Consider the following 126,390-nt stretch of genomic DNA (forward strand, 5'->3'; position numbering starts at 1 on the left):
GGTGGCCACCAGCCTCCTTCGCTTGCTGACCTGTACCACGAGGTTTCTCGTCAGAGATTCCAACAGGAGATCATCCTGACCTACCTGCGGTCTGTCAACTCTCGCCTGGACACGCTGTCTGTCCCAACTGTGCCCACCTCGAGCCGAGCGACACCCTCTCCGGCGGTGCCGCTGCCTACCAATACCACAGCATCCAGCCTAGGACTCCGGCTTTCTGCGTCTCCTCATTTTGGGGGTGACCCCGTCTTATGTCGGGGTTTTCTGAACCAGTGCACACTACACTTTGAACTACTGGCACATCAGTTTCCCTCTGACCGGGCCAAGGTGGCGTTCATCATGTCTCACCTCATCGGGGAAACATTGGCATGGCTAAACCCTCTATGGGAGAGAGGGGATTCCCTGGTGTCCGGTCTTCCGGCTTTCCTCACTGCCTTCCGGAGGGTCTTCGATGAGCCCGGACGAAGAATTTTTACTGCCTCCTCTTTGCTCCGTCTCCGCCAAGGGAGTCTCACCGTGGGCCAGTATGCCATACAGTTCCGTACCCTCGCTTCTGAGCTTGCCTGGGACACCGAGGCCCTGGTGTCCACCTTCTGGGAGGGTCTTTCCGGTCGGATTAAGGACGAGCTAGCCGGCCCGGACATTCCTACCACCCTGGATGACCTGGTGTCACTAGCTACCCGGATTCACATCCGTTTCCTAGAACGTGCTAAGGAGACTACCGGGAGAGAAGATTTCCTCGTCTTGCTCCTGTTTTCCAGAAACCTGCCTCCCAACCAGCAACTCCCCGGGCACACTCGCCCGAACCTATGCAGATCGACCAGGCTAAGATGGTCGAGTCTTGCCAAGAAACATGCCGAGCCGAGGGGAGCTGTTTCTACTGTGGTAGTAAGGAGCACCTGATCCTTTCCTTCCCGGTGAAGCCGGGAAACTCCAGTGTCTAGGACCGCTCGGAGTGGTCGTCCTAGGCAAGAGTAAATCCTCTCCGTTCTTGACTTTATCCATCTCTATTTCCTGTGGAGAGAACCGCTTCTTTGAAACCGCCCATCTGGATTCTGGAGCCGCTGGGAATCTCATTTCCCAGTCCCTTGTAGAGAGGTATCAGATTCCTACCAAACCTCTGGCTGAACCATTGGCAGTCGCTTCCTTGGTGTCACGGGTGTGTCGCCACGAAGATCGTCACGAGTACACAGCCTGACTTCTCGCAGCTGACTTGTTGGTGCTTTGTGTTTTTCGGCAGTGAGGGAGTTAATTCTCTCTCTCTCTGTGCTAGACGAGGTCCAGCCTCGCCCAGCTGCAATCAATACTGCTGTAGTGAGACTCCTTCAAATGCCTGCTGGTCTGTTTGGGAAGTGTCGGTGAAAGCATTTCATTCAGACTAACAGAGCGGATCGTGGTGTTTGGAGTTTCTGAGATAAGTGTATTTGGAGTGTTTTTTCCCTTCCTCGCTTTATCATTTATCTCCTTTCCCGTTGGTGTTCCCTCTGTTGTAGTTGTGTAGTTGTTGTATGCAAGGTGGTTTTGGTTTTTCCCTTGTACTGTCTCGTTCGTCTAAGTACTGTGTGTGGGCATATTATTACTTGTCCCCTTTTGTTGTGATCGGGGTCCTTCTCAGGACTAGATTACTTAGGTGCAGGGATCCTCAGGAGGTAGGGGTTACGCTGGCGGCCTGGACCTCTGTACCTTTAACAGTACCTCCAGGTGGAGGGACTAGTCAGGGCCCCAGCTTAGGGTCAGCTTAGGCCCCCTACCTCCAGTATACAGAGACAGCGTGACATTTTCACCGACCCACTTAGTTTTTCTCCAGCTACCATGGATCCAGTAGCCGGTCTAGCTCGGCAGTTGCAGAGTTTGTCCATGGAGCTGGCGGACGTTAGGTCCAAGGTTTTGCATCCTCAGGAGCAAGCCGGACCAGAACCTAAAGTAGCTCTCCCTGACAGGTTCACTGGGGGGCGGGACAAGTTTTTTGTTTTCCGGGAGGCATGCAAGTTGTACTTTCGGCTGCGGCCTCGGTCATCGGGGAGTGAAGAACAAAGGGTGGGAATTGTCATCTCGCTCCTACAAGGGGACCCACAATCTTGGGCGTTCTCTCTTCCCCCGGGCTCCCCGGCTCTCCAGTCAGTGGATAGGTTTTTCGCTGCTCTGGGACTCGTATATGATGACCCAGATCGGATCTCCCTTGCTGAGTCTAAGTTACGTAGGATGCAGCAGGGAGATCGCCCGGCGGAGGAATTCTGTTCGGAGTTCCGTAGGTGGGCCACGGACACCCAGTGGAATGACCCGGCTCTTAGGAGCCAGTTTTGTCATGGTTTATCCGACAAATTACAGGATGTGTTGGCACAGTATGACTCTCCCGCGTCACTGGAAGCCGCTATGGCCCTTGCTATTCGCGTTGACAGACGGCTTCGGGAGAGGTGCGGGATAACTCTACCCCCTGTGATGACTCCACCTCCTACAAGGTCCCCTCATATGGTGGTTCCCCTGGTCAGTCCAGAGGAGCCTATGCAATTAGGAGGGACATCATTTCGGGGGAGGGGACCGGTGGTGCGCCATAAGACAGGAAGGTGTTTCTTCTGCGGGAGAAAGGGACATTTTATTGGGGGGTGTCCATCCCGTCCCTTGCAGAGTGAAGAGTCGTCGGAAAACTGTTGATCCCAGGTTGTGTGGTGGACGGCAATCTGGGAGTAGGTATTTCGTCCCTAGGTTCGTCTCAGTTTCTCGTACCGGCAGAGGTGGTGGTGGGTACGAGAACTGAGAGGATATCTGTTCTTCTGGATAGTGGGGCCGGGGCTAATCTGGTTGATGCTCGGTTTGCCCGGGTTCAAGGTATGCGATTGAGTGAGTTGGCTAAACCCATCCCCATATTCTCGATCGATGCCAGGCCTCTCGGTCAGGGAAGTTTTTTGCAAGCTGCGCATGACGTAAAACTTCAAGTGGGGGCGATACATAAAGAACTGTTGTCTTGCTACGTGTTGGAGGGTCTTCCCACTCCTATAGTGTTGGGCCTTCCTTGGTTAGCTAAGCATAACCCGGTTATTAATTGGCAAACCAGAGAGATAAGCCAATGGAGTAAATTCTGTAATAAAAACTGCATGAACACGGTCATCGGTGCGGTTACTCCTTGGGTCTTACCTCCATTTCTGGCGGACTTTGAGGATGTATTCTCGGAGAAAGGGTGTCAGGAACTACCTCCTCATCGCAAGTATGACTGTTCTGTAAAACTGCTCCCTGAGGCCAAGTTACCTAAAGCTAGGTTGTATAACCTTTCTGGTCCTGAGAGGCAGGCCATGAAGGATTATATTTCAGAAAGTCTGGCTAAGGGGCATATTAGACCTTCATCTTCACCGGTGGCTGCGGGGTTCTTCTTTGTTAAGAAGAAAGATGGAGGCCTACGCCCTTGCCTGGATTTCCGTGAACTTAATCGGATTACGGTCCGAGATCCGTATCCGCTCCCACTTATTCCCGATCTCTTTAATCAGATCGTGGGCGCCAAATGGTTCTCTAAGTTGGATCTCAGGGGGGCGTACAATCTGATTAGGATGAAGGAGGGGGATGAGTGGAAGACGGCGTTTAACACTCCGGAGGGGCATTATGAGAACCTTGTCATGCCATTCGGTCTGACTAATGCCCCGGCGGTGTTCCAACACTTTGTTAATGACATTTTTCGCCGCCTGGTGGAACAGTTTGTTGTCATATATCTGGATGATATCTTAATTTACTCGCCGGATCTGGTGTCTCATCAGGAGCACGTTAGGCAGGTGTTACAGATCTTGCGGGATAATAAACTGTATGCCAAATGGGAAAAGTGTGTGTTCACCGTACAGGAACTCCAGTTTTTAGGCTTCCTGGTTTCAGCGTCCGGTTTTCGTATGGACCCTGGGAAAGTGCGGGCAGTTCTTGAGTGGGATTGGCCAGAGAATCTTAAGGCACTACAACGTTTCCTGGGGTTTGCTAATTATTACCGGAAGTTCATTCGTAATTTCTCGTCCATGGTTAAGCCTCTCACAGACATGACTAAAAAGGGGACGGATTTTTCTAGGTGGTCTGACAAGGCTTGTCAAGCATTCTCCTCCTTGAAAAAATGTTTTGCCTCGGCACCCATACTCATTCAACCTGATGCGTCACAGCCATTCATTGTAGAGGTAGACGCTTCCGAGGTAGGGGTGGGAGCAGTATTGTCACAGGGTTCGTCCCCTGGTAAGTGGCATCCATGCGCCTTTTTCTCTAAAAAATTGTCGTCCGCTGAGAGGAATTACGATGTCGGCAATAGGGAACTCTTGGCCATTAAGTTAGCTTTTGAGGAGTGGCGCCATTTTTTGGAGGGGGCAGTCCATCCGGTCACCGTCATCACCGATCACAAGAACCTGCTATATCTGAAGTCCGCGAAACGTCTGAATCCCAGACAAGCTAGGTGGTCATTGTTTTTTACCAGGTTTAATTTTGTCGTTACATATCGTCCTGGGTCAAAAAATGTAAAGGCGGATGCCTTATCTCGTAGTTTCCCTGGGGCCGGAAATACGGACGACCCGATTCCTATCCTTCAGGAGGGGGTGGTGGTTTCGGCAGTATGCTCTGAGCTGGAGGAGGAGGTATTGGAGGCTCAGGGGGACGCCCCTGTTGGACCTCCGGGGAGACTGTTTGTTCCAGATCAGTTGCGACAAAAGGTGATCGAGGCACACCATAACTCAGTTTTTGCAGGACACCCGGGGAGTAAAGCAACTGTGGATCTCCTCTCGCGTCGGTTTTGGTGGCCTAACTTACAAAAGGAGGTGGTAACTTTTGTCGCGTCCTGTGGGGTTTGTGCGCGCTCTAAGACCTCACATACCCGTCCGTCTGGGGCCCTCTTACCTTTGAAGATCCCGGAGCGTCCTTGGACTCATCTGTCTATGGACTTTATTACGGACCTCCCTCCGTCTTCGGGTAAAACGGTCATACTCGTTGTAGTGGACAGGTTCAGCAAGATGGCACATTTTATCGCTCTTCCGGCTCTCCCTAATGCTAAAACTCTTGCGCAGGTGTTCATGGGGGAGATTGTGAGGCTTCACGGGGTACCCTCCGAGGTGGTGTCTGATCGGGGGTCTCAGTTTGTGTCCAAGTTCTGGAAGGCGTTTTGTGCACGGCGGGGGATGCATTTGTCATTCTCATCGGCTTTTCATCCTCAGACCAATGGTCAGACGGAACGTATGAACCAGAGCTTGGAGACATATCTCCGGTGTTTTGTGTCAGAGAACCAGGAGGACTGGGCTTCTTTCTTACCTCTGGCAGAGTTTGCTCTTAATAATAGGCGGAGCGAGTCCACTGGTAAGTCCCCGTTTTTTGGGGCATATGGTTTTCACCCCCAGTTTTGTACTTTCAGTAGGGGGGGCTCTTCGGGGGTTCCTGAGGAGGAACGATTTTCCTCATCACTCGCTTCAGTATGGAGAGGGGTGCTGAAGAATCTGAATACTATGGGGAACCGATACAAACGTATGGCTGATAGGAGGAGAGTGTCTGGTCCGGACCTAAGTGTGAACGATTGGGTATGGTTGTCTACCAGGAATATTAAACTTAAGGTTCCCTCCTGGAAACTGGGTCCCAGGTTCATCGGGCCGTACAGAATCAGTTCTATTATTAATCCGGTGGCATTCCGTCTTGACCTCCCCCCTACGTTTAAAATTCACAATGTGTTCCACAGATCATTGCTTAAGAGGTATGTGGCGCCGGTGGTACCGTCACCTCTACCTCCCCCTCCAGTGGTGGTCAATGGTAACTTGGAGTTCCAGGTATCGAGGGTCATCGATTCACGCTTTAATCGCCGGTCCCTTCAGTACCTGGTTCATTGGAAAGGGTATGGTCCTGAGGAGAGGATGTGGGTTCCTGCGTCGGATATTAACGCGGACCGATTAGTTCGGGCCTTCCACACGACTCACCCGGATAAACCTGGCCCTGAGGGTCCGGAGGCCCCTCGTAGAAGGGGGGGTACTGTCACGGGTGTGTCGCCACGAAGATCGTCACGAGTACACAGCCTGACTTCTCGCAGCTGACTTGTTGGTGCTTTGTGTTTTTCGGCAGTGAGGGAGTTAATTCTCTCTCTCTCTGTGCTAGACGAGGTCCAGCCTCGCCCAGCTGCAATCAATACTGCTGTAGTGAGACTCCTTCAAATGCCTGCTGGTCTGTTTGGGAAGTGTCGGTGAAAGCATTTCATTCAGACTAACAGAGCGGATCGTGGTGTTTGGAGTTTCTGAGATAAGTGTATTTGGAGTGTTTTTTCCCTTCCTCGCTTTATCATTTATCTCCTTTCCCGTTGGTGTTCCCTCTGTTGTAGTTGTGTAGTTGTTGTATGCAAGGTGGTTTTGGTTTTTCCCTTGTACTGTCTCGTTCGTCTAAGTACTGTGTGTGGGCATATTATTACTTGTCCCCTTTTGTTGTGATCGGGGTCCTTCTCAGGACTAGATTACTTAGGTGCAGGGATCCTCAGGAGGTAGGGGTTACGCTGGCGGCCTGGACCTCTGTACCTTTAACAGTACCTCCAGGTGGAGGGACTAGTCAGGGCCCCAGCTTAGGGTCAGCTTAGGCCCCCTACCTCCAGTATACAGAGACAGCGTGACACTTGGATGGAAGACTCCTTCCGGTGACCATCTTGCTCGTCACAGAGCCCGTAACCCTTCAGGTGGGAATGCTGCACTCAGAGAGGATCTCCTTCCATGTGCTTTCCGGACTCTCTCACTCCCTTTTGCTAGGTCTACCCTGGCTATAGAGACATGAACCCATTCTGAATTGGCAATCCGGTGAGGTGCTCCGTTGGGGGCAGGATTGCCATGAGGCCTGCCTGGTCCCGGTTCGCCCTGCTCGACCTCCGCCTACTCCGGCTAATTTACCTGGCCCACCGGCACCTTACTGGTCCTATGCAGATGTCTTAGACAAGAAAGAAGCAGAGACACTGCCACCTCATAGGCCATATGATTGCCCTATCGACCTGGTACCCGGTGCCACTCCACCCCGTGGGCATATTTACACGTTGTTGTTGGCCGTAACCCGGACCATGACGGAGTACATCGAAGAAAATCTGGCTAGGGGATTCATCCAGAAATCTACCTCCCCGTCTGGAGCCGGATTCTTCTTTGTAAAAAAGAAAGATGGTTCACTACGCCCCTGTATCTGTTATAGAGGACTCAACCAGATTACCATAAAAAAACAAATACACCCTGCCGATCATCTCTGAGCTGTTTGACCACCTTAAAGGCGCAAAGATCTTCACCAAGCTCGATCTTCGTGGGGTGTATAACTTGGTCCGGATCCGCCAAGGAGACGAGTGGAAGACGGCATTCAATACCCGGGACGACCACTATGAATACCGTGTGATGACCTTCGGTCTCTGGAATGCTCCAGCCATCTTCCAAGAATTAGTTAACGACATCTTCCGTGACCTCTTATATTCTTGCGTGGTGGTGTACCTGGACGACATCTTGGTCTTCTCTCCGGATCTTCCCACACAACGGAGGGATGTTCGTCAGGTCCTGCTTAGGCTCAGGCAGAATCACCTATACGCAAAATTTGAGAAATGCCACTTCGAGCAGACCTCTCTTCCGTTCCTGGGCTATATTATCTCTAAAACTGGTCTACGGATGGACCCAGAGAAGGTCTCTGCCGTCTTAAAGTGGCCCCGTCCGGAGGGGTTGAAGGCGATTCCTGGGCTTCGCGAACTATTACCATCTCTTCATCCCACATTTCTCTTTCCGGACTGCTCCCATCTCTGCGCTCACCCGTAAGGGAGAAAATCCTAAGGAATGGCCGTCTGAAGCGGAGGAGGTCTTCCTTCGTTAAAACAAGCCTTCTCTTCTGCCCCAGTGCTGCACCGTCTGGATAGCAACAAACAGTTCTTTCTAGAGGTTGATGCTTCCTCTTCCGGAGCCGGAGCCGTGCTCACCCAGAAATCTCCATCCGGGAGAAAGGTAACCTGCGTCTTCTTCTCCAAGCTCTTCTCCTCGTCCGAACGCAACTACTCGATAGGAGACCGAGAACTGCTAGCCATCAAACTGGCGCTGGAGGAATGGCGTTACCTGCTTGAGGGGGCTCTGCACCCGGTGGTCATCTACACTAACCACAAAAACCTGGCATATCTTCAGAATGCCCAAAGACTCAATCCGCGTCAGGCCCGGTGGTCTTTGTTCTTCGCCCGCTTCAACTTTACCCTTTATTACCGCCCTGCGGACTAGAACGTTAAAGCCGACGCCTTGTCCCGATCCTTCCTGTCTTCCGATCAAGAGGAGGAGCCTATGCATATCATTGATCCCTCCAAAGTGATGAATGTGGCCCCCTTGGACCTGTCTCGTCTCCCACCCGGTAAGACGTTTGTAGCGGTTCTGGATCGTAAGAATGTTCTTCATTGGGGTCATTCATCTAAACTAGCCGGCCATGCTGGCCAGAAGAAGACCTTCCTGCTCATTACCCGGTATTACTGGTGGCCTAGCCTGCGCAAGGATGTGGTAGACGTCATCACGGCCTGTTTGTCCTGTGCCCGCAACAAGGTTCCCAGACATCTTCCAGCCGGCCGCCTCCTGCCTCTTCCCGTACCTTCTGCCCCGTGGCAACACATTGCTATGGACTTTATTACTGATCTCCCTGTTTCTGACGGTTGTACGGTCATTTGGGTGGTCGCTGACCGCTTTTCTAAAATGTCTAACTTCATCCCTCTGCCTGGTCTCCCGTTTGCATCTGTGCTGGCTAAGGACTTCATCCATCACATCTTGCGTCTCCACGGCCTACCCCTCCACATTGTGTCTGATCGGGGGTTCCAGTTTACTTTGCGTTTCTGGAGAGCTACGTGTAAGATGCTGGATGTCACCCTAGATTTCTCCTCAGCTTACCATCCGCAGTCCAATGGCCAAGTGGAACGTATCAACCAGATCCTTACCAGCTTCCTCCGGCACTTCGTCAATGCTCACCATACCGATTGGGTAGAGCTCCTACCATGGGCCGAGTTCTCCTATAACAACCATGAGAGCGAATCTTCCTCCAAGTCCCCCGTTCTTTGTGGTCTACGGTCAACATCCCCGGATTCCGTTTCCCGTCTCCGCTTCAGTAGACAACCCTGCCGCAGAGTCTCTGGTCAGCGAATTTTCCACCATTTGGGAGGACACTAGGTCCGCACTTCTTCAATCCTCCGTGCGGATGAAGAGACATGCTGATAAGAGACGTCTGGATCCGCCTCAATTCCGTCCAGGAGACAAGGTTTGGCTCTCCTCCAAACATGTTCGTCTCAAAATACCCTCCTATAAGTTGGGTCCTCGGTTCATCGGTCCATTTGAAGTCCTCAAGCAAATCAACCCAGTAGCCTACAAGTTAAAACTCCCGGCCACCTTACGGATTCCCAACTCCTTCCATGTATCTCTCCTCAAACCAGTTGTGCTTAATTCTTTTTCCGACAATCCAGGTACCTCCCCAGCTCCGGTCTCCGCTGAGGACGTCTGTGAGGTAGAGAAAATTCTGGCCACCAAGAGGGTAAGAGGAAAAACCTTTCTTTCTGGTGGATTGGAAGGGGTTTGGCCCAGAGGAGAGAACTTAGGAACCCAGGGAGAACATCCACGCCCCACTTCTCCTTAAAAAAATTCTTTCCGGCCTAAAAAAGAGGGGGTGTAAAGGGGGGGTACTGTAGTATTGGCATCTCTGCCCCCTGACAGGCAGAGACGCCGTCCCTCTTACCGCCGCGCTCCCAGCCCGGCGTCTTCCGGCTCTCCTGCTGCTGCCTTCCTAAGGAGTCCCCAGCCAATGGCCGGAGGACCTCTCATATAAAAGACACCTCCTCCAAAATGGAGGTGCCCGTGCAAGGTTGTAGCTTTGTGTCCTAAACTCTGCTTCAGCCCTTAGGTCCCGCTGCCAGCCTGACTACCAGTCCAGTCCGCTAGCCTGACTACCAGTCCAGTCCACCAGCCTGACTACCAGTCCAGTCCGCCAGCCTGACTACCAGTCCAGTCCGCCAGCCTGACTACCAGTCCAGTCCGCCAGCCTTACTACCAGTCCAGTCCACCAGCCTGACTACCAGTCCAGTCCGCCAGTCTGATTACCAGTCCAGTCCGCCACCTGACTACCAGTCCAGTCCGCCAGCCTGACTACCAGTCCAGTCCGCCAGCCTGACTATCTGTCTCCGCCAGCCAAGTGTACTCTCCAGCCCGACGGTCTGCCTATGATCCAAACCCGCCAGTCTGTCTATGGGCCTTGCTTGCCTGCCTACCCGGAGAACGTACTAGTTACCTGCCGTGCCTATCAGTCAGCCTACCTGGAGGCTCCTGTCAGTTACCTGCCGTGCCTACCCGGAGGCTCCTGCCAGTTACCCGTGGGAGTCACCTGCTCTCATACAAGGACAGGCCCAGAGTAGCACCTGGTCCCTCTGCTCGGTCCTTCCCTTCCCTGGTTCACGGAGTCAATTGAGCCGCCGTGCAACCTTGGTCAGTCCGAGTTGATACCTAGTTACGCCCCTCTGGTCCCTCCTTGCTCCGCAGCACAGAGGTTCCACCACCCGGATCCGTAACAGTTTGCACAGGCCATGGAACCCGGTGGTCACCAGGCTTCTTCGCTTGCTGACCTGTACCAGGAGGTTTCTCGTCAGAGATCCCAACAGCAGACCATCATGACCTACCTGCAGTCTGTCAACTCTTGCCTGGACACGCTGTCTGTTCCACCTGTGCCCACCTCGAGCCGAGCGACACCCTCTCCGGCGGTGCCGCTGCCTACCAATACCACAGCATCCAGCCTAGGACTCCGGCTTTCTGCACCTCCTCGTTTTGGGGGTGACCCCGTCTTATGTCAGGGTTTTCTGAACCAGTGCACACTGCACTTTGAACTTCTGGCACATCAGTTTCCCTCCGACCGGGCCAAGGTGGCGTTCATCATGTCTCATCTCACCGAGGAAGCATTGGCATGGCTAAACCTTCTATGGGAGAGAGGGGATTCCCTGGTGTCCGAACTTCCAGCTTTTCTCACTGCCTTCCGGAGGGTCTTCGATGAGCCCGGACGAAGAATTTCTACTGCCTCCTCTTTGCTTCGTCTCCGCCAAGGGAGTCTCACCGTAGGCCAGTATGCCATACAGTTCCGTACCCTCGCTTCTGAGCTTGCCTGGGACACCGAGGCCCTGGTGCCCACCTTCAGGGAGGGTCTTTCCGGTCGGATTAAGGACATTCCTACCACCCTGGATGACCTGGTGTCACTAGCTACCCGGATTCACATCCGTTTCCTAGAACATGCTAAGGAGACTACCCGGGAGAGAAGATTTCCTCATCTTGCTCCTGTTTTCCAGAAACCTGCCTCCCAACCAGCAACTCCCCGGGCACACTCACCCGAACCTATGCAGATCGACCAGACCAGACCAAGATGGTCGTCTTGCCAAGAAACACGCCGAGCCGAGGGGAGCTGTACTAGTTACCTGCCGTGCCTTTCAGTCAGCCTACCTGGAGGCTCATGTCAAATACCTGCCATGCCTACCCGGAGGCTCCTGCTTCTTTCCCGTGAGAGTCACCTGCTCTCATACAAGGACAGGCCCAGAGAAGCACCTGGTCCCTCTGCTCGGTCCTTCCCTGGTTCACGGAGTCGATTGAGCCGCCGTGTGACCTTGGTCAGTCCGAGTTGATACCTATTTACTCCCCTCTGGTTCCTCCTTGCTACGCAGCACAGAGGTTCCACCACCCGGATCCGTAACAATATGGACTTGTGTGGACACCATACTGTATATATGAAGCTTGTAACGGGTCTGGGAGGTGGAACCTCTGAGCAGCGATACAAAGGGGCAGTCCTTGTAAGGAAGCGGGTGGCTCCCAGGGTAGGCGGGCAGGTAGTCACGGCAAGTGACGGGGACAGTCTCTGGGTAGAAGGGCAGGAGGTCACGGCAAGTGACGGGGACAGTCTCTGGGTAGAAGGGCAGGAGGTCACGGCAAGTGACGGGAACAGTCTCTGGGTAGAAGGGCAGGAGGTCACGGCAAGTGACGGGAACAGTCTCTTGACAGGCGGGTGGTCACGGCAAGTGATGGCTAAGCCTCCAGATAGGCTAGCAGGCGGGTAGCAGGTGGACGCTCCCAGGTGAGCGGGCAAGAGTCTCTGGACAGGCAGGTGGTCACAGCTAGTGATGGCTAAGCCTCCAGGTAGACTAGCAGGCAGGTAGCAGGTGGACGCTCCCAGGTGAGCGGGCAAGAGTCTCTGGACAGGCAGGTGGTCACAGCAGGTGACGGCAGAGCCTCCAGGTAGGCTAGCAGGCAGGTAGCAGGCGGACGCTCCCAGGTGAGCGGGTAAGAGTCTCTGGACAGGCAGGTGGTCACAGCACGTGACGGCAGAGCCTCCAGGTAGGCTAGCAGGCAGGTAGCAGATGAGCGCTCCCAGGTGAGCAGGCAATCAGATCCCTAGACAGACTGGCAGGGCTGGTAGGCAGACTGTCGGACCGCAGGAATGCAAGTAGATAGACAAGTAACAGGCAAGTATCAAGCAGGATTCTGGCAGGTAACTGGCAGGTAACTGGCAGGTATCTGGTAACGGGACCTGAGGGCTGAAGCAGAGTGATAAGCTATGCAACAACATTGCTCGGGCACCTCCATTTTGGAGGAGGTGCCTTATATATGGTGAGGTCCTCCGGCCATTGGCCGGGGACTCCTTAGGACGGCGCGCGCGGCCCCTTTAAGAGAGGGGGAGCGCGCGCGCCCTAAGCACAGTGGCCGGGAAGCAGCGCCCGCTGCCAGCAGAGCGGGAGGAAGACACCGGGCACGGAGCGGAGAGGTGAGGGGAACAGCGTCCCTGCCTAGCAGGAGGCAGGGACGCCGACGCTACAAAGCTGTGTGGACATCATACTGTATATAGGAAGCTGTGGGGGCATCATAGGGAAGATGTGGTGGGTATCATACTGGGTATATGGGGCAGTTGGAGTATTAGTGTACATTATTGCTTTTCAGGGGCTCTTGGGGAGAATATTTAATGTTAAGTGGGAATTATGTACAAACAGCAGGTAAATAACAGGTAAAAGTCTAAACAACTAATTTTACATCAATAGTAAATTGTAGTATGCCCCAAACCTGCAATAAGTGCATAGTGCATGAATACTATAGTACAATACCTTTAATGCCCATAATTCACAGTATGAGGCAACTAGTAATGGTCAATATTCATAATTGTATATAACTAATAATGACATAATGATCAAAGCCAAAAGTAAGTGAGTAGTGCAGTGTATCCTATATTTTAGTACCTTTGTTGTCCGACATGTGTTTCACCCCTTGAAAGAAACTATAGTGAAACGCACCTCGGATATTAAAGGTCCTGTACCATAGGATATTATGCACTAGACATTTAATTTTGGCTTTGATCATTATGTACTTATTAGTTATATGCCATTCTGAATATTGACCATTACTAGTTGCCTCATACTGTGAATTATGGATATTAAAAGGTATTGCACTATAGGTATCGATGCACTATGCACTTACGGCAGATTTGCAACATATTGCAATTTACTGGTGATATGCTAGTTTAGCTTGTCACCTGTTATCTACCTCAGTCTAACTATCTACATTGGGTTTACACTTAGTCATATATTGAGTACAATGGTCTCCTATCAGTTAACTTTTTGCCATATCACATTTTTCATACTACTTTATATATCACCTACTGGATTTACGTATTGATCATATTATATATGATTATTATCTACCTTTTATGCTTTGTTTTGCATGTCCATCTAACAGTATTATGTATATTGATGTTTTTCTGTTTCTGATATATGTTGCATTAGTGATTTATCTACGTCCTGTCTATCCTTTTTCCAGACATCATCATCCACTATATTTACTGTTTTATTATGTATTTTTTGACTAAATAAAGGTTACAGTGCATTGTGAAAGTATTTGGCCCCCTTGAACTTTTCTACCGTTTGCCACATTTCTGGCTTGAAACATAAAGATATAAAATTATAATTTTTTTGGGAAGAATCAACAACAAGTGGGACACAATCGTGAAGTGGAACGAAATTTATTGGATATTTTAAACTTTTTTAACAAATTAAAAAATGAAAAGTGGGGCGTGCAATATTATTCGGCCCTCTTGAGTTAATACTTTGTAGCGCCACCTTTTGCTGCGATTACAGCTGCAAGTCGCTTGGGGTATGTCTCTATCAGTTTTGCACATCGAGAGGCTAAAATTCTTGCCCATTCTTCCTTGCAAAACAGCTCGAGCTCATTGAGGTTGGATGGAGGGCGTTTGTGAACAGCAGTTTTCAGCTCTTTCCACAGATGCTCGATTGGATTCAGGTCTGGACTTTGACTTGGCCATTCTAACACCTGGATACATTTATTTTTGAACCATTCCATTGTAGATTTTGCTTTATGTTTGGGATCATTGTCTTGTTGGAAGATAAATCTTCGTCCCAGTCTCAGGTCTTTTGCAGACTCCAACAGGTTTTCTTCCAGAATGGTCCTGCATTTGGCTCCGTCCATCTTCCCACACCAATTTTAACCATCTTCCCTGTCCCTGCTGAAGAAAAGCAGGCCCAAACCATGATGCTGCCACCACTATGTTTGACAGTGGGGATGGTGTTTTGAGGGTGATGAGCTGTGTTGCTTTTACGCCAAACATATCATTTTGAATTGTGGCCAAAAAGTTCGATTTTGGTTTCATCTGACCAGAGCACCTTATTCCACATGTTTGGTGTGTCTCCTAGGTGGCTTGTGGCAAATTTCAAACGATACTTTTATGGATATCTTTGAGAAATGTCTTTCTTCTTGCCACTCTTCCATAAAGGCCAGATTTGTGCAGTGTACGACTGATTGTTGTCCTATGGACAGACTCTCCCACCTCAGCTGTAGATCTCTGCAGTTCATCCAAAGTGATCATGGGCCTTTTGGCTGCATCTCTGATCAGTCTTCTCCTTGTTCGAGATGAAAGTTTAGAGGGACGGCCGGGTCTTGGTAGATTTGCAGTGGTCTGATACTCCTTCCATTTCAATATGATCACTTGCACAGTGCCCCTTGAGATGTTTAAAACTTGGGAAATCTTTTCGTATCCAAATCCGGCTTTAAACTTCGCCACAACTGTTATGATCTGCTACAAACACTAAGGAAAGAAAGGAGATCTGTCCCTACAATAGAACTAAGCTAGATCCCTACGGTGTAACGGGGAACCTGATCCTGCAATCAGACCCGCTAAAGTCCTCGGCTAGTCTGTACGAAGACCTATAGATGCAAGGAAGGGATCCCTACAAGAACTAGGGACTGGGATAAAATTGGACACCTCCTAGCAGAAATTGTAGCAGTAAAAGACAAACACACAACATAGAACATAAAGGTCCGAAGACCTAGCTAAACTGACTGAGAAAGGTACTTAGCACCAAGCTAGCTTAAGAGTAGAAATTACAATGAAATCCAGCAAGGCCAGGAGGGCGGAGCAGGACTAAATAGGCAAAAAAGGTCATGTGACCAGCAAGATAGAAAAAAACTAACAGGAGAGTTCTAACAACAACAGTATCTCGGACCTGCCTGGTGTGTTTCTTGGTCTTCATGATGCTCTCTGCACTAGAAACAGAACTCTGAGACTATCACAGAGCAGGTGCATTTATACAGAGACTTGATTACCCACAGGTGGATTCTATTTATCATTACCAGTCATTTAGGACAACATTGGATCATTCAGAGATCCTCACTGAACTTCTGGAGTGAGTTTGCTGCACTGAAAGTAAAGGGGCCGAATAATATTGCACGCCCCACTTTTCATTTTTTCATTTGTTAAAAAAGTTTAAAATATCCAATAAATTTCGTTCCACTTCACGATTGTGTCCCACTTGTTGTTGATTCTTCCCCAAAAAATTTGAATTTTATATCTTTATGTTTGAAGCCAGAAATGTGGCAAAAAGTAGAAAAGTTCAAGGGGGCCAAATACTTTCACAATACACTGTATTTATTTAATATAAAATTGTAGTCATATTTGTAGGTTTTCCATTTAATAGTTATTCATGACTCCAATTGCAATTACATCAATCTATATTGGCCAATTGGCTGGTTGCCAACATTTGTAGGTTGTATATCTGCCGATGAATTCTTAGAAGTCTCAGAGCAGCTGTCATTTCACAATCCACAGGACAGGAGGAGATAACTTGAGAATTGGTGGGGTCTGATCCCGAGAACCGGGCTGTGACATGCCCCACTGAAATGTAGCAGTGGCCTCATTTGTGTGTCATCACTTTATTTATTATATATGAGACTACAAGACCCTATTTACCAGCAGATATATAGTTATTCTGTAGGTAAAGCGCGATAAAATCATGTTGGACTGTTTTACTGGTGCAGTGGTTATAGGGAAAAAAATTAATCCCTTCACTACCTTTGACGTACAGTGGGGAAAATAGGTATTTGATACACTGTCGATTTTGCAAGTTTTCAGGAAACTGAAACTCAATGTTACCCAGCGACAGCCCCGAAACCTGAAAGATCTAGAGAAGATCTGTATGGAGGAGTGGGCCAAAATCCCTGCTGCAGTGTGTGCAAACTTGGTCAAGAACTACAGGGAACATCTGACCTCTGTAACTGCAAACAAAGGTTTCTGTACCAAATATTAAGTTCTGTATTTCTGTTGTATCAAATACTTATTTCATGCAATAAGATGCAAATGAATTATGTAAAAATCATACAATGTGATTTTCTGGTTTTTATTTTTAGATTCTGTCTCTCACAGTTGAAGTATACCTGCGATAAAAATTACAAACATCTCCATTCTTTGTAGGTGGGAAAACTTGCAATATTGCAGTGTATCAAATACTTATTTTTCCCCACTAAGGGGCGTGGGTGAGCAGTGCTCCGCCCGCAGCTGTTAACCAGTTATATCTGTGGGTCATCCATCTTCCAAATCGGCGCACCTGTCATGTAATAGCAGGTCGCCGATCGATTGTTATGACATCCAGGGGTCTGCTGATGATCTATGGCTATGTGGACGGAAAAATAAAAAAGTTATGGCTCTTGCAAGAAGGGGAGGAAAAAACAAAAAACAACAAGGCTAGTGAAGGGGATAACTTATATCCTCCCTCCAGTCTCTCGCTTACAGTCATCGGAGCAGTGCAGGCAAATATTACAGTCGCTATTTTTTTTATTTTTTTTTAAATCAGACACTTTTTATTAAACATTTTCAAATTATTACAACCACGGGGAACATCTTCCCGAATAAATCACATAAATCACATACAAAACCAGAAAATATGATAACCGACCTCAAACCCTCCCCTCATCCTGGAACGGTTTTTATATACGAAGATTAAAGAGTATCTATATCTTCTGTATAATCATATTTTGCCATTTCATATCTGTAAATAAGATGAAGAGTAAATCCTCTGATTCAGCATGTAAACAAAAGTTATCTGCCATCCAGCAAGTGTCCATTTACACTGATTATTACAAGCCTAGAAAGGGAAAGTTAGTTTAGTGTAGAGGGGCAAAGATATTTTTTATAAATTCCTTTTTCTAAATGTATAAACCCATTTACTCTATTAATAAATTCACCAGTGGATGGTGGAGTAGGTTGTATCCAGTGAAAAGCTATTTATTTTTCTTGCAATATATAGTATATTACAATCACCACTTACTACACAGTGAGTGGGCTGTAATCATTGCCCATCACATCGATTGAAAACCTGCCAGACACAAACTTGATGCACAAGCTGCAGAACTGGATGTCAGTCAAAGTGCTGGGGAGTGACTACAGCTGAGCTCACTTTATAGTGCGCAGAGACTGTAACTGCTCCCTGCACTTGCACTGCCATGGTGACTGGAAGCGAGCGGCTTCACAGAGGATAAAAACTACGTTTCTGGACGTTACAGGTTCCCTTTAAATCTTGTCACCTAATAGTAGATTGATAAGTTATACTCCAATTCCACTAGAAATTTCTCTACATATTGCTTAGAACAAGCTTATGAAATCTTAATTACTCAAAAATAGAAACAATGAGGAAAATTTGGAGCATGCCTTTATTACTGTTGATCATATGTATATAGTCAGTTTAAGACATAATTAACTTGTGGATGATCTTGCCGAAGTTATCAAACATCAAGTTTGGCAATAAGTTGTCTTCCAACATGACGACTTATCCATTCAAAGTAGTGCGCGACTTTTGTGTACACTCCAGGGTAACCAGGTTCACCACAGTTCTCCCCCCAGCTTACTATTCCCCATACATATGCCACCTTCCCAGCATAACATATCAGGGGTCCTCCTGAGTCGCCTTTGCAGGAATCTATTGATCCATCATATGTCCCTGAAATGGTAAAGCAAAAACATCTGTATATTATAATGCTTCATTTTGTTTGGATGACGTCATAGCTTTAGGCATAAACATTTCAATGTAGTATATGATAATCTTAGGGTGGATTTTTTATACAGAATTGTGAATTGTATGAATTGCAGGCGTGAGCCATTTAATCATTTACATTACAACTCTAGATGAATTAGATAACATTACATCAAAAGTGAGATTTGAGAACTTAGTGCCACAGGTTCCTATACAAAGTATAGAAGTCATACACTCAGCGATCGTGGTGATAAAGATCTCAGAATGATGAAGTGAGCTTTGTCATCTTGGTTGCAGTCTATGCAGAATGCAGCTGCAGATGATAAACACATTTCAACTTCCGTGAATCGCGGTAGCTGCAAGCAATTTACTTGTATCTGACGCCCTAGCCGCTATAGAAAAACTTGCTTTGCTTTGTGTGAGCCTTGTTACTGTCATGGACACCTCCCAGCCCTGGTCTGCACGGCTTCGGTCCCCATCGACCCCATAAACAAGAGACCACACCAGTCCATAAACACAAAATCCTTTTTACTAACGGCTTGTCTTGCACATATTGAATAGCAGGATATGCAGATGTCACTTTCTGTGTTACAATACAGCAGCATGTTTCTAATAAACATTTTCAGTGGCACAGTTGGTGCATTGCAGAACAAGTCAGCGACCATCATTCTTTCTATGTATAGCGCCACTCTAAGCTGTGCTTTTCCCAGAGTTCACTACCGTTCAGCCCACTTCTCGGGAACTGAGCGTGTGCCAGCTTTGCTGACTCCATTTCTGTTGGACACACACCCTCTAAGGCCTGGCCAACGCCTGTCTATTCCCTAGAGATCCTTAGGGATTCTGGAAAGGTTCATGGCTGTACGTTCTCCCCTGACTTACCAAATAATGGGATGCAAATAAAATAATGGGATGCATTAAAAGTGGCATAGATGCTCATGAGGAGAACATAATTTTACCTCTATACAAGTCACTAGTGCGACCACACTTAGAATACTGTTGTACAGTTCTGGTCTCCGGTGTATAAGAAAGACATAGCTGAACTAGAGCGGGTGCAGAGAAGAGCGACCAAGGTTATTAGAGGACTGGGGGGTCTGCAATACCAAGACAGGTTATTACACTTGGGGTTATTTACTTTGGAAAAACAAAGGCTTAGGGGTGATCTTATTACTATGTACAAGTATATGAGGGGACAGTACAAAGACCTTTCTACTGATCTTTTTACTCTGAGGCCAGAGACGGGGACAAGGGGTCATCTTCTACGTCTGGAGGAAAGAAGGTTTAATCATTAGCACAGACGCGGATTCTTTACTGTAAGAGCAGTGAGACTATGGAACTCTCTGCCGCATGATGTTGTAATGAGTGATTCACTACTAAAATTTAAGAAGGGCATGGATGCCTTTCTTGAAAAGTATAATATTACAGGTTATATATACTAGATTCCTTGATAGGGCGTTGATCCAGGGATCTAGTCTGATTGTCGTATGGAGTCAGGAAGGAATTTTTTTCCCCAATGTGGAGCTTAGTGTTTGTCACATGGTTTTTTTTTGCCTTCCTCTGGATCAACATGTTAGGCTATGGGTTGAACTAGATGGACTTAGTCTTCCTTCAACCTTAAAAACTATGTTACTATGTTACTATGTTACCTGCTAAACAGAATTCCACTGCCACCGATGGGGATTTTCTGAGGGTGTCCTTTCTTCCCTCTTCCTAATCCTAAACCGAATACGTCCCTGTCCACCTAACCCACCAATCCCCAATCCTCCATCCCAACTATGGACCAGCCCTACAGTTAACCCCAGGAGTTGTCAGAGAGGTGGAACTCCATCTTCTCCACTCTCACATGCATATGCAGCAAATGAAATGACTAAGGCTGCACTGTACTCTTTCATTTGTAATTGTGTAAGAAGAGAGACACAGACCTGTTGGTGAAGCTGTCCCAAATTTAGAAAAGTGTCCCTAATGTCATCAAGTTTTTACATACAGTACAGACCAAAAGTTTGGACACACCTTCTCATTTAAAGATTTTTCTGTATTTTCATGACTATGAAAATTGTACATTCACACCGAAGGCATCAAAACATTTGGAATTATATACTTAACAAGCAAGTGTGAAACAACTGAAAATATGTCTTATATTCTAGGTTCTTCAAAGTAGCCACCTTTTGCTTTGATGATTGCTTTGCACACTCTTGGCATTCTCTTGATGAGCTTCAAGAGGTAGTCACCGGAAATGGTCTTCCAACAATCCTTTACGGTCCAGCTCACCCTAAACCATCTCGATTGGGTTCAGGTCTGGTGACTGTGGAGGCCAGGTCATCTGGCGTAGCACCCCATCACTCTCCTTCTTGGTCAAATAGCCCTTACACAGTCTGGAGGTGTGTTTTGGGTCTTTGTCCTGTTGAAAAATAAATGATGGTCCAACTAAACGCAAACGGGATGGAATAGCATGCCGCTGCAAGATGCTGTGGTAGCCATGATGGTTCAGTATGCCTTCAATTTTGAATAAATCCCCAACAGTGTCACCAGCAAAGCACCCCCACACCATCACTCTTCCTCCTCTTCCTCCTCCATGCTTCACGGTGGGAACCAGGCATGTAGAGTCCATCCGTTCACCTTTTCTGCATCGCACAAAGACACGGTGGTTAGAACCAAAGATCTCAAATTTGCACTCATCAGACCAAAGCACAGATTTCCACTGGTCTAATGTCCATTCCTTGTGTTCTTTAGCCCAAACAAGTCTCTTCTGCTTGTTGCCTATCCTTAGCAGTGGTTTCCTAGCAGCTATTTTACCATGAAGGCCTGGTGCACAAAGTCTCCTCTTAACAGTTGTTGTAGAGATGTGTCTCCTGCTAGAACTCTGTGTGGCATTGACCTGGTCTCTAATCTGAGCTGCTGTTAACCTGTGATTTCTGAGGCTGGTGACTCGGATAAACTTATCCTCAGAAGCAGAGGTGACTCTTGGTCTTCCTTTCCTGGGGCGGTCCTCATGTGAGCCAGTTTCTTTGTAGCGCTTGATGGTTTTTGCAACTGCACTTGGGGACACTTTCAAAGTTTGCCCAATTTTTCGGACTGACTGGCCTTCATTTCTTAAAGTAATGATGGCCACTCGTTTTTCTTTACTTAGCTGCTTTTTTCTTGCCATAATACAAATTCTAACAGTCTATTCAGTAGGACTATCAGCTTTGTATCCACCTGACTTCTGCACAACACAACTGATGGTCCCAACCCATTTATAAGGCAAGAAATCCCACGTATTAAACCTGACAGGGCACACCTGTGAAGTGAAAACCATTTCCGGTGACTACCTCTTGAAGCTCATCAAGAGAATGCCAAGAGTGTGCAAAGCAGTCATCAAAGCAAAAGGTGGCTCCTTTGAAGAACCTAGAATATAAGACATATTTTCAGCTGTTTCACACTTTTTTGTTAAGCATATAATTCCACATGTGTTAATTCATAGTTTTGATGCCTTCAGTGTGAATCTACAATTTTCATAGTCATGAAAATACAGAAAAATCTTTAAATGAGAAGGTGTGTCCAAACTTTTGGTCTGTACTAGTGTTGAGCCACCCCCGTAGTGTTCGAGTTCGGTTCGTCGAACACCCGTGTGTTCGCCGAACTGTTCGTCGAACTGTTCGTCGAACACCTTCGAACACCGTTAAAACCAATGGCAGGCAAACAAAAACACATAGAAACACATAGAAAAAAGGTGTCCAAAAGCTGACAAACTGCTCAGAAGACATAACTAACACATGGAAAAGTGACAAGTACATATAGTCATGCGAAAATAAAAGAGGTGGAGGAGTAAAAGGAGGGGGAGACACAGATATAGGCATGTCATGCCCTTCTAAAATCCAAAAAGTGAGAAGCCGACACGGCCAGTCCGCTCCTGCCCGTGCCACCTCCGTGTCGCCGGGTTTGTGCCAGAGCCGCGGTGAACCCTGATGGCCAGCCCCCCTCTCCCAATACTGGTGCCTGTCCGCTGGTGGGTCGAGCGAGCCCCCCTGTGGTGGAGGCAGCTCTAAGCTTTTTAATTTAAATTGTCTCTCTAATTTGAATGAATACACTTTAAATCCATTTACAAGGATCTATTGGAGGGCAAGTCTCATGCCAGCAGCCGCGTAATTCCAGCTCCAGTAGCGTCCACTAAAGCTGCTGCAGTTAAAAAGCTTTTATAAGGATCGAGCTCGGCTGTCCACCGCAAGGCATCCTACTGCCAGTCCCAGCCCCTATGCCTTGGGGTGCCTCCTGATGCTCTTCACTGAGTATCCCATGGTCCCGAAGCATTTCCTTTGAAAAAATTAAGTGTCTAAACTACAGGTGGTGTAGCTTGCTTAACAGCCGGGATAATCCGCTGACTAGCAGACACTGCTACTAGGCACAAAGTATTTCCTGGGCTAGATGCAGTTAAAAATTTGTAATTAGATACTCTCGTTGGATGCTGAGAAAGCATTCCATAGAGTCTCCTGGCACGCCATATATGATTCTCTTAAAAAGCTTGGGGTAGGGGTCTAGGGGACCCTTTTATAGCCAAAATCACGGCCCTGTATCACAATACGTCACCTAGGCTGAAGATAAATGGAACTGTAGCACCCTGAGGGCTCGGTTGCTACAGAGGTATTGCACCTCACCCAGAGGTGTGACATCTCACTCTCAGGTAAGGATGGAGTGTGGATCAGGACCCGACACCTGCATGCATTACACCACATTGCCGTGGGGCAGGGCGACCAATATGCCTCTGAGATGGGCACGACAGTCCCTGTCCCTGGCTGGAGTGGGGGGAGGGAACACTGAGGAAGGGGAACCCTGTAGTGCAGGAGCAGGGAGGAAGCAGTTCCTGGGTGCATTGAGAAGGGAGTATAAAAGGTGGGCACCATCTTAGTTCAGTGCAGAGAAGTCTGAGCAGAAGTGGCAGGGAGCAGGGGCTCTGCATGAGCTCTGCTCCGGAGGCGGGCCTAGTAACAGAGGCCCAGGCCTGGAAGAGGGAGAAGGAAGGAAGAGGAGCGGAGAAGGCTCCAGGAACGAGGAATGAAGGGATCCCAGGGGTGCGGACGGGCGAGTCGCCACCGCACGCCCGAATCCACCTGCGTGGAGGGGTCAGGCCAAAGGGGGAGACCGGTCCCCGAAACTAGTGGAGGCAGGAAACGACCCTCAGCTAGAAACCGGAGGCTGTGACATTTTATGTGGCGCAGCCCCTCGCTACACCCGCTAGGAAGGCACCACATAGGGTCAGGGAAACTGGCGCCAAGTTTACCAAGAGGAGGCCCGAGGCAGCCGGACAGAAGGGTTGGTAAGAAAGGCCAGACAAAGGACACACAAAGGGGGTCCTGTGAAGCGCTCCAAAGTTATCTGGGAGTTGTCTGAGCCCCTCACCTGGTGAGCACAGTACGACGTGGGCAGCCGTTACCTGCAGACGTGGTCTGGATAATAAGAACTGTGAGTAAAGGCCCTGGACTGCATCACTGACTCCGTGTCGTTACTGCTGCTGCCCTGCACCATCACCCCCATCCTCCGCATACACTGCCCTGAGGCTATACTCCTCCCGTGGGGAGTTATGCTACGCTCTGCTGCACCCACAACACCAGCCTCAGCGGTCTGCCCTGCAGCGGCGGTTCACTCTGACCGCAATCCACGGGTGGCGTAGTCGGACATTTAAACATCAAAACCACATAAATAGTTCCGCCACTGGTTTGACCACCCTGAGCCACGGAACCGGGTCGCCGCCACGAAGACTACAACCACCAGCATCCACCAAAAAGGGTCTGGCTCCGGGTGTCCCAAGGCCCAGGGGGTGCATCAGAACATTTTCATCACCTTTCACAATCACCAATGGGACAAGGCAGGGATGTCCTCTGTCCCCTCTCTTATACATCCTAGTGACGGAGCACCTGCTCTCATCAATTCGCCATAACCCCAATATTAGGTGGATTGAGGTGGGAGGCACCGAGTACAAGTGCTCTCTATTTGCTGATGATGTCCTAGTATATATCACTCAATCACATATATCCATCCATGCTGTTATGGCTGAAATAGATCACTTTGTTACATGGTCAAATTTTAAAATCAATGCAGCGAAGTCTGAGGCCCTCGATGTCTCCCTCCCCAAATCCATATAGGATTCCATCCAGTCCAACTTTCCCTTTGCCTGGCCCTCACAGGGTATCAAATACTTAGGAATTCCTATTCATAGAGACCTCTCCCATCTATGTTATCTTAATTTTGGGACCTTTATTGAACAACTCCATACAGACCACGGTTGGCAAGTTAGAACTGTAAGATTCACTACGTGAACCACTGGTGTTTTGTGGAAAAGCACATGTACACTGCGTTCCAAATTATTATGCAAAAAGTGTTTAGGAGTGATAAGGGAAGAATTTGTTTGTTTGTCAGTTAAACTCATTGATGGTGATGTGTGTCAGGGCTCTTTATATCACTGTAAGCAATTGCAGACACCTGTGCTAATTAGTTTGGCAGGTGTGTCCAATGAAAGGCAAGACTACTTAAGAAGGCTGTCCCACATTATTAAGCAGCCTACATTTTCTGCCAAAATGGGAAAGAAAAAGGATGTGTCGGCTGCTGAGAAGCAACAAATTGTGGAGTGTTTAGGTCAAGGCATGACTACAATCAACATTTTGCGATGATCAGGATGAAGTGTCTTGGCAATCAAGAAGTATGTAGCTGATTCACAGTACACACGTGTGCGTGCTGATAAGGGCAAATTGAGGACTCTTTCCTACAGGCAATTACGTCAGGTTGAAAGAGCAGCGGCAAAAAAGCCTTGTCATAGCAGCAGACAAGTTTTTGAAGCTGCTTGTGCCTCCAACGTCCCCCGAACAACAAGATGCAGGGTCCTTCAGAGGTTTGCAGCTGTGCATACGCCATCCTGTCGACCTCCTCTATCCACTTCACACAAGCAGAAACGGCTCCAGTGGGCCAAACATTACATGAAGACTGATTTCAAAACTGTTTTGTTCACGGATGAGTGCCGTGCAGCGCTCGATGGTCCAGATGGATGGAGTGGAGGATGGCTGGTTGATGGACACCCCACGCAAACACGGCTACAGCGCCAACAAGGAGGAGGTGGAGTAATGTTTTGGGCTGGAATCATGGGGAGAGAGATTGTCGGCCCCTTTAGGATCCCTGAAGGCGCTAAAGATGAACTCCATAATGTATGTGGATTTTCTCAAACAGCACTTCCTGCCATGGTTCAAGAAGAAGAACCGTGTATTTCACAGCAAGATCATTTTTCTGCATGATAATCCACCATCTCATGCTGCACATAAAACATCTGCATCTCTGGCTGATATGGGCATAAAAGGGGACAAACTTATGGTGTGACCCCCATGCTCCCCTGACCTGTACCCCATTCAGAACCTTTGGAGCATCATTAAAAGGAGTGTCTATGATGGCGGGAGGCAGTTCACATCTAAGCAACAGCTCTGGGATGGTATTCTGTCCTCATGCAAAACAATTGAAGCAGAAACCATCCAAAACCTGACAAATTCAATGGACGACAGAGTTCAGAAGCTCCTTTCGAACAAGGGGTCCTATGTGAATATGTAACATCACCTAGAATAAAGTTTTGAGTTGAAAACTGTTTGATTTCAGTTTCTAACAACCTGCTAATGCTTATAATTTCAAAAATGACCATTTTTTTGGTCTTTATTCAAATGAAAAGGTTGATCGAAAAGTTTGGGGGATCTAAGAGTGTGGCAACCCAGTAGTCATGATTACTTCGAATTCTGACAATATGAGGGTCATGCTGCAGGTAGTGCAGCAAGAAGGCACTTATGTGTCTTGCGCATCTCGGAGCCCCAAAATTATTTTCCGGGCTAGATGCAGCTAAAAATTATTTTTAATTTTAAATCTGGTGAAGCTTTAGTATAGATGGCCTAATAGGATCAGTGCTGCACACTGCTACAAAGCCCAAATTATTTTCCAGCCAAGATACAGATAAACATGATTAGTAATTTGAAAGCTTAAAACGGTTGGTAGGGTGATTTTAACCAATCATCAAGCTTTTACTCTCCCCAGGATGACACAGGGGTAGAAAAGTCGTTTCGGATCCATGATTTGTTCATCTTTATGAACGTGAGTCTGTCTACATTATCAGTGGAGAGCCGCGTGCGCTTATCTGTCAGCACACCACCAGCAGCGCTGAACACACGTTCAGACAGAACGCTGGCTGCGGGGCATGACAAGATCTCCAAGGCGTAAGTGGCTAGCTCCGGCCATTTATCCAGATTGGAAGCCCAAAAAGAGCAAGGGTCCAGTGACACAGTCGTGGCTTCAATGTTTACTTGGAGATACTCCTGTACCATCGTCTCTAGGCGTTGACTATGTGTCAGACTTCTTGTCTCCTGTGGCCTTGCAAAGGATGGGCTAAAAAAGTGGTGAAATGATTTCGCAAAATTGATGTTACCAGCAGATACTGTGGTTCTGTTACGGTTTGAGTGCTGAACACTTGACGGTCCCACGGTTGGCAAGTTGGAACTGTGAGATTCACTACGTGCACCACTGGTATTTTGTGGAAAAGCACATGTAAGATTCTGCAACAGTCTCTGCTGATACTCCTGCATGCGTGCATCCCTTTCTATGGCAGGAATAATTTCTGCAAATTTACTTTTGTACCGGGGATCTAACAGTGTGGCAACCCAGTAGTCAGGATTATTTCTAATTCTCACAATTCGAGGGTCATGTTGCAGGTAGTGCAGCAAGAAGGCACTCATGTGTGTTGCGCATCCAGGAGCACCAAGTCCCTGTTGTGTTGGTGGCGAGGTAACAATCATGCTTCCTTCCTCTGTCCTCTCCCCCCAACCTCGCACAACAGAAATGTGATCACGGTCTCCCTCATCTGATGAGTCTTCCATCAGTTCGTCCTCCACTTCTTCCTGGGCTCCTGCACCTTCCTCACTAGTTTGGCTGCTACCATGCGCCCTGGTAAAACCATCTCCCCCACCCTCACATGCCTGCCGCCTTGGTGCTGCCGACCGTCTGGACCTTGCAGATGTTAGCCCTTCCGCATACAACTCCTCCTCCTCTACTTCCTCCACCTCCTCTTGTGCCACCACCTGACTCCGAATTCTGTTTAACATGTGCTCCAGCATGTAAATCACCGGAATAGTCATGCTGATAATGGCATCGTCAGCACTAAACATCTTCGTCGCCATTTCAAAACTGTGCAGAAGGGTGCATAGGTCCCTGATCTGAGACCACTCCTCCAGCGTGATTTGCCCCACCTCTGAATCTCGTTGGCCCAGGCTATACGTCAGAACGTATTGCACCAGGGCTTGTCGGTGCTGCCACAGTCGCTGCAACATGTGCAGAGTTGAATTCCACCGGGTAGGCACATCGCATTTTAGCCGGTGAAGTGGCAGGCCCAACGACTTCTGTAGAGATGTAAGTCGCTGAGCTGCGGGATGCGAACGGCGGAAGTGAGCACACAGCGACCGTGCCCTCTGCAGAAGGCCATCTAGTCTGGGATAGTGGGCTAAAAATTGCTGGACAACCAGGTTCAACACGTGAGCCATACAAGGCACGTGTGTGACATTGCCCCGGCGAAGGGCCGCACCCAGGTTTGCAGCATTGTCGCACACGGCCTTCCCTGGTTTCAGGTCCAGTGGAGACAACCATTCATGAAATTGGTTCTCCAGAGCTGACCACAACTCCTCAGCTGTGTGACTCACATTTCCCAGACATTTCAATGTAAAAACCGCCTGATGACGTTGAGCCCTACTGCCAGCATAGTAAGGAGGTGTGCAGGATCCCTTATGCGCAGTTAGAAAGCTTGTGGCATGACCAGACAGGCTTTGGGTGCAGGTGGAAGACCGAGAGGAGGTTGAGGAGGCAGAAGCAGTGGAGGAACTTTGACATAAAGAGGATTGACGCACAACTCGTGGGGACGGCAAGACTTGGACAGCAGCCCCTTGTCCTGCTGTCACCATAGTTCACCATAGTTACCCAGTGCCCAGTCAGCGACATGTAACGCCCCTGTCCATGCCTACTCGTCCAAGTGTCTGTGGTGAAATGCACCCTGTCACACACAGAGTTTCTCAAAGAAGCGGTGATGTTGTGTGCGACATGCTGGTGGAGCGCAGGCACACCTTTCTTTGAGAAGTAGTGCCGACTGGGCATCTGGTACTGGGGCACTGCGACGGACATAAGGTCTCGAAAATCCTCTGTGTCCACCAGGCGGAAAGGCAGCATTTCTGTAGCCAAGAGCTTGCAGATGGTGAAATTCAACCTCTTAGCTTTCTCATGGCTAGGAGGAAATGGTCTTTTACTTGTCCACATCTGAGGGACCGAGGGCTGGCTATTGTGCTTAGACGGGGTTGATAAGGGTGTCCCCGGCAAACTGCCGGTCTGTGAGGAAGATGCAGGCGGACATGTTAGGTTGCCTTGATCCAAAGGTGGTGCTATCGATGTCGGACAGCGCTCAACACCAGCTGGTGTTACCACCTCCAAAGAAAATGATGACCTGCCAATCACGCTGGCTGTTGCGGGTAAAGAGGTGGCAGGTCTGCGCCCCAAAACAGGTGTGACTGCTGTCCCCCCAGTCACAGAGGATGAAGAGGCCGCGGATGCACAAGATATGGCAGACGGTGGTTGGCCCGGCCGGCTAGGCCGCATTGTAGCACACTGAGCTTCCCACTGCAACTTATGCTTCATGTCCATGTGCCGGTTCATGCATGAAGTACTCAAACTATGTATTTTTTGGCCTCTACTTAGCTTTTGCTGACAAATGTTACAGATAACACGAGTTGGGTCATCTTTATCGATCTGAAAAAATGCCCAGGCTATGCAAGGCTTAGCACCCATGCGACCTGAAGAGCCACCACGACTTGTGGTGAGAGGCAGAGTTGTGTTTGAGGATGCAGTTGTTGACGTGCTTCCAGTACTACGTCTCTGTCCAGGAAGGCGCAACCTGACCTCGTCGTCACTAGCATCTTCCTCCACCTCCTCTGCTGACCTCATCTCTTGGCTGACTGTGGGTTGACAGTAAGTGGGATCTCCAACCTCATCATCATCACCCTGTGCGTTATCACACCCGTCGTCCTCAGAGCCAACCTGTTCCTGCCCTGACAAAAAACTAAAGTTGTCGCTCCAATCAGGTATTTGAGTCTTATCATCGTCTTCCTCATTGTCTCCACCAACAGGAGTTACAGTTTGGGAATGAGGGTCTACATTATGGTCAGAACCTTCTGCGTCTGGTCCTGGATCCGACTCATAAAGATTCTGGGCATCAGTGCAGATCATTTCCTCGTCTGGATTCACAGAAGCGCTGGAGTCGACCTCTGATTCCCAGGCTATAGTATGAGTAAACAGCTCTGCAGACTCAACCATCTGTTCTACCTCATACTCAGACGGGCAGCTGGAGATTTGGGAGCTGTGAGGAAGCAAGTGCGATTGGGGTGACACCTTTGAGGACTGGAGTATTTGTGATGTTGAAGTTGATGTGGAGGAGAGCCCACTTAAAGGAGCACTTGATATCCGTTGAAGCACCTGCTGTTTTTGTGCCTCATCTGGAATTTGTAGCGATTGGCGTGGCCGTAAGAAAGGGATCTTATCACATTGTCCGCTAAAAGAAGTAGACATTTTAGTTTGGCTGGAAGATGGTCTTTCTTCTGCAGATGTTACTGTTGCTTTAACACCTACCCCACGGACACAACCTTTTTTCCCCTTCCCAACACGCCTATTCCCCTTTCCACCAGCAGCAGGCCTTTTTCCACTCATTTTGGTGGTTAACTAATTCACAACTCTGGAGTTGTTTGCACAAAAAAACAATGGATGGGAACCGAGCAGAGCTGAGTGGCCAAACTGTGGTATTAGGCCAAAACTATTGGCTGGATTAGATGCAGAAAAAAATTATATTCAATTTGCAACCTGATGGAGGTCTGTATAGATGGATTAATAGAACAAGTCCCACACACAGCTAGAAGCCCAATATTTTTTCAGAGGTAGATGCAGAAAAAAATATATTCAGTTTGCAACCTGATGGAGGTCAGTATAGATGGACTAATACAACAAGTCCCACACACAGCTAGAAGCCCAATATTTTTTCAGAGGTAGATGCAGAAAAAAATATATTCAGTTTGCAACCTGATGGAGGTCTGTATAGATGGATTAATAGAACAAGTCCCACACACAGCTAGAAGCCCAATATTTTTTCAGAGGTAGATGCAGAAAAAAATATATTCAGTTTGCAACCTGATGGAGGTCTGTATAGATGGATTAATAGAACAAGTCCCACACACAGCTAGAAGCCCAATATTTTTTCAGAGGTAGATGCAGAAAAAAATATATTTAGTTTGCAACCTGATGGAGGTCAGTATAGATGGACTAATACAACAAGTCCCACACACAGCTAGAAGCCCAATATTTTTTCAGAGGTAGATGCAGAAAAAAATATATTCAGTTTGCAACCTGATGGAGGTCAGTATAGATGTACTAATACAACAAGTCCCACACACAGCTAGAAGCCCAATATTTTTTCAGAGGTAGATGCAGAAAAAAATATATTCAGTTTGCAACCTGATGGAGGTCTGTATAGATGGATTAATAGAACAAGTCCCACACACAGCTAGAAGCCCAATATTTTTTCAGAGGTAGTTGCAGAAAAAAAATATATTCAGTTTGCAACCTGATGGAGGTCTGTATAGATGGATTAATAGAACAAGTCCCACACACAGCTAGAAGCCCAATATTTTTTCAGAGGTAGATGCAGAAAAAAATATATTCAGTTTGCAACCTGATGGAGGTCTGTATAGATGGATTAATAGAACAAGTCCCACACACAGCTAGAAGCCCAATATTTTTTCAGAGGTAGATGCAGAAAAAAATATATTCAGTTTGCAACCTGATGGAGGTCTGTATAGATGGATTAATAGAACAAGTCCCACACACAGCTAGAAGCCCAATATTTTTTCAGAGGTAGATGCAGAAAAAAATATATTCAGTTTGCAACCTGATGGAGGTCTGTATAGATGGATTAATAGAACAAGTCCCACACACAGCTAGAAGCCCAATATTTTTTCAGAGCTAGATGCAGAAAAAAATTATATTCAATTTGCAACCTGATGGAGGTCAGTATAGATGGACTAATAGAATGATGCTATGCCCAAAAGATTTTACTTCACTAGGTGCAGTAAAAAATTGGTATTCTATACACAGGTGGTATATCTTGCAACACAGATAGGCTACTCCACTGACTAACACACTCTGCAATAGGCCAAAAAGGATTAGCTTTGCTAGATTCAGCCAAATGCTGTGAAAAAAACTTGCACAGCACTGGCACAGACCTGCCTGGCAAAAACTGATAGGAACTGATGTAACCTAGTCCTGAAAAGGACTCCAATTACAATTAGTCTTTACTCCCACAATCTATCTATTTAAGAGCACAGACCTGCCTGATAAAAGTCGTAGGAAATGCTGTAACCTAGTCCTTAAAAGGACTGCAATCACAACTATTCCCTACTCCCAAGCTATCTGTAGATTTGTGCGAAAATTGGCTTGAAATTAACAAGGTATAGCGCACACAGCAACAGCGGTGCCGTCTAACACGCAGCTGCAGCAGTGAGAAAATGGTGGCGACGGGGAAAATGGCTTGGTCTTATAGGGCAAGGACATGTGACATACACTGCCAATGACACATGCCCTTGCTTGTGTGAAAAAAAGCACTTCGCTCCGTGTGTGCGCTGCTGATAGGCTGACAGATTGCACCTCCCCACTGCAAATGCGGTAAAGAGAAAAAAAAATGGAGATCTTCATTGTTCCTGCAGAGATTCATCCCCTGCCCCTCCCCCCGCCCCGCTGTACACTCAAACTGCGTATTAACATTAATTTTCATCATTACTGAGAAAAAATCCAGTTATGATTTTGGTGCACGAACAGTTATCGAACATAACCTCGAACAGCCGAATTTTTCTCAAATTGTTCGTGTTCGCCGAACGGCTCGAACACCGCCCAAAACAGCTCGAATTTGAGATTGGCGAACAGTTCGAGTAGAACAACGCTCATCTCTAGTCTGTACTGTACATTATACTTACTTTCTGATGGCCCCCAGTGTCTTGGCTTGCCAGCAGCTCGCGGTGGACTCAAGGACCTGCCATGATGTAATTTAGTCATGTGACGGGTCACGCGACCGCTGACTTTGTCAGGTCCTTTAGTGTACCGCGAGCTGCCGGCAAGCCAGGATGCATCGGATAAAGACTCCGGAGGCCATCGGAAGGTAAGTATATTTTTATTTTTTATTTTTTACCATTCTTTTACTGTCACACTATATAAATCCATGCCAGTTGCATGGATTTATATAGTGTGACCAAGTTGTCAAGCACTTTCCAAGTGATGCTAAAATCGCTTGGAAAGCGCTTGACAACCCGCATGCGGAAATGCATGTGAAGAACGCTTCACATCCGCATGTCCCTGGCAGGAAAACGCATGTACAATCCGCATGTGTTTTTTCTGCCAGGGAGATGCAGAAACGCTCAGGAAAAATCCGGAGCATTTCTGCATCGTGGGCACATAGCCTAAGAGTTAGGCTAAGGCAGCACAAAACAGCCATCTTTTTATTGTAAATCTAACTTCACTTGACCTTTAATTCCACCTTGTAATGTGGAGTCCTCTCAGAACCATGCATATTTTGGATGTTTATCTTATAAGAGCTATAGGTGTGTTTGGTTTTACTGTAGCGGTAAAAATTGTGACTTTTCTCATTGTTTGCCAGATTTGGAAAGTGTTGTAAAAAGGGAGTGTGGTCTCCAAAGACAGCATACTTTAGGCCAGATTTATTAAATAGAATAGGAGGAAGTCACACAAATTTTGGCACAAATCTGTACTTGTGCAGGTGTTGATTTACTTTCCTGTCCAACAAGTAAAAATGGTCCAAAAGCATTAAACAATATTCTCCTTTTAACCCCATAAGGTTCAATGACGGACACAGCACGACATGAGCGGGTGTAAGTTTCTCCTCAATGCCGTGCAGTGTCCATCTTGCATGTAAACTGGCAGTGACAGTCCCTTGCCGACAGCTGTCACAGACAGCTGATCGGTACGGGAAGAGGTGCAGGGACCCATGCAGTCATTCTGAACCTTTCTACTGTTTGGTGTTGTAGACATGGCAGTTTTCATGGAGGATACCTAGTACAAAAGCTGTTCCTGGTCTATAAAGAATGGGCTTTCTTATTGTTTTATTTGGGTATTATAAACCCGTTACACCTGCTAAAACTGCCCACGTGTACTGTGGCATTCCGCCTCCTCATATACTCTGTAAAAGGATGGGTTGTTCTGCGCACATGGTGGTTCCTACCTTGCCAGGCAGTGACCTGCAGAGTGTGCCAGTGTCACATGGCACATCCGTCCCTCATATAGGGATTGATTGTGCTATAGAGACGTTGTACAACTAGTCCCTTTTTTTGAAAGAGTGTCAGCAGCCCTGAATGTTCTTTTATCCTATGAACGTGCTCAGCTTTGCAATATTGTTAGGGTATGTGCACACGATGCAGAAATGATCAGGATTTTTTCCTGAGCATTTCTGCATCTCCCTGGCAGGAAAAAACGCATGCGGATTGTACATGCGGTTTCCTGCCAGGGACATGCGGAAATGAAGCGGTCTTCACTTTCATTTCCGCATGCGGGTTGACAAGCGCTTCCCAAGCGATTTTAGCATCACTTGGAAAGTGCTTGTCAACTTCACACTATATAAATCCATGCAACCGGCATGGATTTATATAGTGTGTGAATGTCAAAAAATAAAAAAAAAATATATACTTTACCCTCTGATGGCCCCCGGTGTCCTGCTTCGCTCGGTCCCGGCTACCGGCAGTGAAGACTGAAGGACCTGCCGACGTCAGCGTCACGTGACCCGTCACATGACTCTGACGTCAGCGAAGGTCCTTCTTCATTCAACCGCGAAGTCCCGGGAACCAAGCAGGAGCGCTGCGCGGGCTGTCAGAAGGTGAGTATATATATATTTTTTATTTTATTCTTTTTTTTTTAATGGTACTTGGGTCTGGATGAGAGTCCTCTCCTCCACACCCGGGTACCATCCGCACATTAGACCGCATGAAAAGCGCATCAACATATACAGTGATGCGGATTCCATGCGGTCTAATGCAAGTCAATGGCGCCAAAAAAGCAGCGTTTCCGCAAAATTAATTGACATGCTGCGGATTTTTGAGCGCAGCGTTTACGCTGCGGAAAAATCCGCATCATGGGCACAGCACATGCGGATTTCAATTGGGGAACATTGCTGCCCCTCTACCATGCGTTTTTCATGCGTTTCCGCAACTGCAAAAACGCCGCGGAAACGCATTAAAAACGCATCGTGTGAACTCAGCCTTACACTCCTCCGTTTTGAAACATGTTGCCTTTCATTTCAATGCAGTGTTTTCCAGCTCTGATGAAATAACTGTGGTATGCTCCGTGAGCACGGAATAATCCTATTTACTGGCAAATGTGATGCTGGGGACATTATACCCCAGAAATATGATTTTATGACCTAAAAGACAAAGGTTGCTCCATCCGTTTTGGGCCCGATCGTTCAGTCAAACTTTACTAATTGGGTTACGTTTGAGCACAGGATGAATAGCTCTATAAGTTTTGGAGTCCTGAAAATTATGCTTTTGTGAAAAAAAAAATGAAATTTTATTTTTTCACACTCATTTTGAACTGAATCCTTTAATAAAACGTGGGCTCAAAAGACTCATTACACCCATAAATGAATTATTTAGGGGGTGCAGTTTAGAAAATGGGGTCAGTTGTGGAGTTTCTGCTGTTTTGGCATGTCAAGAACTCTATTTCAGCCAAATTTGTGTTCCAAAATTCAAATAGAGCATCTTCCATTCCGAGTCCTGCTGTTTGTCCAAACAGTGTTTTTTTACCACATGTGGAGTATCGCCACGCTCAGAAAAAAGTGGGTAACAAACTGAGTGGGCCATTTTTTCATGTTACCTCTTGCAAAAGTGAAAACATTGTTAGCCCCATTTTTATGAAAAAATTGAAATATTTCTATATGACGACCTAATGTTACCAGATTGTGTGTAGTACTCGTGGGTTCAAAATCCTCACTATACCCCTGGATAAAATCGTGGAGTGGTGTAGTTTCCAAAATGGGGTCACTTGTGGGGATTTTCCACTGTTTAGGTACATCAGGGGCTCTCCAAACATTACATGGCGTCCTCTACCGTTTCCAGCCAATTTTGCATTGCAAAAGTCGAATGGTGCTCCTTCCCTTCCAAGCCCTCTGTGCACCCAAACAGTAGTCTTTCACCACATATTGGGTATTGGCATAGTCAGGAGATATTGCACAACAAATTGTATGGTGCATTTTCTCTTTTTTCCTTTCTGAAAATGCTAAATTTGGGTGTGAAACTAAATTTTAGTGGTAAAATTATGATTTTTTATTTTCTCGGCTCAACCTCATAAATTTCTGTGAAGCACCTGGGGGTTCAGGGTGCTCACCACATATCTAAATAAATTCCTTGAGGTGTCTAGTTTCCAAAATGGGGTCACTTGGGGGGGATTTCCACTGTTAAGGCACATCACAGGCTCTCCAATCATGACATGGCTTCCGCTACCGTTTCCAGCCAATTTTGCTTTACAAAAGTCAAATAGTGCTCCTTCCCTTCCGAGCCCTGCCGTGCACCCAAACAGTAGTTTTCTACCACATATGGGGTATCGGCATATTCAGGAGAAATTACACAACAAATTGTATGGTGCATTTTCTACTGTTACTTTTGTGAAAATTCAAAATTTGGGGCTAAAGTAACATTTTTGTGGGAAAAAGTACATTTTTTCCATTCACATTCAATTGGCTCCTGTGAAGCACCTGAAGGGTTAATAAACTTCTTGTGGCTTTGAGCACCTGGAGGGGTGCAGTTTTTAGAATGGTGTCACTTTTGGGTCTTTGTTGACATATAAGCCCCTAAAAGTCACTTCAAATGTAATGTGGTCCTTAAAAAAATGTTTTTTTAAATTTTATTGGAAAAATGAGAAATCGCTGGTCATCTTTTAACCCTTATAGCTCCCTAATAAAAAAAATTTTGGTTCCAAAATTGTGCTGATATAGGGACCACATCACATTTGAAGTCACTTTGAGGGGTCTTTATGACAGAAAATATCCAAAAGTGACACCATTCTAAAAACTGCACCCCTCAAGGTGCTCAAAACCACATTCAATAACTTTATTAACTCTTCAGGTGCTTCACAGGAATTTTTGGAATGTGGAAGAAAAAAATGAACATTCAACTTTTTTCACAAAAATGTTACTTTCGACCCAACTTTTTTTATTTTCGCAGGGGTAACAGGAAAAAATGGACCCCAAAATTTATTTTGCAATTTCCCTTGAGCATGCAGATACCCCATACGTGGGGAAAAAACACTGTTTGGGCGCATGGCAGAGCTCGGAAGAGAAGGAGCGCCATTTGACTTTTTGAATGTAAAATTTGCTTGAATAATTAGCGGACGCCATGTTGCGTTTGGAGAGCCCCTGATGTGCCTAAACAGTGGAAACCCCCCCACAAGTGACACCATTTTGGAAACTAGACCCCTCAGGGAACTTATCTACATGTGTGGTGAGCACCTTAAACCCCCAGGTGCTTCACAGAAGTTTAGAACATTGAGCCGTAAACATAAAATTTTCACATTTTTCCCACAAAAATGTTTTTCAGCCCCCAATTTTGCATTTTCATAAGGGTAACAGGAGAAATTGCACCATGCAATTTGTTGTGCAATTTCTCCTGAGTAAGCAGATACCCCATATGTGGGGGAAAACCACTGTTTGGGCACACGGCAGGGTTCAGAAGGGAAGGAGCGCCATTTGACTTTTTGATTGTAAAATTTGCTTGAATAATTAGCGGACGCCATGTTGCGTTTGGAGAGCCCCTGATGTGCCTAAACAGTGGAAACCCCCCACAAGTAACACCATTTTGGAAACTAGACCCCTCAGGGAACTTATCTACATGTGTGGTGAGCACCTTAAACCCCCAGGTGCTTCACAGAAGTTTAGAACATGGAGGCGTGAAAATAAAAAAATCAAACTTTTTCCACAAAAATGTTTTAGCCCCAATTTTTTTATTTTCACAAGGGTAAGAGGAGAAAATGGACCCCAAAAACTGTTGTGCAATTTCTCCTGAATACACCAATACCCCATATGTGGGGAAAACACAGTGTTTGGGCGCACAGCAGAGTTCAGAAGAGAAGGAGCATTGTGTGACTTTTTGAACGCAAAATTGGCTGGAATTGAGAGCGGATGCAATGTCGCGTATGGAGAGCCCCTAATGTGCCTAAACAGTGGAAACCCCCCCACAAGTGACCCCATTTTGGAAACTACACCCCTCAAGGATTTTATCAAGGGGTATAGTGAACATTTTGAATCCAGAGGTACGACACAGAATTTGATAACATTAGGTCATCATATTAAATAAGTTGTCATTAGTCTTGAGCGCAAGTGCTCGCTACTTGAGTTTGCATCAGATACACGGGTATGCACCATGTATCACGGGTGCTCGAGTGACATGCTCGAGTCCCCGCTCGCATGTTTCATGGTTATTAGAAACCCAAAAACAAACATGCGGGGATCGCTCGTGCATGGCAGGCAATCCACGCGACGTGTTTTTGGCCACGAAGCATATGGGGCAGAGACTCGAGCATGTCACTTGAGCACCCGCGATACTCAGTGCATTCCTGAGCACCCAATGCAAACTCAAGTAGCGAACACTAGTCGCCATATTGTCATCTTTTTTTTTCTACTTTTGAAAAAAATCCCAACCCCATCACAACCCTAACCCTAACACAACCCTAACCCTAGAGTTTATTTTTTACACCGTTCCTCATGCGGTATAAGTGATTAGAGGACTTTATTCTTCGGTTCGGTGCGATTACAGTGATACCAGAATCATATCGTGTTTTTATGATTGACAGCTGTCACACACTAAAAGACGCATTTTTTTGCAAAATCTAGTTTTTGCCATATTTAGAGAGCTATAATTTTCCATATTTTGGCTGACAGAGTCATGTGATGGCTTGTTTTTTGTGGGATGACTTGACGTTTTTATTGGTGCCATTTTCAGGCACTTGACATTGTTTGATCGCTTTCTATTCCGATTTTTGGGAGGCAGAATAAACAAAAACCAGCAATTCCAGAATTTTTTTTTATGTTTTTTTTTCATGCTGTTCTGCGTGTGGTAAAATTGATAAGGCAGAATTATTCTTCGGGTCAGTACGTGTAGAGCGGTACCACATTTATATAGTTTTTCTATGTTTTGGCGCTTTTACACAATAAAAGCTATTTTATAGAAATAAATATTTTTTTGCATCGCTTTATTCTGAGAGCTATAACTTTTTGATTTTTCGGATGATGGAACTGTATGGCGGCTTGTTTTTGCGGGACAAGATGATGTTTTCAGCGGTACCATTTTTATTTATATTTGTCTTTTTGATCGCGTGTTATTTAATTTTTTGTTTGGCGGTATGATGATAAAGCATTGTTTTTTGCTTCGTTTTTTATTTTTATTTTTTACCGTGTTCACTAAAGGTTTTATAGGTCAGGTCGTTCCGGACGCGGCGATACCAAATATGTGTACTTTTATTGTTTTTTTTTGTGTTTTTTTTCATAATAATATTTATTGATGGGTACATTATATTTTTATTTTTGGTGGATTATTATTTATTTATTTTTTTTTATATTTTTACTATTTTTATTTTATTTTATTTTTCCATTTTTTAACACTTTGGACTTTTATTCTTTTTCCCACTCTGGACCTTTTACTTTTTGTATTCTGATTGCCTGTATAGCACAGAAATGCAGCACCATCCCTGTGCTATACAGGCTGTCAGTGCTGCACAGGGAGAAGATAGTTTGGTCATGCACTGCGAATGACCAAAGAATCTTCCTGCTGTCTGGTGACCCGGATGTTGTCATGACGACATCGGGTCGTCATGGCAACATCCAGGAAGCCTCGTCAGACAGCGCTGGAGGCCGGAAGAGGAGGTGAGTATTCCGATCACCTCCCCTTGCCACCGCAATGCTACGATCGACTTCGATCGCAGCATTGAGGGGGTTAATGTGCCGGGTTAATGTGCACATAGTACCGGGTGTCAGCTGTGACTATCAGCTGACACCTGGCGGCGATCGCCCCGCACCGCTTGTGTGCGGGCGTGATTGCCATATGACCTTATAGTACGTCATTGGTCCAATCGGCCCAGGTCACCAAGACATACTATTAGGTCATACGTCAGAAAGGGGTTAAAATGATACCTTGGCTTATGAAATCCATCCTGTGGTTCTTGTGTAATCTTTACTTTCAGTTTGGAGATAATGATATGCTCGTGCATACGTGCCTGTGCAGGGCGCTCTATCTGGTGCTCTGCTTACTGGTGCTCTGCTTATAGTCATCTGTATGCTCTTATGACAGCTCACTGTGCCTTCACTGACCGGTCTCCTATTTTACATAATGCATCTAGCAATGCGGGGCTAGGTAAAATAGGATGCAGGTTAGTGAAGGCACAGTAAGTTGTCGTAAAAGCATATAGCTGAATATGTAAGCAGAGCACGAGATATAGCCCATCCCACAGGCCGCCCCGGAGCACGAGCATATCATTATCTCCAAACTGAAAGTAAAGATTACACAGGAACCACAGGATGGATTTCATCAACCAAGGTATCATTTTAATCAGTGTAATGTCACCCACCTGACAATGTATGTAGTTTACTGAACACAATCCTGCTGACAGGTGTGCTTTAAACAATTCTGGACTTCCCATATGATGATGTCATGTGTTTGGAAGCTTCTTTTTTGGCAACATCTGAGTTAATTAGAGACACACCTGTGGATATATTTTATATATATATGAGTTTTATTAAACATCAATTAAACATCAATTAAGCATTAATTATTAATCATTTTACATTTTGCAGATCAATAAAAATATATTGTATTGTATTCGACTTTGAAGAAAATATAACAAAATAGACAGATAAAAAAATGTCCAAAGTTCAAATGGTGTCACTTTTTTCAAATAACAATTCAAATGGTAGTGTATTGAACAATATAATGGTTATAAAATAACCGCCTTTAAGAGGATCATATGTTGAGGCAATTTCTATATTTCTATTGTATATGAAAAGCCCATATAAGAAGAAAAAAGAAAAGGAGGGAGAAAAGAGAGAAGAAAAGAAAAGACAGAGGGTCAAGGGAGAGGGGGGTCCTTATACCCGTGTGACTAATTATGAACCCAATCGCAAGCATCTGTTGAAACTATTAGAATAGGTTATGAAAATCAGGTGAGTCCTGAAACAGAATCCATCCGCTCCAAACCCTTCTAAACTTATTATTGGTTCCATTACATTCTGCAGACAGTTCTTCCATTCTACATAGATTCACCATTTCTGTGGATGTATTTTAATGCACACCGGAAACACACTGCTTCTTTGTGTAGCATCATGGGAAAGTCTAAAGAAATCAGTCAAGATATCAGGAAGAGAATTGTGGACTTGCACAAGTCTGGCTTATCCTTGGGTACAATTTCAAAATCCCTGAAGGTGCCTCGTTCATCTGTACAAACAATTGTACGCAAGTACAAACAAGGTGGGAATGTCCAGCCATCATATCGCTCAGGAAGGGGACGGGTTCTGTGTCCCAGATATGAACGTGCTGTGGTCCGAGATGTGCATATCAACCCAAGAACAAAAGCAAAAGACCTTGTGAAGATGATGGCAGAAGCTGATAAGATTGTGTCAATAACCACAGTGAAACGAGTACTGTATTAACATGGGCTGAAAGGCCACTCTGCCAGGAAGAAGCCATTATTCCAAAAGAAACATAAAAAAAGCCAGATTAATGTTGGCAAATGGACACAGGAACAAAGACCTTAATTTTTGGAGACACGTCCTGCACCCGTCATAGTACTCCATAAAGTATAATACGCCCCCATAGTCCTCCATATAGTATACTGCACAGCCCATAGTCCTCCATACGATATAATGCACAGCCCATAGTCTTCCATACAGTATAATGCACAGCCCATATCCTTCATATAATATAATGCACAGCCCATAGTCCTCCATACAGTATGCACAATTCATGGTCATCCATGTAGTAGTATGGCCAATGTGTACTTACTGATTTAAAGAAGATAAATACTCATCTTCCCTCCACTCCCCCACCATGCAGCATCCTCTTCTGAAGCCGGTAGCTGACTTCAACATGCAAGCGATGGGAGAGCATGATGTCACTGCCATGCGCCCCCAGTCATGTGTACGCTGACATCAGCTGCTGGCCTATGATTGGCCGGCAGCGTGTATTGCCACGCATGGACCCGATGGGTCTGTGTGCCACAATACACTTCAATTGGATGTGCGTCTGAGGATAGACATCCAGTTGAAGTTTATGCTGGCATTGGCAGACCCCCACCCACACGGACCCAGTCGCGGTCACGACCTCTGTTATTACGCCCCTGGGGACAATATATCAGACAGCATTCTGACATAAAACTTTCAAAATTGAAATGTTGCTTATTTTTGCACAATAACAATGTAACTTTTGGCATTTTTACACCATTTTTATGCCAGCTCCAGCAACTTTTTCAAAGGTGGGCAATTAGTGGGAGGAATGTGGTCGAACGCAGCCAGAAAAAATCATCAGTGCGACAGAAATGTACTAAGTACATTTCTTATGTTGGTGCACAGGAAGAGAGACACACCTCTTAATGAGTTTGGTGCCCCTTACCCCCAACAGAAATGTAATCAATGCTAGCTGTAGACAAGCAGCTGGCAGAATCCTGGATAGGAGGCACTGAGAGGGTTAATAGGACCAATATATGGGTCCAGATTTGTTAGGAATGATTAGATGAGATGGGCGGAACCAGTCATTACCACCCTCCAATTCAGGAGGTGCAGTTGGTTTAAAAGGGCAGCTGAGCTGTTCATTGCTTATCTGGGTGTAGAGGTGCTGCAAGTTTATGGAGTTAAACCTTCCTGTTTGAAAAAGAAACTATGTGCCTGTGGGAATACTTCCAACTCCCAATGAGCTCCCAATGAGCTAAATCCCTACAGTTGGTGGAGGATGCTGGCACAGAATGCCAAGAAGCACAGGTGATTGCTGGATAAAGTCTGTATTTCCTGGGTGAAGGCAACGTAAGCATTGCAGACATGGTCAATATATAGAGGATCTTGTGAAGCAATTAGTCCAGGTGAAGCAACAAATGCAGCAGCACCAGCAAATAACTCTCTTGGCAGAAACTATTCATGGCAGGGAGAATGCACTTTCCACCAGCCAAAGGGACGATAGCCGTGTGAGGCGAACAGTACAGAAGACTTTGCAGAAAATTACTCTGGATCATGACGTTGAGGCTTTCCTGACTATATTTGAGAGGGTGGCAGACAAGGAGAAACTTCCCCAGACCAATGGGCACCATATCTTACTGGGGAACAACAGGCGTATTCTGATCTTGCCCTGGAGAATGCCAAGGAGTACGATAAGCTGAAGATGGAGATTATGGCGTAAACCTGGCAGTCTGAATGCAAAGGGTGCACCTCTGGCGCTACCAAAAGGTCAAGCCTCCCTGATTCCAGATGTTCGACCTGTTACAAATGGTGCAAAAATGGCAGCAGCCCGAGACCTGTTCTCTGGCACAGATGGTGGAAGGAGTGGTAGTGGACCGATTTATCCACTCACTACTTAAATCCGTGCAAAGCTGGGTTGCCCAAGGAGATCCCGAGAAGGCAGATACTTGGCTGTGGGGAACTCCCTGAGCAGTCAAGGGAGCCTGAGTTCACTTGTCAGAGATACCCAAATGATGGGGCACAACGTGTTCAAGGGGTACATCTCGTCACATTGTTTGTTGGAGGTGTTGTTCCCGGGTCATATATCAGCCAATTGTCCATTGACCTTCAGAGCTGATGGACTGAAGCGTGGATCGGTGCTGCTCCTACTTTGTCTACCCTGCCTGCAGTGCTGTTGCTCATCCTGGCGAGAGGCCCCAGGAATGCCAGATGACTGTGAATGGTGTTGAAGTGACATGACTACTGAACTCCGGGAGTTTAGTGACCCTGGAAGGGGCTACATTTCCACATGTGCCAGTCCCTGGGAAGGTGGTAGGTATCAGTTGTATTCATGGAGACACCAGGAACTTTCCTGTGGCCCGGGTTGACATTGACACAGACTGTGTTTCTGTGTCCCACGAAGTGGGAGTGGTCAAAAACTTGTATGCTGTAATTTTTGGTTATGATTTTCCTCTATATTGGGATTTGTGGGGGAAAGTGGAACTGCCTGATAGCTCTGCTAATAACTAGATCACAACTTAAGAAACCTCATCACATGCCACGGCCGATGAGCTTCCGTTGTCAATACTGGTTTGTGACAATGAGGAGGAAGCATCACCTGAAGCCTATATCCCTGAACTGGAGGTGCCAGGGAAAACTTTGGAACCGCCCAACTCATGGACTTTGGTAAAATAAATACTCAGGGAAAAGTAAGGGCGCTAAATGTTGTTCCCCTGGAACCGGTGTTCAGGTTCTGAGTTTGGCTAGGCATAATGATCGGTTATGTCAAGGGACCAATGTGATGGACCAGGCAAAAGAGCGCCTCCTCAAGGCACGATACAGGGGGGTATAGTCCGTTGACTTGGGTGAAACAATTTAAACCTGGGGATCGGGTGAGGGTCTTGATACCCACCATAGAGAACAAATTCCTCACTAAGTGGCAAGGTCCTTATATAGTGTTGTAAAGGGTTGGTGAGGGCCATTATAAACCAACGAAAAGGAAGCCTCACTAGGTACATCATATCGGCTTGGTCAAGCCTTGGCGGGATTGGGTTCAAGATTGGTTGAGTGAAGATGCCCAGCCCCCGGCTTTGGGCAGAGGGGGAGGGTATGTAGACAAGCAACTGGCAGAATCCTGGATAGGCGGCACTGAGAGGGTTAATAGGACCACTAAGCGGGTACAAGTTTGTTAGGAATGATTAGGTGATATGGACGGAACTAGTCATTCCTACCCACCAATCCAGGAGATGCATCTGGTTTAAAAGGGCAGCTAAGCTGTTCATTGCTTGTCTGAGAGTAGAGGTGCAAAAATCTCTGGTATTTGGGTCTGTGTATGCAAGGTGGAGGACATGTGTAAGTTGCTTATTCTCTGCAAGAGGCTGAGTATTGGACTTTGAATACTGAGCAGCTGAACCGCTCTGTTTTCATACTGGTGTATGGAATCTTTGTTTTGTTATTACTTTCTGCTGGAAGTTTATGAAGTTAATAAACCTTCTTGTTTGGACAAGAAACTACGTGCTTGTGTGAATGCTGCCAACTAACAACAAGCTAAATCCCTACATAACATACAAAACAATAGTCTTAATGAATATGCCTGTAAATGTGAAACGTAGCAGATTTAATAAAACTGTCCCATTTTCAGAGAGTTTAAATGTGGTCTTATCACAGTGGCTCATGCTGTATGTTAAGTTTGGCGCATCTATAGACACTTTCATCTATGCCATCTAATTTTTCTCCTACTTTGTGTCAAAAATTTGTTCCCAAAATTTGGCGCATGTTGTTGCGTTGTAAGCCACGCCTCCCCTGACTGAAACCACACCCTTTCCCGCTAAACCTACCCCTTTGTTGATAAAGGAACAAATAGAATCTATAACAAATAATAAATGTGATAAACAGCATGTAACAGTTTTTTTGGTGTAAATTGAGAGAGGGTCAGTAGTGATCTGTCACTCAGATGCGTCCATCCCCCCAGACGCATCTGAGTGACAGACCACTGTTGACCCTCTCTCACAGGTATAGTCCCATGACATTATTTTGGACACAATATTGATTATTGGCACATCCCTATTACAGTGAAGGAAATACCGTATTTTTCGGACTATAAGAAGCACCGGACCATAAGACTCACCTAGGTTTTAGAGGAGGAAAATAGAAAATGTAAACAAAAAATGTGGTCACGATGCACTGTTAACGGGGAGGGGGTCTGCGGCTGACATTGGTATAGGGGTAATGTCCCCAAATACTGATAATATCCTCCATCCTGGTATACATGCCCCCCCTTCCTATTATATGTGGCCCCCATTCCCATCCTGGTATGCATGGCACCCCTCCATCCTGATATGCATGGCACCCCTCCATCCTGGTATGCATGGCACCCCTCATCCTTATCCTGGTATGCATGGCACCCCTCATCCCTATCCTGGTATGAATGGCACAGCAATCCCCATCCTGATATGCATGGCACCCCTCATCCCTGTCCTGGTGTGCATGGCACCCCTCATCCCTATCCTGGCATATATGGCATCCCTAATCCCTATCCTGGTATCTATGGCACCTCTAATCCCTATCCTGGTATGCATGGCACCCCTCATCCCTTTCCTGGTATGCATGGCACCCCTCAACCCTATCCTGGTATGCATGGCACCCCTAATCCCTATCCTTGTATACATGGCCCCCTCATCCTTATCCTGGTATACATGGCCCCCTCATCCTTATCCTGGTATGTATGGCCCCCTCATCTGTATACTGCTATGTATGATGTTATGATCTGCAACATGTACTAAGGAAAGATAGGGGAAAGCTGTCCCTACAGCAAGACTAAGCTGAATCCCTACGATGTAGCGGGCTGCCTGTTCCTAATGAACAGACCTACCTTAGTCCTCGGCTAGTCTGAAAGAAGACCTATAGAATTAAGGGAGGGGTCCATAAAAGAACTAAGGACTGGGACAAAAATAGGACACCTCCTAAACAGAAGTTGTTGCAGAACACAAAAAGACAAACTGCAAAATGTACTAGAGGTCCCAGAGGGCCAAGCGAACTTGACAGAGAAAGGCACCGAAGCACCTGGCTAGAGAAACAGTCAAACACTGAAGTCCAGCACAGCCAGAAGGGCGGAGCTGGAATATAAAGGCAGAAGGTCACGTGACCGCAAAACCCAAGATAGAAAAAACAAACAGGAGGGTTCTAACAGTACCCCCTCTTTTATGAGGATCCTCCAGATCCTCCAGGCCCAGGCCTATCCGGAAACCTCCTGTGGAAAGCTTTAACAAGCAGAGACATAATCCATCCTTACCCAGGAGTTGTCTTCAGGACCGAAACCCTTCCAGGAGACAAGATACTGTAATCTCCCTCTATGCCATCTAGAATTCAAGATACGAGAAATTTCATATTCGCCGTCTTCCACCACAGGAGGAACTGTGACAGTGGCGTCCCTATCAGATACATCAGCCTTTTTCAACAAGGAAACATGAAACACAGGATTAATCTTCCAGGAAGTAGGGACATCCAACCTAACAGCACATGGGTTAACAACCTGAAGCACTTTAAATGGACCCACAAACTTAGGACCCAGTTTTTTAGAGGGATTCCTCAACCGCAGGTTCTTCGAGGACAACCAAACCATGTCACCCACAGTAAACAAAACCTCTTTACGTTTCCTGTCAAAATACTTCTTGGACTTCTTGTTAGCCTCTTGAAGGTTGCAATGTACATTAGTCCAAACTCTCTCCAAATCACCGGAAAAATTCTCCTCCTCTGGAACCGCCGACCCTAATTTGGAGAACGAACCAAAAGACGGATGTCTCCCAGTACAACAAAAAAAAGGAGAACACCCAGCAGAGGAGGATGTATGATTGTTAAGAGCAAATTCTGCGAGAGGCAGAAACTCAGACCACACCTCTTGATTGTCCGCCACAAAACAACGCAAAAACTGTTCAACATCCTGGTTCTTTCTTTCAGTCTGTCCATTAGACTCAGGATGATAACCAGACGAAAATGACAAATGGACTCCCAACCTGTCACAAAAAGCGAGCCACAAACTGAAGTCCTCTATCAGAAACAATATCAGTGGGAACGCCATGGAGCTTGACAATCTCCTTAACAAACGCCTTAGCGAGTGTCTTGGCGCAGGGCAACTTAATGAATGGAACCAAATGACACATCTTACTAAAACGGTCCACGACCACCCAGATGACAGTAAAACCCTCGGACACAGGAAGATCAGTAATAAAATCCATTGTGAGATGGGTCCAAGGTGCACTAGGAACCTCCAGAGGGCAAAGCAACCCCGCAGCAGGAGTATGTGAAGCCTTTGACCTAGCACACACAGTAGACTGACGCACCAACTTGATGACTTCCTTCTGCCATCCAGGCCACCAAAAACTGTGACTGATAAGTCTCTTAGTTTCCGAAATTCCTGGATGACCTGCCAACCGAGACTCAAGAGACTCCACAAACATATCTCTCCTAAAGTCTCTAGGCACGAACAACCTTCCATGGGGAGTGTTAGATGGAGCATCATCTTGAGCTTTCAGAATCCCATTCTTCAAAACGGAGTCCAAAGCCGCCACCACAACTCCTTTCTGTAAAATGCTCTCCTCCTCCTCGGCACTGACCGTAGGAGAGAAGCTGCGAGATAAAGCATCGACTTTAACATTCTTAGTACCAGGGATATAGGTAACAGAAAAATGAAACCGAGAAAAAAAAAGTGCCCACCTAGCTTGACGGGCATTCAAGCGCTTGGTAGCATCCAGATAGATCAAATTCTTATGATCTGTGAAAACCTGAATAGGAAATCTAGCGCCTTCCAAAAAATGACGCCAATGTTCAAACGCAAGTTTAATAGCCAGCAACTCCCGATTTCCAACACCATAATTCAGTTCGGTTTCCGAATTTTTTTTCGAAAAGAAGGCACAAGGATGTACTCCACCCTTGTTCTCCTGAGACAAAACTGCTCCAACCCCCACCAATGAAGCATCGACCTCGACCAAAAAAGGCTTGGTCTCATCAGGCTGCATAAGGATAGGGGCAGAACTGAACCTCTCTTTGAGATACTCAAACGCTTCAATGGCCTCAGTAGTCCACTGGGCCGCATTCGCACCTTTCCTGGTGAGATGGGTTAGAGGTTTAACAATTACAGAAAAATTTTTAATGAATTTCCTGTAATAATAGGCAAAACCCAAAAATCTCTGTATAGATTTCAAACCAATAGGCCTAGGCCATTCCTGCACAGCCTGAACCTTCACAGGGTCCATCTCAAAGCCCTCGCTGGAGACAATGTTGCCCAAAAAACGAATTTTCTGCACAGCGAGCTCACATTTCTCCAGCTTAGCAAAGAGTGAATTATCACTCAATAACTGCAAAACTTCACGTACACTCTGCCAATGGGACTCTAGATCTGGTGATTAAATCAAAATGTCATCCAAATACACAACCACATTCTTACCAATCAGAGGTCTCAGGATGTCATTAATAAGGTTCTGAAAAAATGCAGGTGCATTGGTAAGACCAAAAGGCATCACCAGATTCTCAAAATGACCTATCGAAGTGTTAAAAGCAGTTTTCCATTCATCACCCTCCTTCACTCGTAACAAATTGTATGCCCCCCGGAGATGAATTTTGGAGAACCACTTGTCTCCCACTAACTGGTTAAACAAGTCAGGAATTAATGGCAATGGGTAGGAATTGCACACGGTAATCTTATTAATTTCACGAAAATCCAGACATGGACGTAAACCGCAGTCCTTTTTTTTTAACAAAGAAGAATCCAACTGCCACAGGCGACTTAGAAGGTCTAATGTAACCAGCAGCCAGGCTAGTCTCTATGTACTCCTCCAAGGCCTTTCTTTCAGGGATAGTCAGATTAAACAAGCGACTTTTGGGAAGAGTAGCACCCGGAACAAAATCAATGGCGCAATCATAATCCCTATGAGGAGGTAAAACTTGCGACCCCTCCTCCGAAAAAACCCTCCAAAAATCTTGAATAGGTACTGGTAATTCCCCTTTTTCCACAGCCGCAATGCGACCATTACAACATTTATCATAGCACTTCGGACTCCAAAACTTAATCACATTAGTAGACCAGTCCAATAAAGGATTGTGCAGTTTTAACCAAGGCAATCCTAGAACAACTGGAGAGGGTAAATTATCCAAAACAACCAAGTCCAAAATTTCTTGGTGAACTCCATTGTTAGTGAGGGGAAATGCAGCAACCTTGTGAGTAATACATTTCAAATGAGTGTTATCAATTGCAACCACAGAAATAGGTGATGATAAAGGTTTGGATTTCAATTTAAGGTTTTCCAAAAACCCTTTATCAATCACATTAAGTGTTGAACCACAATCCACAAATACCTGAAATTCAATCAAATCTCCCTGCAGAGTAGTACTCCCAGAAAGAAATACTCCTGCAGAGCGTAAACAAGCTATATGGGCGTAACTGACCTTTTTTTTTCTTTACTTAATTGACGCTCACAATACTTAATAAAATGGTCAGCTTTACCACAATAAAGACACAAACCCTCGGCGAACCTCCGGTCTCTTTCCTGAGAGTGGAGCGACATCCCCCCAACCTCCATTGGTTCCCCGCCGTCAGAGCAGATTTTCTGGGGACTAGGAACTGACATTACAGAAGTCTTTACCTCATTGAGCCTGCACCTCAGTCTCCTGTCTATACGAACAGCTAACTGCATAGCATCCTGCAGAGTCTCAGGTGCAGGGAATGCAATTAGCAAATCCTTAACCCTTTCACTCAGACCAGCAAGAAATAAACATCTCAGCGCTGGATCATTCCACTTAACTTCTGAAGCCCATCTCCTGAAGCGTGTGCAATAATTTTCAACATCATCAGACCCCTGATTCAAACGTCTAAGTTCTGATTCAGCAGATGAGATTCGATCAGGATAGTCATATAATAGACCCATAGCAGAAAAAAAATCGTCAACAGACCTTAAACACGGATCATTAGGCTGGAGAGAAAAGGCCCACCCCTGTGATTCATTGTGCAAAAGTGACATAATAAAACCAATGCGCTGTGATTCATTCCCAGAGGACCTTGGTCTCAAATGAAAATATAACAAACAAGCATTTTTAAAGGAAAAAAAATCTTGCTGTTTACCATAAAAAACATCAGGCAGTCCTACCTTGGGTTCGACAAAATGCGCTCCAGAACAGCTACTCACATGTTGCTGAAGCTCGGCCACCTACAGAGACAATCCCTGCAGGCTTTGAGCCAAATCCTGGATGGAAACCATACTGATCCCCTGAATTTCTTTCCTTTTAGTTTTTTGGGCTGGACTTACTGTTATGATCTGCAACATGTACTAAGGAAAGATAGGGGAAAGCTATCCCTACAGTAAGACTAAGCTGAATCCCTACGATGTAGCCGGCTGCCTGTTCCTAGTGCACAGACCCGCCTTAGTCCTCGGCTAGTCTGAACGAAGACCTATAGAATTAAGGGAGGGGTCCAAAAAAGAACTAAGGACTTGGACAAAAATGGGACACCTCCTAAACAGAAGTTGTTGCAGAACACAAAAAGACAAACTGACAAAATGTACTAGAGGTCCCAGAGGGCCAAGCAAACTTGACAGAGAAAGGCACCGAAGCACCTGGCTAGAGAAACAGTCAAACACTGAAGTCCAGCACAGCCAGAAGGGCGGAGCTGGACTATAAAGGCAGATGTTCACGTGACCGCAAAACCCAAGATAGAAAAAACAAACAGGAGGGTTCTAACATATGATCCCCCTCATCCCTATCCTGGTATGCATGGTGTCCCTCATCCCTATCCTGGTATGTATGGCCCCCTCATCCGTATACTAGTATGTATGTTCCCCCTCATCCTTATCCTGGTATGTATGGCCCCCTCATCCTTTTCCTGGTATGTATGGCCCCCTCATCCTTATCCTGGTATGTATGGCCCCCTCCTCCTTATCTTGGTATATGTGGCCCCCTCATCCTTATCATGATATATATGCCCCCCTCATCCTTATCCTGGTATACATGGTCCCCCTAATCCCCATCATGCTGCACATAAACAAAAAAAACACTCCTACTCACCTTTCTTTTCTCTCCTCCAGCGCTGCGTCCTGTCTGCCCCCACTGATCTCTCCATGTGAGCAGAGCATGGCGTCACTGCCATGCGCGGCTCACAAGGAGAGATCAGCTGCCGGAAGTCACTGCTCCCCACACCGGAACTGTGTGCGCGGGGAGCAGTGACTTTATGCTCCTTAATAGACGGCACACAGCATAGCCACAGCGCGGCTCCTGCTGCTGCCGGGCGATCGCTTGTGCCTGCTATTAGAGGGCATAAATATTCACCCCCTCCCCACGCCTACTATGAATTAACACATGTGGAATTATATACTTAACAACAAAGTGTGAACTAACTGAAAATATGTCTTATATTCTAGGTTCTTCAAAGTAGCCACCTTTTGCTTTGATGACTGCTTTGCACACACTTGGCATTCTCTTGATGAGCTTCAAGAGGTAGTCACCGGAAATGGTCTTCCAACCATCTTGAAGGAGTTCCCAGAGATGCTTAGCACTTGTTGGCACTTTTACCTTCACTCTGCGGTCCAGCTCACCCCAAGCTATCTCGATTGGGTTCAGGTCTGGTGACTGTGGAGGCGGCAGGTCATCTGGCGTAGCACCCCATCACTCTCCTTCTTGGTCAAATAGCCCTTACACAGCCTGGAGGTGTGTTTGGGGTCATTGTGCTGTTGAAAAATAAATGATGGTCCAACTAAACGCAAACCGGATGGAATAGCATGCCGCTGCAAGATACTGTGGTAGCCATGCTGGTTCAGTATGCCTTCAATATTGAATAAATCCCCAACAGTGTCACCAGCAAAGCACCCCCACACCATCACACCTCCTCCTCCATGCTTCACGGTGGGAACCAGGCATGTAGAGTCCATCCGTTCACCTTTTCTGCGTCGCACAAAGACACGGTGGTTGGAACCAAAGATCTCAAATTTGGACTCATCAGACCAAAGCACAGATTTCCACTGGTCTAATGTCCATTCCTTGTGTTCTTTAGCCCAAACAAGTCTCTTCTGCTTGTTGCCTGTCCTTAGCAGTGGTTTCCTAGCAGCTATTTTACTATGAAGGCCTGCTGCACAAAGTCTTCTCTTAACAGTTGTTGTAGAGATGTGTCTGCTGCTAGAACTCTGTGTGGCATTGACCTGGTCTCTAATCTGAGCTGCTGTTAACCTGGGATTTCTGAGGCTGGTGACTCGGATAAACTTATCCTCAGAAGCAGAGGTGACTCTTGGTCTTCCTTTCCTGGGGCGGTCCTCATGTGAGCCAATTTCTTTGTAGCACTTGATGGTTTTTGCAACTGCACTTGGGGACACATTCAAAGTTTGCCCAATTTTTCGGACTGACTGACCTTCATTTCTTAAAGTAATGATGGCCACTCATTTTTCTTTACTTAGCTTCTTTTTTCTTGCCATAATACAAATTCTAACAGTCTATTCAGTAGGACTATCAGCTGTGTATCCACCTGACTTCTACACAACACAACTGATGGTCCCAACCCCATTTATAAGGCAAGAAATCCCACTTATTAAACCTGACAGGGCACACCTGTGAAGAGAAAACCATTTCCGGTGACTACCTCTTGAAGATCATCAAGAGAATGGCAAGAGTGGGCAAAGCAGTCATCAAAGCAAAAGGTGGCTCCTTTGAAGAACCTAGAATATAAGACATATTCTCAGTTGTTTCACATTTTTTGTTAAGTATATAATCCCACATGTGTTAATTCATAGTTTTGATGCCTTCAGTGTGAATGTACAATTTTCAAAGTCATGAAAATACAGAAAAATCTTTAAATGAGAAGGTGTGTCCAAACTTTTGGTCTGTACTGTATATCTGTATATCAATAACCGTTCCCTACATGTTATATTAAACAATAACCATGTGGACTTTAGGCATCTATGCACTTGCACTTTGTCATCTATACAAGGTTGCTTAAAGCCGCATATCTATACCTTTTTGTCTGATACATTGTTATCTCTTGACTATTCTACTTGGCTTTGGTATTTAGGGTTTTCTATAGATCTATGCATTGTTGCACTTTATTTTTGAGTTCTAAATATATTTATGGACACTCATATTTATCTTTATTTCCATTAATTTGAATTTATTACTTTTACTTTGTATCATCATTGTACCCAATTTTGCCAGATACCTGTATGTATCGATATTTATCTCTAAATACTGTCACTTGGAATTGCGTCCGCTTTTCTATTTAGTTCTTTTTCCTACCCTTCTATTTTTAATATTCTTTATCAATAAAGTTATATTTTAGTATTTACACCTATCATGGATTCATTTTTGTCGGCTTTTCTTTTGAATTTTTCCTTTAGCGAAGAGTAGTGCAACATAAAAAACTTACCTGCACATTCCATTTTCTCAAAGAAACGTCCCTCGTAGACAGTTGAGCAGTTATTCATCAAATGAATATTGCCCCACTTCAAATGGAACACTTTGCTGAATCCTAGGGAAAATCAAGCCATCAGTTAGCAATACTATAGTATAGAGATGAACTCCTGTACTGTAGCTCCTGCCGTCTATCATGTGACTGTGCTCCCTGTAAAACTTCATATCATTTGAGCTGGGTGATGCCCATATTGAAGTGTAAAAGTCTTTTGGGTTTCCCTAAACTTATATTAGCAGCATTACTACTAGGTAGTTTACAGCAGAGATTTAAAACAATATATATAGTCAAGTAACCAAGTAACCCATAGTTCCCCTCTTATTGTATGCATTTACCTTCTGCACGTCCCCATCCAGATACTGTACAAGATTCCCCTGGCATGAATTGATATGGTGACCAAGGCACACAAGCAGCTACAAGGTTATTGTCAACTTGCATACATGCTGGTTTGTTGTATATGTTTATAACCTCCAGCAGAGCAATATCATTTTCATATGTGTTAGGGTTGTAGAGTTCATGGACTTTTACACTTTTCACTGGGAAGGAATCAATGTCGTCGTCATAAGCCAAGCGATCCAGAAGCTCAACCATTATACGGTATTTTTGGGCCTGGTCTGCCCTGTAATCATAGAAGATAAGTTTTATTGCAAATAATCAATTACATATTAAGAAAAACTAAACATCTATGGAGCATTTTCCCTAAAATAACAAAATATACATATGTTTTGTTAACTCACTGAACTACTCTCTTTAAAAGGAACTTGATAGCTGATACATGCTGCCCAATCCACAGACAGCATACTTTAATAGCCGCTGGGACTGAGCCGCAAGGGAGACTAGTCAAACAGGCTGGTCCCCAGTGACTTCTCCCAGTCCGGTCTCCTTTATTGAAAGGTTTCTTCCTATATATGCATGCAGGGAGAGACCTGTCACTCAAGAGGAGTGGCCAAAGCAAAGCTGCCGAGGACCCACCTGTCTGACTAATCTACATCTCCAGGCAGCCATAATTATATACACTGCTCAAAAAAATAAAGGGAACACTTAAACGACAGAATATAACTCCAAGTAAATCAAACTTCTGTGAAATCAAACTGTCCACTTAGGAAGCAACACTGATTGACAATGAATTTCACATGCTGTTGTGCAAATGGAATAGACAATAGATGAAATTATTGGCAATTATCAAGACACACTCAATAAAGGAGTGGTTCTGCAGGTGGGGACCACAGACCACATCCCAATGCTTTCTGGCTGATGTTTTGCTCACTTTTGAATGTTGGTTGTGCTTTCACACTCGTGGTAGCATGAGACGAACTCTACAACTCAATGCGAGCTGTGGCAAGAAGGTTTGCTGTGTCTGTCAGCGTAGTGTCCAGAGGCTGGAGGCGCTACCAGGAGACAGGCCAGTACACCAGGAGACATGGAGGGGGCCGTAGGAGGGCAACAACCCAGCAGCAGAACCACTACCTCTGCCTTTGTTTAAGGAGGAACAGGAGGAGCACTGCCAGAGCCCTGCATAATGACCTCCAGCAGGCCACAAATGTGCATGTGTCTGCACAAACGGTTAGAAACCGACTCCATGAGGGCGGTATGAGGGCCTAATGTCCACAGATGGGGGTTGTGCTCACAGCCCAACACCATGCAGGATGCTTGCCATTTGCCACAGAACACCAGGATTGGCAAAGTCGCTACTGGCGCTCTGTGCTCTTCACAGATGAAAGCAGGTTCACACTGAGCACATGTGACAGACGTGACAGAGTCTGGAGACGCCGTGGAGAGCGATCTGCTGCCTGCTACATCCTTCAGCATGACCAGTTTGGCAGTGGGTCAGTAATGGTGTGGGGTGGCATTTCTTTGGAGGGCCGCACAGCCCTCCATGTGCTCGCCAGAGGTAGCCTGACTGCCATTAGGTACCGAGATGAGTTCCTCAGACCCCTTGTGAGACTATATGCTGGTGTGGTGGGCCCTGGGTTCCTCCTAATGCAGGACAATGCCAGACCTCATGTGGCTGGAGTGTGTCAGCAGTTCCTGCAAGATGAAGGCATTGAAGCTATGGACTGGCCCGCCCATTCCCTAGACCTGAATCCGATTGAGCACATTTGGGATATCATGTCTCGCTCCATCCACCAACGTCACATTGCACCACAGACTGTCCAGGAGTTAGCAGATGCTTTAGTCCAGATCTGGGAGGAGATCCCACAGGAGACCATCCACAACCTCATCAGGAGCATGCCCAGGTGTTGTAGGGAGGTCATACAGGCACGTGGAGGCCACACACAATACTGAGCCTCATTTTGACTTGTTTTAAGGACATTACATCAAAGTTGGATCAGCCTGTAGTGTGTTTTTCCACTTTAATTTTGGGGGTGATTCCAAATCCAGGCCTCCATTGGTTACTAAATTTGATTTCCATTGTTGATTTTTGTGTGATTTTGTTGTCAGCACATTCAACTTTTTACTGAACAAAGTATTCAATGAGAATATTTCATTCATTCAGATCTAGAATGTGTCATTTGAGTGTTCCCTTTATTTTTTTGAGCAGTGTAATTTAACTATGTCTGAAAGGAAACGGGATACAGAGCTATAAAAATGGAGCTTTTACATAGAAATTTGGACACACTTTAATGAAATGTAAGGAAAACCCTGTACCTGACGCAGTGAGCAGCTGTCAATACCCAGCAGCCACCAATATAAATTCCTCCACAGTTGATCTTTGTGCCATCTTTTATGGCCACTTGCCATGGAAATTGATTCTGAAATAAGAAAGAAAATCAATGCCACATATTAGTTTTAAGTAACTTGCTTGCAGAGATAAGGCCAATGTTGAGAGACCAATAAATTAAATTTTCCTCTACACTTTACAGATAAGTAAAACCATAGCTGCTGATATAACCAGAATTTTTTTTACATCTCTACATTCAAAAGCCAAGCATTCACTGGAGTTCTCCAAAGCTTCCTTGGCTAATAGGGAAATGTCATGAAAATGATGAGTAGCAAGTTATTTTCCTGCTAAATATGTCAATAAAATCCATGAATGACCATTTTAAGGGTAGTCAACATTTAAAGTTATCACTTATGCAAAGGACCAGTGCAACTTACGTAACGGCGGCCGTCCAACAGCTGAGCCTCCTACTGATCATAAGAATGGACTCCGAAATACCCAATTGTAATGGTGTGGTGCATGAACACCACCCCACCAGTTATTGGCAGTGGTACTGCCAGAGAAAAGGTTATACAGAGCTCATGAATATGGAGGACTACATGGCAGCAGGTTTACTAGTCCTCTAGAAGTAATATTCTGTTGATAAAACAGTGATTTTATCAAAACGGTAGCAAGCAGCCCAGTAAGTTATACATAGCTGGAATCAGGGTCTCTGTCACTACATTATGCTGCTCTCATGTTAGTCGGCAAAATCTTGAGACAGATTTCCTTTTAAGGGGCTTATGTAAGTGTGTTCGTGGGTTATGCAGTGTCATGTAAAGCATTTTACCTTATCTGCTTTTTGACCTCCGATGATTCTTTTTACTCTTGTGTGCTCTTGTTTAGGAAGCCCACAATGGAGTTTTGGAATGCTATCCTTTATAAGTTTTCTCTCTTTTTAGATAAAAGGTAAATATTAACAATTGTAATGAATCATGTCATGGTCATGTCAGAAATCACGTGCCTAAACAATTACATACCTGTAAAACAACATACATAGGTGGTACTCATCTTCCCCGGGTCCGGGGCCAGATTGCAAAAACACAGCATAATAAATGGTTGATTTGACTAAAGAGAAACCATTCTGTATATAAATTTTATGACATAAGTCAATGTAGCTATATAAATTGCTGTGCAATACGTTAATAAGCAACAATGTAGTCTTTAACAGTGGCGTCAAATGAGCATGAATAACAACAATTGCCCATGTTTCCTCCTCTCTCCCATCAAGGAGAATTATAGTGATTGTAGCGGAAATAATAGGAGAGAATATAGTAGTAGTAGACGATCTTGTCCTTGTGGTCCATGGCTTTGTGTCTCCATGTCGTCCAAATATGCTTTATCATTATCCAAAAAGTTTTTAGACTGATTAAAAAGGTTTCAGGACCACCAAAACATTACCATGAACAGAAGATTAAGTTACTTCTAAACACACACAGTATATTAATAAATTGAAATATCTAAGAATTCTATGTGTTTTCTTACCCGCTTCAATGTCGTAGGGCACTGCATTGCTTCCCTCTGCATAACAAGAGAGATTCCTTAGCGTATAAAATATCAGAATATACAGGTGCATCTCACTAAATTAGAATATCATCAAAAAGTTAATTGATTTCAGTTCTTAAATACAAAAAGTGAAACTCATATATTATATAGAGTCATTACAAACAGAGTGATCTATTTCAAACGTTTATTTCTGTTAATGTTGATGATTATGGATTACAACCAATGAAAAGACAAAAGTCATTAACTCAGTAAATTAGAATAATTAACAATAAACACCTGCAAAGGCTTCTTAAGCGTTTAAAAAGGTCTCTTAGTCTGTTTCAGTAGGCTCCACAATCATGGGGAAGACTGCTGACTTGACAGATGTCCAGAAGGCAGTCATTGACACAAGTAAATGCAAAGTCAAAAGGAGGGAAATAGAGCTGGAATGATAGAGGCTTCAGATCTATCACAGTCTTTCATTCTCATATGTACATCCAATTCAAATGTTGATTTCTCAGAGAAAGGGAATGGCCTTAAGAAAGTATTGTTTGACTTTGAAAGAGCTACATGCTCATATAAATAGTAGGGGATGAAATCCTGCTGTCAGATTCCCTTTATTAAGAATAATCTTTTTCACAGATTTCCCTTGCCTTTGAGAGATAAACTGCGCTCCTTTATATAGACAAGCTTGAAGATGTACGTCACCCTAAAGTCTGTGGGATACAGTTAGATCCAAATAACTTATTCTAAAGCCAAGCAGATAGCTTTATTCAAGTACCTGCTGCTGCTGAAACCCTTGTGGAGAACAATTACTAAACCATACAAAAATTCTGCAACAGACGTATGGTTAATGCAAGCAAGTGGGAATTTACAGAACTCTGTTCACATGTAGTAAGAGATACCCACATGTATCTGTGGGCAATGTACAAAAATAACCCTATCTGTTTCACATTCATCTCTCTATGTGTAAGAATAAAGAAGCAAAATGGCTGAAAGAAGTCCGACTATTGTAACTGTCACTGATTCTCAGAAATTAATTACTGCAGGGGCTTTAAACCCCATTAATGTAATGTTATGACATATCATAGTATGGGAAAGAGAAACATGCAAAATAAAATTTATAATAAAGCTTGGGCCTCCTGTGACATATGGCTCTCCTCTCTCGCTGAACGTGTAAGTGCACACATGTACCCATTTTCACCATGTAAACTGAATGTATAGTTACCATCATCAACACTGGTTACAGGATTTTCTGATTTAGCTTGTGGACGTTGTGAAGTATCTAAAGGCAAATAATAGACATTAAAGTACATCGAAAAGCGTAAATAAAAGTCACATTGAACACTGAAGGTATATTTTGTATTATCATTGCATCGAAATATGAAGTTCTTTTTAGGCCTATTTCAGATGTACGAGAAACATGGTCCAAGTATGGACCTCGAGGCACGGACTAACCACGGGTTTTGACTTGAACTTGACAGCCACAAAGGTATATTTGAGTTTGAACCAGAGACCTGTGGTCAGTCTGTACATGACGGTACATGGACCATGTTTCACAGACATCTGAATTCGGCCTTAGAGCTCATTCAGATGTCCGTATTGAAGTACGGACCGCGATGCACTGATTGACTACAGGTCTCCTTATCACGGACGTCTACCTGTGGCCTTGAAGCTCATTAAGGTGTCCATGTATTACTGAGTACAGTCCGTGATGCATACATTGGCCATGGGTCTCCTGATTTGAACTTGAAAGCCTCACAGACATATACAATATGAGTTTGTAGCGTTTGAGTCGGAGACCCGCAGCCAGTCTGTACATGGACTGTGTTTCACTAACATCTGAATGTGACCTTCGAGCTCATTAAGATGTCATGTATCACTGAGTACAGACCGTGATGCACAGACTGGCCACAGGTCTCCTGATCTGAAGTTGTAAGCCTATATTGTTATGTCAAATTTCCAGTCCGTGCATAGCTGTCCGTATTCAGATCATGATAGATGGATGTCTGAATTCAACCTTAGTGGTATAATTAATAGTGGTATAATTTATAAAATAAAATACATCAAAAAATGCTGGAACAATACAACATATGAACATAGCCTTAAGACTCATCAGATGTCCGTTTTTTGCATATAAGTTCTATCCATGTTTTTCACTGATATAACTTAGTATAGTATAAGCGGCTGTTCATGTGTCCGATTGAAACTCGGATAACTCTCTGATAAAAATCTAATTAAACCTCTGGACAAAATCACTGATGAAACAAGGACTACTTTTCTCGTACGTGAAAAAAAGGACATCTGAACGAGCGTTACATTACTATTAGGCCACGGCCCCACTATCAGTATTTGGTCAGTATTCGGTCAGTATTTTATCTCAGGAGTGGGAGCCAAAACCAGGTGAGGAACAATCAGAGAAAAGGTATAATAGAAACAAGTCACCAATTCTGCATTTATCACCCACTCCTGGTTTTGGCTCCCACTCCTGAGAAAAAATACTAACTGAATACTGATAGTGGGGCCGTGGCCTTAACCTCCTTATGCAATGCCTAAACACACTGTATTTTTCTGTTCCACAGTGGGCAATAACAGGAAAAATCTGTCTGGAGACACTTTTATTTTGATGTGTTACAGCAACAAGAAAAGTTTTAAGCTCCTTAGTGTTACTGAAGGAGTGGTGTCAGGTAGGCCACAGAAATGAAACATTGAAAAAGTAAATGCTAGCCTGATGATTGCAGTGGCTTTGTTTTCTTTGCTACTTTAAACCATGTTAGTGATCACTGTGGTTAGCAAGTATGATCTGGCGCAATATTATGTACCTGATGAAGACAATAGCTTATACACTTCTTGCATTTGGCAGCAGTATGAGTTGTCATATTGAGTAACTTAGTGGTATGCTATGCTTCACTTTTTAAATATAACAGTGAAAATGAATGTTATTTATATAGTTTTGTAACACACTGATCTGCAGTGAAGGAAGATTTTCCTTTGTTACAATAAAAGCTGTAATTTCCTGCTGTAATTTTTCACTATACTCTAACAGGTATGTCTGAATTAAAACTACAATTCCAAAACAATTGGGGCGTTGTGCAAGATGTAAAAAAAAACAAGAATGCAATGATTTGGAAATCTCTTATAGCCATATTTTATTCTCAATAGAAAACAGATGGGAATTGGAAGGTTAGACATTTTTACATTTTATTTTTTAAAAAATCATTAAAAATTAAAAAAAAAGATGGTAGCAACACATCTCAAAAAGTTGTGACAGAAAAGGCTGGAAAAGTAAGTGGTACTATGGAAAATCTGCTAGAGGATCAATTTTTCAAGTCAATGACTGTGTATAAAAAGAGCATCTAACAGTGGCAGAGTCTTTCAGAAGCAGAGATGGTCAGAGTGTTACACGCACGCTGCTAGGTTCAAATAGGGTGAGACGAGTTTCTTGAATTCTTTGGAATCCCGGGGGAACTGTCACTCAGGGCAACCATAGGCTGCAGCTTCTCTCAGGCACACAATAGATTCAATTGCTGACCAGACACATCTGACAAGAGTCTTTTTCAACAGTTTAACAGTGGAATTTAATCTGAAGCACGGCCAGTGCAATTCAGGGATATTACAGCAACATTCTTCATTGCAGTACAGTCTGAGTTTCTTGAGCAACCGGCTCCAGTAACAATACAGTAGTTTCTTCACAAGGCACAGTATTACAGTCTCTTCAGTAGCATAATTCAGCACAGATTAAATCTCTTAGCAGCACACTTCTATCCATACACAACCACAGGCTTTTCTTTCACATGGACACAATAGTACACAGCATTCTTTATCCTGCATGGAGATGAAGGGAGGAAGGGTTTGATGAGGGAGATGATCCCTGTGACACAATTCCTTCCAACCCTTATCTTCCTGCCCGATAATGCTCTGCACTGTTAGTCCAGGGAGTTTATCTGACCTGTGTTTAGTTTCTCTCCTGATCTGAATCCTGTTCAGTTGCCTTCTGTCAGATTCAGATAACACACCATCTTTCTCTTCAGCTTCAGCTAGACTACAATAAAAAGTTCCCCACAATCCCCCTGGGACTCTGCTATAATACTCCCTGTCTCCTGTGACTGTGTTAACCCCTCTAGTTGCTGGATGCTTCTGAAGCACAACATTTCCTGTCTCCTGTACTTGTGTTATTTGTAACAGTTGCTGGATGCTTTGGAAGCAACAGCACTACTTCTGCATGTCACACTCTTCCCTCCTTTTAGAATGTCGTCCTCAACATTCATCTTAATTGGTCAATCTGACCAATTCTGAGACAGTGGTGAAAGCTTAGTAACTATATATATAAATTTGTCATTGTCAAATTGGTATAAAATTTATAAACATTGATAACAACCTATTCTTATGACCTTTTTCTTGTAGTACTCCTGTAAGAAATAAACAAATAACACAATTAAAACAATCAGCATCTCTTCCCCTGGAGCTTTTCATACGTCTTCAACCAGCTTTCTCTCTCACTAGGCCAAAACAAGTCTTTCCACCAGGTAACATAGTCCATACTGTCTCTCGGTAGTGAATACCACTCAAGTCGACAATCCTTGGCACTTGACTCAGTTCACCAAGTGTCTCATACATCAACATCACGGGCCTCCTCACTTCTCGAGTCGACATTCTCCTGGTGGGTTGTTCCTCAGATACCACGGGTTCTTTAGTCACAGGAGTTTCTTCTGCCGCACTCATTTCCCGTGCTTCCTCAGATGCTCTTGGAGCTGCCTCTGTAAGTTCCTGTACTTCTCCTGAATTGCCTGTTTCCGCATGGTCTGGTAATTCCGCTCCTCCTGAGTGTCGATCGGTCTCTTCAGTGCCCATTGTTCGATCATCAGATCTGAATTGGACTTCATCTGTACTCCTTAGTACAAACTCTGGAGCCTCGGGACTTAGTTCACTCTCTTGAGGCTGGTACATCCCTCTCCTTGCCGGTTCGAGAAATACAATGGTGTGCTTCTCCTCCTCGGAACTTTCAAGGTCACTATCCACCTCCGGAGCTTCAGTCTGTGGTGGTCCCTTAGTCGATCTTGGTCGATGTCGGTCTGCTTCTGGGAAGTCTTGTTGTGGTGGAAGATAATCACAGGGTAGTAATAAATTCCGATGGACTATTCTGGTTTTCTTGTCCCCTCTTTCCAATCGGATTTCATACACTGGACTGTCATCGGCTTTCCTCTTTATGACCACATACACCTTGTCTTCCCAGTACGAACAAAGTTTTCCTCTACCACCTTTCTCCCGTACGTTCTTGACTAGCACCCGGCTTCCCGGTGCCAATTCTGCTCCATAACATTTTCGATCATAGTACTACTTATTCTTGCTCTGTCCTTGCATAACCACTTTGGACGCTATGTTGTATGCCTCTGCCATCCGTTCCTTCCATTTCCTAACATACTCCGGATACGTTCTGTAAGTCTCTGACACCGGAGTATCGAACATGATGTCGATTGGCAGTCTTGGCGATCGTCCATACAATAGGAAGAAGGGTGAGTAACCCGTTGCATCTCACTTTGTACAGTTATAGGCATGTACCACTGTTGACAGAGACGTCTTCCAGTCTTTCTTCTCGTCAGCTGTTAAAGTGCGCAACATCGAAAATAATGTCCAGTTAAAACGTTCCAGATAACACACCACCTTTCTCTTCAGCTTCAGCCAGACTACAATAATAAGTTCCCCACAATCACTTCTGCTAAAACACTCCTTGTCTCCTGTGACTGTGTTAACCCTTCTAGTTGCTGGATGCTTCTGAAGCACAACACTTCCTGTCTCCTGTGCTTGTGTTATTTGTAACAGTTGCTGGATGCTTTGGAAGCAACAGCACTACTTCTGCATGTCACAATAATCCGTGAATTGTGTCTAAAAATTGTGAGACAATTTCAGAAAAATGTTCATATGTAGAATTGTAAAGACTTTAAATATCCCACTATCTACAGTACATAATATCATAACAAGATTCAGAGATTGTGGACAAATCCTAGTACACAAGGGACAAGGCTGACACACAATATTGGAATATCTACTGCCGTCTTCTTTGGACCAAAGTTCAGTTAAAATGGACTAAAGCAAAATGGAAAATTGTTCTGTGTCTGAATCAAAATTTTTATGAAAACCACGAATGTTGTGTCCTGCGGACTCAAGAGGAGAGGGATCATCTAGCTGGTTATCAGCGCATAGTTCAAAAGCCTGTATCTCTGACTAATGTCTATGATATGGGCAGCTTACACATCTTGAAGGCCATTATCAATGCTAAGCATTATATAGAGGTTTTAGAAGAACATATGCTCCTATCCAGACAATGTCTATTGTAAGGAAGGCCTTGCATATTTCAGGAAGATAATGCTAAACCACATACTGCATACATCTTTGCAGAAGAAGAGTTTGGGTGATGAACTGTCTGCCTGCAGTTCACACCTTTCACTAATAGAAAACATTTGGTGCATTATGAAATGAAAAATCCAATAAAGAAGACACTGAACGGTTGAGCAGCTGGAGTCTTACTGTAACTTGGCGCGGGGCAGTACTCGTCTTTCAAGTCCCGGCACGCTACATGAAGATGGGGGTCCTGGCTTGGTGTGTGGGCTTCGTTTATGGGGGCGCTACACCCTTGCAAGCCGCATAATGCTGGTGACTTTGGCTGGCCAGAGATGGATGTTGAACAACTCAGTGAGGGAGACCATCACTCACATATAAACAGACTTTTACTTAACATTAACTTGATGAGAATTATGTATAATAGATTGCAAGTGCATAACTACATATAGCATCTTCACACACGGTCTCTCTACCTCTTCCAGGCTTACTTATTTCTCCCCAAAGTTCCTTTGTCTTCACCACAACCCAGGACAGTACTACAGTCCAGTAAGTGAGAGTCCTGTCCTCAACCCGTGGTCCCGCTCCCTCTTTTCCCTTAGGGGAACTAGTTTACCACTATGGCAGTAACTTAACATCTTTACTTGCTGACACCTTGGAACTACACCTGTTGCTCGGCAGAACACAACTCTATCACATAACAATGTAAAACATTATAATGCATCACATCACATTGCATATTAACAAGGGGGAATGTGGACACAACTTTCATCTTCTTATACTACATCAGACAAGAATGGGACAAAATTCCTTTCCGAAACCTTCAGCAATTGATCTCCTCACTTCGCTGATGATTACAGAGTGTTATAAAAAGAAGAGGGGATTCCACACAATGGTAGAAATGGCCTGTCCCAACTCTTTTGAGAGTGTTGCAGTCATCAATTTCGAAATATGTTAGTTGTTTTTCAAATGAAATGTAAAAATGTGTCACTTTCAATTTCTAATATGTGTTCTATGCTCTGTTGTGAATAAAATATAGCTGTAAAACATTCTCAAATCATTGCATTCTTGCTACTTTACATTTTACATTGCGTCCCAATTTTTTGGGAACTGGGATTGTAAATGTTCCCTTGACTTCTTGGAAAATTATTTTGATATGTCCTATTGCCTCTACTGTATTGTGATGATATATACCATATGCCTTCATATATGTTTATTTTTTGTAGGTATAGTCTAATCTACTGTTTTAGGCTAGTGTTATGTATCCATTGTTATGAATAAACCACACTTTTGATGACACAAGACTTAAAACAAGATATTTTAAAAATGTTCCTTTTTTTTCTATGGACAATATAATGTGACTACATGTTCATTTTACCTTCGCAGTTGTCCTCGTCTTCTCCACTGATACAGTCCACCTCACCATTGCACTTATTTTCCTCTGGGATGCATACATCTGCCTTACAGTGGAAACTATTTTTACATTCTGAAATGACATATGAAAATAAATAAAATACGAGAGTCAATGTATGCCCCAGCAATAGGAAAGATATGATAATTAAACGTTAAAGTATATTGTGTCAGTGATTAGTCTGTCATAGTTACCTGTACAGCACAGTTCATCACTGAGGTCTCCACAATCATTTTGCCCATTACAAGTTTGATTAAAATCAATGCATTTTCCATTAACACAAGTGAACAGACCTTTGTCACATTCTGCAATAGAACAAGAGATTAGTTACTTGTGCAAATGTTTTATGTATTGTCAGGATTTTTTATAAAAAACAATTTACACTGATGATGCATAAAAAAGCATGCTTTCTAAAAGCTAGCATTCTCTGAACCACAAAGGCTGAAGCCAAACTGATAGCAGCGCGCCACTGTAGGAAAAGTGTGCAGCTTTACCAGTGTCACAGGCCGTGTATCCCCCCTGCACCAAAATATCAAATTTGCCAGACTGTTGGGATATTTGTGTCCTAATGATGAATGAATGGGTGATCAGCTTAAAGAAAATATGTAGGTAAAAGTGGCCAATTTTTGCTGTATTTTCATTCCTGCTGCCCCCCTGAGTTTTTTTTTATAACCCTATAATAGTGTTTCAATGTTATCGGCCTTTTTATTTAGTGCTACTTTTTATGGTCTTTACCAATGGGGCATTGCTCACAGGGCAGTTTGAAGACATGTCCCCAAAGAATTCTGTGTATTACGCCCCCTTGATAAATACAATAAAAATTAGCACCAAATATAAAGGTTCACATTTCCGGAATGGTATACCGGATTTTAAAGAAAGAAAAAAAACCCAGAATACTCAGAGAAGCAGCTGGAATAAAGTAAGAGCAAAAATTGGCCACCTTTGGCCTGGTGACATGTCCTCTTTAACTCCTTCACGACCTTTGACGTACACATACGTCATGGCGATCATGCACAGCACAGGAGTTGTGCCTGTGCGGTCACAGTCAGGCGCTTGGTTTACATGACATACGAGACCTGGGCTGTCATTGCCAGAAGCAGGGGCCTGCACTGCCCCCAGATGTTTAACCCACTAAATGCCACAATCAATATTGGTCGCAGCATTTGGGAGGCTAGGAGAGGGGCCTGACCGTTGACATGGCAATCTGAGGTCATCATGAAGACCTCCGGGTCAGCCAACTATGGCAAGTCTGTTAAACCACGCCAGGAGCATGGTCTAAAAGTCTTCCCCCAGTGCAGCACTGACAGGTATAATGCATTGCACTGCTGGGTATGCAATGCATTATATCAGCGATCAAAATAATAAAAGGTAAAGCCTCATAAAGAAACTAAGTAAAAAGTAAAAAAATTGTAATTGTTTTTAAAAAATATAACAAAATAATAAAAAATAATAATAATATTACACCCATAAATTGGTATATTTATGTAAAAACAAGAATAAATACAAAATGTACACATATTTGCTATTGCAGCATTCGGAATGATGAACACCGTAAAAAAATAAATAAAGAATGTGGCAAAAAACTATTCTTTTTCATCATACTGCCGAACAAAAAGTGGAATAAAATGCAATGAAAAACTCGAATGGAAATAAAAATGGTATCGCGCAAAACGTCATCTAGTCCCGCAAAAAATAAGCCGCCATACAGTTTCATCAGTGGAGAAATAAAAAGCTATAGCTCTCAGAATACAGGAATGCAAAAACAATAATGTTTTCTATAAAACAGTTTTTATTGTGTAAAAGTGGCAAAACATAAAAAAAAATTATATAAATGTGGCACCGCTGTAATCGTACCGACCAGAAGAATAAAACAAGACAGTTAACAAGCCCTCACATGACTCTGTCGGCAGAAACATCAAAAAATTAAAGCTCTCAAAATATGGGGATGCAAAACCTTGTTTTTGCAAAAAAGCTTTTTTAAGTGTGTGACAGCAGCCAAACATAAAAAATTATATAAATCTGGTATTGCTCTAATCGCACCGACCCAAAGAACAAAGTCGTCAAATCACTTATACTGCACGAGAAACTGTGTAAAAAAATAAATAAAACCAATTCTTGACCTGCTGTTGATTTGTTCACTCTGCCTCCCAAAGATCACAGTAAGGCTCCTCACACATTTATCCTGCGCTCTACACTGAGCGCTTACACTGGGGTTTATATGTAAATCTCTGAAATACGTGATTCAGATGGAACCCCGAGTGGAAGATTCCCTATAATGAAGCAGATGGAGACACTGTGGACACCATCTGGCCTATGATCCAGTGGTGTCTGTTTTTTAAGCGTGCAGAAAAGTGCAGCCGGCCACAGTTTTTTGCACCTTTGAAAAGAAGGACACCGCTGAACAGAGGCCAGACGAAGTCCAGAGTAACTTTGCTGCCTCATTATAGTGAATGGATCCCTCAGGGTTTTCATCTGAATAACATCATTTGTAGAGTTAGTGTTACGGGTGTATCAGGTTTGACAGACAGTCATTCTGGATCCAGCTGTAGAAGGTCACTGCGCTTGGCTTTGCAGACACCTTCTTGATCCTTTCATCTCTGTAGTGTAGTGGTATCCTTCTCTCGCTAGAACCCAGCAGTGATCTCCACCTTCTGCTGCTAATTGACACACCCTTGCTTGATCTATAATTGCTCTCAGTGTCTCCAGAAAGTCGCTGGTGATAGAACTATTTTCCTCTACTCAGCCCTGGAGTTCTAGTGGTCAGCTAATTTCTTCTTGGAGTTCCTTGGTGATTGTTGTCGTGATCTGTCTGGTGTCTTCTCAAAGCTAAGTGTATCGTCTTATCTGTTTGCCTTGTTTGTCTTTAGTTGGAGTGGGGCTGACTAGTGCTCACCCTGTCCCCTCCCTACCTAGGGCCTAGCTCTAGGGTTAGTCAGGGATTAGGTATCTTGCTTGGCGCAGAACCTATTTAGGGACGATAGGGGAGTCAGGGTGTTGTAAGATCTGCCTAGGGGTCTCCACTTTCCCTTTCCCTAGTTGTTGGGCTCCCCCCCTTTTCCCATCTTAGGTAATGAAATATCCCATATAATTATTTTGTATTTCAATTTGTAGGCTTACAATGCTATAAAAACGACTTTCTGAAGCCAGAATTCTACTGTAGTATGACTAAGCAGTACTGTAAAGCCACATATGGGATATTGCCACATTCAGCAGAAATTGTGTGACAAATTTTCCTAACATTTTTACCCATTTCCCTGTGGGAAAAGGAAAAATTTGGGGCTATAACAAATTTTTTGCTGTAAAAATGTAATTATTTTTTCTTTACTGCCCAATGGTATAAAATTCTGTGACACATCTGTCTTCTGAATATGATCACTGCATCCTTCACTTAATTCAATGAGAGATGTAGTTTGTAAAATGAGGTCACTTTTGGAGGGGTTCTACTGTTCTGGCACCTCAGGGATTTTGCCATTGTGATATGACACCCTCAAACCAGTCCAAGAAAATTCGAACTACAATATGGCTCTTCTTCCCTTCTGAGCTTCGCACTGTGCCTCAGAAGTAGTTTTTGACCACATATGGGGTCTTTGGCGTACTCAGGAGAAATTGTGTAACAAATGAAACAGTCCATTTTCTCCTATTATCTCATTTGAAAATTGAAAACGTGGGGCCAAAACGACATTTTAGTGGAAAAAATTTAAATTTTCCAATGGCTCAGCCCAATGGTATAGAATTCTGTAAACTGCCTGAGGGTTAAAAATGCTCACTACACCACTGGATGAATTCCTCAAGCAGTGTAGTTTTCAAAATGGGGTCACTTGTGGGGGTTTATGCTATTTTGGCATGTCAGGGGCTCTTCAAATGTGGCTTAGCATCTGCAATCTATTCCAGACAAAATTGCTCTCCTGAATTCAATTGGCGCTCCTTCCCTTCCGAACCCTGCCGTGTGCACAAACAGTAGTTTTCCACCACATATGGGGTATCGTTGTACTCAGGAGAAACTGCACAACAAATTGTATGTTTTTTCTCGTGTTACCATTTTGAATTTTGTAAATTTGGGGCTAAAGCAATATTTTTGTGGGAAACAGTAAAATTTTCATGTTTTCCTTCTACTTCGCTTTAACTCCGGTGAAGCCCCTAAAGGGTTAATAAACTTCTCGAATGTGGTTTTGAGCACCTTGAGGGGTGTAGTTTTTAAAATGGTGTCACTTTTGGGTATTTTCTGTCACATAGGCCCCTTAAAGTCACTTCAAATTTGCTGTGGTCCCTAAAAAAAATGGTTTTATAAATTTTGTTGGAAATATGAGAAATTGCTGATAAAGTTTAAGCCTTCTAACTTCCTAAGAAAAAAAAGTTATGCTGATGTGAAGTAGACATGTGGTAAATGTTATTTATTAACTATTTTGTGTTATATACAGTTGGTACGGAAAGTATTCAGACCTCTTTAAATTTTTCACTCTTTGTTTCATTGCAGCCATTTGGTAAATTCTAAAAAGTTCATTTTTTTTCTCATTAAAGTACACTCTGCAACCCATCTTGACTGAAAAAAAACCCAGAAATGTAGAAATTGTTGCAAATTTATTAAAAAAGAAAAACTGAAATATCACATGGTCATAAGTATTCAGACCCTTTGCTCAGACACTCATATTTAAGTCACATGCTGTCCATTTCCTTGTGATCCTCCTTGAGATGGTTCTACTTCTTCATTGGAGTCCAGCTGTGCTTAATTAAACTGATAGGACTTGATTTGTAAAGGCACACACCTGTCTCTATAAGACCTCACAGCTCACAGTGCATGTCAGACCAAATGAGAATCATGAGCTCAAAGGAACTGCTCAAGGAGCTCAGAGACAGAATTGTGGCAAGGCACAGATCTGGCCAAGGTTACAAAAGAATTTCTGCATTACTCAAGGTTCCTAAGAGCACAGTGGCCTCCATAATCCTTAAATGGAAGAAGTTTGGGACCACCAGAAGTCTTCCTAGACCTGGCCGTCGAGCCAAACTGAGCAATTGTGGGAGAAGAGCCTTGGTGAGAGAGGTAAAGAAGAACCCCAAGATCACTGTGGCTGAGCTCCAGAGATGCAGTAGGGAGATGGGAGAAAGTTCCACAAAGTCAACTATCACTGCAGCCCTCCACCAGTCGGGCATTTATAGCAGAGTGGCCCGACGGAAGCCTCTCCTCAGTGCAAGACATATGAAAGCCTGCATAGAGTTTGCTCAAAAACACATGAAGGACTCCCAGACTATGAGAAATAAGATTCTCTGGTCTGATGAGACAAAGATAGAACTTTTTGGTGATAATTCTAAGCGGTATGTGTGGAGAAAACCAGGCACTGCTTATCACCTGACCAATACAATCCCAACAGTGAAACATGGTGGTGGCAGCATCATGCTATGGGGGTGTTTTTCAGCTGGAGGGACAAGACGATAGGTTTCAATTGAAGGAAACATGAATTCGGACAAGTAAAGAGATATCCTGGATGAAAATCTCTTCCAGAGTGCTCTGGACCTCAAACTTGGCCGAAGGTTCACCTTCCAACAAGACAATGACCCTAAGCAGACAGCTAAAATAACAAAGGAGTGACTTCAGAACAACTCTGTGACCATTCTTGACTGGCCCAGACAGAGCCCGGACCTAAACCCAATTGAGCATCTCTGGAGAGACCTGAAAATGGCTGTCCTCCAACGTTCACCATCCAACCTGACGGAACTGGAGAGGATCTGCAAGGAAGAATGGCAGAGGATCCCCAAATCCAGGTGTGAAAAACTTGTTGCATCATTCCCAAGAAGACTCATGGCTGTACTAGCTCAAAAGGGTGCTTCTACTCAATACTGAGCAAAGGGTCTGAATACTTATGACCATGTGATATTTCAGTTTTTCTTTTTTAATAAATTTGCAAAAATTTCTACATTTCTTTTTTTTTCCAGTCAAGATGGGGTGCAGAGTGTACTTTAATGAGAAAAAAATGACCTTTTTAGAATATACCAAATGGCTGCAATGAAACAAAGAGTAAAAAATTTAAAGGGGTCTGAATACTTTCCGTAACCACTGTAACTATCTGGCTGAAGGGCATAAAAATTCAAAGTTTGAAAATTGCAAAATTTTCACATTTTTTTGTGACATTTTTTATATTTTCAAAAAGAAACATAAATCATATTGACCAAAATGTGCTGGCGCAGGGTACAAGAAGCAGGTAGTTGTCTCTGTTAGCAACTACCTTCATGTTAGTTTTTTGACATATAGTAAAAATAAAAGGCCCGGACCACCCCTTTAAATCATTACTTCAAGAAGTCTACTGTCCTAACTATCTTGAGCAGCAGGACTATATTATAGACAACATTCCTGTGAGTGTATGGGTTTGTTTCTAACAGTATCACAGTTACAACAGTGCCTTATGTTCTGATGTCAGCTAGTGCTTTATCTGGACCATGATACCCACCATTTTTCTCGTCATAACATGAAACACCAGCTCGCTCAGTCTTAGTACTTGTGCTCTTTTTAATACTACATTCAGCCAAAGTACTTTCAGAACCTCGACATTTCACCTGAAGACACTCATGATTGCTTTCTTCATGATTTGAGATATTGTACTTTAATACTGCAATAGTAGCACCTCTGAAACAAAAAAAAGAAAAAAGGGTGCATAGAAATGTTCTATTAGAAAATATAATAATGCTGTTTGAATAGGAACCTGCTTACCCACGTCTGGAAAATGCCCCACCAATCATGAGCACATAGGCCTAAGCTCTTGTATGGCGCTGTGCCCTCCCCTTCACAGCAGAACTCCCGTCAACCGATTAAGCAGGGGATGCAGCACTGCCCTACGTAACAGACTTGTGCTGCAGTTTCTACACATCAGGGATATTATAGCACACAGTTCTAACAGTCTTACGCTGAAACATACAATATATATTACTGTTCATCAGCATCATTACAACTGTATCAATACTTACTGGGGAAAACCAAGTTGTCTGCAGGCTACATTGGATTCTGTGATTGTCCATTTTTCAGAGCACACAAAGGATTCACTATGGTGTTTAGGTAATTTTATTTTTACAATGCCATTTTTGATTGTTGGCTGTCCATTGCTGTGTTTCAAGAATATTTGAAATTTGCCTAAAACATGAAGAAAATAAATGTCAAATTGTATATTATTATGTAAAATAGTTTTAATCTGTAAACTATTATTAGTATACGCAGGATAATGTGGTTAAGCTATAATGCCGATTTTAAAATTGTTTACATTTCACCAATTTTTCACATTTATCAGACTGCCATGAATCAGTGACTCTTTCCCCTTTCTGTTTTGAATGCAAAATGGCACATTGTGTATTTGACATGTGTGAATCTCACAAAATAGTGTACAGATTATGATCTCTGGTCTTTAGAAATCCATACTACAATGTATGACTGGCCTGACCTTACATACTACATATTATACACAAGGTTTATGCGTCTTGAAGCTGACATCCCCAGTATAGGCTTCTGTAGGTAGTATTAAATAAATGTCAGTACTTTTCCCCTGTGTCATTCCTCATTATTACACATAACTTAATTTCTAGACATCTATGGTTTCATTTTTTTCCTGTGTGGATTAGATGGGTTGTTACCGACATCTGGTGAGAATTTCATGTCAATAGCACCTTATTTGATACTTATTTCACCCACTGTGTATATAGATATATACAGTGGCTTGCGAAAGTATTAACCCTCTTGGTTTTTACCTATTTTGTTACATTACATTGTTTAAATATTTTTGTAATCCGATTTGTGTGTGATGCATCAGCACTAAATTGTCTAAGTTGGTGAAGTGAATTAAAAAAATATACAGTACAGACCAAAAGTTTGGACACACCTTCTCATTTAAAGATTTTTCTGTATTTTCATGACTATGAAAATTGTACATTCACACTGAAGGCATCAAAACTATGAATTAACACATGTGGAATTATATACTTAACAAAAAAGTGTGAAACAACTGAAAATATGTCTTATATTCTAGGTTCTTCAAAGTAGCCACCTTTTGCTTTGATGACTGCTTTGCACACTCTTGGCATTCTCTTGATGAGCTTCAAGAGGTAGTCACTGGAAATGGTTTTCACTTCACAGGTGTGCCCTGTCAGGTTTAATAAGTGGGATTTCTTGCCTTATAAATGGAGTTGGGACCATCAGTTGCGTTGTGCAGAAGTCAGGTGGATACACAGCTGATAGTCCTACTGAATAGACTGTTAGAATTTGTATTATAGCAAGAAAAAAGCAGCTAAGTAAAGAAAAACGAGTGGCCATCATTACTTTAAGAAATGAAGGTCAGTCAGTCCGAAAAATTGGGCAAACTTTGAAAGTGTCCCCAAGTGCAGTTGCTAAAAGCGCTACAAAGAAACTGGCTCACATGAGGACCGCCCCAGGAAAGGAAGACCAAGAGTCACCTCTGCTTCTGAGGATAAGTTTATCCGAGTCACCAGCCTCAGAAATCGCAGGTTAACAGCAGCTCAGATTAGAGACCAGGTCAATGCAACACAGAGTTCGAGCAGCAGACACATCTCTTCAACAACTGTTAAGAGGAGACTTTGTGCAGCAGGCCTTCATGGTAAAATAGCTGCTAGGAAACCACTGCTAAGGACAGGCAACAAGCAGAAGAGACTTGTTTGGGCTAAAGAACACAAGGAATGGACATTAGACCAGTGGAAATCTGTGCTTTGGTCTGATGAGTCCAAATTTGAGATCTTTGGTTCCAACCACCGTGTCTTTGTGCGACGCAGAAAAGGTGAATGGATGGACTCTACATGCCTGGTTCCCACCGTGAAGCATGGAGGAGGAGGAGTGATGGTGTGGGGGTGCTTTGCTGGTGACACTGTTGGGGATTTATTCAAAATTGAAGGCATACTGAGCCAGCATTGCTACCACAGCATCTTGCAGCGCCATGCTATTCCATCCGGTTTGCGTTTAGTTGGACCATCATTTATTTTTCAACAGGACAATGACCCCAAACACACCTCCAGGCTGTGTAAGGGCTATTTGTCCAAGAGGGAGAGTGATGGGGTTCCACGCCAGATGACCTGGCCTCCACAGTCACCAGACCTGAACCCAATCGAGATGGTTTGGGGTGAGCTGGACCGCAGAGTGAAGGCAAAAGGGCCAACAAGTGCTAAGCATCTCTGGGAACTCCTTCAAGATTGTTGGAAGACCATTTCCGGTGACTACCTCTTGAAGCTCATCAAGAGAATGTCAAGAGTGTGCAAAGCAGTCATCAAAGCAGTCATTCTAGACCAATATCTGATTTGTGGGTAGAGCACGAATATAAAGTAACATATTTCCGTCAGTGATTTCTTCATAAATAGAACAGAACACATTTCAAACACAAGCAGCATAGATGTTAGTAATCATAAGCAAACTATAAGGCTGCGTTCCCACAATGAGGTTTGGTGACTTTTTCACTCTGCATATTTAAGAAAAAATGCAAGTAACATATTTTACTTACCGTATTTTTCGGATCATAAGACGCACCTCAAATTTTGGGGTGTAAAATAGGAAAAAAAAATTTTTTACAAGATGGGAGTTCGTCTTCTAGTCTGAATAGGTATCTTACCTGGGGGGGCGGTGGAGCGGGTGTCACAGGAGACCGGGTCCCTCAGGAAGCCGGCGGAAGTGGAGAAATGCTGCGAACCCTGGGTGCGAGAAGGGGGTGCTCAAGCAGTGGGGCGTTGTGGTGGTGGTGGAGCAGAATCGTAAGAAGTAGGGCCCTCCGTTCCTCCCCATTAGGAACCCAGTGGCGGCAGCAGAAGAGGTGAGATGCTGCAGGGCTGGTGTGTGTCTGGCTGTCGGCGGTGAGGCAGAGTGGCGTGCGCTGCAGGGTCCTCCATTCCCTCCCTGCTGAAGGAGGGAATGGAGGACCCTGCTTCCTACGATCCCGCTCCACCACCACCGCAACTCCCCGGTTAGCTACATTCGGACCATAAGTTGCACCCCCTTTTCCCTCCAAAATTTGTTGAAAAAAAAAGTGCGTCTTATGGTCTGAGAAATACTGGAATATCAAAAACTCACCAAAAGCTCATCATGGGAACGGAGCCTCAGGACTCATTTAGATATCAGTTTTTCATGCATGTGTTCTATCAGTGTTTTTCACAAATAGGACACCTTCCAATTATGGTCTATAGAGCTGTTCACATGTCAATGTTTTTTGAGGACCTTGTGTTGGCAAAAAATCATAGAGACAAGTCCATTTTTTATTCGAGTCATGGATCAAAATTACCCAAAAAAGGCTATGGGTCTGTGAAAATCACAGACAACACATATTGCCATCAGTGTACAAACTGTGTGCTGTCCATGATTAACATTCACCCTAATGAATAAGAGAAGCTTTTCAATGTATTTATTTATTTTTTAATCAGTGAAATGAATACTGATGGTAAAAACTGACAAATGACCAAATGTTGATGAAATTTGGACCCAAACTACTTATAAACAATGGTCCGTGTTTTTACATCCGAAAAAAATAATGGATGTCTGTATATACATGGCCAACATACAGTAAACAGTGCATAGCAGATATTCTGATGCCCTCACCAGCGCATGGAGACTCAGAGTTAAACCTGTATTTTTGGTCGTTGCATTCAGCAGCCTTCAACTGACAGTAGGTCAGAAATGATTTGTTGGTTTCACTGCATGCCCCTATGGTCTTATTTTTAGGACATTGGTAAGCGATCTTACAAATACACCTCCCATCCACACATCTCTGCCAGGGAGCACAAAACACTTTATGACATGAATTAATAGTGTACTTCTCATCCCAACATTTCTTCATTTGCTTCTCTGATGTGGTGCCCTGCAAAAGACAAGATGTTAATTAAAATGCAGTAGATTATCTAATTAAGGTGTTTAAATTCTGTCTTTAAATGTTTATTGAAGAGTTGCATTATGTATGTAGTGTGGCAAGACGACTCACTCGGCAGCAGTCGGAAGTAGACACAGGAACGGTTTCGTCTGCAGGTTTATTATGTCAGCATAAAGCACTGCAGACTTCAGCAAAAATAAACTCAGCCTTGCTGGCATAAAGATAAAGCAAAAGACAAATGGTAACACAGTCCATAGGTATGTGGGTTCGCCTGCACCAATTTGCAGCACCTTCAACTCGTCCTGAGCTGAAGTTACACAACCTAGAGCAGGGGTCTCAAACACACGGCCCGCGGGCCGCATGCGGCCCCTCCGGCTGCTTCTTGCAGCCTGCAGGCACAGACCCCGTAACGATCGCGGCTCTCTCCAGCAGCCGCCGACATCAGAGCTGTAATGCAGTGTATTGCCGTGCAGAGACCGGCTCTCTGCACAGCAATTCCAGTGTCAGCCGCCGGCCTATCAGAGGCCAGCAGCTGACATCTGCATCCCACCACAGCGGCGTATGACGTCACTGCCATGCGCATGACGCGCCCCCTGGGCCAGTGTTGTTGGGGGGATACCCGGAGCCGGATCAGATGGGGGTTGTAGTCTCCAAGTGGCTGTGACCCGGTCCGTGCCCAGGGTGTCAAGCTCAGTGTGTGGCAGTCCTTATGATGTTACTAGATGTTCTTTTGTGTCGACTACGCCACCCGTTGAATTGCGGTCAATACGGCCGCCGCTGCAGCAGGGTCCGCTGAGGCTGGTGATGTATGTGCAGCTCTGGTAGTATAACCCCCAACGGGAGGGGTATAGCCTCAGGGGGTCAGTTGCAGAGGATGGGGGTTGTGGTGGTGCAGCGAGGATGGAAATGAGACTCAGAGTCGGGCTGTGCAGTTCAGGGTTTGTTTACTTACTGCAGTTGTTCTGGTCACTCCGGCCTTGAGTGACCACCCGAGCCGCGCTGCGTCCACCAGGTCCTGGACTCGGCCAACCCCCAAGTAGTTCTGGAGCGTGGTTCTGAGCTCCCTTTCTGTCCTGTCCTCTTCTCTGGCCTTCCCCACCAGGGATCCACCTATGTCCGGCTCCCTCGGGCCTCTTGGTGGTAAACCCTTGTCTCTGGGTTCCCTGACCCTATTCGTGGTCTGCCTTCCGGGTGGATTTAGTGGGTGATCGTGGCAGATCCTGCCCACGACCTCCGGTTCCTGGCTAAGGTGTGCTGTAGCCTCTGCCAGCTTGGGATCCGGTACCCTGTTGCCAACTCTTCACCCTCTGGTCTAATTTGGGCTCTTGGAGTTCCTTCTTTCTCCCCCTCTGGGTCTTTCTTTCTCCTCTCTCTCTCTTTTGGCCTTGGAGCTGCTCTTCTCCTCTGCTCTGCTTCTCTGACTGACTGACTCTGATCTAAGATGGTTCCCACCTTATATACTCCCTCTATGTGTGAGCTCAGGTGACCAGCACCTAATGAGCTCCTAGCACTACCCAGACTGCTCCCCCTATCTGCCCCTACACTACTAGGATGTTCCACCCCCCTCCCACTCCAGCCAGGAACAGACACTGTTGTACCTGCACATTTCTCTAGTGGGAGTACCATCGGTCTGTTCCCCGGAAATGGGATGTGTGTAGTGCATGCAGCTAACTGAGCTCAGTTCCACACTCCATCCTTACCCGGGAGTGGAATATCACACCTCTGGCTGAGGTGCAATACCCCTGTAGCAGCCGAATCCTCAGGGTGCTACACGCAGATATCAGCTGCTGGCCTCTGATAGGCCGGCGGCTGACACTGGTATTGCTGTGCAGAGAGCCGGTCTCTGCGCGGCAATACACTGCATTACAGAGCTGCTGGCGGCTGCTGGAGAGAGCTGCGATCGTTATGGGGTCTGTGCCTGCGGGCCACAGGTGCAGAAAGGACGCCGAGGGAACGGAGGACAGGTGAGAATCTTTTTTTTTTTTCTCTGTCATGTGAAATACACCACAGGGGACCTGTGCTCAGTATGGGGGGGGGCCTGAGCGCTGTGTGGGGGGACGGGGACCCTGAACGCAGTATGGGGGAACGGGGACCCTGAGCGCAGTATGGGGGGGCGGGGACCCTGTGCGCAGTATGGGGGGGGGGACGGGGACCCTGAGCGCAGTATGGGGGGCACGGGGACCCTGAGCGCAGTATGGGGGGACGGGGACCCTGAGCGCAGTATGAGGGGGACGGGGACCCTGAGCGCAGTATGGGGGGGACAGGGACCCTGTGGGCAGTATTGGGGGGATGGGGACCCTGTGCGCAGTATTGGGGGGACGGGGACCCTGTGCGCAGTATTGGGGGTACGGGGACCCTGTGCGCAGTATTGGGGGGACCGGGACCCTGTGCGCAGTATTGGGGGGGACGGGGACCCTGTGCGCTGTATTGGGGGGGACAGGGACCCTGTGCGCAGTATTGGGGGGGGCGGGGACCCTGTGCGCAGTATTGGGGGGGGATGGGGACCCTGTGCGCAGTATGGGGGAGGACATGTCTGCAAGATAAGGACCAGGATGGGGGAGATGACTGGAAGATAAGGACCAGGATGGGGGACCATGTCTGCAATATGGGGGACCTGGATGGGAGACCATGTCTGCAATATGGGGACCATGTCTGCAATATGGGGGACCTGGATGGGAGACCTTGTCTGCCATATGGGGGACCTGGATGGGAGACCATGTCTGCAATATGGAGAACCATGTCTGCAATATGGGGAACATGTCTGCAATATGGGGGACCTGGATGGGGGACCATTTCTGCAATATGAGGGACCTGGATGGGGGACCATGTCTGCAATATGGGGGACCTGGAGGGGAGACCATGTCTGCAATAGGGGGGACCTGGATGGGAGACCATGTCTGCAATATGGGGGACCTGGATGGGAGACCATGTCTGCAATATGGGGGACCTGGAGGGGAGACCATGTCTGCAATATGGGGGATCTGGAGGGGAGACCATGTCGGCAATATGGGGGACCTGGAGGGGAGACCATGTCTGCAATATGGGGGACCTGGAGGGGAGACCATGTCTGCAATATGGGGGACCTGGAGGGGAGACCATGTCTGCAATATGGGGGACCTGAAGGGGAGACCATGTCTGCAATATGGGGGACCTGGAGGGGAGACCATGTCTGCAATATGGGGGACCTGGAGGGGAGACCATGTCTGCAATATGGGGGACCTGGAAGGGAGACTATGTCTGCAATATGGGGGACCTGGAGGGGAGACCATGTCTGCAATATAGGGGGTCTGGAGGGGAGATCATGTCTGCAATATGGGGGACCTGGAGGGGAGACCATGTCTGCAATATGGGGGACCTGGAGGGGAGACCATGTCGGCAATATGGGAGACCTGGAGGGGAGACCATGTCTGCAATATGGGGGATCTGGAGGGGAGACCATGTCTGCAATATGGGGGACCTGGAGGGGAGACCATGTCGGCAATATGGGCGAACTGGAGGGGAAACCATGTCTGCAATATGGGGGACCTGGAGGGGAGACCATGTCGGCAATATGGGCGACCTGGAGGGGAGACCATGTCTGCAATATGGGGGACCTGGAGGGGAGACCATGTCGGCAATATGGGCGACCTGGAGGGGAGACCATATCTGCAATATGGGGGACCTGGAGGGGAGACCATGTCTGCAATATGGGGGACCTGGAGGGGAGACCATGTCTGCTATATGGGGGACCCGGAGGGGAGACCATGTCTGCAATATGGGGGACCTGGAGGGGAGAACATGTCGACAATATGGGGGACCTGGAGGGGAGACCATGTCTGCAATATGGGGGACCCGGAGGGGAGACCATGTCTGCAATATGGGGGACCTGGAGGGGAGAACATGTCGACAATATGGGGGACCTGGAGGGGAGACCATGTCGGCAATATGGGGGTCCTGGAGGGGAGACCATGTCTGCAATATGGGGGACCTGGAGGGGAGAACATGTTGACAATATGGGGGACCTGGAGGGGAGACCATGTCGGCAATATGGGGGACCTGGAGGGGAGACCATGTCTGCAATATGGGGACCTGGAGGGGAGAACATGTCGGCAATATGGGGGACCTGGAGGGGAGACCATGTGGGCAATATGGGGGACCTGGAGGGGAGACCATGTCTGCAATATGGGGGACCTGGAGGGGAGAACATGTCGACAATATGGGGGACCTGGAGAGGAGACCATGTCGGCAATATGGGGGACCTGGAGGGGAGACCATGTCTGCAATATGGGGGACCTGGAGGGGAGAACATGTCGACAATATGGGGGACCTGGAGGGGAGACCATGTCTGCAATATAGGGGACCTGGAGGGGAGACCATGTCTGCAATATGGGGGACCTGGAGGGGAGACCATGTCTGCAATATGGGGGACCTGGAGGGGAGACCATGTCTGCAATATGGGGGACACAGAGGGGAGACCATGTCTGCAATATGGGGGACCTGGAGGGGAGAACATGTCGACAATATGGGGGACCTGGAGGGGAGACCATGTCTGCAATATGGGGGACCCGGAGGGGAGACCATGTCTGCAATATGGGGGACCTGGAGGGGAGAACATGTCGACAATATGGGGGACCTGGAGGGGAGACCATGTCGGCAATATGGGGGACCTGGAGGGGAGACCATGTCGGCAATATGGGGGTCCTGGAGGGGAGACCATGTCTGCAATATGGGGGACCTGGAGGGGAGAACATGTTGACAATATGGGGAACCTGGAGGGGAGACCATGTCGGCAATATGGGGGACCTGGAGGGGAGACCATGTCTGCAATATGGGGACCTGGAGGGGAGAACATGTCAGCAATATGGGGGACCTGGAGGGGAGACCATGTGGGCAATATGGGGGACCTGGAGGGGAGACCATGTCTGCAATATGGGGGACCTGGAGGGGAGAACATGTCGACAATATGGGGGACCTGGAGAGGAGACCATGTCAGCAATATGGGGGACCTGGAGGGGAGACCATGTCTGCAATATAGGGGACCTGGAGGGGAGACCATGTCTGCAATATGGGGGACCTGGAGGGGAGACCATGTCTGCAATATGGGGGACCTGGAGGGGAGACCATGTCTGCAATATGGGGGACACAGAGGGGAGACCATGTCTGCAATATGGGGGACCTGGAGGGGAGAACATGTCGACAATATGGGGGACCTGGAGGGGAGACCATGTCTGCAATATGGGGGACCCGGAGGGGAGACCATGTCTGCAATATGGGGGACCTGGAGGGGAGAACATGTCGACAATAGGGGGGACCTGGAGGGGAGACCATGTCGGCAATATGGGGGACCTGGAGGGGAGACCATGTCTGCAATATGGGGGACCTGGAGGGGAGAACATGTTGACAATATGGGGACCTGGAGGGGAGAACATGTCGGCAATATGGGGGACCTGGAGGGGAGACCATGTGGGCAATATGGGGGACCTGGAGGGGAGACCATGTCTGCAATATGGGGGACCTGGAGGGGAGAACATGTCGACAATATGGGGGACCTGGAGGGGAGACCATGTCGGCAATATGGGGGACCTGGAGGGGAGACCATGTCTCCAATATAGGGGACCTGGAGGGGAGACCATGTCTGCAATATGGGGGACCTGGAGGGGAGACCATGTCTGCAATATGGGGTACCTGGAGGGGAGACCATGTCTGCAATATGGGGGACCCAGAGGGGAGACCATGTCTGCAATATGGGGGACCTGGAGGGGAGACCATGTCTGCAATATGGGGGACCTGGAAGGGCGACCATGTTTGCAACATGGGGGACCTGGAGGGGAGACCATGTCTGCAATATGGGGGACCTGGAGGGGAGACCATGTCTGCAATATGGGGGACCTGGAGGGAGACATTGTCTGCAAAATGAGGACCAGTTCAAAAGGTGTATAGAAAATAAAATGGTATCACTAAAACTGTCATTTTGTCATGCAAATAATGTGGCCCCCCAAATTAAATGTTTTTCCGTGTGCGGCCCATATGCCCAGCTGAGTTTGAGACCCCTGACCTAGAGACTAGTCTCTCCAGACTCACCACAACAGAAAAAAATTACTGAGCATTTAAACTTGCTGAGGCACACCCTGAGGGGGAGATATGGTGAATGATGTCCCTCCCATCTCTATGTCATTCACACCAAACCACTCCTTTCACAATGGTGATTTAAACCCCTAACATATAACATGCTGGAGAATAGTTGTAAGTTCAGTTCGCTAAGGCTAGCAGCCGTAGCAAACCATACCTCCCCTCGCATATAACACCAATGACTCTGTCACATATTCCCCCCCTCTGTCCAAAGCCGGGGGTTTGGGCACCTTCAGACACCAAACAGGGAATCCTGGAGAGGGAATCAGCATTAGCGTGTAACTTCCCAGGTCTATGCTCCACGTGAAAATTAAAGTCTTGGAGACCTAAGAACCACCTAGTTACCCGGGCATTCTTACCCTTCTTTTCCCTCATCCATCTCAACGAGGCATGGTCTGACACCAATTTAAACTTTCGGCCAAGTAGGTAATATCTTAGCATGTCTATGGTCCATTTTATGGCTAAGCATTCTTTCTCCACAATGGCATAATTTTTATCACAGGACGAGAGCTTCCAGCTCATATAAAGGATGGGATGCTCTTCCCTATTTATCTCTTGGGACAGCACGGCTCCTAGGCCAACTTCTGAAGCATCGGTCTGGACCACAAATTCTTTAGTAAAGTCTGGCGCCACCAGGACCGGCTGCTTACAGAGTGCCAACTTCAGCTGTTGGAACCCCATCTCTGTTTCAACCATCGTTGATTTGGTGCCTTTCAGAAGGTCCATCAGTGGTGCGGGAATCATGGCAAAATTTGGGATAAAAAGCCAGTAGTGTCCCGCGATTCCAAGAAACGCTCTCACCTTCTTCTTGGAGAGCTGTTGCGGCCAGTTGTGAATTGCCTCGATCTTATTGATCTGTGGCTTAATTGTGCCTCTCCCAATAATAATAATAATAATAATAGTAATAGTTTTTATTTTTATAGCGCCAACATATTCCGCAGCACTTTACAAATTTTAGGGGGGACATATACAGACAGTACAGAATAAGCATATCTCATATCGAAAGGAGTGAGGGCCCTGCTCGCAAGCTTACAGTCTATGAGGAAATGGGGGAGACACAAAAGGTAAAAAGTACATATATTGTATAATGCAGCCTTGATATACTAAATAGGATAAATAATACATGGACTGGTCGCCTGCCAGTATGTGTACCGTCCTGACAGAGGCTATTGAGTGCATGGTTGGTATGAACCTGAAGTTGAAGAAGATTTTAATATGGGGGAAAACTGGGACGGACAGAGTGTGTTTAGGTGATACGCCAGTCTAAAGAAATGTGTTTTTAGGGTTCGCTTGAAACTGTGGGTATTGGGAATTAATCGAACTGTCCTGGGTAGTGCATTCCAAAGAATTGGCACAGCACGCGAGAAATCTTGGAGACGGGAGTGCGAAGTTCGGATTATGGAGGAATTTAGTTTTAAGTCATTTGCAGAACGGAGGGCACGTGTAGGGTGGTAGACTGAGACAAGGGAGGAGATGTAGGGGGGTACTGAAGCATGGAGCGCTTTGTGGGTAAGCGTGATAAGTTTAAATTGAACTCTATATTGGATGGGCAACCAATGCAATGACTGGCACAGGGAAGAGGCATCGGTGTAGCGGTTGGCGAGGAATATGATCCTGGCTGCTGTGTTAAGGACGGATTGGAGAGGGGAGAGTTTAGTAAGAGGGAGACCGATTAGTAGAGCGTTGCAATAGTCAAGACGAGAATGAATAAGAGCTACAGTAAGAGTTTTTGCTGAGTCAAAGGTGAAAAAAGTCCTGATGCTTGAGATGTTTTTGAGGTATAGATGACATGAACGAGCGAGTGATTTGATGTGAGGAGTGAAAGAAAGATCTGAATCAAAAATGACCCCAAGACAGAGGGCTTGTTGCTGGGGAGTAATGGTTGAGCCACAAACGGAAATGGCAATATCGGGCACAGGTAGGTTAGTGGAGGGAGGAAAGACGAGTAGTTCAGTTTTTAGACACGGCACGGCAGAAAGACAATCACTGGTCTTTTGTAGTAATGCAGGAGTGATGTCCGGAGCAGAGGTGTATAATTGGGTGTCATCAGCATAGAGATGGTACTGAAAACCGAATCTACTGATTGTTTGTCCAATAGGAGCGGTGTATAAGGAGAAAAGAAGGGGGCCTAGGACTGATCCTTGAGGAACCCCGACAGTAAGGGGAAGTAGGGAGGAGGAGCCGGCAAAAGACACAGAGAAGGAGCGGTCAGAGAGATAGGAGGAGAACCAGGAGAGAACAGTATCCTTGAGGTCAATAGTGCGGAGCATAGTGAGGAGGAGCTGGTGATCCACAGTGTCGAATGCTGCAGAGAGATCCAGGAGAATCAGCAGGGAGTAGTGACCATTGGATTTAGCTGTTAGTAGATCATTAGAGACTTTAGTGAGGGCAATTTCAGTAGAATGTAAAGAGCGGAAACTAGATTATAAAGGGTCAAGAAGAGAGTTGTCTGAGAGATAGCGGATGAGACGGGAGTGGACCAGGCGTTCCAGGAGTTTAGAGATAAAGGGAAGATTGGAAACAGGTCTGTAGTTGGCCGTGCAGTTCTGGTCAAGGGATGGTTTTTTAAGTAATGGTTGTATGCTGGCGTGTTTAAAAGAAGAGGGAAAGATACCAGATGGGAGGGAAAGGTTGAAAATTTTAGTTAGGTGAGTGGTGACAGCTGGAGAAAGGGACTGAAGGAGATGTGAGGGAATAGGGTCACTGGTGCAGGTGGTAGGGCGAGAAGATGCAAGGAGCCTGATCACTTCATCTTCCGTGACTGGTTCGAAGTCAGAAAGTGAGCAAGATACAATGTGGCGGGGGAGAGCATGCATAACATTTGGGGATTGGGAGAAAATTTCCTGTCGGATATGGTCAATTTTTTCTTTGAAATAATTGGCCAGATCGTCAGCGCTGAGGTCGGTGGTCGGGGCCTGTGTTGTTTGATTGAGGAGAGAATGAAACGTGTCAAAGAGTCGTTTAGGATTATTGGAAAGTGAGATGATGAGGTTGTTAAAGTAGGTTTGTTTGGAGAGGTGAAGGGCAGAGTTATATGTTTTCAGCATAAATTTATAATGGAGGAAATCTTCGGGCAGATTTGATTTTCTCCACAGCCGTTCAGCGCACCTGGAGCACCGCTGGAGGAAACGTGTTTGAGGTGTGTGCCAGGGTTGTCGCTGTCTATGCCGAATTGTTCTTTGTGTAGAAGGTGCGGCTTCATCCAGGGCGCATAGCATTATTTCGTTATAATACTTCAATGCAGAGTCGGGACATGAGAGGGAGGAGATTGGGGCCAATGATGATTGCAACCTTTTTATAAATTTCTGGGTGTTAATGGCGCGTAAATTTCTATAAGTGTGGACAGTGGGAGTGTCTTGAGTAGAGTCACAGTTCTTGACAGACAATGAAAGAAGATTATGGTCAGAGAGTGGAAGGGGAGAGTTAGTGCCCAATGTCATAGCCTAAGTACTTGGCCTCCTCCTTCGCAATGGCACATTTTTTTGGATTTATAGTAAATCCCGCCTTCCTCAGAGCATCCAGAATCGCCTTTACCTTTGGAAGATGACTAGCCCAGTATGGGCTAAAGACAACGTCATCAAGGTATTCTGCTGCATACTTCTTATGTGGGCTGAGAATCCGATCCATGGCCCTCTGGAAGGTAGCTGGGGCCCCCTGAAGTCCGAAAAGCATTCGGGTTTACTAGAAGCACCCATCAGGTGTTGAAAAAGCTATTTTCTCCTCGGCCCTTCGTCAGGTTGAGAGTGGTAATATACCTCGCAGGTCCAAGCCTCTCGATGAGTTCATTGACGCGGGGCATCGGGTATGCATCATACTTGGATACCTCATTCAGCCTGCGGTAGTCGTTACAAAACCTCCACTCCCCGTCAGGCTTTGACACGAGAATGATGGGACTCAACCATCCGCTCTTTGATTGCTCCATCACACCGAGGTCCAGCATTCTCTTCACCTCGGTTGAGATCATCTCACGGCGGGCTTCCACAATCTTATAGGGTTTAAGGTTTACCCTAACATGCGTTTCTGTCAGCACGTCATGCTCGACCACCTGTGTACGCCCCGGCATCTCTGAGAACAGGTCACGGTTCCGTTGCAGCAGCGCTCTCTACACTGTTGCTGCTGGGCCAGCAATACAGTCCTTGCTATCGTGATGTCCTCAACTTTGGCTTTGGGACTGGCTCCCAAACAAGGAGCCCTCAACGTTTCCTGATCTCATCATGGCTTGAGCAAGTTCACATGGTACACTTGGTGCGGCTGTCTGCGTCTGGTTGGTGGACTTTGTAGTTCACTTTGTTGAGTTTTTCCACCACCTCATACGGGCCTTGCCACTTGGCCAGGAACTTGCTCTCAACAGTTTTGATAAGCACTAGAATGCAATCCCCAGGCTGGAACTGCCTCAGCCTCGCTGATTGGTTATAGACCCCTGCATGAGCCTCTTGTGCCTGGAGGAGATGCGCCTTCACGATAGGCATCACCTTCGCCATTCTCTCCTGCATTTGGGCGACATGTTCTATGATGCTCCGGTGGGGCGTATCCTTGGCTTCCCAGGTTTCTTTGGCAATATCCAGGAGCCCTCCCGGATGTCGCCCATACAGTGGTTCAAACGGGGAGAAACCAGTAGAGGCTTGCGGAACCTGTCTCACCGAGAAGAGCAGGAACGGTAGCAGGTTGTCCCAGTCACAACCATCCTTCTCTACGACCTTTTTGAGCATCGTTTTTAAGGTTTTATTAAAGCACTCCACCAGGCCGTCTGTCTGTGGAGGGTAAATGGAGGTTCGCAGCTGGGTAATCTGGAGGACTGTACACAGCTCCTTCATTGCTCATGAATGGGGTTCCTTGGTCCATTAGTATGTCCTTCGGCAGTCCGGTCCTGACAAATATATGGACAAGTTCCCGGACTATACTCCTACTCGACGAGTTCCTTAGTGGTACTGCTTCCGGGTACCGGGTCGCATAGTCCATGACCACCAGGATGTATTGGTGGCCCTGTGTCGATTTAACTAAGGACCCCACTAGGTCCAAGGCAATCCTCTTAGAGGGGATTTCTATCACAGGTAGTGGGATTAAAGGACTACGGAAGTGGGAAGAGGGGGCGGTTATCTGGCAGGTGGGGCAGGATCTACAATAGTTTAGGATCTCCCGGTAACACACTGGCCAATAAAAACTCCTCAATATCCTCTCGTGAGTCTTCTCGACCCCCAGGTGTCCCCCTCAGAACGTGTGAATGGGCCATATCTAATACCCTCTGTCGGTATGGCCCTGGAACTAACAGCTGCTTCACTATCTCATCACCCCTTGGTTTGGTCACCAGATATATTGACTCTCCCTGAACTGCGAAGTGTGGGTACCTGGTGTCTGCCCCCGGCTCTTGAGCAACCCCATTACAGACAGTAACATTGTCCCATGCCCCCTTCAAGGTCAAGTCCCGAACTTGAGCAGACCCAAAGTTCTCTCTGGGCACCTCTAACTCAGAGATGTCGGCTTCCTCGGTCACAGTCTCATCCTCATTGCTGGCAAGGACACACAATGGGAACTCATCCCCTTCAGATTTTGACGGTGGTATTTCTCTAGGGGCTTTTGCCCACTGGAGTCAGTCCGGTTCCCTTCCCCCAGAACAGTCAGTCACAAAATAGGGAAAAATCCCGCCCCAATATGACGGGATGTATCAGGTCCTTGACCACCCCGACCTCGTGGGATTGGTCACCAAAGTCTGTTCCCACTGTCACTCTGGCCACAGGGTGTCCCCATGTATACAGCGAACGCCCACAGTTTTGGCAGGGATCAGCTGGTGGGGAAGGGTGGCACTGATTAGGGTCACCAGGCTCCCTGAGTCCAATAGTCCAAGCACCATCACCCCATTAATGGACACGGCACATGCCTGCGGCCCCACACCAGATTGACCATCCACTCTACAGGCCAGATAGGCATAATAAGAGCAAAGCCGGCATAGGCTGCAGTCCATTGTTTCAGGGGACATATGACACCGGGCGGCTATGTGTCCAGGATTATGACACCGTCAACATACCACATCCCTCACAGCAGTCTTTGCCAGGCCCTCGGTGGGATCGGGACGACCCCCATTTGTGACTCCAGACTTCTTACGTGGTGAGCCCGCTCCCCTTTGGATACTCCTGTATGGGGAAGTGACTATGTCTGGTTTCTCGAGGGATTTTTCGACTACCAGGCCCACGAGGTCGTCCGCGTTCCGAGCGTCGCCCTGGGCAACCCAGGTCTGCCCCGGCCTGGGTAGGGAATGGATGAACATGTCCATCACAACACGCTCAACCATCTGGGCAGGAGAGGAAGACTCTGGCTGCAGCCACTTCTGGAGTAGATGTTGCAAGTCAAACATCTGCAAGTGAGGAGGTTTGTGTCCAGCATACACCCAATAGTGGACACTTTGTGCACGGAAATACATAGTCACTCCTGAGCGTGCCAATATCTCTGTTTTCAATTTGGCATACTCCTGTGCATCCTGTAGGGCCAGGTCATTGTATGCTTTTTGGGGTTCACCCATTAAATAGGGGGCCAGCACCTCCGCCCACTGCTCCGTCGGCAGTTTTTTTCCGCTCTGCTACCCTTTCGAATACAGTCAGAAATGCCTCAACATCATCCCTTGGGGTCATCTTTGCATCGCATGCCTTACCGCCTTCTGGACGTATGAAACACCACCTGGACTTGGGGAGGGTGGATTCCGTGCTGCGGATCTCCCATGCTAGGAGGTCCATCTGCCATTGCTGCTGTTGAATCTGCTGCATGAGGAGCTTATTGGTCTCTTGCTGTACTTGCTGGCTCTGCTGCTCCTGCTCTCCTTGCTGGTGTATAAGCTCCCGGTGCTGCTGCATGTTCTGTTGGCTCTGCAAGTGCTGTTGATGTTGCTGTTGTTGACTCTGAAGCTGGTGTTAGAGGAGCTCCTCCATGCTGCCGGACGTCTCTGGCTGGCTGGCGGCCTTAACCCAGGACATCCACCGATCTCTGTGCAGGTACAGGTGTTCCTGAAATCTTGCTCGCACTCTCACACCAACTGTGGCAAAACGACTCACTTGGCTGCAGTCGGAAGTAGACATTGGAACGGTTTCGTCTGCAGGTTTATTATGTCAGCATAAAGCACTGCAGACTTCAGCAGAAATAAACCCTGCCTTGCTGGCATAAAGGTAAAACAAAATACAAATAGTAACACAGTCCATATGTGTGCGGGTTCGCCTGCACCAATTTGCAGCACCTTCAAATCCTCCTGAGCTGAAGTTACGCAGCCTGGAGACTTGTCTCTCAAGACTCACCACAACAGAAAAAAATGACTGAGCATTTAAACTTGCTCAGCCACACCCTGAGGAGGAGGTATGGTGAATGACGTCCCTCCTATCTCTATGTCATTCACACCAAACCACTCCCTTCATAATGGTGATCTAAACCCCCAACAAATAACATACTGGAGAATAGTTGTAAGTTCAGTTCACTAAGGCTAGCAGCTGTAGCAAAACATACCTCCCCTCACATATAACATCAATGACTCTGTCACAGTAGATATCCCAGGTAAAGGGGATGTGTTGGTAATCTCTGTACTGTCCAGCCGTTCAACAGTGTATATATATTTATTCAGGAACAAAGATAACAGCTTACAACTGGTATTTCTCATAGCTTTGGATCTTAGTATCTTGTCTGTCAGCTTGCAAAGTGAAACTGTGCGGCAGCTATACACACACACACACACACAATGAGTGAACAGGAACGTCCTGTTTTTTTTAGCAGTGAATTATTGGCAATATAACACTATTGCTGGAGACAGAAACTCATGCACTATTAAACAGTAGTAAATAGTAGTAAATAGTAGTAGATGCAATATATCCGATAATAAGCATTATTTCAACACCCCAACTACTTATCCTGTTAGTCCCATAGTGGTTCTGAATTCTTCAAACTGAACTTTTGGATGTGGCTTTGTCATAACATCAGCTCTTTTGTGGTTAGTCTCGCAATAAACAAACTCAATTATGCCACGCTCTATTAAATAACGCAGGTGATGATGTTTAACTTCAATGTCTTTGGTTCTCACACAGATCTTGTCACTGAATGCAAGTTTCATGCATCCTTGGTTGTCTTCATAAACCACTGTCGGATGAGTTGATAGCTTACCAAGATTGCCTAACAATTGGTTTAACCAAATGACCTCTTGACGTGTGTGGGCTGCAGACACATACTTTGCTTCTGTAGATGACAAGGCTACAGACACCTGTTTTCTGCTAGACCAAGAAATTGAACTTTCTCCAAGCGTGATCAAATGGCTGCTTGTTGATTAACAATCACTTAAGTCACCAGCTCAGTTTGCATCCACATAGCCTGTGAGTTTTATATCTCCTATTGCAGATATCCTTATGTTTTTGTCTTGAGTCTCTTTCACATATCGAATAACTCTCTTAAAGGCATTTGAGTCTTTTTGGTGCTGTTTTTCCACATATCTGCAGAGAATTCCAGTTTTTGCAGCGATATACGGTTGACTCATAGTTGCTATGTATAGAAGTGCCCCCACTGCCTGTCTGTATTTCTCATTGTTAGGTAACAGATCATCTTCTCCTTTCAACTTCAATGGATGGTTCCAGTGGGGTTGATATAACTTTGGCTTCTGACATTCCAAACTGATTCAGAATTGAGTTGATTTTTGCACTTTGGTTTAGAAAAAAACTTCAATCTTCTTCTCTTTGGACCTGGATTCTTAGATAATATGTCACATTTCCAAGGTCTTTAATTTCAAAATGCTGATTCAGAATTTTAGTCTTCTTTGAAATTTCTGTTTCCTCTTGATGAACCATAATGACATCGTCCACATATAAGAGAATTTACATCCACTTTCCGTTTGTACAGATCTGTTTGACTTCTTTTAAATCCTTCTTCCAATAAGACTTTTTCATTTTGGTTTTACACTCTCTTGTCGATTGCTTAAGACTATAGAGAGATTTTTGTAGTTTGCAAATTAAATTCTCTACACCCTCTTTGATATAACCTTCAGGTTGAGTCATGTACAGTGGCATATAAAAGTTTGGGCACCCCTGGTCGAAATTGCTGTTGTTGCGAACAGTTAAGCAAGTTGAAGATTAAATGATCTCTAAAAGGCCTAATGTAAAAGATGACACATTTACTTTGTCCCCTATTTTTCGAACTATAAGACGCACCGGACCATAAGATGCACCTAGATTTTAGAGGAGGAAAATAGAAAAAAAAATGGAAGCAAAAAATGTAGTCATGATGCACTGTTATGGGGAGGGGGTCTGCTGCTAACACTGTTACAGGGGTAATATCCACCAATTCTGTACTAATATCCCCGATCTGGTATATATGGCCCCCCTTCCCTGTTATACGTGGCCCCCATCCCCATCCTGGTATTCATAGCACTCCTTATCCACATCCTGGTATGCATGGCACCCCTCATCACATGCTGGTATGCATGGCACTCCAATCCCCCATCCTGGTATGCATGACACCCTTCATCATGGTATGCATGGTACCCCTCATCCTGGTATGCATGGCACCCCTCATCCTGGTATGCATAGAACCCCTCATCCTGGTATGCATGGCAAACCTCATCCTAGGTATGCATGGCACCCCTGATCCTAGTATGCATGGCACTCCTCATCCTGGTATGCAAGGCACCCCTCATCCTGGTATGCATGGCACTCCTCATCCCTCATCCTGGTATGCATTGCACCCCTCATCCTGGTATGCATGGCACCCCTCATCCTGGTATGCATGGCACCCTTCATCCCTCATCATGGTATGCATGGCACACTTCATCCTAGGTATGCATGGCATCCCTTATCCTAGTATGCATGGCACCCCTCATCCTGGTATGCATGGCACCCCTCATCCTGGTATGCATGGCACCCTTATCCTGGCATGCATGGCATCTCTGATCCTGATATGCATGGCCCCCCTGATCCTAGTATGCATGGCACCCCTCATCCTGGTATTCATGGCACCCCTCATCCCTCATCCTGGCATGCAAGGCACCCCTCATCCTGGTATGCATGGCACCCCTCATCCTGGTATGCATTGCACCCCTCATCCTGGTATGAATGGCACCCTTCATCCCTCATCCTGGTATGCATGGCACACTTCATCCTAGGTATGCATGGCATCCCTTATCCTAGTATGCATGGCACCCCTCATCCTGGTATGCATGGCACCCTCATCCTGGCATGCATGGCACCTCTGATCCTGGTATGCATGGCATCCCTCTTCCTGGTATGCATGGCACCCCCATCACGCTGCACACAAAAAAATAAAGGATTAGTACATGATGTCACTGCCATGCACCTTCACATGGTGAGATGAGCTGCTGGAATAGTCACTGCTCCCCACGGTGGGACTATGGACATGGAGAGTAGTGACTATTCGTTCTCCTTAATAGTGGGCGCACACTGTAGCTGCAGCCACGGCTCCTGCTGCGGCTGGGTGATCGCGTGTGCCCGCTACTAAGGAGCATGAATATTCACTAGTGCCCAAGCCCATGGGAGTGGAGAGGAGTGAATATTCATGCTCTTTAATAATGGGCACACGTGACCGCCGAGCCGCTGCAGGAGCCAGCGGCTGCTGCTGACACTGTGCGCCCGCTATTAAGGAGAATGAATATTCAGTGCTCCCATGCCCATGGGAGCATTGAATATTCATTTCTTTTGGCAGTGGCCACACGTGATAGCAGCCTCCTGTGCCCCGCTCCCCCGCCACTGCCGCTCCCCCCACCCCTCCCACCATCCACAGCAACAGTATGATATAGTACATTCGAACTATAAGACGCACCCCAACCTTTCCTCCAAAATTTTGGAGGAAAAAAAGTGCGTCTTATGGTTCAGAAAATACAGCATTTTAGCCAAAAAAGTGTATATATATTGTCATGTTTTACATTTTAAAAATAGGCCGATGCAAACGTTTGGGCATCCTTGAAGATTTGTGTGCTCAAATAACTTTGACCAAGGTTTCAGGTGATGGAAATTTCCCAGCTTCATAAAAACCCAGCCTCCTCTAACCTTGTGCCAAAAAAACAGCAGCTATATGTTCTTCTAAGCAGCTGCCTAGCAGTCTGAAAATGAAAATGGTGAAGGCCCACAAATCAGGATAAGGTTACAAGAAGATAGCAAAACGTTTTCAAGTTGCCCTTTCCTCAGTTCTAAAATGTAATTAAGAATTGGCAGTTAACAGGAACAGTGGAGGAGGTCAAGATAAGTTCTGAAAGACCAAACAAAATTTCAGTGAGAGCTGCTCATAGGATTGCTAGATAGGCAAATCAGAAAATCAGAACCCCCGCTTGACTGCAAAAGACCTTCAGAAAGACTCTGAAGTTGTGGTACATTGTTCTACTGTTCAGAGACACGTGCACAAATATGGCCTTCATGGAAGAGTAATCAGAAGAAAATGGCTCCTGCGTCCTCACCAGAAAATTCAGCATCAGAAGTATGCAAAAGAACATCTAAACAAGCCTGATGCATTTTGGAAACAAGTCTTGTGGACAGATGAGGATAAAATAGAACTCTTTGGCCACAATCATCAAAGGTATGTGTGGAGAAAAAAGGGCACAGAATTTCAGGAAAAGAAAAACTCGCCAACCATTAAGCATGGGGGTGGTTCAATCATGCTTTGGGGTTTTGTTGCAGCCAATGGCACGGGGAACATTTCACGGGTAGAGGGAACAATAGATAACACCATCTGTAAAAAGCTAAAGTTGAAAAGAGGATGGCTCCTATACATGGATAATGATCCTAAACACATGTCAAAATCCACACTGGAACTCAAAATAGCAGTGCATGCAAGATGACCCAAGAGTTTCACAGAACTGGAAGAATTGTCCAAGAAAGAATTGATGAAACTCCCTCAAATAACAATTGGCTCTTAAATGGCTACAAAAAGCATTTACAATATGTGATACTTGCAAAAGGAGGTGCTACTAGGTATTAACCATACAGGGTGCCCAAACATTTGCATGGGCCCATTTTCCTTTTTGGAATTTTTAAAATGAAAAAGATGAAGTACAAAGAAAATGTGTCGTCTTTAACTTTAGCTCTTTTAGAGATCATTTCATCTTCAACTTGCTTAACTGCTATCAATAACAATAAATTTGACCAGGGGTGCCCAAACTTTTACATGCCACTGTACAAGTCCTATTCAATGTCAACATTTAAAAAGGCAGTTTTGTTGTCCAAATGTCTGACAAACATCTTTTGTACAGCAGCTACAGCCATTAGAGTTCTGAATCTGATCATCATCTAGACCCTTTAGACTAATATGTTCTGGATCCTCGGCAGATCGGTTACTGACACGGAGCCTGACTCCGTTCAGACTACTAGGTTCAGGATCCACGGGTAGAACAGTTACTGATGCGGAGACTCAGACAAGGCTGATTCGGTGACTGTTAGGACAGTCTGGATAAAAGGAATACTCGGATAGGAACACGTTCAGACACAGGGGTCTCGGATACTGATTCAGGGTCTGGCCGCACACGAACCGGGGGATGAAGTTCAGGCACTGGCTGCACTAGGACGAGGGACTTCGGGTTCAGGACTGGCCACACAAGGACCAAGAACTACAGGTTCAGGCTCTGGTCACACCAGGACCAGGTGACCTCACACCTCATTAGTAGACTACCACACTACCCAATGATTCTCGGTTGCTAGGCCTCTCCCTATTGGGGAAGGTGACTTTTAAACAAGATGCCTCACAGCTATTGGCTGGGAGTCATCTTGCAGTGCACTCTAATACTAAATGCCTTCCAGCAATTGTCTGGGTGCATTTAACTATGTATGTGTGCTGCCCCTTTAAGCGCCTGGGAGCACGCCGGGAACCACGCCGCGCGGCTGAGGCGGTGAGTATGCCGTCTTCCCTGCATGGAGGGGAGAGAGGAACCATGCAGGGGCACCGGCAAATAGTGTTACACCCGCACAGTGAGTGAACAGGAACTTCCTGTTTTTTTGTTTTTTTTTAACAGTGAATTATTGGCAATATACAGTAACACTTGCTGGAGACAGAAACTCATGCACTATTAAACAGTAGTAAATAGTAGTAAACAATTATGTAATACTTAGAACATTAGATGACATATTATAACTAAACCCCCCCCCCCTTTCCGAGCACATATCTATTTTTATTTATTTTAAATAAAATAAATATTTTTACTTATTATTTTTAGTACTTGTCCCAGTATTTTAATCACATACAAGTTCTTTAAGTATGGTTTACAAAAAATAGAAATTTTTAGCTGGTAGTGCAGTAAGATATTTCACAATGCTTCCCGTAAATGTGTATTTAACTATACAAATATTTGCTTTGGCCTAGGAGCTACAATATATATACATTTCACAAGCCTACTGAATAAACATCAGAAAACAAACTATTGAATACACGGTGCAAGGACGCTTGAAATAAAAGTATAGAATATGCAGGCTTACGGCAAAAAACTGATTGCTATGGCTGAGGAGGCAACTGTGTTAGCATGCAAGAACTCACATGTACCCAACTTGTCCTTTAAGCCAAGTACATAGACACAGCAATATAACAAATATACAGCTGCTATGACACACTAGGTCATTATCTGCCATTTTTAGGGGCCACTAAAATTTATAATCATTGTAGATGACCGAGCTGATCGGCCCTACATGTTAAAACACTCGGTCATCACAGAATGACTAGATAATAGAACAGGGATATACGGCTTCCGGGTGCTCAGATAGGATCCAACTATGTTTCTGTCAACAAGACCTTTTTCAAACATACACCTAGTAAGTGCGTCTTACTCCCAGTGACGATGGTCGCAGTTTTCATGCACGAGCATTCTTCAAGCCATTGATGTGGTAATATCCTACGTGTGTATGTTTGAGAAAGGTCTTGTTGACCGAAATCATGTATTTATAGATATTGCATATCTATACTCTGTGTCTTGTTCATATTTTTTATGGATTATTCAATAAAGTGCTGAGCTTCCAGTACCACCTATACTCTGATAACACTCAGATCTACTCTCAGGCCCAGACATCACCTCTCTGCTGTCCAGAATCCTGGACAATCTGTCAGCCATATCCTCCTTCTTCTCCTCTCGCTTCCTCAAGCTCAATGAGGACAAATCTGAACTCATTATCTTTCCTCCATCTTACGTATCTTCCCTACTTGACCTTTCTATCATAATAAATGACATCACGCTTTCCCCTGTACCGGAAATCCACTGCCTAGAAGTAACCCTTGACTCCGCCCTGTTGTCACGGGTGTGTCGCCACGAAGATCGTCACGATTACACAGCCTGACTTCTCGCAGCTGACTTTTTGGTGCTTTGTGTTTTTCGGCAGTGAGGGAGTTAATTCTCTCTCTCTCTGTGCTAGACGAGGTCCAGCCTCACCCAGCTGCAATCAATGCTGCTGTAGTGAGACTCCTTCAAATGCCTGCTGGTCTGTTAGGGAAGTGTCGGTGAAAGCATTTCATGCAGACTAACAGAGCGGATCGTGGTTTTTGGAGTTTCAGAGATAAGTGTATTTGGAGAGTTTTTTCCCTTCCTCGCTTTATCATTTATCTCCTTTCCCGTTGGTGTTCCCTCTGTTGTAGTTGTGTAGTTTTTGTATGCAAGGTGGTTTTGGTTTTTCCCTTGTACTGTCTCGTTCGTCTAAGTACTGTGTGTGGGCATATTATTACTTGTCCCCTTTTGTTGTGATCGGGGTCCTTCTCAGGACTAGATTACTTAGGTGCAGGGATCCTCAGGAGGTAGGGGTTACGCTGGTGGCCTGGACCTCTGTACCTTTAACAGTACCTCCAGGTTGAGGGATTAGTCAGGGCCCCAGCTTAGGATCAGCTTAGGCCCCCCTCCTCCAGTATACAGAGACAGCGTGACATTTTCACCCACCCACTTAGTTTTTCTCCAGCTACCATGGATCCAGTAGCCGGTCTAGCTCGGCAGTTGCAGAGTTTGTCCATGGAGCTGGCGGACGTTAGGTCCAAGGTTTTGTATCCTCGGGAGCAAGCCGGACCAGAACCTAAAGTAGCTCTCCCTGACAGGTTCACTGGGGGGCGGGACAAGTTTTTTGTTTTCCGGGAGGCATGCAAGTTGTACTTTCGGCTGCGGCCTCGGTCATCGGGGAGTGAAGAACAAAGGGTGGGAATTGTCATCTCGCTCCTACAAGGGGACCCACAATCTTGGGCGTTCTCTCTTCCCCTGGGCTCCCCGGCTCTCCAGTCAGTGGATAGGTTTTTCGCTGCTCTGGGACTCGTATATGATGACCCAGATCGGATCTCCCTTGCTGAGTCTAAGTTACGTAGGATCCAGCAGGGAGATCGTCCGGCGGAGGAATTCTGTTCGGAGTTCCGTAGGTGGGCCACGGACACCCTGTGGAATGACCCGGCTCTTAGGAGCCAGTTTTGTCAAGGTTTATCCGACAAATTACAGGATGTGTTGGCACAGTATGACTCTCCCGCGTCACTGGAAGCCGCTATGGCCCTTGCTATTCGCATTGACAGACGGCTTCGGGAGAGGTGCGGGATAACTCTACCCCCTGTGATGACTCCACCTCCTACAAGGTCCCCTCATATGGTGGTTCCCCTGGTCAGTCCAGAGGAGCCTATGCAATTAGGAGGGACATCATTTCGGGGGAGGGGACCGGTGGTGCGCCATAAGACAGGAAGGTGTTTCTTCTGCGGGAGAAAGGGACATTTTATTTGGGGGTGTCCATCCCGTCCCTTGCAGAGTGAAGAGTCGTCGGAAAACTGTTGATCCCAGGTTGTGTGGTGGACGGCAATCTGGGAGTAGGTATTTCGTCCCTAAGTTCGTCTCAGTTTCTCGTACCGGCGGAGGTGGTGGTGGGTACGAGAACTGAGAGGATATCTGTTCTTCTGGATAGTGGGGCCGGGGCTAATCTGGTTGATGCTCGGTTTGCCCGGGTTCAAGGTATGCGATTGAGTGAGTTGGCTAAACCCATCCCCATATTCTCGATCGATGCCAGGCCTCTCGGTCAGGGAAGTTTTTTGCAAGCTGTGCATGACGTAAAACTTCAAGTGGGGGCGATATATAAAGAACTGTTGTCTTGCTACGTGTTGGAGGGTCTTCCCACTCCTATAGTGTTGGGCCTTCCTTGGTTAACTAAGCATAACCCGGTTATTAATTGGCAAACCAGAGAGATAAGCCAATGGAGTAAATTCTGTAATAAAAACTGCATGAACACAGTCATCGGTGCGGTTACTCCTTGGGTCTTACCTCCATTTCTGGCGGACTTTGAGGATGTATTCTCGGAGAAAGGGTGTCAGGAACTACCTCCTCATCGCGAGTATGACTGTTCTGTAAAACTGCTCCCTGAGGCCAAGTTACCTAAAGCTAGGTTGTATAACCTTTCTGGTCCTGAGAGGCAGGCCATGAAGGATTATATTTCAGAAAGTCTGGCTAAGGGGCATATTAGACCTTCATCTTCACCGGTGGCTGCGGGGTTCTTCTTTGTTAAGAAGAAAGATGGAGGCCTACGCCCTTGCCTGGATTTCCGTGAACTTAATCGGATTACGGTCCGAGATCCGTATCCGCTCCCACTTATTCCCGATCTCTTTAATCAGATCGTGGGCGCCAAATGGTTCTCTAAGTTGGATCTCAGGGGGGCGTACAATCTGATTAGGATGAAGGAGGGGGATGAGTGGAAGACGGCGTTTAACACTCCGGAGGGGCATTATGAGAACCTTGTCATGCCATTCGGTCTGACTAATGCCCCGGCGGTGTTCCAACACTTTGTTAATGACATTTTTCGCCGCCTGGTGAGACAGTTTGTTGTCGTATATCTGGATGATATCTTAATTTACTCGCCGGATCTGGTGTCTCATCAGGAGCACGTTAGGCAGGTGTTACAGATCTTGCGGGATAATAAACTGTATGCCAAATGGGAAAAGTGTGTGTTCGCCGTACAGGAACTCCAGTTTTTAGGCTTCCTGGTTTCAGCGTCCGGTTTTCGTATGGACCCTGGGAAAGTGCGGGCAGTTCTTGAGTGGGATCGGCCAGAGAATCTTAAGGCACTACAACGTTTCCTGGGGTTTGCTAATTATTACCGGAAGTTCATTTGTAATTTCTCGTCCGTGGTTAAGCCTCTCACAGACATGACTAAAAAGGGGACAGATTTTTCTAGGTGGTCTGACAAGGCTTGTCAAGCATTCTCCTCCTTGAAAAAATGTTTTGCCTCGGCATCCATACTCATTCAACCTGATGCGTCACAGCCATTCATTGTAGAGGTAGACGCTTCCGAGGTAGAGGTGGGAGCAGTATTGTCACAAGGTTCGTCCCCTGGTAAGTGGCATCCGTGCGCCTTTTTCTCTAAAAAATTGTCGTCCGCTGAGAGGAATTACGATGTCGGCAATAGGGAACTCTTGGCCATTAAGTTAGCTTTTGAGGAGTGGCGCCATTTTTTGGAGGGGGCAGTCCATCCGGTCACCGTCATCACCGATCACAAGAACCTGCTATATCTGGAGTCCGCGAAACGTCTGAATCCCAGACAAGCTAGGTGGTCATTGTTTTTTACCAGGTTTAATTTTGTCGTTACATATCGTCCTGGGTCAAAAAAATGTAAAGGCGGATGCCTTATCTCGTAGTTTCCCTGGGGCCGGGAATACAGACGACCCGATTCCTATCCTTCAGGAGGGGGTGGTGGTTTCGGCAGTATGCTCTGAGCTGGAGGAGGAGGTATTGGAGGCTCAGGGGGACGCCCCTGTTGGACCTCCGGGGAGACTGTTTGTTCCAGATCAGTTGCGACAAAAGGTGATCGAGGCACACCATAACTCAGTTTTTGCAGGACACCCGGGGAGTAGAGCAACTGTGGATCTCCTCTCGCGTCGGTTTTGGTGGCCTAACTTACATAAGGAGGTGGTAACTTTTGTCGCGTCCTGTGGGGTTTGTGCGCGCTCTAAGACCTCACATACCCGTCCGTCTGGGGCCCTCTTACCTTTGAAGATCCCGGAGCGTCCTTGGACTCATCTGTCTATGGACTTTATTACGGACCTCCCTCCGTCTTCGGGTAAAACGGTCATACTCGTTGTAGTGGACAGGTTCAGCAAGATGGCACATTTTATCGCTCTTCCGGCTCTCCCTAATGCTAAAACTCTTGCGCAGGTGTTCATTGGGGAGATTGTGAGGCTTCACGGGGTACCCTCCGAGGTGGTGTCTGATCGGGGGTCTCAGTTTGTGTCCAAGTTCTGGAAGGCGTTTTGTGCACGGCGGGGGATGCATTTGTCATTCTCATCGGCTTTTCATCCTCAGACCAATGGTCAGACGGAACGTATGAACCAGAGCTTGGAGACATATCTCCGGTGTTTTGTGTCAGAGAACCAGGAGGACTGGGCTTCTTTCTTACCTCTGGCAGAGTTTGCTCTTAATAATAGGCGGAGCGAGTCCACTGGTAAGTCCCCGTTTTTTGGGGCATATGGTTTTCACCCCCAGTTTTGTACTTTCAGTAGGGGGGGCTCTTCGGGGGTTCCTGAGGAGGAACGATTTTCCTCATCACTCGCTTCAGTATGGAGAGGGGTGCTGAAGAATCTGAATACTATGGGGAACCGATACAAACGTATGGCTGATAGGAGGAGAGTGTCTGGTCCGGACCTAAGTGTGAATGATCGGGTATGGTTGTCTACCAGGAATATAAAACTTAAGGTTCCCTCCTGGAAACTGGGTCCCAGGTTCATCGGGCCGTACAGAATCAGTTCTATTATTAATCCGGTGGCATTCCGTCTTGACCTCCCCCCTACGTTTAAAATTCACAACGTGTTCCACAGATCGTTGCTTAAGAGGTATGTGGCGCCGGTGGTACCGTCACCTTTACCTCCCCCTCCAGTGGTGGTCAAGGGTAACTTGGAGTTCCAGGTATCGAGGGTCATCGATTCACGCTTTAATCGCCGGTCCCTTCAGTACCTGGTTCATTGGAAAGGGTATGGTCCTGAGGAGAGGATGTGGGTTCCTGCGTCGGATATTAACGCAGACCGATTAGTTCGGGCCTTCCACACGACTCACCCGGATAAACCTGGCCCTGAGGGTCCGGAGGCCCCTCGTAGAAGGGGGGGTACTGTCACGGGTGTGTCGCCACGAAGATCGTCACGATTACACAGCCTGACTTCTCGCAGCTGACTTTTTGGTGCTTTGTGTTTTTCGGCAGTGAGGGAGTTAATTCTCTCTCTCTCTGTGCTAGACGAGGTCCAGCCTCGCCCAGCTGCAATCAATGCTGCTGTAGTGAGACTCCTTCAAATGCCTGCTGGTCTGTTAGGGAAGTGTCGGTGAAAGCATTTCATGCAGACTAACAGAGCGGATCGTGGTTTTTGGAGTTTCAGAGAAGTGTATTTGGAGAGTTTTTTCCCTTCCTCGCTTTATCATTTATCTCCTTTCCCGTTGGTGTTCCCTCTGTTGTAGTTGTGTAGTTTTTGTATGCAAGGTGGTTTTGGTTTTTCCTTTGTACTGTCTCGTTCGTCTAAGTACTGTGTGTGGGCATATTATTACTTGTCCCCTTTTGTTGTGATCGGGGTCCTTCTCAGGACTAGATTACTTAGGTGCAGGGATCCTCAGGAGGTAGGGGCTACGCTGGTGGCCTGGACCTCTGTACCTTTAACAGTACCTCCAGGTTGAGGGATTAGTCAGGGCCCCAGCTTAGGGTCAGCTTAGGCCCCCCTCCTCCAGTATACAGAGACAGCGTGACACCTGTCCTTAAATCCGCACATGTAAGTTCTCGTCACCTCCTGTCGCCTCCAGCTCAAAAATATCTCCGGAATCTGTCCTTCCCTCAACCCTCAATCTACTAAAATGCTTGTGCATGCCCTCATCATCAAGAAAGCTTACAGCCTGCAATGACCCCACTGCCTCCTCAGCACCAGTGGAGCTGCTGCCTCATCAACACCGGAGCAGCTGCAACCTCCCCAACCTACTATCTCCTTCCCCATCATCCTGTAGAATGTAAGCCTGCAAGGGCAGGGTCTTCTTCCTTCCGTACCAGTCTATCATTGTTACTTAGTTTGTTTACTGTAAGTGATATCTGCATTTTGTACGTAACCCCTTCTCAAGTACATCACCATGGAATAAATAGTGCTATATAAATAAATAATAATATTAATAATAATTATACTATATGGAGGACTATGGGGTGCATTATATTGCATGGAGGACTATGGGGAATGCATTATACTGTATGGAAGACTATGGTGCAGTATACTATATGGAGGATTATGGGGTGCAGTATATTATATAGAGGACTATGTGGGGGCTATTATAATATTTGGAGGGCTATGCGGGGGACATTATAATATTTGGAGGGCTATGTGGGGGTCATTATAATATTTGGAGGGCTATGTGGGGGCCATTATATTATTAGGAGGGCTGTGAGGGAGTCTTTATACTTTATGGAGGGCTATGTGGGAGCCATTATACTGTATGCAAGCAATTATACAGTGTGAAAGTTTGTGTGGGGTCCATCATACTGTGTGAAAGGCTGAGTGAGGGCCATTATACTGTTTGGAGGGCTAGTGGGGGCCATTATACAGTGTGGTGAGGTGTGAGGCCATTATACTCTATATAGGCCCATTATACTGCATGGAGGGCTGTGTGGTGGTCACAGCTGGGGGATTATACTGTGTTGGTGTCACTATACTGGAGGAGTTGAAGTGGTGTACAGTAGGGTCATTATACTGTGTGTGTGGAGGGTACTGTGGAGGAATTCACCATGGGGGTATCATACTGTGTTTGGGGGGGGCACTTTTGTTGGCATCATACTTGATGGGTGCAGTGAAAGGGGAATTTGGGGCTTCAGTAGGAGGTGGAATTAGGAGTAGGGGGAAAATTACTTTGTAAGGACTGCATTGTAAGATATGCTCTTCTGTGGAGAGCCATAATACTGTATGGAGGATTATATAGGAGGAAAATTACTTTGTAAGGGCTACAAAGTTGTGATATATGGTCCTCTGTGACCCCCAACGAATATTAAAGTTTTTTTTTGTTGGTGGGGAGGCAATTAAAACTTCTGCTATGGGCCCCATGATTTCTATGTACACCTCTGATAGTCGCCATATTGCTAGATGCTAATTAATTTAAAGTATGTGCTCCGCAGGACTAAAGGGATGTTGCTTAACCCCTTATGGACCCAGGAAATTTTTTGTTTTAGTGGTTTTACTTTTTTCTACCCATGTTCCAAGAGCCATAGCTTTTTTTGTCGACATGGCCACAAAAGTGCTTTATTAAGTGCGGGATGAGTTGTAGTTTTGAATGATACCATTCATTTTACCATACAGTGTATTGTAAACCGGGAAAAAAATTCTAAGTGCGGGGAACCTGCGAAAAAAAACAACAACGCATCTCCGCCATTATTTTTTTGTGGTTTTATTTTTACAATTTCATTGTGTTGAAATAATGACACCTGGCAACATGATTCTCCAGGTCGATACCAAACTTGAAATAAATATGACATTTTGATTGCAATGTTTTGATTATAATATTTTGAATAATTTGAGGAGGTGCAGTTTTTAAAATGGGCTGTTTTCTAACCTATAATCTTTAAAAGTGAAGTGGTTCCTAAAGTAATGTTTTGTACATTTTGCTAAAAATATGAAAATTTACTGCTAAAATTGTAGTCCTTCTAACATCCTAACAAAATAAAGGGACATTCAAAAATTGATGCTGATTTATGGGAAAAGTTAATTGTTAACTATTTTGCGTAGTGTGACCATTTGTTTTAAGAGCATAAAAATTCAAAGTTTGAAAAGTGCTACATTTTCTACATCTTCAGGAAATATAAATTTTCATAAATCTAATCAACCTAAACTTACCACAGACATAAAGTACAAGATGTCATGAATAATCATCCAAATCTGGAGAAGCATTTCACAATTATTACTACATAAAGTGACAAGTCAGATTTGAAAAATGGGGCTCTGTGAGGAAGGTGAAAATTGCCTTCAGTGGGAAGAGGTTAAATCTTTGTGTGAAATAGAGCAGTATGGGATTCACTGTTGTAGGATTTTTAGTGAAGTTAGGTTAGGTCCGCATAGAGAAGTGGGATAATTGAATACATTTTTCAAAAGGAATCCAACTTCAGGAAACTCTACTTTTCAGGCTGTGTGCCTACGATGAGTTTTTGGTGCTGCGTATATTCACTGTGTCAAAAACGCAACGTCTCACAGTTACAGCAAAGTGGATGGGATTTATAGAAACCTCATGCCCACTGTGCTTCTTTTATACTCAGCGGAAATTGACTTGCGGTGCGTGTTTTAAATCCGCAGCATGTCAATTTCTCTTGCGAGTACACAGTTTTATGTGCAGAGTTTTCCCATAGACTTGTTCACATGCGTTTTGGGTCTGATGCGGAAACGCATACAAAATGTATGTAATCTGCACATGACAATATCAGTAAAACAGTAAAATGTTGACAAAACCAAATACCAGGGAGTATCAAAAACAAATCATCAGGACTGTGAAGTCGGTAAGTCAAACCACCGACTCCGACTCCTCAATTTCCCTGACTTCCAACTTCAATTCCCGACTCCACAGCACTGGTAGGAGGAGCTCCACTTCTCAGCGTGTACATAAAGTGTAGCACAGATTTATCTAAACTAAAAGCCAAGATCCTTAGATCAGGAACAGTACAGACATTTATAGCACTTTTCAGAACTTTCCCAAATTTTTATGAAAACATTTATAGCACATCCTGCATTGAGCTACTGTACCAATTTATTATATATTTTCGGAGTCGGTCCATTTTATACCGACTCCAACTCTGACTCCGACTCCACAGCACTGGTAGGAGGAGCTCCACTTCTGAGCGTGTACATAAAGTGCAGCACAGATTTATCTAAACTAAAAGCCAAGATCCTTAGATCACGAATAGAACAGACATTTATAGCACTTTTCAGAACTTTCCCAAATTTTTATGAAAACATTTATAGCACATCCTGCATTGAGCTACTGTACCAATTTATTATATATTTTCGGAGTCTGTCCATTTTATACCGACTCCAACTCTGACTCCGACTCCACCAAAATGGACACCAGCTCAGACTCCACAGCCCTGCAAAGCAGCTTTGTTTAAAACATGACACACCAAAGAAATACAAAAACCCTGCAGCATCAACAATAAAAATGCAAATAAAAAACGCACTCAAAATTGCAAAGAAAAAGTGTGATTGCCGTAATAAGTGCAGAACTAGTGCAGACAATTTGCAAAATCAAAAACTCACCAAAAACTCATCGTGGGAATTTAGCCTTAGAATTGTTTTTCTATGTTCAGAAGCAGTTTTGAAGAGATCTGAAGCACTCTTTTCCACATTGTGTTTTGCAGCCTTTTGTCTTGGCAGTGTCAAGTTTGGAGCTGATCACACATGGAAACCAATTCCAGGAGGTGACATGCCACTTCTTTTTTCTATGGCCAGGCGCTCAAAATTTCATAGGGAAATCCCGGACTGTTGTGTCATGGCTGAATGTGAACAAGAGTCTATTGGAGCTAGTTCACATAATATGGAGGCATATGTAATGTACTGTATGTTTACTGTGTACATTCAAATTTAGGGGTGATTTTAACGCTATGTGCCCACGATGCTGAATTGATGCAGATATTTCCTGAGCGTTTCTCCCTCTCCCTGGCAGAAAAAATGCATGCAGATTTTGCGTGCGTTTTTTCTGCCAGGGAGAAGCGTTTTTGCATGCATTTTCGCATGCGTTTTTTCAAGCGCTTTTCCAAGCGATTTTGAGCATCACTTGGAAAAGTGCTTGACAAGTTGGTCACACAATATAAATCCATGCAACTGGCATGGATTTATATTGTGTGACAAACTTATGCTGCTTTAAATGCAGCATCAATAGTAAAAAAAAAGAATTAAAACGTAAAAAATAAAAAAAAAACATTATACTTACCTCTCCAGCGGTCCCCGGTCTCCTCTCCGGTGGCTTCTTTTGTCCTTGGCGTCCCGTGGTGTTCTGAAAGGACCTGTGGTGATGTCATTTAGTCAGCTGACAGGTCACGCGACCGCTGCCGTCAGCGGTCGCGTGACCATCACATGACTAAATGACGTCAGCGCAGGTCTTTTCAGAACACCACGGGACGCCAAGGACAGAGGACGCCACCGGAAAGGAGACCGGGGACCGCTGGAGAGGTAAGTATAATGTTTTTTTTTTATTTTTTACGTTTTAATTCTTTTTTTTTACTATTGATGCTGCATTTAAAGCAGCATAAGAAATTTCCGCAGCATGTGCACAGCACATGCGGACTATTATTGGGAAACATGGCAGACAACTTAACAAGCATTTTTAATGCGTTTTTGTGGCGGAACTGCCGCTGCCGAAACGCATTAAATCCCGTCATGGGCACACAGCCTAACATTGGTCCTAAATCCATTAACCATGAGCCTAATTTTGATACCTGGCACAGCCCTTTGTGCTACTGATGGTTATTTCTTGTTCGAATTTCTCCTATGTATTTTCAGTTTAGCAACATTGTGAAATCTTATAACTGGACCTTGTATCAGGAAATAGCTAGTTTTTCTTTTCATTATTTGTTTGCTTGATCATTTGGACTCATCTGGCTGGCTATGCTACAATTCTGTGAAAATACATAACTTACAGATATGTTTATGTCAGATTTCACCAGGATGTCTTTCTCTGAAGAGGCAATTTGCAAAAAAAGGAAAAAAAATGTAAACGGCTGCGCTGATGAAGAAAGAATCATTTGCTACAAAGATGGACCATAAAGATTTTTTTTTATTTGGACAAGGCATTTCAATGCCGAACAGGCATCTTTATTAAGTTAAAAAAACCCTGACAGAATAGATTCTGTTTTTTTTTTTAACTTGATACAGATGACTGTCTGGCATTGAAATACGTTGTCGGTATAAAAAAAACCTTCATCGTCCATCTTTGCAGCAAATGATTCTTTCTCTATCATCGCAGACTTTTACATTTTTTTCCTTTTTAGCTGGGGCCTCTCTTCAGGTACAAGGCAGCAGCAGGTGGATTTTCAAAAAAAACAAGGGCACAATACCATCCCCTAGATGAGCAATGCCATTTTTCCATAGGGTTACCCTATTGTGTGCGCTTTCCCCACAGCTCGTACTAGATGTCACCTGGACACTCTTTTGTTAAAGGGTACCTTAACCCCAAGCAGATCCCAGGTTGTGCCATTGCTATGGGGAAACCTAGGAACATGTATTAAAGTGATTTTCCCGCAAGAAATTGTTATACCTGATAAATGTTCAATTGCTGGGAGCCCTGCTGCTTTGCCCCCCACTGATCACTACAGTGAAAGCTCCCAGTTCATTCTCTCTGAACAACTGCATTGAGAAGAACTTTAAACGGAGCTGAGGCTTGGCATGCATGGTGCCACTCCAAGTCTATGGGAATGATGGCGACTGCGGAGTTCAGCGCTCACCTGTTTCTTTCAGCACCAAAGACATTTAGGCACCATGATTAGTTTTTGATGCTGCGCATTTTCGCTGTGTCAAAAACGCAGCGTCTTCCAGTTCCAGCAAAGAGAATGGGATTTATAGAAAGCTGATGCCCACTGTGATTTTTTAAACTCAGTGTAAATTGATTTTTAAATCCGCAACATGTCAACTTCTCTTGCGAGTACGCTAAGTTGTATCTGCACTTGTAGACTTGCATTTGGGTAAAAATCGTACATGCGTTTTTAGTGCATTTTTGTCACGGACATGCACTAAAAACGCATATAATACGCACATGAAGTCTGTCAAAGCCAAATACCAGGAAGTGTCAAGAACAATGCAGCTTTATATAAAACATGACATACCAAAAAGAGAGAAAAAACGCAGAGTCAAAAACGCAATAAAAACGCATGTTAAAAAAATGCAATGAAAAAAAAAACACAAATAGCCTAATTTACATAACAGGTGCAGAAATGCTACAGAAAAACGGCAACATCAAAACCTCACCAAAAGCTCATTGTGTAAACGTAGCCTTACGTGCAATTAAAGCGGGGGAGTGTCACTTGGGTCATTTGAGTTGTCCAATACAACATGTGAAAATAATATATATATTTTTTTAAATGGACAGAACAGTTCTACAAAAAATATACTGCTTACTATACATGTAGATTAACTGGAGATCAGAATAAAGATCAACTAACTACCATTGTAGTCTCCTACCGTTGCAATGCAGACATAGACAAGGCTCAGCATAAGCCATGTTAAGGTTGAGGTCTTCATCCTGATGTTTCTTCCAAACTTCAGTGTCCTTACTCCCAAAACCATCAGTTTCTAGAGAATTTGGGCAGAAATCTCCAACGCTTAATCTTTAACCACTGATCTAACAAGAGGAAGAGGTTTATTTGTAGTGCTGTGAATGTGCACAGGACTGGAATCTGAACCCTACAGATTAATATCACCAATGCAACCCAGAGAGGTATAATCCAGGACACAAAGGCAGCGAACAAAGACTGTAGTCATTTAAGTTTTGATCGTGATTGTATTTCTTCATCTGCTATTTTCTTCTTAATTTAGCAAAGGAGTGGCTGCTCAAGGTTTAGTATCCTGGAGATAACCACATAACAAAGAAATATGCACTGTGTGTACTATTATTTTTTCTCGTGAACCAATAGAAAAATAAATTATTCACAGTTAGCGAATCCATAGGATTTATAGTCAATTATAGACTCTTTAAAGCAAAGATTAGAGAAGTTCAACAGAAATTGAATAACTCCAGCTCACTGATGACAATCGATGCCCCTTTTATTGGGCGATTTCCTAGGATTTAATTGCCAGGACCCCCCAGAGCTGCACCTTAGCGGGGCAGAAGGAGAGGCCAGATATCCCTGTGCTATGTTTTTATTTAAAGCTGTCTGATATACTAATTATATTCTACATAACGCTATGTTCAGATTTACTTGATATGTGGTGGAACATATTAAAAGCACATCCATAGAAAATTGCAAGTAAATCTGCAGTGGAAAATGCATACCAAATTGCATATTTGCAGTTTGCAGATTGGTTAAAATAAAAAATGTATTCTCACCGCCGTTGTTTTTCTGTTGATGGTCTCTTAATCTCCAGTTATATCATTTTATCACGTGATTGCTGGAGTGGTCATGTGATAAGTCATACCCAGAGACTGGGATGGAACCAGTTAACTGTTACCAGGATTCATGGGGCTGATTTATTAAGCTGTTTTTTTCACTAGAAAACTGGTGTAGAAAAGTCATGTTCTTGTTTAATGCGTAGTTGTGAAAATGTTGGCGTTTTTATATGCCAGGTCTACCAACTTTTTGAAAACTGGGATGAGCTTCGTGGAAGGGGCATATCCTCATGCAGCCCATCAGATTCTCTACAATGTATGCCATAAAACTGTGCTAAATCTAGCAGAAATATACTCCAGTTCATAACCAGCGTTCATTCCTGGGGCTACGGTCACACGATCAGTATTTGGTCCGTATTTCACATTAGTATCTGTAAGCCAAAACCAGGAGTGGGTGATAAATACAGAAGTGGTGACGTGTTTCTGCATTGTAAGCATACCCTGATGCAGTTTGGTGAGTATTTTACATCAGTATTTGTAAGCCAAAACCAGGAGTGGAACAATCAGAGGAAAAGTATAATAGAAACACGTCACCACTTCTGCATTTATCATACATACCTTATTTGTGCAAATCTCACTGTATCATTTTTCTAAGCAGGAGGAAGTTCTGGGTAAAAGCAGTGCCCCCCAAAGCCTAACAAATTTACATTGAATTATATTAGAAATTATAGTAAATGACACCACAAATCTACGCCACTTGATGTTGCTTTGACTTTCTGCCGCACAGACTGCCAGAGATGTCCCAAATTTACTATTAAGCGCGCACCACTATTTACTGAGAGACTTCTGACCTGCATGGGACCTTTATTTTTATAGTAAATTGGTGAACAAGGGACACGATATTGTTTTTATTTCTCTCTATTTATGTCTTTTGCTGGTTTCATGAAATAGGGAGGGACCCCATATCGTTTTTTTCATTTATTTATTAGGTTAAATAAGCCTAAAAAGCTGTACAATAAACTCCACATGAAAGCACTAATGGGTCTAAGTTTATAATATATAGGTGGGTTGTGAAATTATATATCTGCAGGATATCTATTTATTCTATCTATCTATCTATCTATCTATCTATCTATCTATCTATCTATCTATCTATCTATCTATCTATCTATCTATCTATCTATCTATCTATCTATTCTGAGGGTAGGGGCTGTGAGCTTCCTGTGCTTGGCTGATGCAATTTTCTGGTTCTTTTGAGACGTGCGTAAAAACTGGACGCCATCTGGATGGTCCGCGTGCTGTCCATTTTTTTTCTCACATCCATAGACTTGCATTGGCGAGTCTGAGTCTTGTCCAATATGCGTGGCATGCTACAACTTTTTCCTCAGCCCGATTACAGCTAAGAAAGAACTCGCAGATCAGCACTGACTCTTTTATTAACATTGGTATGAGTGCAATGCGATTTTTTTTTAATCACATTGCACTTGACATATTTATACCCAGATGTGAGCGTACCTTAACCCTGTGCTTAATTTTCCCCCCAAAGTCACATCATTTTAGATTTTTTTTTCAGCAGCAGAAGGGAAGGAAGAGAGACACAGATCCATTACTAGTGGTTGGCGGAGCCCCACAGGATAGAACACCTCAGATTTATAAAAAGTGACGACCGGCCCCTCCAGCTTAGGCTCCTCCTACTCCCATGTTCCTCAGTTTTAAATTTGAGGTCGCAGAGGATAGTCGCTGCCTTTGCAGCTCCTCAGAAGATTTTATTATTTTTATCCGGAGACCTGGACCCCCCGTGGTCTAGAGGTTTCAGGGGGTCTCAGCACTGCTGGGACCCCTGACCCTCCCCTGGCGGATCTGCGTACCCCCTAAGGAGGTCCCCGCAGAACCCTGCTGGCCCCGGGGGATACAGGGCGCTCCTTGGCGGAGACGCACACCGCCAAGGGCCACGGCGCCACACATCCCTGGGGGTCCCTGTGGCGCTCAGCTGGGTAAGTGCTCTTATGGAGTGCTTTCAGCGGCTGCTGCGGAAGCCGCTGTCACTGTATATGTGTTTTTGTGGTGACTGCTGTTTTTTTCTGCTTGCAGGGATTTCTCCTCTGCATGCAGCGCTTGATCCTCGGCAGGCAGGGGAGCGGGGACGGAGGATTCGCGCGCCCTGTTCATATTCGGCGGGGGGCGTGACTTAACGTCTTTCTGCTGCCATTTTGTGACAGGAAGTGCCGGGAAAGCGCGCCCTGGAGATGCCCCAGCCCCTTCTTCTTCCGGCCAGCGTCCATCCTCGTGCTGCGGCTCCTACTCCCTGCTCCCCGCTCTCATCACACCAAGAAGAGCAGTTTCTACGCCAGCTGGTGAGTCTCTCTTGCCTTATAGGCAGAAAGTTCCTTCTACAGTGCAGAGCACTTTCCTTATGTCCTAGCTGACAGGGTGTGCTGTATACGGCGCTGCTTCTTCACATGCTGAGATGGCTCTGACACACACCTCACAAAAAGGGTAGTGTGGATCAGTAGCGTTAACCCCTTCTGAACGGGGTCTGGCCCATCAGGCTGTTAACCCTCTCTGGAGGTGCACCCTTCTGGGATCAGAGGGTGCTTCTCTCTAGTGTGTCAGGTTAACTTTTGCTCTGCAGGCCACTGGGGTAGCTTTTCTCCTTCTAGGAGGAGCTTTAACCCTTCAGTGCCAGGTGATTTTTTGTGCAAGAACTGGCTGTGATAGTGGAATTTACACATCCTTGGTCACTGCACCCATTGTAAGGTTATTACCGCCTTATCCGCGACGCTCGCAACTGTGTGGGGGCATGTCGGATCAGGGACCAGGGGGCGCGGACCTCTCTCCCGGTCCGCTTCAGGATCGGTCAAGCGTATCTGATACGCCGGGGTCTTCAACGGCGTCAGGTTCGACGCTAGTTGGGGGTCTCAGTAATGTTAAGGTGGAGGCGCTCACTCGCTCCATTGACAGTCTGTCTGACCTCCTGGGTCATTGGGTCTCTGCTAAGTCCCAACCGACGTCTAGAAGCAAGAAGCGTCTCAGGCCTGTGGCGGCGCCGTCTCCTCTGCGCAGTGCGTCGGAGGCTTCAGAATCGCCGACAGACTCTTCTGGTGAGATCTCCGATTCTGATGAAGAGAATCGGCGGGGTCGCTCTGCTTCGCTTTCGGGCCGCGTGGACGCTTTTGTTGAAGCTATGCGGGAAGCGTTACAACTGTCTGAAGAGGTGACGGAGCGCCCTGGCAAATCGGCCCGGCTGTATCAGGAGTCGATGCTCGAGGAACTTAACAAGGCGGTGGAGAAAGAATGCCTGTGTCCGGATAAACGTTTCCAAGGGGCGCGGTTGTTTGATGCCCTGTATCCCTGTTCCACGGAAACGATCACTAATTGGGTCCCCTCTCCTGAAGTGGATGTGCCATTGTCTCAGCTGAGCAAATCCTCTTTGCTTCCTGTTAAAGGGAAGGCGAGTCTCCAGGACCCGCTGGACAGAAGGACGGAGTCAGCGGCAAAGTCCATCTATGAGGCTGCGGGTCACGGATTCCGAGCGGCCTTGGGGGCCATGTGGGCTGGTGAGGCTTCACTGCGGTGGTTGGATCAGCTGCGGACGGCATGGCAAGATGGAACTCCGCTGTCTGAAGGGGAAAGGCTCTTCCAGCTCTTGGAAGAAGCGGCCCGATATGGCAGGGACGCAGTGCTGTATACTACTGCGGCGATGTCCAGGGCTCAATCCTCGGCCGTCTCTGTCAGGAGAGCACTGTGGCTTAAACAGTGGACCGGTGACGCAGTATCCAAACAGGGTTTGCTGAGTCTGGCGTACAAGGGAGGTCAGCTGTTTGGTTCGGACCTCACGGAGCTGATTGCTAAAGCCAAGGCCAAAGATACGGCCTTGCCGCAGTGAAAGGCAGCGGTTACTACGTCCGGCAGGTCAAGTGCCGGTAGTGGTCGTCGGTCCTTTCGGCCCCGGGGTTGGTTCGGTCAGCCTTCTTGGAGATCGGATCGTCCCTCGCCTTCCGGAAAGAAGTCCTCCCAGAAATCCCGTACTCCCTGGAAACAACATTTCCGTCAGGACAAGCGGGAGGTTGACAAAAAGCCCGCTAAGGCAGACTGACGCCAGGAACCCTCTCGAGGGCTCTCGGGTGGGAGGTCGTCTTCTACAATTCGGGTCTATTTGGGCATCACACGTATCGGACGCCTGGGTGACGCGGGTTATGTCGGAAGGTTATTTCATAGAGTTTCATTCTCGACCCCCGGACAGGTTTCGTCAGTCGCGCATCCCATCCGAGCCCAAGCTAGCTGCCCTCTGCTGCAGGAGGTCGACTCTCTTCTGCAGCAGGGTGTGGTGATTCCGGTTCCGCCGGAGGACCAGAGAAGGGGGTTTTACTCCAACCTTTTTGTGGTTCCCAAAAAGGAGGACAAGTTTCGCCCTATTCTGGACCTCAAAGATTTGAATTTGCATGTCCGGACCCGAAAATTCCGTATGGAGTCTCTTCGCTCCGTCGTGGCGGTCCTGTCGCAGCACGATTTTTTGGTGTCGATCGACATCCGCGACGCCTATTTACATGTCCCTATCGGCAGGGCTCACCAGCGCTTCCTGCAGTTCGCCATAGGTCAGGCCCATTACCAGTTTGTGGCCCTACCAATCGGGTTGGCCTCGGCGCCCAGGGTTTTTACAAAGATTCTGGCGCCGCTCATGGCGCTCCTTCGAAAGCAAGGAGTTACGATTCTCCCCTACCTGGACGACCTGTTGATTGTGTCATCCACAGCGGAGGAGACGGTAACGGCTCGCGATCTCTCCCTTCAGCACCTGGAGGTCTTCGGGTGGCTGGTCAATTGGAAGAAGTCGTCTTTGGAGCCGTCGCAGTCAATCCTGTTCTTGGGGATGTATTTCGACACGGTCCGAGCGGTGGTGTCCCTGCCTCCAGACAAACAAGCGAACCTTCGACACCATGTACAGGTTATGAGGTCGGCGATGGCAATGCCCCTTCGGAAGTGTATGCGCCTTCTGGGTCTGATGGTGGCAGCAATGGAAGCGGTACCTTTTGCACAATTTCATTCCCAGGGTCTCCAAAATCTTATTCTGACCCGTTGGGACCGATCGCCGGCTTCGCTAGATCGCTGTGTCGGTATCTCCCGCAGGGTGCGAGAGTCTCTTGGATGGTGGTTACGTCCGGAGGTTTGATCCCTGGGGAAATCCTTCCTCCTCCCACGGTGGTCGGTTATTACCACCGATGCCAGCCTGACTGGCTGGGGGGGTTTGGAACGATCTCTGGGTTTAGGGGGTCTGGTCGTCAGAGGAGTCGTCTCTGCCGATCAACATCCTGAAGTTGAGGGCGATTTTTCTCTGCCGCCGACATTGGACGATCCCCTTGAGCGGTCTGCCGGTCTGGATTCAAACGGACAATGCGACAGCGGTCGCGTATATCAACCATCAGGGCGGGACGAGGAGTTCCAGACTCATGATAGAGGTCTCTCGGATCCTGGTATGGGCCGAGTCCAGGGTCCCAGCCATCTCCGCGATTCACATCCCAGGAGTGCTGAATATCACGGCGGACTTCCTCAGTCACGAGCAGGTGCATCCCGGAGAATGGAGTCTTCATCCGGAAGTTTTTACACTGCTGTGCTCCCGTTGGGGGACTCCCCAGGTGGACTTGATGGCATCCAGGCTGAACGCCAGGATTCCGACGTTTATGTCCAGGTACAGGGACCCGGAGGCTGTGGCGGTAGATGCTCTGGTGGCCCCGTGGGACCAGTTCGAGCTGACCTACGTGTTTCCGCCGGTATCCTTGCTTCCTCTGGTCATCCGGCGGATCAAACTCGAACGGATTCCGGCAATTTTGGTGGTGCCGGATTGGCCGCGGAGGGCGTGGTATTCAACGCTGGTGTCTCTTCTGGCGGCGCCTCCGTTTCCACTGCCTCTTCGCCCGGACCTGTTATCCCAAGGGCCCATTCGTCATCCGGACCTGAAGTCGCTTCGTTTGACGGCGTGGCACTTGAGACCGAGATCTTGACCCGTCGTGGGTTTTCGGCCGAGGTCATTGCCACCTTACGGGCGGCCAGAGGTCCAGCTACGACCAGGATTTATCACAGAACTTGGGAGGCCTTCTATTCATGGTGTTCTGGATCGTCAAGGAACCCGAGGGTTTTTTCCATTCCCAACTTCTTGGCTTTTCTGCAATGTGGTTTGTCCAAGGGTCTGGCGGTTGGTACCTTGCGGGGTCAGGTATCTGCACTATCTGTGCTTTTTCGGAAGGCTATTGCCTCGCGCAGGGATGTGCGCTCGTTTTTTCGCGGGGTTGCACGTCAGTTTCCGCCTCGGAGGGCGTTTGTGGCTCCTTGGCGGCTCAATCTAGTCTTGGAGGCTCTTCAGCATGGACCGTTTGAGCCTATGAATTCAACTACGCTTTACTTACTTTCTTGGAAGGTGGCCTTCCTGGTGGTGGTCACCTCCTTGAGAAGGGTTTCTGAGTTGGCGGCACTGTCTTGCTCGCCCCCTTTTCTGGAGTTCCACCCGGATCGAGTGGTGCTTCGTACCCGTGGCGATTTTTTGCCTAAAGTGGTGTCTCGTTTCCACGTCAATCAGGACATCGTGTTGCCCTCCCTCTGTCCGAATCCGAAAAGTCCAAAGGAGCAAGCCTTGCACTCGTTGGATTTGGTGCGGGCTTTGAAGTTCTATCTGTCAATCACGCAAGGGTTTCTGAAGTCGGACTCTCTTTTTGTGATTCCTGCTGGTCGTCGGCATGGTCAGCGGGCCTCCAAGGACACTATAGCTCGGTGGATGCGTTCGGCTATCCTGGAAGCATACCGGCTCAGGGGCAAGCCTTGTCCGGTTAAGGTTCGAGCTCATTCCACGAGAGCTGTTGGTTCGTCGTGGGCTTTTCGTCAGGGGGCCTCGGCAGCGCAGCTCTGCCGGGCGGCCACCTGGCGCTCCGTTCACACTTTTACTAAATTTTATAAAGTGGACGTGAGTGCTTCCGCCGATGCGGCCTTGGGACGCAGGGTCCTGCAGGCGGCGGTGGTTTAGGTTATCTCTTTATCTAGTTTCGGCGCTTGTTGCGCGCTTGACTAAGTTGTTGGGGTATTGGTGATTCTGCCACTGTTTCCCACCCTTGAGTTCTGGACTGCTTTGGAACGTCCCACTAGTAATGGATCTGTGTCTCCCTTCCTTCCCTTCTGCTGCTGAAAGACGGATTTTGGTAAGACCTTACCTGTAAAATCCTTTTCAGCGAAGGAAGGAAGGGAGACACAGCACCCTCCCAGGGCAGAAGTGCATTATTGTTTTTCCAGATGCGGCGCGACTCCTCTCTGATGGCGGTCATCGGGACTGGGGTCGGCGCGCTAGGGCTCTGTTCCAGCATTGCCAGCTCATCGCAGTTGTCAGGTCCAGTGAGTAGTGCCTGGGACTGTGTGTTCTTTCTGTTATATGCATAACCTGTTCTCTCACATTTCTGATTTTTCAGAAGGGGTTGTGTTGTTCCGCTGGTGTTATCTGCTCTTCCTTAGCTTGTGTACGGACTGAAGGACATGGGAGTAGGAGGAGCCTAAGCTGGAGCGGCCGGTCGTCACTTTTTATAAATCTGAGGTGAACTATCCTGTGGGGCTCTGCCTACCCACTAGTAATGGATCTGTGTCTCCCTTCCTTCCTTCGCTGAAAAGGATTTTACAGGTAAGGTCTTACCAAAATCGGTCTTTAACAATCGTAGAAACTCTTTTGAGGTCATTCCTCCTACATACTAATATTAAAATAAGTCTGTGTGCCCACGATGTGTTTTTTAAGCGTTTCCGCAGCGGCAAAAACACTGCAGAAACGCTTAAAAAATGCATGGTATGGTAGAAGGCCTGCCATGTTCCCCAATGATAATCCGCTGCGGATTATCATTGCGGAAAAAAACGCAGCACTACCAATTATTTTGTGGAAGCGCTGCGTTTTCGCCGCCATTGACTTGCATTGAAACGCATGGATTACGCATCACTGCATCTGTACATACGCATTCCACGCGTTTCAATGTGCGGATGGTACCTGGGTGTGGAGGACAGGAGACTCTCTTCTGGACCCGGGTACCATAGAACCTGTGAAAAAAAGAATAAAATAAAAAATAAATGTTATATTTACCTTCTGACGGCCCCCGCTGCGCCCGTCCTCCCTTGCCGGCAGATCGCGGTGGACTGAAGGACCTGCGCTGACGTCATAGTGATGTGACAGCAGGTCCTTCAGTGCAGTGTACCGCGATCTGCCGGCAGCCAGGACGGAGCGAAGCAAGACTCCGGGAGCCATCAGAAGGTAAGTATAGATTTATTTTTTATGTTTTACCATTCTTTACGGTCACACTATATAAATCCATGCCGTTTGCATGGATTTATATAGTGTGACCAAGTTGTCAAGCACTTTCCAGGTGACGCTAAAATCGCTTGGAAAGCGCTTGACAACCCGCATGCGGAAATGCCAGTGAAGAACGCTTCACATCCGCATGTCCCTGGCAAGAAAAATGCATGTACAATCCGCATGTACAATCCGCATTTTTTCTGCCAGGGAGATGCAGAAATGCTCAGGAAAAATCCGGAGCATTTCTGCATCGTGGGCACATAGCCTTACATACAAATTGCAACAAAATGCTATGCGGTTCTGTTCTGATATCATACATAATGTATTCCTGCCAGTTGTTGATAGATTTTCAATTATTGCTACATTTACAAAAATCATATAAAATCAATTAGACACCTTCCCCGCATTTACTATCACTTCATTCAAATAGTTTTGCGCACAATTAAAGTTGCGGTTGGTCACAATGTCGAATGTAAGGCTGCGGTCAGACAGCCGTATGTTCTCTCATGCGAGAAAATGGGGCCAATTATGCTAATGACACTCGGCTCAAACGCTGTCAGAGTATGTCCCGTGTGACATCTTACTTTGATCCGATTCTCTCACATGAAAGAATCGCAGCACAGGTGCGGAGAAGATTGATATTTTAATTTCTCCATTGTCTACGTCCACGAGTCCATGTAAATCGGGCTGCACTTGGATGACATAGGCTTAGATGGGTGTGCATGGTCTGATTATCGAATGCACTCGCAGCATGCTGAATCGGCATGGGAAAATAATTGCAGAACTGCTCTGCCCCGTAGTATAACATTGGGCCGAGTGTAGAGATGAGTGAGCACTAAAATGCTCGGGTGCTTGTTACTCAAACCAAGCAATTTCTAATGCTCAGGTACTCGTTTTGAGTAACGAGTATAATGGTAGTCAATGGGAAATGCGAGCATTTTCTCGCAGACCCTACAAGGAGGTCTAGGGGGGCAGTGAAAATGTTGAAATTAATGGAAAAAGTGCTGAATGGAAGGAGAACAGCATGGGGAAGACCCCTGGAAGCATCTCTGACTCCCAGATCACTGCTGAGAACAATGTTATCATACGTTTATTCCACTTGAAGGACTGACTATAAAACATTCAAAATCAATGAGAAATTGGAGTTTACAAGAAAAAATTGTTAAGAAACATTCTTTCCTGTATAATGACTTGTATATAAGGCAACATTTAAAAAGTATTTTAAAAAAATAATAATTTAAGTAAACAAAAATTGCATTTCTTATTAAAAATTTGGAAATTTCAGTGAAGGAAGTAATAAGTGCCAAAAAAAGGAGGGCCTCATACACATTGTGTTCATATTGTCATGTAGTGGAACTCCTAAACTTGCACTAAGTGCAAAGCCTGCTAAAAATTACAAGATTTAAAAAGAGAAAACACAGTAGTTTGACAATAAATGGCTTCACCCAACCAATAACCATGAGTGGAGAAAAAGTTTTTTTGCTATCATTCATATTCTCTGAAACAAGGCCAAGAAAGCAAAAATTCTGCCGGGGTATGTAAACTTTTGAGCACAACCGTATATGTGTCAGTTTATGTGATTTTCATGTGCATATTTATATATGTATATTGCTCCCACTTTGTGTGCCCCCTTTGCACAGTATTTCTCACATATGTGCCTGTTCCCCATTTCTCCATCTTATATTTCTAATTGACTAATAAAAATTACTATTTTCATATATACTCTGGACTGTTAATCGTCGTTTTCTCAGTTTGTTTATAGAGGAATTAGGGAGCATGCTGGTTTTGTCAGCCAGGTATTGCTTGACCATCTTTAAAAACATTTCCCTCCTTGTGAAAAATACCTGGTCATCAGGGCATGGATGGTGGGAGGGTTTCATGAAATTGGCCCAAGCCTTTGACAGTGTACCCCTGCCTCTGCTGTACCTGGTGTGTGTCTCCCTCGCCTCCTCCTTGGTTGGACAAGGAAGCTTGCCCCTTGCTGCTAGCATTGTCTGATGGGATTTTTTCAACATATTTTCCACAATGGCCTTCTGGTATAGCACCATTTTGGAAGTCCTCTCCGCCTCAGGATGGAGAGATGAAAAGTTCTCCTTGCAGAGTGGGTCAGCGTGTGTGAGCTTGCCAAGCTTCACAGCCGCCACCAGGTTACGGCTATTATCACACACGCGACCATGTCTGATTGGAAGTTCAGCGGCGAGAGCCACAGATCTCTATGGTCTGTTATTCCTTTCCATAACTCTGCCGCGGTGTGCGTTCTGTCTCCTACACAAATTAGCTTCAGCAGAGCCTGTTGCCGCTTCTCTGAGGCAGTGCTGCGGAGCTTCCAACTTATGTGAATGACTTGCTCTGAGATAGCACATCGGAGATGAAGGATGAGGAGGAGTAGGAGAGGGGTGCAGGAACTGGTGTAGGAGGTGGAGGACACCCTGAGAGATGTTGGGCCAGCAATCCTTGGCATCGGTAGCACATGTGCTGTGCCAGGGTGGGATTCGGCCACATCCTCCACAATGTTCACCCAGTGTGCCGTCAGGGAAATGTAATGTCCCTGGCCACAAGCGCTGGTCCATGTGTCGGTCGTTAAGTGGACAATTCCATTAACTGGATGATGTTCCTGGACACGTGCTGGTACAATGCGGGGACGCCACAAAGGGAGAAATAGTGGCGGCTGGGGATTGAGTACTGAGGGACCAAATTTGTACACCTGTAGCAGGACAATTTTTGTTTTTTATTTCAAACCAACAAAATTTCACACAAACCAAGTTCTACAGTATATATGACAACTAATCCACCCTTTTTCTCCATTATTTAAATTGTTTTAACTCTAGTTTGCAGGAAATTAAACATTTTTTACTGAAAAGATTGTTAACTAAAAGAAAACTGTGTGACAAAATATCAATGTTGAAAAATAATTTTTTTTTGATGGTAATAGTCAGTTTTTGAACAAACAAATTTGTAAACCTGTAGCCAATTTTGTTTTTTATTTCAAACCAACGAAATTTCACACAAACCAAGTTCTACAGTACATATCACAATAGGTAATTTTTGGAACAAAAATATTTTGTGAGCTATATCAGGCCAAGCGATTTTTAAACATTTTAACCCACCGTAATTTTACACAACGCACATTATATTGTATGGATGATTAATTGAATCCAGAAAAAAAATTGGAACTTTTTTTTCTTTTAGTTTTAGATACCACCATAATGTAACAATAACCGCGTTAAACTGTATGCTTGACTAATTGAATCCAGAATTTTTTTTTAAGTAAATATTTTGTAGTAGGTGTAGTTGATGCATTCCTACACCCATAAACGATTTGCAGAAAGTGCAAAGACAGGGAAAAATTAAGGAGGGTAATATAGTAATCCTCTTCAGGTCTCCACTTCTTCTTCTCCTTCGTTGGGAGGCTGGGGGGACTGCCTCCACGTGCTTCCTGGAGCCCGATTCCCAGGTGATTGGGCTGTAAGTGACCCGGGTTTGGGTAGTGCCGGAGCCCCCGACATGTAAAAATGGGCAACAGCCCCCGTGTCACCTGCACCACTGTTTGCTCCCCCATTGGAGGTGGAGAACCCCAAGAACTGTACGATCTCTCGGGGGTGGTAGCCAAGTCTCGAGCCACCTCTAGGAGCCTCTTCCAGGCCCATTCATTTCTCAAAAAGGGTTCATCCTGCTCCGTTCCTTCTCGGATCACACCCACCACATACCATCGATGTTGACCCTCCATTTTGAGGAACGTGACCCTGGTTCCAACCGTCAGCTCTTGCAGCCTTCGAGGCAAGTGTTCCGTCTTTACTGCTCGCTAGTTGAATGAGATGTGATGAAAGGTCCCAAACCCTTTTATGGACCCCCATCTCCGCTGCCGGTTGTACGTAACAATCTCCCCCTGGGATGCCAACTGTCGGCACCTGGCGCCTAGTGGGCCCGCTAGCATTTCTCCAGTCCTGGTCCTGGTTTGCCTCCTTCTCTCTTCCGACCATCCTAGGCCCCGCAGTCCGCTCACTAGTTGCTGGATCCTGGCTCTCCCATCTGCAGTCTGCAAGAACTCCAGCGGTGAAGGCTGTGGCCTGGGTTCGGGCCTTGGTGGTCTCATGGGATTCTGCCATCTTTGTCGCCTTGTCATCCACTAAGCACTGTGATGAATGGCAGCAGAGAGATCCCGCAGAATCCCACCGCTGCCACCACTTGTGATGAATGGCACCAGAGAGATCCCGCAGAATCCCAACGCTGCCACCACTTGTGATGAATGTCACCAGAGAGATCCCGCAGAATCCCACTGCTGCCACCACTTGTGAAGGATCCACACCTCGCCACCCGCCTGACGTCACAATTACGTCAGACGGAACAGGTGATATGGATCTGCCCTTTGCACCAATGTGATGTTCCGCACCCCTTTGAGGACGCATAAGGTCAGATTGGTACAGTTCTACAGACACCCCCTGTCCACACTGGTACAGGAAGGCGCAGGGAGTGAGAAGAGGTGGCCCACTCAGTCACAGACGTGGCACCACACTCGCTCACACCGCTGACAGGCTAAGAGGCCCCTTCACTAGCCCCAGTGAAGCAGAACCTTGTCGACGTGGTAGAGCTGCCACCAGTTCCTATTAAATATAATTCCTGCTAGGACCTGGGGATTATATTGGGCCAGGAACCAGCCCAGGTAGCGTGTTCATTGGACCGAACAACGAACATGAGGGTTCGTGGATCGAGATAAAAGAGCAGCCCAAGGTTAAATTATATATTTAATCGCCTTAAGGGCACACTAGACAATACACTATATACATAAGGGTTACACACATACATAATGGTCAGAGATGCAAACACAATAGTAGGGGAACAAAAGATACAAGCAGGTATTGAGAGTCAGTTAGCAGTCAGATGGAAGGCCTGGCTTGTGGTGAAGGGGCTGCCAATGGGAGGCTTGTGGACCCCTTTGTTGCAGGACTTCTCCCACACGATGTGTCGTCGTGACCTCCAAGGGAGAAAAACACTGTGATAGGGCTGCTGGAGCTGTAAACCCCTTTGGGTCACTCCCCCTCTTGCCCCCTGGCTGGACCTAAATCTCCACCCCTGGTCTCTCTCAGCTACAAACACCAAAAACTAAAATGGGCTATACTTCCTTACTGGACGGTCGTCAGGAGCCGATTATGGTGTCATCGGATCCAGCCGGGCCCCTGCTATGCAGGGAGACCAAACACAGTGGCCTTAGGGGTTTCCGAATGGCTGTGCCATGTATCTCCCCATCCCTATGCGCTAGACTGTGCTGGAAGCTAGGGTGACATTCCTCCTGTTCATGTGATTCCAAAAATCTATTTGGTGTATCGCTGGGATGTATCGTATTCCCATAACTTGGTATTGAGTCATACTTGTCTGACACAAAGGACATGCCTCATGGCTGTGGTCCACAGGGGGTCTTCCTGTAGCAGCTCCACAGCAGTAGGTGGGGGGTTTGTCACTCACTGTCCCTCAGCCCCCTCCCTTCTTCTTTAGCTGCAGAAATGTCCGATTACAGCTGTACATTGTAGACCTCTATAATCCCCTGCCAAACAGGGCACAATGATTGACATGGGATTATATGTTGAATATTCTTCACAAGCATGTTACACTGTATGGATTACTGATTTAATCCAGAACATTTTTTAATGCTTTTTTGGAGTGTTATATGCTACTAAAATGTACCACAGAGCAAGTAATACTGTATGGATGAGTGAGTACAGAAAAAAATTTCAACCCTTTTTTGGAGTGTTATATACCACAGAAATGTAACACAAAGTATGTAATACTCTATGGATGACTAATTGAATCCAGAATTTTTTTAAACTCTTTTTGGAGTGTTATATAAGACCAAAATGTACCGCAAAGCACATAATACTTTATGGGTGAGTAATTGAATCCGGAAACATTTTTCAACTTTTTTTTGGAGTGTTATATAACATTGAAATGTACCACAGAGCACGTAATAGTATATGGATGAGTAATGGAATCCAGAAAAATGTTTCAACGCTTTTTTGGAGTGTTATACAGTGGGTATGGAAAGTATTCAGACCCCTTTACATTTTTCACCCTTTGTTTCATTGCAGCCATTTGGTAAATTCTAAAAAGTTCATTTTTTTTCTCATTAAAGTACACTCTGCACCCCATCTTGACTAAAAAAAATGAAATGGTCATAAGTATTCAGACGCTTTGCTCAGACACTCATATTTAAGTCACATGCTGTCAATTTCCTTGTGATCCTTATGGAGATGGTTCTACTCCTTCATTGGAGTCCAGCTGTGTTTAATTAAACTGATAGGCCTTGATTTTGAAAGGCAAACACCTGTCTATATAAGACCTCACAGCTCACAGTGTATGTCAGATCAAATGAGAATCATGAGCTCAAAAGGAACTGCCCAAGGAGCTCAGAGACAGAATTGTGATAAGGCACAGACCTGGCCAAGGTTACAAAAGAATTTCTGCATTACTCAAGGTTCTTAAGAGCACAGTGGCCTCCATAATCATTAAATGGAAGAAGTTTGGGACCACCAGAAGTCTTCCTAGACCTGGTCGTCCAGCCAAACTGTGCAATTGTGGGAGAAGAGCCTTGGTGAAATAGGTAAAGAAGAACCCCAAGATCACTGTGGCTGAGCTCTAGAGATGCAGTAGGGAGATGGGAGAAAGTTCCACAAAGTCAACTATCACTGCAGCCCTCCATCAGTCAGGCCTTTATGGCAGAGTGACCCGACGGAAGACTCTCCTGAGTACAAGACATATGAAAGACCGCATAGAGTTTGCTCAAAAACACATGAAGGACTCCCAGACTATGAGAAATAAGATTCTCTGGTCTGATGAGACGAAGATAGAACTTTTTGCTGATAATTCTAAGCGGTATGTGTGGAGGAAACCAGGCACTGCTCATCACCTGCCCAATACAATCCCAACAGTGAAACATGGTGGTGGCAGCATCATGCTATTGGGGTGTTTTTCAGCTGCAGGGACAGGACGACTGGTTACAATTGAAGGAAACATGAATGCAGCCACGTACAGAGACATCCTGGATGAAAATCTCTTCCAGAGTGCTCAGAACCTCAGACTTGGCTGAAGGTTCACCTTCCAACAAGACAATGACCCTAAGCACACAGCTAAAATAACAAAGGAGTGGCTTCAGAACAACTCTGTGACCATTCTTGACTGGCCCAGCCAGGTCCCTGACCTAAACCCAATTGAGCATCTCTGGAGATGTGAAAAACTTGCTGCATCATTCCCAAGAAGACTCATGGCTGTACCTGCTCAAAAGGGTGCTTCTACTCAATACTGAGCAAAGGGTCTGAATACTTATGACCATGTGATATTTCAGTTTTTCTTTTTTAATAAATTTGCAAAAATATCTACATTTCTGTTTTGTTTCAGTCAAGATGGGGTGCACAGTGTACTTTAATGAGAAAAAAATGAACTTTTTAGAATTTACCAAATGGCTGCAATGAAACACAGAGTGAAAAATTTAAAGGGGTCTGAATACTTTCCGTATCCACTGGATAATACAGAAATGTATCACAAAGCACGTAATACTCTATGTATGACAATATAGTCAGTTTTTTCACCCAAATAAAAAAGAATGTGGTCAACTGATGCAGCTATATATTTAGCAACAGACTGCAAAGCCCTAAGCCCTGCCTAGAGGCTGTATTCTTCCACTCTCCCTGCACCTGTAACCGTCCCCTACGCTAAATGCAGAATGTATTTGAAACAAACAGCAAAGCACAGGATTAGCCCTTAGAAGGACTGTTAGTATGATGGTTCAGCATCAGCGCCAGTATCAGCACTAGAGGACTCGGATTCGTTATACTGTGCACACACAGGCCTGGAAAAGCACTCTCTACCTCCCATAAGAACTGTCAAAGAGCTGTGCAATGGCGTCAGTGTGCCGAGTGTGGCGGCACCTGTTCTTTTATAACCCCTGATGATGTCATACGGTCAGCCAATTACAGTAATGCCACTACTAAAATGGCTACGGCATTACAGTGACTCACACAGGCAATCCCTGCATGCTTTTTGGCTGTGTAACAGGCGCCAAACATGTGGGGAAGGGATTCGCGCTTCAAAGTTGAGCACCGGCTAATACTCGCCAAGTAACAAGCACATCCGAGCACCCAGAGACTCGAGTGATATCCGAGCATCACCGAGCACGTTCGCTCATCCCTAGCCGAGTGCCATTTGCATCACACAGCACTCGGCCGTGTTGTACACTTACAGTGGTGGCCAAAAGTATTGGCACCCCTGCAATTCTGTCAGATAATACTCAGTTTCGTCCTTAAAATGATTGCAATCACAAATTCTTTGGTATTATTATCTTCATTTAATTTGTCTTCAATGAAAAAACTCAAAAAGAATTGTCCTAAAGCCAAATTGGATATAATTCCACACCAAACCTAAAAAAGGGGGTGGACAAAAGTATTGGCACTGTTTGAAAAATCATGTGATGCTTCTCTAATTCATGTAATTAACAGCACCTGTAACTTACCTGTGGCACCTAACAGGTGTTGGCAATAACTAAATCACACTTGCAGCCAGTTAACATGGATTAAAGTTGACTCAACCTCTGTCCTGTGTCCTTGTGTGTACCACATTGAGCATGGAGAAAAGAAAGAAGACCAAAGAACTGTCTGAGGACTTGAGAAACCAAATTGTGAGGAAGCATGAGCAATCTCAAGGCTACAAGTCCATCTCCAAAGACCTGAATGTTCCTGTGTCTTCCGTGCGCAGTGTCATCAAGAAGTTTAAAGCCCATGGCACTGTGGCTAA

General features: G+C 45.7%; 1 protein-coding gene across 1 annotated transcript; it reads right to left on the minus strand.

Annotated features, from left to right (window-relative positions):
• Positions 1-17,936: 17,936 nt before the first annotated feature.
• CFI (complement factor I) lies at positions 17,937-108,670 on the minus strand. The gene is made up of 13 exons (XM_073640760.1): positions 108,440-108,670; positions 75,961-76,219; positions 72,351-72,513; positions 71,837-72,012; positions 65,591-65,701; positions 65,364-65,471; positions 58,878-58,934; positions 57,650-57,685; positions 56,955-57,058; positions 56,113-56,216; positions 53,799-54,082; positions 53,422-53,523; positions 17,937-18,241 (listed from the first exon to the last, which is right to left on the minus strand). The coding sequence occupies exons 1-13, from the start codon at positions 108,542-108,544 to the stop codon at positions 18,027-18,029; spliced, it is 1,824 nt and encodes a 607-aa protein (XP_073496861.1). The 5' UTR covers positions 108,545-108,670; the 3' UTR covers positions 17,937-18,026.
• Between the last annotated feature and the right edge of the window lie 17,720 nt (positions 108,671-126,390).

This window comes from Phyllobates terribilis, unplaced genomic scaffold (assembly GCF_046119375.1).
Source record: "Phyllobates terribilis strain yellow unplaced genomic scaffold, ASM4611937v1 Scaffold_1__5_contigs__length_1240528914, whole genome shotgun sequence".
Taxonomy (NCBI): domain Eukaryota; kingdom Metazoa; phylum Chordata; class Amphibia; order Anura; family Dendrobatidae; genus Phyllobates; species Phyllobates terribilis.

Coding starts and splice junctions, on each gene's coding strand:
- CFI (XM_073640760.1), bottom strand. CDS start 108,544: ATGGTTTTGGGAGTAAGGACACTGAAGTTTGGAAGAAACATCAGGATG. Junction 65,472..65,590: donor TGATGAACTGTGCTGTACAG/GTAACTATGACA, acceptor ATGTCATTTCAG/AATGTAAAAATAGTTTCCAC. Junction 58,935..65,363: donor AGACGAGGACAACTGCGAAG/GTAAAATGAACA, acceptor ATTTGCCTTTAG/ATACTTCACAACGTCCACAA.